The 140520-nt window shown below is 44.8% G+C and overlaps 11 protein-coding genes across 27 annotated transcripts in view; 4 read left to right on the top strand and 7 right to left on the bottom strand.

Annotated features, from left to right (window-relative positions):
* The window catches only part of AOC1 (amine oxidase copper containing 1), a 14871-nt gene extending 12469 nt beyond the window's left edge, over window positions 1-2402 (bottom strand). Inside the window, 3 exon segments of the mRNA XM_082632694.1 lie at window positions 2093-2095; window positions 2097-2167; window positions 2170-2402. Of these exon segments, the coding sequence (XP_082488820.1) occupies window positions 2093-2095; window positions 2097-2167; window positions 2170-2200 (105 nt within the window). The 5' untranslated portion in view covers window positions 2201-2402.
* Window positions 2403-19524: 17122 nt separating this feature from the next.
* TMEM176A (transmembrane protein 176A) lies at window positions 19525-24292 on the bottom strand. 2 transcript variants are annotated; one of them, XM_082632220.1, is made up of 7 exons: window positions 24236-24292; window positions 23266-23473; window positions 22665-22775; window positions 21479-21535; window positions 21103-21315; window positions 20442-20552; window positions 19527-19859 (listed from the first exon to the last, which is right to left on the bottom strand). In XM_082632220.1, the coding sequence occupies exons 2-7, from the start codon at window positions 23449-23451 to the stop codon at window positions 19818-19820; spliced, it is 720 nt and encodes a 239-aa protein (XP_082488346.1). In that variant the 5' UTR covers window positions 23452-23473; window positions 24236-24292; the 3' UTR covers window positions 19527-19817. The 2 variants fall into 2 exon arrangements, with proteins under 2 accessions (XP_082488347.1, XP_082488346.1); XM_082632221.1 differs by lacking the exon at window positions 22665-22775 and having other exon boundaries at window positions 19525-19859.
* A 465-nt stretch (window positions 24293-24757) lies between these two features.
* TMEM176B (transmembrane protein 176B) lies at window positions 24758-32755 on the top strand. Of its 7 annotated transcripts, none has more exons than XM_082631861.1 (8): window positions 24758-24841; window positions 25571-25610; window positions 27941-28140; window positions 29935-30045; window positions 30417-30473; window positions 30713-30940; window positions 31874-31993; window positions 32394-32755. In XM_082631861.1, exons 3-8 carry the CDS (start codon window positions 27949-27951, stop codon window positions 32481-32483), a joined length of 798 nt encoding a protein of 265 aa, XP_082487987.1. In that variant the 5' UTR covers window positions 24758-24841; window positions 25571-25610; window positions 27941-27948; the 3' UTR covers window positions 32484-32755. The 7 variants fall into 7 exon arrangements, with proteins under 7 accessions (XP_082487987.1, XP_082487985.1, XP_082487991.1 ...); XM_082631859.1 differs by having other exon boundaries at window positions 24766-24824; XM_082631865.1 differs by having other exon boundaries at window positions 24781-24824; window positions 25499-25610; window positions 27944-28140.
* Window positions 32756-47438: 14683 nt separating this feature from the next.
* LOC309810173 (GTPase IMAP family member 5-like) lies at window positions 47439-54101 on the top strand. Of its 4 annotated transcripts, none has more exons than XM_082632019.1 (5): window positions 47439-47548; window positions 47952-48057; window positions 48589-48638; window positions 51597-51695; window positions 52649-54101. In XM_082632019.1, exons 4-5 carry the CDS (start codon window positions 51653-51655, stop codon window positions 53527-53529), a joined length of 924 nt encoding a protein of 307 aa, XP_082488145.1. In that variant the 5' UTR covers window positions 47439-47548; window positions 47952-48057; window positions 48589-48638; window positions 51597-51652; the 3' UTR covers window positions 53530-54101. The 4 variants fall into 4 exon arrangements, with proteins under 4 accessions (XP_082488145.1, XP_082488146.1, XP_082488143.1 ...); XM_082632020.1 differs by having other exon boundaries at window positions 48589-48651; window positions 51647-51695; XM_082632017.1 differs by lacking the exon at window positions 48589-48638 and having other exon boundaries at window positions 51647-51695.
* Window positions 54102-56865: 2764 nt separating this feature from the next.
* Window positions 56866-63670, bottom strand: LOC309810167 (GTPase IMAP family member 5-like). Its single transcript, XM_082632002.1, has 3 exons — window positions 63373-63670; window positions 59411-59459; window positions 56866-57933 (listed from the first exon to the last, which is right to left on the bottom strand). The coding sequence occupies exons 1-3, from the start codon at window positions 63622-63624 to the stop codon at window positions 57047-57049; spliced, it is 1188 nt and encodes a 395-aa protein (XP_082488128.1). The 5' UTR covers window positions 63625-63670; the 3' UTR covers window positions 56866-57046.
* A 5895-nt stretch (window positions 63671-69565) lies between these two features.
* Window positions 69566-72966, bottom strand: GIMAP2 (GTPase, IMAP family member 2). Of its 6 annotated transcripts, none has more exons than XM_082632006.1 (4): window positions 72752-72779; window positions 72408-72472; window positions 71861-71896; window positions 69566-70842 (listed from the first exon to the last, which is right to left on the bottom strand). In XM_082632006.1, exons 2-4 carry the CDS (start codon window positions 72424-72426, stop codon window positions 69869-69871), a joined length of 1029 nt encoding a protein of 342 aa, XP_082488132.1. In that variant the 5' UTR covers window positions 72427-72472; window positions 72752-72779; the 3' UTR covers window positions 69566-69868. The 6 variants fall into 6 exon arrangements, with proteins under 6 accessions (XP_082488132.1, XP_082488129.1, XP_082488131.1 ...); XM_082632003.1 differs by having other exon boundaries at window positions 69566-70860; window positions 72752-72775; XM_082632005.1 differs by having other exon boundaries at window positions 69566-70845; window positions 72752-72775.
* An 11979-nt stretch (window positions 72967-84945) lies between these two features.
* On the top strand, window positions 84946-85558 carry LOC309810311 (glutaredoxin-related protein 5, mitochondrial-like; the record flags this gene model as incomplete). Its single annotated transcript, XM_082632271.1, has 1 exon — window positions 84946-85558. Exon 1 carries the CDS (start codon window positions 85082-85084, stop codon window positions 85556-85558), a length of 477 nt encoding a protein of 158 aa, XP_082488397.1. The 5' UTR covers window positions 84946-85081.
* Window positions 85559-90322: 4764 nt separating this feature from the next.
* The window catches only part of ZNF775 (zinc finger protein 775), a 180727-nt gene continuing 130529 nt past the window's right edge, over window positions 90323-140520 (bottom strand). Inside the window, exon 4 of the transcript XR_014294953.1 lies at window positions 90323-90350. The gene's annotated coding sequence lies outside the window, so the exon portion shown is untranslated. The remainder of the gene's footprint in view (window positions 90351-140520) is intronic.
* GIMAP6 (GTPase, IMAP family member 6) lies at window positions 104586-111612 on the top strand. The gene is made up of 3 exons (XM_082632016.1): window positions 104586-104787; window positions 106658-106730; window positions 109331-111612. Exons 1-3 carry the CDS (start codon window positions 104626-104628, stop codon window positions 110038-110040), a joined length of 945 nt encoding a protein of 314 aa, XP_082488142.1. The 5' UTR covers window positions 104586-104625; the 3' UTR covers window positions 110041-111612.
* On the bottom strand, window positions 124567-129964 carry GIMAP4 (GTPase, IMAP family member 4). Its single transcript, XM_082632011.1, has 3 exons — window positions 129885-129964; window positions 128750-128803; window positions 124567-126310 (listed from the first exon to the last, which is right to left on the bottom strand). The coding sequence occupies exons 2-3, from the start codon at window positions 128787-128789 to the stop codon at window positions 125385-125387; spliced, it is 966 nt and encodes a 321-aa protein (XP_082488137.1). The 5' UTR covers window positions 128790-128803; window positions 129885-129964; the 3' UTR covers window positions 124567-125384.
* The window catches only part of GIMAP7 (GTPase, IMAP family member 7), a 23048-nt gene continuing 11302 nt past the window's right edge, over window positions 128775-140520 (bottom strand). For both annotated transcript variants that reach the window (XM_082632021.1, XM_082632022.1), the window contains exons 3-4: window positions 129885-129982; window positions 128775-128803 (exon numbers count right to left, since the gene is read on the bottom strand). In XM_082632021.1, coding sequence (XP_082488147.1) covers window positions 129914-129982 — 69 coding nt within the window. In that variant the 3' untranslated portion in view covers window positions 128775-128803; window positions 129885-129913. The remainder of the gene's footprint in view (window positions 128804-129884; window positions 129983-140520) is intronic.

The following is a 140520-nucleotide window of genomic DNA, read 5'->3' as shown; positions in this document are numbered from 1 at the left end:
TTTGATCCCTGTTTCTGGTACCTGGCTTCAACTAAGGCGAGCATCACCAAGCTAGGATGAGAAGAAGATGACAAGAGTAGCAAACAACTGATCCAAGAGTCGAAACCAGGCCGGTAAGACCCATCCTACCAGTTCAATTGTACTGTTTACCAAAAGTCTGTCTCTCTATCAAAAAGTTATTGTTTTATTTCTAGCTATGTTTTTGCCCCAAAGTTTAGGATAGGAAGAAAACTCTAGTAACACTGTCACAAAATATAGTTACTAGGGGCAATTTAGCTGCTGTTGGATTTGTCATCCAATGCCTAAGTCAACACAAGGCCGAGATAACCCCACATAACTTTTTGTCACTGACTTTTCAGATGTTTCTATAATCTATAAAAAGTCTCCCCATTGGCACATATCTCCATATTGGTTTACTACATTCAATTAGTTTACTCAGTTCTGAAGTTTCTATGATGAGAAAGTGATGCTGAAAAATCAGATGACACTTGATTTTTAAAACTGCTTTGCAGGGGAAAACTTATGCTATAATCCAGGCAATGTTGTGCTTTCATACCAGATGAGTCCTCTAATATAACCATCTAATGACTCACATAAGAAATCAGATTTCTGCACTGGGGAATTCCCTTTCTAGTTGAAATGAAATCTTGAATAAATGGTTCCGTTCTGGGGATTCATAGCTTAAATCTCTGCTTCTGACTTTGTTATTGTTGTTGGCCATATTGACTGTGTTCTATATCGTTTATAGAGTAATAATCTCTTATGCCTCTTGATGTATATTCAAAACTCCACCTAAAATACTGATGTCTAAATGACTTGAAACTACTGATCATATCTATAGCTCTGTATAAAATAGTGGGCATGCACAATTCACATACAGAGTAAAATTGGCATGTCTTATTGGACAACCTAGAGTTGACTATCAGTCCATGCCAAGCATTCTACTAGCCTAATTCCCTTAAAGGAAAGGAAGAACTGGGCTGTTAAGACAGGGCATTGGGGGACATGGTGGATCCAGAGCAGATAAGCAACCATCCTGGCATTGGGGGACCAAATATTTGATCACCAAATGCTTTCTATTGAAAGATTAATGATCAAAGGGGGGAAATAATGAAATAAAATTTACATTTTAAGGTAGGATAAGAAAAAATTAAACATAGAATTTTCTCTCTGTGTTTGTTTGGGCCTCCCTCCTTCCCTCCTTAATATGCAAGGTGCATCTGCATTACACATTAACCAGAGCTCCTCAAAGATGCGAGTGCCTGCTGGACCGTAAAGATCAATTTTTTTCCCTTTCTTCTGATGCTAGAAATGTAACTGCATAAAAGAATAGTGTTCTTTCCCAGCTCTGCAGGGGGGTCATGGTGACTTGCTGCTTGCTCTGTATGTGCTTACCTGGACTATGCATCCTTGGTGAACTTTATGTAAAATATCAATATGTCATTTTGATGTATGATCCTTTTGTCTTGAAAATGTATATGACTGTGCCTTCAACTTCTAACTGGCAGAACAGCTCTCAGAGCTTTCTGAGAATCTTCTCCCTGAGTTCTAATCCTCAGTTTGACTTGAATGAAATTCCCCTTTTTCTTCTTAACTTGGTAGTTAACTGAAGTTTCATCAACACTTCTTATCCCCAAATTGCTTTCTGCTCTGCTAAGGAGGGAGATGAGGAAGAGACCTGTGGTTCTTTAACCCGAACTTGGCTATTCCTTTAACCTTTCCCTTTCCCAATACCATCCTCTGGTCCAATGTCCAAATGGGCAGTGGGTGAGGTGGACAATGGCAGTGAAGCCATGGGAGAAGGGAGAGCTTAGTGGCCAGTGAGACCTCCATGCTGGGAGATGTGAAACACTCCCTCTCCTCCCCACTGCTCATCTCCAGCACCCGGAGAACAGCAGCCACCTCCTCACTGCACATTTCCCATCTTGTCCCCGGGCAGCTTGTGCCCTGGAGTGACACCTTCTGGGCTCTTGCCCCCCTGTCTTGTGTATTTGTTTCTCTTGACCCTTCACTCCATGTCCATCTTCCCTTGCTTCCCTCCTTCCCAGTCAACCCCTGCTTGACTCTCCCCGAATATCCCATCAGTACATACCTGTGTGCTCTGCTCTGGGCTCACCTCTGCTGCCAGACTTTGTCTCTGACTCCTTGCGCTTTATCGCTCTATTGGTCCCGCCCTGGAGGGAGGGACAGGGTGAGGCATGTGCTGACCAAGGTGGTGACCTACAGCTCAGGAGGCTCCACAATGGGCAAGGGGAGTGGTACAATGAAGTGCATGGGACTCTGGCTGCTGCAGCCCAAAAGGCTCCTGTTACCCCAAGTACCCAAGTTTGGAAACTGCTCAGTCCTTCACCACTTTAGCAGCTGGGTTCACTTCTGTTTTCCCCAGCAACACCTGTGCCCTAGATCTGCTTGCTTATCATCCTCCTGCTGCAGGGACACCTTTCACAAGAGTTGTCTGTGTTTTCTCTGTTATGATCTGTGCTGTGCCAAGGTCCGTTAAAGTAGGTGGTGAGTTTCAGAGGCCGGAGATAAGGACAAGGAGAAATTTACTAGCAAGTAGTCTCACCTGAAGCAGATATACGGGCAAAGGCAGAAGCTGGTAGAAACTGACACCAAAACAAAAAACAGAGACTTTAACCCATGTGTAAATGGAGAATCAGAGACAGAATAGTTTGGGAGAGAGAAGCCACTGAGCTGAGACTCCAGAAGAAGTCATATTAGCCATCTCTGAGACCCTGACAGGATTCAGGAAGGAGGGAGGAGTTGGCTGGGAAGAAAGTCTATCAGGATGGCTGAGGCTGCGGCCCAGAGAAGGGAAAAGGGAAAGGGTGGGGTGGGGCAGGTACCTATGCCAGGAGGGGAGATAGTACTAGAGTGGCTTAGTTAGATGGCAAGGGCAAAAATGGGCAGGGAGGGAAAGAATAGTCAGGAACATTGTGCGGCTTGGGAGAACCAAGAGGTCCTTTTTCCCTTGCTCACCAATTCCTGATGGCTTATTCTTTTATTATTACATGCCTTTTGTCTTTCTCATCATTATCTTCCTGCTTCTTGCATTGCAAGTCATTTCAGTATTTACTGACAGCTAGATGAAGGAAGGAGAAAACTGTTAATCAACCTGATACTTGTTTGCAATTTCAGAAATCAGAAAGTCAGATAACAAGTGTTGGTGAGGATGTGGAGAAATCAGAACCCTATACAGAGTTCACGGGAATGTAAATGGTGCAGCCACTTTGGAAAACAGGCTGGCAGTTCCTCAAATGATTAAACATAGAGTTACCATATGTCCAGAAATTCCACTGTTAAGTGAATGAGAAATGAAAACATATGCCCACACAGAAACTTGTATGTGGATATTCATAGCAGCGTTATTCATAATAGCCAAAAGGTGGAAACAGCCCAATGTCCATCAACTAATGAATGGATAAACAAAATGTGATATATCCACACAATGGAGTGCTATTTTGCATTAAAAAGAAATGAAGTACCGATACATGCTATAGTATGAATGAATCTTAGAAACATGTGAAATGAAAGAAGCCAGTTAAGAAAGACCACCTATTATATGATTCCATTTAAATTAAGAATCCAGAATAGGCACATCTATAGAGACCGAAAGGAGATTAGTGGTTGCTTCAGGCTGAGGAGGGGAGGTTGTGTAGGTGGTGATACCAAATGGATGTGGGGTTTCTTTCTTTCTTTATTTTTTTGCTGTACGCGGGCCTCTCACTGCTGTGGCCTCTCCCGTTGCGGAGCACAGGCTCCAGACACGCAGGCTCAGCGACCATGGCTCACGGGCCCAGCCGCTCCGCGGCATGTGGGATCCTCCCGGACCGGGGCACGAACCCATGTCCCCCGCACCGGCAGGCGGACTCTCAACCACTGTGACACCAGGGAAGCCCTGAGGTTTCTTTTCGAACTGATGAAAATGTTCTAAAATTGACTGTGGTGAGGGTTGTATATATCTGTGAATATACTAAAGTCCATCAAATTATTTACTTTATGGGTGAATTGTGTAGTAAGAGAATGCTATCTTAAGAAAGCAGTTTTTAAAAAAATATCGAGAGGGACTAATATCTAGAAACACACACAAAACTCCTCAAAAATCAGCCAGAAAGAGGAAGTCATCCCAATGGAAACATGAGTGAAGAGTCTCAAGGTAACTTACAGAAGGGGAAGCCTAAAGGGCTCAAGGGCATGTGGAAAGGTGCCCAAATGTAGTGGTTTTAGAACAGTGCAAATTCTTCAACAATGAGATATAATTTTATACCCATTTCTGGCAGAAATGAGAAAGCTGGATGACGCCAAGTCTTGGCAGAGATGTAGGGAAATATGCTTGAGGGAGGGGATGAGATGATACAGTCGTTCTGGAGCGCCATCCCCAGGACATGGGCACAAGGTAGTTGTGCTGCAGGGTAGAAACAGCCTCGGGAGCAGGTACCACTGCAGGGCTCACTCCTGGAGGATGAAGGATGGTGAGGCCACCACTTACTTTTGTGCAGGCAGGGAGGGAGGGCGTACAAGTGCGCATTTCACTTTTTTTTTTTGAAGGAGTACAAAAAATGTTCATAGAAAGACAAAAATGTTACAGGGTAGCACAGAATAAGTGCCGCAGGAGTTGTGCCCTGGGAGTCCTGCGGGATTCAGAAGGAGCTGGCCCTCAGGACTGCCAGCTTCTCAAGGCCTGGGGCTCTGTTTAGATTCCCCGGTGTTAGATGCCCAGGGCTGCTGTAACAAAGTGCCACACGCTGTGTGGTTTAAAACAACAGAAGTTTATTCTTTCACAGTTCTGGAGGCTGGAAGGCTGAAATCAAGGTGCTGGCGGGGCCACTCTCCCTCTGAAACCTCTAGGGGAGGGCCCTTGCTTGCCTTTTCCAGCTTCAGGTGTTGCTGGCAATCTTCAGTGTCCCTGGGTTCCTTGGCTTGTAGACACATCTCTCCAGTCCCTGCCCCCGTGGTCACATGACATTCCCCCCTTCCCCCCCAACCCCCTGTGTCTATGTCTCTCCTCTTCTTACAGGGATACCTAGTCATTGGATTAAGGGCCCACCCTACTCCAGTATAATTTCATGTTACCTAATGCAATCTGCAATGACCTTATTTCTAAATAAGGGCGCATTCTGAGGTTCCAGGAAAGACAAGAATTTGGGGGGACACTATCCAACCCAGCACACCCTCTTCACATCCCCCCCTACCCCCGTACCCTAGCAGATGTGTGGCTCAGGGCAGCTGAGCACCCCAGGCTGCTCCACCCTGAGGGCACCACAAAGCCGAGGCAAGTGTTGTCTTGGGATGTGCGAGGGACCGAGGAGGAGGGCCCGGTGGGTGCAGAGCTGCAGAGCTGAGATGGGTGGTGTATTCCCAGGAGCCCGGCTGGGGTGTGAGTCCTGGGCAGAATCTGCTACTGTGCCGAGGAGGGCGGAGGTGGGGTGTCTGGGAGGAGGTGGTTAGAGCTGTGAGACCCTTGTGCACGTCTGTGGAAAAGTGGGACGAAGAGGGGGACTTGAGGGAGTGCCATGGAGACCGTGGAGAGAAACGTCTTTAAGAACCACCCCAAGGAAAGAGAGAAGAATGGACCCGGCAGAAATGGCGGGTGAAGCTATGGTTGTTCCCGTAGGCCAAGGGTAGTGAGATGTGGAATTTTGGAATTTGGGCTCTGCTGCCTTGCTTCCTGCTCTGTTTTCCCAGCTCACCGCAGTCTCTGTCTGGCTGCTGGTCACTCCTGTACATGACCTTGATTTCTGAGGTGTAGTTCCTCCCCCCTTGGTGTTAATGATTGGTGAGAATTACAGATAACACTTGGGCAAAGATTGTGTCCTTGAAGTTCTGGGCTGCCTGCCTCCCTTAAAGGGGCAGAAATGATGGCCTTGGGGAGGACCACGTTGTAGGGGACAGATTATCCAATCTTGGGGAGGGGCAGCGTGCCAGGTGAGGATGGATCCAGTGTCCGTGGTTAGTGGGCCAGAGGTCACAGCCCACAGCTTCCCCAGTGCTAACTCTTGATATTTTGTTTCTGGAAAAGTCACAACACATCAGAGATAATTTGCGATAATCTAGAAAGCGTGAGTGTTTCTGTAGAACCAGGAGAAAGAAATAGCTCCGCAGCTGCTGTACCACCAAAGTCACCTGATTAGCTCTCTAGGCTAATGAAGCCACCATCATGGGTTGCATCCCTGATTAGGGAAGACTGGTTCACAAGGAGAAAATTCTACCATTTTCATCAGGGGCCCTGGCACTATTGATACTTCGAGCCTGGTCACTCTTTGTTACGTGGCTGTCCTGTACATTGTAGGGTGTTTAGCAGCATCCCTGGCCTTTACTCACTAGATGTCAGTAGCACCCACCCCCCTCCTGTTGTGACAAATAAAAATGTCTTCTGACATTGACAAGTCTCTCCTGAGGGGCAAAATTGCCCTCCTGTTGAGAACCATTGGTCTATATTTAAACCCTCATGATTTGTACCTGGAAATTATTATTATTGCTATTGGATGCTATTCTACAATAGCATCCAAACTCCCTGACTCTCCACTGGAGTCTCTCCCATCTGTCCTTCATGCTTTTGCAAGAATCAATCTGACCACGGGCCTTCCCCGCTTTGGTGGGCTACTGTTGCCTATTGGATAATACGCTCGTGCTATTGAGTTGGCATGAAACACCCTTTCCAGCCCAGCCCTGATCTTCCCTTTGTTCTTGGAATATCCCTTTCCCTCTAATTTGCCATCACCTGGCCCCGTGCTCCAGCCATTCCCAACCAGGCCAGGCCCACGGGGCCTCCTGGCCTTGGTCCACATCGTTCCCTTGTCTGAAAGCTCTCTCTCACTCTCCTGGTTCACTCACCGAGCTCCTTCCTTCAAGGCTCAATGCCAAGGCCCCTCTTTCAACCCCTTTTCCATTCCCCCATGGCTTTCCTTCACTGCTCATAACTCTCTGTCTCTTCTTATCTGTTTCCTTGAGGCCAGGGACTGTGTCTTAATTTCTTCAAATATACAGAGACCAACACAGGGCTTGGCATACGGCAGGGGCTCAAGTTTTGTTTTCAGAGTGCATGAATGAACAGATCATGTGGACAAGGGGCACAGAAGAGATGTTAGAACCCAGAGGTTAGAAAAGTCTTGATGGATTGCTGTGTGGCATTCTAAGGAAAAGACGTGTTCCATGGTGAAGTTTCGACTAGATTACGCTTCTAGTTTTATTGAGATATAATTGACCTACAACAGTGGGTAAGTTTAAGGCATAGAATGTGTTGATTTGATACACTTACATATTGCAGTATGACAACTGACCAGCTGTAGTGTCAGCTAATGCCTCCATCATGTCACATAATTACCATTTCTCTTTCCTGGTGAGAACATTTAAGATCTACTCTCTTACCAACCTTCACGTATACAACACAGTATCAGTAATCACCATGCTGTGCATTAGATGCCCAGAACTTCTTCATTTTCTAACTGGAGGTTTGTATTTTTTGACCAACATCTCCTCATTTCCCTCATGCCCCAGCCCCTGATAGCCACCATTCTACTCTGTATTTCTACAAGTTTGGCTTTTTAAAAAAGATTCTACATAAAAGTGGGATTGCATAGTATTTGTCTTTCTCTGTCAGACTTATTTCACTCACCATAATGCCCTCAAGGTCCACCCATGTTGTCACGAATGGCAGGATTTCCTTCTTTCTCATGGCTGAATAATATTCCAGTGTATAAACATACACCACATCTTTTGTATCCATTCATCTGTCAGTGGACCCCTAGGTTGTTTCCATACCTTGGCTATTGTGAATAATGCTGCAGTGAACCTGGGAGTGCACATCCTGTTTTTTTTTTTTTTTTTTTTGGCGGTACACGGGCCTCTCACTGCTGTGGCCTCTCCCGTTGTGGAGCACAGGCTCCGGACGCGCAGGCTCAGCGGCCATGGCCCACAGGCCCAGCCGCTCCGCGGCACGTGGTATCCTCCCGGACCGGGGCACGAACCCGTGTCCCCTGCATCGGCAGGCGGACTCTCAACCACTGTGCCACCAGGGAAGCCCGCACATCCTGTTTTAATTTCCTTTGAAAATATACTCAGAAGTGGGATTGCTGGGTCATAGGGTAGTTCTATTTTTAATTTTTTGAGGAAACTCCATACTGTTCTCCATAGTGGCTGCACCAACTTACATCCCCACCCACAGTGTAGGAGGGTTCCCTTCTCTCCACACCCTCCCTAACACTTCTTTTTTTTTTTTTTTTTTTTTTTGCTGTACGCGGGCCTCTCACTGCTGTGGCCTCTCCCGTTGCGGAGCACAGGCTCCGGACACACAGGCTCCGCGGCCATGGCTCGCGGGCCCAGCCGCTCCGCGGCATGTGGGATCTTCCGGGATCGGGGCACGAACCCGTGTCCCCTGCATCGGCAGGCGGACTCTCAACCACTGCGCCACCAGGGAAGCCCCCTAACACTTCTTACCACTTGTCTTTTTGATGACGGCCATTCTAAGAGGTGTGAGGTGATACCTCATTGTGCCTTTGATTTGCATTTCCCTGATGATTAGTGATGCCGAGCACCTTTTCATGCACCTGTTGGTCATCCATGTGTCTTCTTTGGAAAACATGCCTATTCAGTTTCTCTGCCCATTTTTCAGTCCGAGTGTTAGTTTTGTTGTTTTATTGAGTTGTATGAGTTCTTTTTTTTAAAGTTTATTTATTTTATTTATTTATTTTTGGCTGCGTTGGGTCTTCGTTGCTGCACGTGGGCTTTCTCTAGTTGCGGCGAGCGGGGGCTACTCTTCGTTGCGGTGCACGGGCTTCTCATTGCAGTGGCTTCTCCTGTTGAGGAGCACGGGCTCTAAGCACGCAGGCTTCAGTAGTTGTGGCACGCGGGCTCAGTAGTTGTGGCTCACGGGCTTAGTTGCTCTGCAGCATGTGGGATCTTCCCGGACCAGGGCTCGAACCTGTGTCCCCTGCATTGGCAGGTGGATTCTTAACCACTGCACCACCAGGGAAGCCTGTATGTGTTCTTTATATATTTTGGATATTGACCCCTTCTCAGATATATGATTTGCAGATATTTTCTCCCATTCTGTAAGTTGACTTTTCATTTTGTTGATTATTTCTTTTGCCGAGCAGAAACTTTTTCCTTTGATGTAGCCCCTCAACCAGGTTACTATTAATATGGCCACATGGACGGGGTCTGGGGTGGGACCCTTGGGGCAAGGACAGCTGAGGATGGTGTGAGTCAGCTCAGGCTTCGAGGGCGTGCAACCTGTGGAGTCTCCCAGGCTCCACACTAGGAAGGGCCCTGCCCTCAGTTTAATGCTCTACTCTTGCTGTCTTGAAGTTCTTAACTTTTGAAAAAGGGGTCCCACATTTTCATTTTATTTTCATTTTTATTTTTTTGCAGTACACGGGCCTCTCACTGTTGTGGCCTCTCCTGTTGCGGAGCACAGGCTCCGGACGTGCAGGCCCAGCGGCCATGGAGCACGGGCCCAGCCGCTCCACGGCATGTGGGATCTTCCCGGACCGGGGCACGAACCGGCGTCCCCTGCATCGGCAGGCAGACTCTCAACCACTGCGCCACCAGGGAAGCCCCCACATTTTCATTTTATCCTGGGCTCTGCAATTTATGTACCTGCTGCTGGCTTTATAAGGACAAGTTTAGACCTGCCTTTAGAAGACCAAGGAAGGGCAGGTCACGGGGACAGGGAGGAGGGCAATCAGGCTAGCCCACTGAAGGTAGATGAACAGGGTTGATAAGATAAAGGGGTGAGGCTGAATGGAGAGGGATCCAGGTCAGGGATCAGGAACAGAAGCTCCAGGAAGATGGATGACAGGGGCACATATGTCACGTCAACTGGGGCCAAAGTCTCAGACGCCTGGTTCTGGGCGTAACCCTTGCCGACTCCTATTTCTTACTCTTAAGGATGGTCTTTAACCCCATTCTTCTTATACAACTCCCTGTTTGCTGGAGTGCTGGACAAAGGCTTATTTCCCTCAAAGCAAATGCCCACTTTCAATGTTACAGCCCCTGGGTCTGGAGGCAGGTTGGGGACTGAGGGAGCAAGATTGAAGAAGCTGCTCTGAGCCGGTTGACGTTTGCTCTAGAAGAAAGGCAGTGGCCACAGGAAGCTCCGGGGCTATTTGAAAACCCACATTCCAGTCTGCAGCCTGCAGGAGCCCTTGACAGGCTCCTCGGCCACTGAAGTTGCGACCGGGCATTTCTTCTCCTCTCCTTCTCCGCCTTCCTGCTGAAAGCTGTAGGATTTTATAAACAGCAAGAAAAGGAAAACATCTATTATCATACATTATCCCCATCAGTGGAGAGATGACTGAGGCCCAGGCATGTAGCTCAGGTTTTTTTATTTTTTTATTATTAATTTTTTTTATTGGAGTATAGTTGCTCTACAATGTTGTGTTAGTTTCTTGCTGTACAACAAATTGAATCAGTAATATGTATACATATATCCACTCTTTTTTAGATTTCCTTCCCATTTAGGTCACCCCAGAGCATTGAGTAGAGTTCCCTGTACTCAACGTAGAGAACCTACTGTGTTATACAGTAGGTTCTCGTTAGTTATCTATTTCATACACAATAGTGTATATGTGTCAATCCCAATCTCCCAGTTCAACCCTCCCCCCTTCTCCCCTTGGTAACCATAAGTTTGGTCTCTACATCTGTGACTCTTTTTCTGCTTTGCAAGTAAGTTCATCTCTACCATTTCTCTAGATTCCTCATACAAGCAATATTATATTGTATTTGTTTTTCTCTTTCTGACTTACTTCACTCTGTACGACAATATCTAGGTCCATCCACGTCTCTGCAAATGGCACTAGTTTGTTCCTTTTCACGGCTGAGTAATATTCCAGCTCAGATTAACAGAGAGAGTATCAAGCTCTCAGGGTGGGGTTGGAGCTGGGCCCTGAGGGTACAGAGTGAGACAGGCTTCGCCAGCCCTGGCTCTGAGGGAGCCACAACCCAGCTCCCTGGGCCAGGTTCATCCTTGTCATCCCTTTGATTTGTTCCCCGCTAGGACTCGGTAGAGTCTTGTTTTACAGATTTCGAGGGTTAGGCTGGGCGTGCTTGTTAAAGGGAGGTGCAGGCAGGGGACCCGGAGGAGGTGACACTCAGGGGGTAAACTGAGGCCACCGGCCAGCTTGTCTCTTCAGTGAGGAGGGTCCCTTCCACATTAGCGTGGGAGGTTCTGGGTTTCACTGAGGAGTGAATACCCCCACCACGCCCATCGCTCACGCAGGCCCAGGTGCCACTGTGCCAGAGACGCTGTGCATGGCCTCGAGGAACCCTAGAGGTGGCCCTGCAAACAGGCATCATCCCTGAGGCTGCACTGCTGGTCAGTGGCAGGACCGGGATTTGCCCCTGGGTCTCTCTGGCCCCCAAACTTGCAGCCATCCCTGTTCCCTGCGACAAGGTGGTATTCAGTCCTGTAAGGGGCAGGTGAGCACCTTCCTTACAAGAGGCATCTGCTGAGCCCCCTTCATCTGTGTAGGTAGCCCTTCCATGTCTCTTTCAGGAAAGGAACTTTTGTGTCTATGCCAGGATGGGTGTGTGGGAAAAAAAGGCCTACTGCTAGTAAGCAGATACCTTTGCTCACACCTACTTAAAAAAAGTCTTCAGACAGATGTTATATCTAGAGGATATCTTTTACCACCTCAATGGCATTATAACTTAACCTAGAAGGTAGGGCATAAGCTGGAAAAATCTGCTTTTTTTGGTAAAGATATTTGCACCTAAACAGGTGCTTAATCTCTGATTTTAAGCTATCGGAATCTGTCCAGGATAAACCCAGATTCCATGCACTGGAGGCTTCCTCTGACAGCTCTGGGTCCTGTCTGGATGAGGAAGGGACCCTCTCCAGCGGGGGTTGCATGGGGCACCAGAAGGATGGCCTGGTGGTGCCACACATGACAAGGCTTCTCACGGGAGCAGGAGTGAGCTGGTCCCCACCCCACCCCCAGGGATGGCGCCGACTTCATGCATGAGGAGAGTGGCCTCTGCCCTGCGCGGGCGGTCAGGCCCGTTAGCAGGCTGCCTTCGCTTTGGTCACAATCCAAGGCTTCTCTAGAACTGTAGGAGCCAATGAGCCAGTGTTTTGCGTAGGCTGCAAGACTTTGGAGATTTGTGAGCAACCAGGGTAGAAAAAGCTTCTCAGCCGTGGGGCTCTGACACTTGCTCAAAGAAGCAAGGTTTGGACTATTCTACCTCGAAGGGGGGAAAAAAGAACTGAAAACAAATATGGAACTCTAGTTAATGATATGTGTGCTGAAGTATTTAAGGGGACGGGTACAGATGTCTGCAACTTACCTTAAAATGCATAAAAAACAAAATGCAAAAAGGGATGGAGAGGTGGACAGGCATGTGACAAAGCAAACATAGCAACATATTAATCGTAGAGTCTGAGTAATGGATACATGTAAATTTCCCCCCCAACTTTTCTGTGTGTTTGAAAATTTTCATAGTAAGATGCTAGGGGGAAAGGCAGAGGCTCCCTTGGTGGTGTTTAGGAGTGGGCATCTGCTCTGCACAGCCATGTTGTCTGTATTGCGGATGGAGCAGTTGGTACAGCCAGTAAAAATGCCAGAGAGGTAGGCAAGGGCCGGACGTGCAGGGAATGTGGACTTTATCTCAGAGACCGTGAGAAGCCAATAAAATGTTTGAAACGGGGAAAACAGAACTGTTTTTGCATTTTCACCTCTCACATCCCCCGACTGAATTTTCTGAACGGCTGGTTACTTGATTTGAAATGCAAATCATCTGGAATGGAGTTAGGAGCGAATTCTGCATTAGTCAAAGCATTACTTCCCTCGGTTTTCTTTCTCATTAGTGGGTATGGGGGCAAAGTCCCAGGCTCTTTCAGGAACACATACGAATTGGAAAACTCAGAGTCTGCGGGCACAGGGCAGTTAATTCTAGTGTTATCTTTCAGACCTATCAGCCCTTGGAGGTAAACAACATGAAGAAAAAAATATAAAACTCTAGTATAGATTGAGCAACCGAGGAGCTCATTCAGTGAAATGATTAACAAAAAGCCCAGGATCAGGAGTCAGGCTCTCTGGATTCAACTATCCGTGATGACATTTCCGGGCAGTGTGGCCTTCGGCAAGTTACTTAACTTCTCTGAGCCTTCGTCTCCTGTTTGTAAAATGAGGATAACACTAGTCAGTGCCTCACAAGGGTTGCTGTGAGGATTATGATAAATGTGGTAAAAGCATTCAATCACTGTAAAATACTTGGTTTAGTGCCTGGCATGCAGCCAGTGCTGAAGAAATGTTCAGCAAATAATTATTGCTCACTGGTCTACTTCTCCACATGCAGTTTATCTGGACTCATGGCTTATGCCATTCCACCAATGTCTTTAAAATGATTATTAAGTGCCTGTCTTTCGTTCACACTATTTGGAGCTTCAGACCTATAGCTCCCTTATCATGGGAATGCCCCTTCCTTCGACCCTCCAGCTGGGCACCTGACAGGCCTGCCAAACCTGGACTTCTTGGCCTCCCAGCGCCTGCAGCACACTGGCCAGTTCTGTGCCCGAGCAGCAACTTCATCTATTGCCTGCTCTCCACTTCTCTTGCTATTGATGCTGAGAACTTGGCCTCTGTGCACTGGGGCTGAATCGAATCTTGGAGACAGAGTTCTGGGTGAAGTAGAAAACCATAGCTTTATTGTTCTGCCGGGCAAAGGGGAACATAGAGGGTTCCTGCCCCTCGAAACTGTGTGTCCCAACCCAGGAGGATTTGGTGAGCAGTTTTATAACAATGGTTCAAGGATGGGGTTCTTGATAGGGTTAGGGTGTGTGCAGGGCCTGCACTCCTTTAATCTGGTCTCAGGTAATCTCTGTTTTTTTGGGGGTTTTTTTTGCAGTACACGGGCCTCTCACTGTTGTGGCCTCTCCCATTGTGGAGCACAGGCTCCGGACGTGCAGGCTCAGCGGCCATGGCTCACGGGCCCAGCCGCTCCGCGGCATGTGGGATCCTCCCGGACCAGGGCACGAACCCACGTCCCCTGCATCGGCAGGCAGATTCCCAACCACTGCGCCACCAGGGAAGCCCTCAGGTAATCTCTTGATGAGCTTCTCTGGTTCCTTTAATCCGGCATGTTCCTAGAACAAGCTGAGACTTGTAGGACAGAGCCACTTGACAAGAGCTGTGGCCCTTGGTGGGACGCTGCCATGCCACACTGGGGTCTGGCACAGAGGAAGCCAGGGGACCAAATACTTTGATCACCTTCACCTGCCAGGGCCACCTATAGGCTGAACCCAACCCGCGCTATGGCACAAGGGAGCCTCCAAATGCAGTCCATGGAGGCCAGCCCGCCAGGCGAGCAGGGTGGAGAGACCGCCTGGAGGGGCAAGAAGAACATCAGCGCTCTTAGGAATCCTGGCTTCTTGTCCACTGACCAGGTCTAGGTCTGTGACTCTGAGCACGGAGGAAGGAAAGTGCTCACATCCGTCAGAACATCACCTCCTTTCTTCTGGTTTCATCTTTTTCAACCAGAAAAGCCATACTGGCAACCAAGGAAGTCCAGACCCACTCCTGGGCCTGGCAGGGCAAAGTCACTGGGGCCACGAGAGACACCTGATATCCACTCTCTCCTGGCTGTTCTCAGCTTATGCCACGGAGGCCTTTCCATGGTGAGCCACGGTTCTCTTCTGAAACCATCGGAAAGCTGGGACTATTTTCTGTCACTCATAGTGGTCAGGAGCGAGTATATCTTTTGCAAACTCAAGAGTAAACTTTAAATCTCTCTCTCTTATTTTTGTCTTCAGGTTTGGCCACATGCTCTGTTAGGAAGAAGGCTCGTAAATCAAGTCTCTAGGGCAGAACCTAATTGGTTTCTGTATCTTCTATTCTGAGCATCCAAATTCAGCTCATGTGCCTTCAGGCAGAAAACTTCATGCCCAGAATCATGGGCAAGACTAAAGAATTTGGAGTCCCAAAGGAATTCTGTGCCACCTGCCATCCTGCAGGGGTTTTTTTTGCGGTATGTGGGCCTCTCACTGTTGTGGCCTCTCCCGTTGCGGAGCACAGGCTCCGGACGCGCAGGCTCAGCGGCCATGGCTCACGGGCCCAGCCGCTCCGCGGCATGTGGGATCCTCCCGGACCAGGGCACGAACCCACGTCCCCTGCATTGGCAGGCAGATTCCCAACCACTGCGCCACCAGGGAAGCCCTATCCTGCAGTTTTCATTCCCAGGGAATGGAGTGATGGGAAAGTCTCATTCTATTCCAAACAGGCAAAGGGAACCGGTATTGCCCTAGGACTTAGATTGAGCTGGGTAAAAAAAAATTTTTTTTCTTATGATGAAAACTCTTAAGATTTACTTTCTTAGTGACTTTCAAATTTGCAATACAATATTATCGACTATAGTTCTCATTCTGTACATCGCATGACTTTTTTTTTTTTTTTTTAATAACTGAAGTTTGTACCTCTTGATCGCCTTCACCATGTCATCCACCCTCAACCCCCTTCCCCTCTGGCAACAACCTATCTGTTCTCTGTACCTATGAGTTTTGTCTGTTCGGTTGTTTTTTAGATTCCACATATAAGTGAAATCATAAAGTATGGCTTTCTCCAGCTGACTTATTTCACTTAGCACAATGTTCTCGAGGGCCATCTATGTTGTCACAAATGGTTAAGATTTCATTTTTTCTTAGGGTTTAGTAGTTGTCCATTATCTCTCTATATATATCTCACATCTTCTTTATCCACTCATCTGTGATGGACACTTAGGTTGTTTCCATATCTTGGCTATTGTAAATAGTGCTTCAGTGAACATAGGGGTACAGATATCTTTTCGAATCAGTGTTTTCATTTTCTTCCGGTAAACACCCAGAAGTGGAATCCTCAGGTAAGAACTCTGGGGTGTGCAAACGGACCTGAGCCAGTCCTGACTTCAGTGTTCACGGTCTAGTTGGGGAGAAAAGGGAGCTACATACACACATGTATATATCACTTGTATATACAGCAACAGTGTATATACAAGTGATGGGGGTTTTCTGGTGGAGGAAAGGTCACCTATTTGAGAAAGGGTGTAGAAATAGATGGAGGCAAGTCTCTCAGAGGAGGTGGGGTCAGCACGACTGCACATGCAAGTTGGGCTGCACTGGGTGGGGGAGGGACCTGTCCGAGTTTATCTTCCTGCCAGCAGTGTATGAGCGTTCCCATTGCTCCACATCCTCACCAACATTTAGTATTGTCAGACTTTAAAATTTTTGCCAAATATGACGGATTAGCTCATGGTATGTTATTGTGGCTTTAATTTACCTTTATCCAAATATTGATGAGGTTAAGCACATTTCCTATACTGACTGGCCATTTGGATTTCCTCTTATGTGGAGTGTCTGTGCAAACCTTTGGTCAATTTTTCTGTCGGATTGTCTGCCTTAATGATTTGTAGGAATTCTTTATGTTACTTTGAATCCCATGAAGTTGCTGGTATTTGATCATTCTGACCTACAGAAAATGGCAGTTTCATATGGTTCAACTTGGTACACGCTGGATACTTGTCCTGTGTTAATTACATGTGCTGCTAAGTATTTTATCATGTTATATGGCTTATATTTTCATTTTCTTTATTTTTTGAGGGTCAGAAGTCTCTAATTTTAATGCATTTCAATGTATCAGTCTTTTCTTTTACGGCTGGTGCTTTTGGTGTCTTGTTTAAGAAATCCTTCTTGTCTTTTGTGCTGAAGGTGACCAGATTGTGCTGGAGGCTTGGAGCTGTGCTCTTGGGGAATCTTCTTTGGGCCCTGGGTCACAGTGCTTCGGCTGTGGGGCAGGCAGATTCCTCTGGGACCCCAGGCTTGGCTGGATAGGGGAGGGAGAGGCCACTTCCGGGGTCTTTCTACCATGGAGCCCAAGTTTCCAAGAAGAGATTTTCCGTGGACCATGTCCCCACCATTCTTGTGAGTGTGGAAGGTCTTCCCAGTGGATGGGCAGGACTGTGTCCCAGTGGGCCAGGGTTGGTGCAGGACCGAGCTAACACCTGTGTGGATGCTCAGGCAGGGTGGGCTGTGACAGGGGCTGACTCCAGCTCAGAACTGGGATATCTGGTTCCTGAACTGTGGGTCCCTGGAGCAGATGAGGTGGGACAGGGAGACAACTGGAGGTCGTGGAGCAGTAGGAAACCTCCCGTCTGCCCTCTAATTCTGGATTTGAGGGGATGTAATGGCACGATTCTAACCAACTGCCTCAAGCAGAGCAGGTGGCAGGGGGTACGCCTATTGGGGGACGGGGAATATGTCGTGACTTCTTGGCCCTTACTCCTCAAGGTCACCTGGGTTAGGCAAGGCAGAGGATTGTCTCACTGTTCACAGTTCCCTTCCCAGGACCCACAGTACCTGCCACATGGGAGGCATTAGTAGATATTTGTTCAGTAATACATTGACAATTTTCAAAGAATTGTGTAAAAAAATTAATTTTCTAGTTTCTCCTGAAGAACACTTTTTGTAGCCACTAGGTGGTGGTGTTAATTACATCAAGCTGGCTTGTGGCGGGGGTGGGGGGGTGGAATTCAGATAGGGAAGCAGGCATTTGAATTTAAAGTCAATCTTGTTTTAATTCTGTTTTGGAGCCTGTTAATCACTAAGTTTAAAAAAACATATTGTCATAAGAAATATTTGCAGGGTAAATCTGAGATAAAGACCGTGGTGGATTACTTTCTTTCTCAAGCTAAAGATGGTATGAGTTTCTCTTCTACAGTGTTTCCAAATTCAGTCCTTTTACGGCTTCGACTAGATGTAAATTCTTTCCATTCTTTATTCAGATAAATGAATGTCAACTCAGTTTGCCCTTTTGCTCAGAAGTGGTCTTTTACTGTCAGAATGTGGCAACCTCCTTTGTTTATTGCATCTGGCAGGTCTGAGTCTCTGGGACTGACCCCTTCCCAAGTCCCCCCACCCCCACCCCCACCCCGAGCTCTTCCTCAGCTTCCGTCCCTGTTGGTTACCCTCCCTCCTTCCGAACAGCTTCAGAGTGTCCTGGATCTTCGGTTTTCTCTTCTGTAGGAAATCAGGTATCTTGCCAGCCCTGACTTTTGTTTAAAAATTTTTTTCAAAAGCAATTTGTTTATTTGAAAATACAGGGATTCCCTGGTGGTGCAGTGGTTAAGAATCTGCCTACCAATGCAGGGGACATGGGTTTGAGCCCTGGCCTGGGAAGATCCCACATGCCGCAGAGCAACTAAGCCCGTGCGCCACAACTACTGAGTCCGTGCCACAACTACTGAAGCCCACACTCCTAGCAACTAGAGAAAGCCCGTGCACAGCAACAAAGACCCAACGCAGCCAAAATATATATATATATATATATATATATATATATATATATATATATATATATATATATAATACAGCTACAATCACAGGCTTGCATCGAAGAGGCTCTTATTTTGAGGGGGAAAATGAATGTACACATCTGGAAATGACTTGGAGGTGTTGAGACAGGGATGGACAAATAATCCCAAACTTATCTCTGTATCATTATGAGTTATTATGATAGTAAAACTGACCTTCGCTTTTCTGTGTACAGGTCTGTGAGTTTTAATACATGTATAGATTCCTGTAACCAGTACCATGATCAGGATAAAGAACAGACCATCACCCCCTAAACTTCCTTGTGCCAGCTCTGTTTTTAGTCACACTAAAATGTTGCTGTACAATATTGTGCTTATATTTAATGATTTAAAAAAACATGGTGCCACTTTTTCTGGCCATCACAGTTTCTGATGAGAAACCACAGTCATTGGATTACCCTTCTCTATAGGTAATGGGTCATTTTTGTTTGGCTATTTTCAAGACTTTGTCTTTAGTGTTTTAGCAGTTTGATTATGATATATCTAGGCTTGTACTTCTTTGAGTTGGTTCTGTTAAGGGTTCATTGAGCTTCTTGAGTCTGTCCGTTTGTGTCTTTCAGCAAATTTGGGAAGGCTTCAACCATATTTTTTCACACACAAACAAAAGTAATTGTTTCAGATACCATTTGTTTGCCTCTCCAGATATTCCTTCCATATTCCTCTAGCCTGCTCTGTGCCCCAGAGGGGTGTCTTATATGGATCATATCATTGCCCAATGTCCCATGACTTCCTGTTAGGTTTGGCGAATAGGGAAAACTAGCAAGAGGTAGAAATGGGTAGTTTGGGTATTTATTCCTCAGGATGCCTCCCTGCAGAATCATCTCAGGCTGGCTGTGTTTCTCTGGGAAGGTGAGAGCTCAAATCAAGCACCATCTCCATCAGGTTTCTCTGTCCCTGGCTGAAACACAGTAATTGCTCCCCTTTCTCATTTTTTGGGTTTAGCTGATGACACACCCGCCTCCACCTTGGTGAGCAATCCTGGTATGGCAAAATTCATACCAGGGAGCGGGGATCAGAGTCTCTCTTCCTTTCATCTTTCATTCCCAGGCATTTGGGCCTACAGTCCCAGGACCAGCCTCAAAGAGAGTCTGTTTTCAAGGCCGGCAACTCTAGACCCAGACTGGCTGTTGGGAGTGGAACGAGATTTGTAGGTTTGCGGTTGGCTCATTCTCCTCTGCCTCCCTCCAGCCAAGAGAAATACCCTAAGCAAGAAGCTGGGAGCAACAGCACGAGAGTTTATTATCATCATTGCTCAAGAGGGGACATGAAGCAGGCAGGATGGTGAAGGTGAGCAGGAAATGGACCAGAGCAGCTCTGATGGTTGGTGGTGCAGGGCAGTGGCTGTGGCCATGGGGGAAGGATAACTGGACCAGAGGAGAGCCTCTCTTCCCGGCCTGGGTCTTCTTCCACGAGGCAGATGCTGGGACACCCAGTCCAGGTGGAGCTCCAGACATGGGTCCTCTGGAGAAGCAGGGCTAATTTCACTCACTCCCAGCAGTTTCTTCCAAGGGAGGGTCTCTTTTCTAAGGGAAAAGGAGGGGGTGGGACAGCCCATGGGGGAGAGAAAGTGTAAAAGCTCTGTACCAGGGCAGTTTAGTTCTGGAGCCAATCAGATCCAACATCAGCCTCCTGGTACCTGATGCAAAGAGCCCCAAGGTCCCACCATGTACATGGACTTCCCTAGCTTCCTAGGGTCTCTTTTTCAGATTTTTTTTTTTGATGTGGACCAATTTTTTAAAAGTCTTTATTGAATTTGTTACAATATTGCTTCTGTTTTATGTTTTGGTGTTTTGGCCACGAGGCATGTGGGATGTTAGCTCCCCAACTGGGGATTGGACCGACAGCACCCCCTGCATTGGAAGGTGAAGTCTTAACCGCTGGACTGCCAGGGAAGTCCCTCCCTAGGGTCTTTGGACTGGGTGTTACTTGGTCAGGGACAGGGGGTCTCTGGGCTGGGCCACTCCTGGGGTGGAAAGACAGGAATGATGCCCCTTGACACTCACTGTAATGACACTTTCCTCCTCCCCAAACCATCCGCTCTCCCTTCCTGTCTCCCCTGGACAGCACTGCTGCCCCAAACACAGACACAAGCTTTAGGGACTCACCTCCTTAGATCGGTATTTTCTCCAGCAGCACAGACACAGGGGGACCAGAGATGCCAGCAGCAGTAGAGCCCAGACCCCCAACAGCATGACCTTGACGCCTATGAACAGGGCCTGGGGACAGAGGGCCAAAGCTGTAGGCATCAGAGCGACTGTTGCCATTTGTGGTCTGTCTTCACGCTGATCATGGCCCAGGGTCACTCTCCACCCCATTCATCCTATCCCCAAGTCGGTAGCTTCCGGGGTGCGGGGAGGCTGAAGAAGGAGCCCGGGGTGGGGGTCGGTGGGTGTAGCATGCAGAGAGCGGCCAGTAACCCCTGTCACCGGGTCTCAGCGTCCTCATCTGAGCAGCGATGGGCTTGGGCTGTGGTCTGGTTCCCTGACAAGCCCAAGACTTGAACACGTATTTAACACCTTCACAGCTCTTCACATATTTGCAGTATTAGCTCATTGATTATGAGTTCAGTGTTTGTATTTCCCACAGATCTGTAACTCCCAGAACCATAAGAACCGCTTCTGTTTTGTTCGCTGCCACGCTGTGGTGACGGGAGACATGCTCGGGGCAGAACAGGTCACGCCCTTTTTGGTGGACAGCCTCACTCTCCTCCACTGTCTGACCCTCCCTGCCCACCGCCTGCTGCCGTGCCTCCCCCGGCCCGGCTACCTTCAGCATGTTCACATAGGAGGTGCACAGCTGCAGCCTTCCCTTGTCTGCACTCGGAGAGCTGGGGGCCCCGGTGGGTCCCCAGGAAGGGGAGACGTCACAGATACCATTAAAGAAAACACGGTGGTACTCATGGAACCTTCTAGCCCCAATGATGATGGCGGCTGTGGCCGTGGAGAAAGCTGCCAGGGTGAGCAGGGTCCTCAGCAGGGCCTGGTGAGGACAGGGGGCAGAGACAGACCTTGGAGACTCAGTCTCTCTGGAGCCCAGCCCGGGACAAAGAGTGGGGAGCCTAGTGGAGGGGGCGTGGGGTGGGCGGCAGGCTTGGGGTGGCCTCCAGCTTCTGGGCTTGGTGTCAACCCCTCCCCGAACTCACCCAGTAGGTGCCACCTCGTTTCTCATAAATGAAGGCGATAGCTCCAGCCAGCACAGCCTGGGGAGAGATTGAAGCACCAGGGGTAGCTCAGGGCAGCCAAGCCCCACCCCCAGCAGCCTGCTTCTTTTTCCTTCCTCAACTCCCACAGGCAAAGCCAACCATCCTGCGGGCCTTGCCCCACAGCACCCCACGTGGACCCGAGGTTTTGAGCTGAGTTCTGTTGTCTGTAAGACAACGGTGAGGGTACTGAAGGCTGAATCACACGCCCGAGCCTGCAGGACCCTCTGTTTTAGGGACGTCGAAAGTGCTCATGGTCAAGCCGGGTGTGAGCCCCCCTTCCCTTCTCCAAAACCTCTCTTTTTAAGCAACACCAGGTGCTTTGCGAAAGCTCCAGGGCGGTGGGGTGGAAGGTCCAGGGTGTTGGAGGACCTCTCGTTACAGGATCAGCGTCCGCTGCCTCGGGGTGAGGGCAGCCGCTCGTTCCAACAGCGCTCAGCCTCCCACCCAGCGGGTCTTCCAGGACAGGAAGTCTGGCTCATGCCAAGGGGAAGATGGATCTGAATCCCGTTTGGCAGTTCTGTAGCTAATCTCAGTGTTTGGGGCCATGGGGTGGATGAGGATGACTACTCTGGGCTCCTCTCTTAATCGATATGTGCGTTTTGCTCTTGTTCTGTGAGGGTGGGCAGGACAGGGGGCGCCTCTTTCCTGCTATGATCCGCCCACCCATCTCCTGCTGCAGGTGGCACACGTCCATCTGCTGACGTAACTGCTGTTGCCCGGTGAGCCCCCCTGGACTTCCCCTGTGTGCAGGGCCTGCAGAGGGCAATGGGAAACCACCGGGGGGTGCATCTCCCTTGTACACACCCTCCAGCACGTTCCACCTCCCTCCATCTCAGTGCAAGTGCCTGGAGATGAGCCCTGTCCTAGATCCTTAGCTGATCTGCTGCTGAAGGTGGGAGAGGTGGTGGGAGAAGCCCGGTGCAGGGACCCGGGAGAGCTGACTGGTGACCGTGGCCCTCCCAGCCCTTAGCTCAGCTAGTTTCCCGTCTGTAGAAGTCTGGTGTCGGCCTAGAGAGCTGGGAGTCTCTTCAGCTGCAAACAGTCTACATTCTGACGGGGTCGATGGTGGTGGTCTCTCACCTCTGATAGGGGGTCCCTGTGCCCACGGTCCTCCCGCCCCACTCACCACAGCCCCTGTCCAGATGGGAGCTCCCGATCCAAGCAGCGTGTTGGAGTGGAAGATGAAGAGGAATCCCCCCAGGACCCCACTCAACACCCCCAGCACGATTTGCACCACCTGAAAGATGAAAAACCTAAACACCCGGATCCCGGGTTCCCGGGCCCAGGAGACACCCTCTGCGCCTGAGTCTCACGGGAGTTTTGAGGACCTGCCACTCCATGTGTTAAAGGTTAGAACCCCATGAAAGGGAAAGAGAGAGAGAAGAGAGAAGGGGGGGGGAGAGGAGGGGGAGGACAGGAGGGGAGAGACGGCGAGGGGAGGGGAGAGCTAGCCCACGCCGGGTCGGGAGAGGGGAACTTTAGATGGTCACGGGCTCCTTTGCACCCTTCAGCCCACAGCCTGCCCTACCTACAGCTTTCACTGAGAGGCCAGTAAGTGAAGGAAAAGCCAGCACTTGATCTCTAGGAAGAGCATAAGACTGGCTCAGCATCCCATTCAGAGAGAGGCTGGCTGGGAGAGTGTGCAGCCAGAGGAGGGGGCTTACCCTTCCCAGACCAGGGAGCCTGGGCGCCCGTCCTCGGCCCGCGAGGCAGGCAGCCCTACTCACCCAGGAGGCCACCAGCAGCTGGCGGTGGCCCAGGGCCTGGGAGGCAGCGTGGGGCGAAGGCACGTAGGGCTGCAGCAGGGAGCACCCGCTCAGCAGCAGCTTGGCCAGAGCCGAGTCCTGGTGGATGTGCACCTTGATGAAGGTGGGCTGGGGAGCCCCGGGGGCCACGTCCCCGCCATCTGCCATCTCCAAGCCGGTGGACACCCGCCTGGGAGGGAGGAAGGGGGCGTCAGGGGGAAGAGTTGGCAGGAGGTTTGCACAGATTCCACGGGAGCTGGCGGGGCCCCCGGTCACAGTGCAGCATCTGGGACCTGCCTTGAGGGGTGTCATGTGAGGGATCCCTGAGTCTGCTGAGGCTGTGGCCACCACTCAGCCCACTGGAGCCGCCCCCTTCACCCTAGATCTGCTGTGTCTCCCCATCCTCCTCCCACGGCCTCAGGGTCTGGACCAAGCAGTGCCCTGGAGCACTCACCTCTCTCCTTTCTGCTCCCAGCCCGCTTGTGTGATCACGGCCCTCACCCTGGCTCTCCTCTCTGTCTCTTCCCCTCCAGAGCCCTCAGGCTGCCAGACAGAACTGAGTCCTGGCTGCCTGTTGAACTACTATTAAGGCAGCTGCTTCCCAGCTGAGCCCGGGGACCCACCCCCTGCCCCTACATATTTCCCTCTCCATCAATGGCTACTCAACCCTGCGCTGCCTGTTCAAACTGCGCCCCCCAACCCTCTGCATGAAGTTGTGGGTGCAGATGGAGGCCAAAGGCCAGAATGACTTGGCATCAAACGGGGACAGGGATGTACCTGGCCTCCACTCCTGCCACCTTCCTGGATGCACATCCTCTACATGGTGGTTGGTCCCTCCCTCCCCAGCGAGTTCTGGGGGGCCTGTGAGGGGGCAGGGTATGGCCTCCTCTGGGGAGGGGCCCTGTGAGAGGGTCTCTGGGAAAGGGCCGCCTGGGCTGAGGGCCCGCCTCACCTGCTCTCTTCAGGGACCGTCACGGTCAAGGGTGACAGGAGGCCTGGGGACGGCTGAGTGGGGGCTGAGGACCAGGCAGAAAGGGGAGGGGTTTGGTGGAGCTCCAGAAAGGGAAGGATGAGGCAACTTCCCAGCACACAGCTGGAGCAAAGGGCCCCTCCAGGGTTTTCCAGCTGCCAGGGGAAATCCCTCGGCTCCGATGCCCTGGTGAGCACAGGGGCCAGGTGGGTGGCCTGGGAGACTGCGGAACTGACCAGCCCTGGAAAATCCCCCATCCCCACCGGGGCAGGGGCTTTCTGAGCAAGGACTTCCCTGTGCTGGGTGCACCCCAGTGTGTGTGCTGAGTAGGGATGAACACGCCAGCGTGTGCGTGTTTGTGTGCTCTGCCTTCTCCGGCCAGCCCGATTATCTACTCAAGACCAACCCCCCCCTAGAGGGGCCCCTTTGGGCCAGCTCTTTTCTGGGAAGTCAAGACGCTGCAGGTCAGACCCTCATCACTCCACTCCTTCCTTCTGCTCCGTCCCACCCACTGCCGGGTGCCTCAGCTCTGGGCAGCTCTGCTCGGCCGCTGGTTCCCAGAGGACAGCAGGTGAGCAGGGCCCTCAGGTGAGCAGCCCAGGTGACCCGTCCCAGGAGACTCTCCGTGCAGGACCCCTCTCTCTTTCTCTCGAGGAGTCTCCAAGACCAGTCCCCAAAGCCTCCATCCTGTCTCACAGGATGCCATTCTCCCCCCAGTTCCTGGTCCCTGTAGGACCTGCTTGGGACGGAGGGATACACTAGATAGAGGACGTGACACTAGAAAAATGGCTAGGGAGGTCGGGGGGCCCGTGCCTGGCCACATCAGCTGGACTCTCCCTCCCCAGTGCCTCATATGTTTATTCTGAGGGTGGGGTGGCTGGGGCTCAGGTGGTTTCCTGGTGAGAGGTCCTTCAATAGCAAAGGCAGAAGGTGGAGGGCCCAGGGTGTAGCTGGGATCCTGGCCCTCTCTCCCCAGCCTCAGAGGCACAGGGAGAGGCTGGGCGGAGAAGAGTGTCCAGGGAAGCAGGGAAGAGCCCCACACCCTGGAGTTAGGGTGGCGCAAAAGGGGATCTTCCTGGGACTGGCCTGGCTCAGAGGAAGAGCAGGGATCTAGGCTGATCTGGGGATTGGAGCTGGGGGTGAGGCGAGAGGGGAAGCAGTGGTATCCAGAGGGCTCAGAGGGAGCCGGAGCCCAAGGCACATTCTGGACTGAAATATGATGCTGATCCCTGGGTCCCAAGGAAGATCTGGCCAGAACCCTGGCTGGGCTTCCTTGTGTGTCCGTGAACAGGTCTGAACCTCTTTGCACATCTGCAGAATCGTCAAACACCTGTCCTTTATACTGCACGGAGGCCAGGTAGGTGAAGAGTGAAACTGCTCTGTAAAGTTCATACGATACAAATGGGAAGGCCTTAACCTTATTGCTCTTGCTGGTGTTTTTAGAATTGTTATTAATAATGTTATGATTTAAACAGTGATAAGTAGGACGCCCATGAGAATTACCTGGAAAGGATTTCCTTTGGAGCTAGGCAAGTTGATTCTAAAGTGCCTAAGGAGAAGTAATCTAGCAAAAGTGGTCACGAGGGGCTTCCCTGGTGGCGCAGTGGTTGAGAGTCCGCCTGCCGATGCAGGGGACGCGGGTTCGTGCCCCGGTCCGGGAAGATCCCACATGCCGCGGAGTGGCTGGGCCCGTGAGCCATGGCCGCTGGGCCTGTGCGTCTGGAGCCTGTGGTCTGCAGCGGGAGAGGCCACAACAGTGAGAGGCCCGCGTACCGCAAAAAACAAAACAAACAAAACAAAACAAAACAACAAAAGTGGCCATGAAAGAAAAAAGTAACATGGGGGGGTCATGAAAGAGCTCAACTAGATATTAAACTCTATACTCATTATTAAAATTACAGTAATGCTGCATGACTCATCAGATCCACCAATGGGCAGAATATAAAGACTAAAATAGGCTTGGATTCCTACGGGAGTTTTATTTTTGCTCAGGGGAGCATTTTAAATCAGTGGGAGAAAGATTATATATTCCGTTAACAGAATATACTCTTCAGAAGTTAACCATCTGAAGAGAACAAACCAAAACCAACTTGGATCCGTTTTTTCCAACTTACAAGGTAAATTCCAGATGGCTCAACATTTAAATATGAAAACTGAAAACATAAAAGCACTTAGAAGAAAACATGGATGAATTATTATTTTATAATCTTGAAATGGGAAAGTCCCTTTTAAGTACAGTATAAAACCCAGAAGTCATAAAAAATGACTGAAAACTTTGATTATATAAAAATACAAATGAAGTCAAAAATAAATCACAAATTGAAAGCACTCTCTGTAACTCATGTCACAGCTGGTAATTTTTCAAATACACGAAGAACTACTATAAAGACCAAAACAAAACAGAGTAACACAAGGAGGTCATAGGATATGAAAGGAAAGCTCACAAAAGAAGAGGAAAAAGGCTCTTAAATGTATGAAAAGATGGCCAACCTCACTCCTAATAAGAGAATTAATACTGGAATAGTCACAGAAAGCAGACTGGTGGTTGCCTGGGGCCAAGGGTTGGAGGGGTTCCTGGGGAAGGGACATTAGGGAACTTTTTACAACATAGAAATGTTCTGTATCTTGATTGTAGTTATGGTTGCAAATATGTACACATTTGTTAAAAGTCACTGAGATACACAATTAAAAGGGGGCATTTTATTGACTATAGAGGATTAAAATCTACAACGGAATGTCATTTTTCCAAGAGACATTTGAAAAGATTAGAAAATTTGCTGACACCTTCTGCTGGTCTTGGGGAGGGGCAGTGGACACTCTTGGAATTGCCCTTGCATGAGAATTGCATGGAAGTAGCTCCATGGAGGGAAATACCTTTTAAAATTACAAATACACATTCCCACTGACCTGCTGATTCCACATTGCTTGTAAGAAAGAAAATGAAGGTCTATAAATAGGGGACTGCTTAAAAAAATTGTGATGCATTCATACAGTGGAATACTATGCAGCCATACAAACGAGTGAGGATGCATTTTATGGACTGATGTAGGATTATTTTTAAAAGATGGTTCTGTGAACAAATCATTGTGCAGAAACTGTGTGTGCTGTGCTGCCATTTGTGGGAAAAGAGGGAGAGAAAGAATATTTTTACATGTTTTTATATGCAAAAAAGTCATTGTAGGATATATTAGAAAATGATAATATTTTTTCCACCTGGAAGACAACTAGCTGGCTAGGAGAGAAAGATAGGAGAGTGGGTTTTAGCAGTATACCCTTTTTTATCTTTTGATTTTTTTTTAACCATATGAAAGTGTTACGTATGAATATGTACACTACGTTGCTGAAATAATTCATATTCCTTTCTTTGTCAATCCCAAGACCCAGACAAACTGTATCTGACCATTTTGGGAAGAGGTCCAAGAGTATATATGGTGAAAACTCTAGAGGTGATTCAGATTTGCATCCCAGATTAAGGTCACTGTGACAGAGACTTCCCTGGCGGTCCAGTGGTTAAGACTCTGTGCTTCCAAGGCAGGGGGCGTGGGTTTGATCCCTGGTTGGGGAACTAAGATCCCACATGCCGTGACTTGACTTGACTCAAAGACTGTTTTCTCTCCCTGCACTCATGCAGTGTATTCCTTTTTCCCTTACTCAGATCTCAAACCTCACTTCTGTGCATCTCCCCAGCAGGCAGGATGTCCCAAAACATGCGGGTTGTGAATGGAGTCGATGTGGCCTCTACACTGTCCCAGCCCACTCACATCGACATCCACATCCACCAGGAATCTGCTTTGGCACAACTGCTAAAAGCTGGGAGTTCCCTGATGGAGCGCCTGTCCCACCATCCTGCCAAGGCCAGGATAAGCTATGGACAGCTGGCACTAGGGGTAAGAGCGGGATGGAGAGGTGGGTTAGCAAGGTGACACAGAGGAGGGTAACGCTCCTTCTTCAATACGATGCGGAAAAGGCAGGTGGGTTGAATCCCCATGAAAACTCACTATTCGTATCCCATCTTGTTTGGGAAAAGTACGTTTGGGAAGTTTCGCCACAGAGATTTAGATGGAAAGGAACAGTGGATCCCTTTTTTGGTGCAACGTGAGCAGTCCCAGCCAGAGCTGGGGGGATGGGCGGAAGGGTCCCTGGAGGCTGTTCATTCAGGTTGATTGAACCCACGTGGACAGAGGGCCTGCAATGCAAGGCAACATGATAGGCGCTTTGGGGGAAAAACTTCAGAGAGAATATCTAGGCAATAACCTGAAGGTGCCCAGCATCCATCAGAAGGGATCAGACAACTACACTAATGCCTAGAATTAAAGGTAGCCCAGGTGACATCCTTGGGAGGCAGGATGGCATCCTGCAGGGGTAGGCATCTGAGCCAGACCCTGAATGGAGAAGCAGTGTGTTTAGACAGATAGAGGTGGAAGGTGGAAAAAAAGGAATTTCGGGTTAAAAGAATGACAAGAAAGAGGGCAAAGGAGCCAGAAAGCATAGGACAAGTTCTGTCAGGGTAAAGAGAATGGGACTCATGGCTGATTAGACTGGAAATACAGACCAGGGCCGTATTGCTGAGAGCCCTGAGTGACAAGGTGAGGAGTCTGCTGTCCTGAATCAGCTTCGACAGTGCGGAGACTGTGGAGGGATTCTGAGCAGGCGCCTGAGCTTCAGGCAGCCTCACAGCCAGGAGGTGTCCAGGTAAGAAGCATGGAGGGTCTGCACCTGCGACGTCACAGCAGAAACAAGGAGGAAAGAGAGGAGTCCGAATCCTTTGTGGATGGGGTTGCCATGACTTGGGAGTGCGTGGGTGTGGAGTACAAGGGAGGAGAGGCGTCTGGGAAGGTGCTGAGGTTTGGAGTGAAGGAGACCGGAAAAGTGGAGCCCTGGAAGTCAGCGAGGCAGACACCGAGGGCGTGTGTGGGGTCTGGAATTTGGACGCAATGAATCTGAGAAGCTGGCAGGACATGTAGGTGGTGATGTCCAAGAGGCTGTGATAGCTGGATCCTCCGGGAAGCAGACGCCGAGTGGGGGTTGGGTGTGCGAAAGGTTTGTTGGGGTGTAACATCCATGCAATGAAAAGGGCAGGAGCAGGACTGGGCAGGGGGAGACATCAGCTCATGAGGTAGGGCGGACAAGGTCTGGGCCAGCCCAGTGGGGAGCTCGGGAGCAACGACTGCCCATCACAGGGGTTCCGTGTTAGCTGAAAATGGCCCTTGAACCACTGCCTTGCTTAATCCTTGGCTGGGTAGCCACCCCCAGAGACTGTGCCCTCAGTTTGAAAGATGAGGGGACCCTGAAGGCGCTGACCATTGTAGGCTGTCAGCTAACCACTCTCCTTTCTTGAAGGAGGTCATCATGGCCCATCCTGGACAGGATGATGGGCTTCCCAAGGGAAAATGAGGAGGAAAAAAAGGAGGAATCATCAGGTGGGATGACAAATTGTGGTATTTAGGAAAAATGGGATTTAGAAAAGAATGAAGGATAAAAGGCTGGCAAGTCAGAGGAATGAGGGAGAACCAGGACGGGCTGCTTCCCGGATGTGAAGGGAACAGAATTTCCAGAATCAGAGCTGTGGAGAAGTCAGGGCAGAGGAAGAGGAGAGGAAAGCCACCTAGGTGGGAGCTGGGTGGCTGCTGCTGGAGCAGGTGACTCATGGGAAGGGGTGTGGCCTTCCCCATCTCTTGCAGGTGACCCAGATATTGCTGGGGGCTATGAGCTGTGCTCTTGGAGGGCTTCTCTACTTGGGGCCTTGGATTCAGCTGCGTGCCTCAGGCTGTGCCTTTTGGGCAGGGTTTGTGGTGAGTAAGAAAGGGGTTGTGAGCTCTGAGGGAGGCAAGTGTTTATGGACAAGGAGAAAGAAAGTTCCTTTTGGATCTGGGTCAGGGATTTGGGGAAGAGACCACAGACCCAGAGTCCAAATGCTCTCTGTTATGAGGAGGCTGCCTTAGGGGGTGGGCAAAACCCTTCCACCCTCTGTTTTTCTCTTTAAGGCAAGGCTGGGAATAGTGGGGCAGTTGTAGGTGGAGTCCTGCCCATCTGCTAGGTTTCTTTGCCTGTTCCTTGGATCCTGCTTCAAATTGGCTGTTCTGGGGCTTGTTGGGAGAAGTGTGATGGGAGATCATTTCAGGACAGCCAACTGGAGGACTTTTCTGGTGTCTTCTCTTCCTAGGCCATTGCAGCAGGAGTTGGGACCATTGTCCATGAGAAGCACTGGGGCAAACTTTCAGTGAGTCTGGGCATCCTCTGTGCCCCACCTCATCCTCTTCCCCCTCCTATGTCTCTGTTTTCCTGTGCTATTTTTCTGTCTTCTCCCCTTTGGTTTCAAATATCCTAAGATCTTTCCTGGAGGGGTAGGGAGGGTTTCCTCAGCCAGGAAGCTGGGGAAGAGGAGACCGGTTTCAGGCCGAGACCCCAGGGCTCTGCTATCCATAGAGGGAGTCTGCAGCCTGAACCTCTCTTTTCTAGGGCTGCATATCAAGTCTGCTCGCCCTGGCTGGCATTGCCACGGCCGTGGCCGCTGTTGTCTTCTGTGTGAATAGTTTAACCTGGCAACCTGTCTTCTATGACATCAGCTCCGTGTGTGATTCCTTAGTTCCTGTCGCCCCCACCTTTGGGTACAAAGAGACTAGACGAAGCAATTCCTATTCATCATGGAGGGAGGAAAACTGCAGAAACTACATGCAAATGCTGATGGTGAGAAAGGAGAGTCAGTCTTCCAGGACGCATCACAGCTGTGCATTGGGGAATTGGGGCACCTGAGGGCACAGATGTAGGCTTTCTGAGCTTCGACCTCATCCGAGATCTTTGGTTCAGGAGGTTTTAACTTAATCTGAAGCCATTGTTCAGATCCTCATGGCATGAAAATTCCCTGAATCAAAGGGGATGAGGACAAAGAGGAGACACTGAAACGAGGATTTCATGAACCACCCTTTCGTCTTTTCTGGTGTGTGGCTCTTATCAGTTATCTATTGCTGCCACCCCAAAATGTACTGGCTTAACACTGCAATTTATTATTACTTCTCACATTCTGTGGGTTGACTAGGCTCACATGGGCAGTCCTCACTTGCATTTTCTCATGCAGTTGCAGTCAGGTGTCAGTTGAGGGTGAAGTCATCCAAGAGGTTGACTGGGCTGGACCGCTAAGATGGCGCACTCACACAGCAGGGAGCTCAGCTGGGGCTATCAGCCAGGGAGCCTACAATGGCTTCTCCATGTGGCTTGGGCTTCTCGTAGCCCAGCAACCAGGTTCCAACAGGGAGCATCCCACTGTGAGCATTTCAAGAGGTAGGAAATGGAAGCTGCCAGGCCAAATAAAGGCTACCCCATAATTGACCTAGTGTCCCTTCCACTGTATGTTGTTGATCAAAGCATTACCGGGTCCTTCCAGATTCTAGGGGTGTGGAGCAGTGGATCCCACCTCTTCACAGGGGGAGGTAAAGTCACATTGCAGGCAAGCAAATGGGATGGAGTCAGTGGCTGCCCCCATAGTTGGAAGATGCAGTCTGCTTTGGTGGGAAGTAGTGAGTTGGACAGGGTCTGATCCCTGCTGGGGTAGCAAGATGACAGTAACAGCAGAAGCAGAGGAACAGACCCCTGACTGTAACTTTTTTCTTCCTTTATCTTCAGGATTTGTTCCTAGGAATCCGTGGTCTGCTCCTGGCCGTCTGTGTCCTGCAGGTCATTGTATCCTTGGCTTCCCTGGGCGTGGGTCTTCGACGCTTCTGTGGCCAGAGCTCCCGGTCCCTGGTGAGCTGTTAGGGAGGCGCTAGGGAAAGAGCGGATCTGGTTGGTGAAGCTCCAGGGATGGGAAGGCCATCGGGGCAGGAACACTGCTGAGCAGGGGTCACGCTCCCCCTCACTCAGCCCTTTTCCCGTGCTTGGCTCTGCCCGTCACTGTCTGGGGAACATGACCCCATCGCTGTGTCCTGGGGTGACTTCTGCCTTCTGCTTCTGCACCCTTCCTTGCTCTCATTTTCCCACGTTCCCCTCTGTCCCACGTCCTAGGTCTGGTCTGGCTCCCCGTCCTCCGTCACCTTTTTCTTCTCTCCTCCTTTCATTTGTCTGATTTCCAGTTCTGTGGAGCTAACTCTACTCTAACCTTTTCCTCCCAGGAATTGATTTTCCTCCTGTTTGTTTCTTTTTTCAGGATGAAGAAAGGTCAGAGAAGAAGCTGTGGGAGGAGCATTCAGTGCCTCCCTCTCCCCACAAGAAGAAGAGCACAGCTGTTGTCCTGTGAGCAGCCAAAGACCCTACCTGGACCCTGCATGTCCCTCCAGAGTAGCCCAGGGCCCCTCACTGCCCTGTGTCCCTCACACTTGCTTCCTTTGGCTGCTCCTCCTCTCGCCAGCACCCTCACCCACTGTTCCCACTCCAGGGTCCTCAATTCCGTGAACAGGTATTGTCACATTTTCCCCAATGCTGATTAAACAGAAACAACCACAAAAAATGATTTTGTGCAGGAAGGATGTAGTCTCGCTTTGTTGATACACACGGTGCGTTGGTACACGTGGAATTAAATGAGAGTTATGTGTCATATGGAAACAAGGTCCCAATAAGACTTGATTTACGTTCTGCTCTATATCCCAAGTGTAAAAACTCCTTTTTATGATTTCCTTCTGTTCAGTGTAAAGTGAAAATAACTCTTACATACTTAGAATCGTTTTACCTTTTTTTTTTAATAGATACAGAATTTTTTAATAGAAAGACAGGGCAATATGGCAGTTAATTAGCAACTGATACTGTAAACTACAGGAGATACAAAGTTCTGTCATATAAATTAATTGCCATTACAAAAAGGCAACTGCTTGAGCTAAGAAGGTACAAAAACTGATAACTTCCATAAATATAACGAGAAGCTAAGTGAAGAAATACATAAGGTTTTCTTTAAGCATCTATAACTGATCAGTGGGCTTTACAGAACCATGTGAGACCTGGAACAAGATCATTTCCTCCCTCCCTGTCTCTTTCCTTCCTTCTTCCTTCCTTCCTTCCTTCCTTCCTCCCTTCCTTTCTTTTTTCTCTTTCTCCCCCATCTCTTTCTTTCTCTCTTGTTTTTTTGCAGTAATTACTGTTGGTTCTCTCGCTACACACACACACACACCCCTGTTATTCTTCAATTTCATTGTAAATGATATGATTGATTAGTTTTTTACTTTTTAAATTTTCTATGTACAATATAAGTATATAGATGTAAGCACTTCTGCTATGGAACCAGGTTCATTTGTCCAATGTGCAGCAAGCCAAATGCTGAGATGCTGAGGTGTGCAGCAGAGAAAGTGTTTATTCACAAGGCAGCCAAGCGAGGAGACAGGAGAACAAATCTCATATCCGCCTCCCTGAAGGTGAGGGGCTTGAGATATTTATGGGATAGAGAAGCAGGTGGTCTTAGGCGTGGAGAAAGGTGATTGGAAGTAGGGAAAATGTGAGGTAGCTGGTATTCCATGCCAGCATATCTGAGTTACATGCTTCTTCAGGGGATACATGTCCAAAAATGGAGGTACTTAGCATGATCTGAGGGTGGAGTTTTCACCCCTCTGATGTCAAAAGGTCACTCACTGGACCCCTGTGCAGGCCCAGTTTTAGGGTTGTTGGTCCCAACCAGTCTTAGCCAGCTTGAACTGGACAGGAGCCGACTCCAAGCCTTGGAAAACAACTTGAGCCCCCGTTACTATAGTGACCCATTCATCAGAGGTGTTATCTATAGGGGGCCACTAAGAGTCAAAAAATAATTAAGACAAGCTTAGTCAGTGAAGGCAGGTTACAAGGGAGGGGTTTTTAACAAGCTGTTCCCTTCCCTGCAGTTCTGTAGGATGAGCTCAAGAATTTCTGTTAGTCACCAGTTTCTGTTAGCCTTATGGTGCATGATTTCATCTCTGAAGGGTAAAAAAGCAGGCCATGGTCTGTAGAATTAAGACGTCATAGGGATTCTGGCATTTCTGGTTCCGACATAGTGAGCAGACTTGCATTTCCATTGTGGTTTTATGAAATCTCTGAGAGGTAGGTGTTATTACTAGTTAGAAGACCCACAGCAGAACCCCCTGCACAATCCTGCACTACGATGTGGTGTTAGTAGGGGCAGAGCTGATGGTATGGGTGAGGCATAGCCCCACCGTTGGAGGTCAGGGTGGTGGGCTTGTAGATAGAGATTTGTAAACAAGCTTGTGTAATAAAGGTCAAAGGCATGAGGTGGTATTATGTTCAGACTATGGGACAGTGCTTGGCAAATTACATCCTGAGGGGCAAGTCTGGTCTGCCACCTACTTCTGTAAATAAAGTTTTATTGAAACACAACCACGCTTCTTGGTTTACACATTGTCTATGCAACAAGGGCAGAGTTGAGTGGTCTCAGTAGAGACTAAATGGCCCACAAAACTTAAAATAGAGTTTGCCGTCCCCTGGTGTGGGAGACCCCAGTGGAGGGAGTAGCTAGTCCTACTGGCTGATTGACAGGAGCCGGGGAGCCTATGCTCTTGCTTCGCCAAATGTGAATCTAGCATGGGCAACAGGGAGAAGGCTTTGCCCCACCCTAGACTGGCTGAGTCAGGATTTGCATTTTCTCAAGATTGGCAGGTGCTTCGTGCCTTCATCACCTTTAGAGAAGCACAGAGATAATCACATCTAGGTGTCTTGTTCAGATATAGAACAAGCCCCTTTGAATTTGATGTCTTTAATTCATTTGTTAACCTTAGCATTTTGAAAAGGAATTTTCGTGAGAAGAAACAACAGCAGGGCGGAACCAAAGATGCCGGTAAGAGGAAGCATCTTTCCTCTCTTCCTTAGCTTAAGATGCTGTTAGTTTTTGTGCTCCAGTATTTCTAAACTGTCCCTTTATGGCTAGATTAGATAGAAATTCTTTTCATTTTTCATTCTGGTAAACAAACGACAACTTGGTAGTTTGCTTACTTGTTGATTTTGTTGTTGTTTTTCTAGCATGAAGCGATCTCTTACTGTCAGAGTCTGGCACCTTCTTTTTTTTCCCCCCTGAAGTCTCTATATGTCTCTGAGGGAAGGGGTCGTCCCTCCATCTGACTTCTCCCTCTCCCCCATTTCTTCTTTTCTGGGCTCCACTGCCCTCCCTCTCCTTACCCTGTGAATAACCTTGGAAGTTTCATAATCTTTGTTTTTCTTTTCTGTAGGAAATCAGACGTCATCCCCTTCTCCCCTTGCTTTTGTTTACTTGGAAAAACCAACAGTTATTTGTCTATTTGCACAACTCAGTTTTGGTGACCAGATTGTATTTATGCAACTGACTTCATGACCCTGGTATCCAGCAATTAATCACAAGCCTATTTATATTTACTGAAGTGTTTAAAACCATTCAGAGTGTAAACAGGAAATGGTTCTACTTTTCTTTTCCAATCACTGCTTTTAACTGTGTTTTGTCAGCTCCCCATTTCCCCATTGGATATTGGTCCTTTAACATCAGGACCAGATTCCAGATTCCACAATCTGGTCATTAAAATGGTCTCATGGGGCTTCCCTGGTGGCGCAGTGGTGCAGGGGACACGGGTTCGTGCCCCGGTCCGGGAGGATCCCACATGCCGCGGAGCGGCTGGGCCCGTGAGCCATGGCCGCTGAGCCTGCGCGTCCGGAGCCTGTGCTCCGCAACGGGAGAGGCCACAACAGTGAGAGGCCCGCGTACCGCGAAAAAAAAAAAAAAAAAAAAAAGAGGTCTCATGTTTGGTGTTCAAGACCCAGTTCTGTTCATGGTTAAAACTGCAGTCATCAGAGCTTGGGTCTCCCTGCCAGCAGAGGCCGCTGCTTGGACTGGGAGGATTAGGGATGTGCTGTCCTAGTGTGTGGCCCCTCCCTCTCCTTCCGGTTTCCTAAAGAGTCCTGAGGGAGGCAGGGGAGGGGATGGGCGTCTGGGGTTTCTTGACTCAGCCGAGGGCCCGTGACCATTTGCTGCTGTGATGTGGGTAGTGTCTGTTCTTGCTCCATCTCGGAGGCATCTAGGAATTTCCCTGCCCGCTGCTCCGTTAGCTGCCTGGCTCAATCAGGAAAACTTCCTGGAAAAGTACATCCTAAGGAGACAGCTATGAAATGCCGGGGGTGGGGAGGGCTTTCCTGCGGTAGGAGTATTCAATTACTATTTCTTGCCCCTGCAAGGCCCAGAGTCTCTTCAGAGATATTTCAGTGGATGGGATAAGGCCTCATCGCCTCAAATTCCACAAAGAAGGCCCTGGAGCCTCAGATGCAAAGAATTGCTCACAAAAAAGTTTGCAATTAATTTGTATGGGAAACTAACATGTGTGGACACGGGGTGGGGGGACGGGGAGGGTGGGATGAACTGGGAGATTACGTTTGACATAAATATACTACCATGTGTAAAATAGATAGCTAGTGGGAACTTGCATATAGCACAGGGAGCTCAGCTTGGTGCTCTGTGATGACTTAGATGGGCTGGATGGGTGGGGGGGATGGGAGGGAGGTCCAAGAGGGAAGGGATCTATGTATACATATAGCTGATTCATTTTGTTGTACAGCAGAAACTAACACAACATTGTAAAGCAATTATACTCCAATTAAAAAAAAATCCTTTCTGAAGTAGGAAGCAGGCATTATGAAAGTGTTCATTTCCACCGGTAGGTACTGCTTGGAACTTCCTCAGCGTTTATTGGTTTAGTTTATTTCTCCCTCTCCCATCTTCAGTGCCTCACTCACTCCTCATTCAGGAGGATTTCTGCTTTCTTAGTGGTTTCCTTTGAAATCTTTCTTTTCTTTTTTTTAAAGCATGTGCACTTAACTGAACAAATTCTAAAGGTAATCAGTAACCTTATCCTCTACCTGAAAAATACCATGCCTTTAGAATGCTCCTTGTTAAATGATATTCTTATCTTGAGTTTTAGCTCTATCTTGACTTATTTCAACCCCACAAATTAGGTATTTTATTTTTTTCGTATACTCAGTGTTTGTTTAAATTTCCCTATGTTTTTATTAACAGGTAAAAAGCTCTCCGTTTCTTCCTGTAGTTCAGGCCTTCTTTCTGATATCCTTTTTCTTCTTTTTTGAGGTACATCCTTTAAACGTTTCTTTAATAGTAAAGATCTCTTGGTGGTAAACCTTCTTAGTTTTTTTTTTTTTTTTTTTTTCTTTTTTTTTTTTTGCGGTATGCGGGCCTCTCACTGTTGTGGCCTCTCCCGTTGCGGAGCACAGGCTCTGGACGCGCAGGCCCAGCGGCCATGGCTCACGGGCCCAGCCGCTCCGCGGCATATGGGATCCTCCCAGACCGGGGCACGAACCCGTATCCCCTGCATCGGCAGGCGGACTCTCAACCACTGCGCCACCAGGGAGGCCCCTTAGTTTTTATTTATCAGAATATTCTTTATTATACCTGGCTTAAGATAAATAGTTTCACTGGATATACCATTCCAGCTTTAGTTAATTATATCTAATTCTGGTGGCTTTTGAGATCTTTACCTTGTCTTTGATGTTTTGAAAATTTACTTCAAAATGTGTAGGTGTGCATGAATTTATTTTCCCTTGAAAATTCCTCCTGAGAAAGTATTTTTAAAAATTCCAAGTCTCAGAGTTCACACCATTTTTTTTTAACCTGGGAAACTCTGAGCTATGCCTTTGAATAGTTCCTCTCCCACATTCTCCCTAATATTTCCTTCTGAAATTTTGATTTGCCACATGTTAGACCCTCTCACTCTAGCTTCCTTATCTCCTAACCTGGTTTGTGCTTTTTATTTTTCATCTCTTTATATCTACCTGCTGCGTTCTGGTTAAATTTTTCATAATTATTTACCAAGTTACCCAATTTCTGCCTCAGTTATGTATAATCTGCTTTTTCCGTTCCATTAAATTTTAAGTTCCATTAAAATTTTGTAGATATGATATTTGCTTCTTTTTCAGATCTTCCTGTTCCTTTTTGATATTCTCTTGTTCCTAAGTCATGCCATCAATGACCTATTTTATTTCTCTAAGTTTACTACATTATTTACTTTATTTTCTGTAAGAAAAGTACCAAATTTGAAGTCTTTACTGTTTTTTCTCCCAACTCTCCCAACTTTCACCAATACTGTCTTATTTATTTTATTAACATCTATTTATTTTTATTAATTTTTTTGACCATTTTGACCATTTTTAAGTGTATAGTTCAATGACATTAAGTACATTCGCATTGTTGTGTAACCATCACTACCATCCATCTCCAGAAATTTTTGTTATCCTAAATAGAAACTCTGTACCCATTAAATACTAACTCCCCATTTCCCCTGCTCTCCAGACCCTGCTAACCCCCATTCTGCTTTCTGTCTCTATGAATTTGACTATTCAATGTACCTCATATAAGTGGAATTATATAATATTTATTATTTCGTGTCTAGCATATTTCACTTAGCATAATGTCTTCAAGGTTCACCTATGTTGTAGCTTGTATCAGAATTTCCTTCCTTTTTTTTTTTTTTTGTGGTACACGGGCCTCTCACTGCCGTGGCCTCTCCTGTTGCGGAGCGGCCATGGCTCGCGGGCCCAGCCGCTCCGCGGCACGTGGGATCCTCCCAGACCGGGGCACGAACCCGCATCCCCTGCATCGGCAGGCGGACTCCCAACCACTGCGCCACCAGGGAAGCCCCAGAATTTCCTTCCTTTTTAAGGATGAACAGTATTTCATTGTACATAGCACATTTTGTTCATCCATTCTTCTGTTGATAGGCAATTTGGTCTTGAATTGTAATGGCAAATAAACCCTCTTATCTTGTCCATACAAGAGTGATATGAGAGAGAGTTGGGAGGACAGCTTCTAAATACTTGTTGGATGAATCAATAAATGGCATGAATTATTTTTTGCAGTGTGAGTAGAGTTTTGTTTGAACCAATTATACTGTCTGCAGTGGGATCAATGGGATGTATTTGCAGGGTAACTGAGCAGGGCAACAATTCTCAGTGTGGGATTAGAATAACACTCCCACTAGGAATGAGAACTCCCTGGAGGCTCTCACAAGCTATCCTACTGTTCCTGGTTGAAATATCTTGGTTCCACCTTTGGAACCACTGGACTAGTGTTAGTATGCAGCTTCATCAGTAGATGGCCCCAGCATTCATCATTCCCCAATTTTCTAGGCACAGCCCTAGATTTCCATTTGGGGATCCACTTTTTCCTCATTGTCTGGCTGTGTGTTCATGGTGGGGCTTTAGCCTCAGTTCCAGGCATAAGGCATGTGACCCAAACTTAGATTAAGCGCAGATGATTTCCCTCAGACCATGGTGATTGTTTCAGGAGTGGGCCCATGGCCCAAGTCCGTCACATTACAGTAAATCTTAGGGCTACCAGGAAAAGCTCTTGCTCTTGAAGAGTGCAAGGTTCACTTGAAGAAAGAACTTGAACCTGCAAGGATGTAAAGTCGGAGCTGTAGCAGCCACCTTGCCCCCATGAGAGGTTCTCCTGGAGCTGCCAAAGACCACACCCCCTCCATGGGCTTGAGAATGAAGACAACCTGTGGAAGGCAGAGCTGAGAGGTGGGAAAGAACCACTCCTGAAGGCGTTGCTCGAGCTCTGAATTCAGCAGTGCCTGAAGCTGGATTGAGCCTTGACATTTTAGTACGTGCCCAATAAGTAGTCTGTTGCTTAAGCCTCTTGCACTTTGAAAGAGTTCTAATTAATAGGCTGAGAGACTGGGCTAAGGTAATTGGCATTTACATGGGTGCCCAGGAGTCCCCAGGTCCCACATCCTAGGGTGCTGCACTCAAAACCGCCTGGGTGGGCTGCTGTTTTGTGGGGTGAACCCAGGTGTACTTACTCCATTGCTGTTACTTGGGGGGATAAAACATTGTGATTTGGGGGTTGGAGGGAAGTCACATGTGCCCCAATATGGTTTTTACATTCTACTGCCTCCCTTTCCCCCCATTTTCCATGCCCTTAGGAGAGAATTTAGTTACAAAATATATGTGCAGCATAACAAGCTGTATATATTCTTTGCAACGAATGCAAATATACACAGGCATATATATGTATATTTATTTATATACTCATAGCATCGGTTTTTGGAAGGAAACACCAAAACTGGCTACCCTGATTGCCTGGAGGGATGGAAATTGGACATCAGGAGATGAAGCAGGGGCACTTTTCATTGTAGGCTCATTCCTACAGTTTGAGTATTCCCTAATCAGAAAAGTAATTTAAATTAAATTATTAAAAAACTAAAATATTTGAAGACTTCCACTAGATCTGTTCTATCCTTGCTAACCCAGTGCCGGCTCGGCGTTATCACCAAGCCCATCTGCTTTGTCACTTTACTACTTTAAATGGAGACGACAACATGACATGATCCAGGGATGGTCCGCATGCACAGAGAACCCAAGGCACAGTCAGGCCCTCGGCAAAAGAGCACAAAAAACGCGTCAACTGCCAAGAGCCTTTCTCTAAAATGATTGCGCAATCTCTCTGGGGAGAACTGAGGTTTCAAGTAGGGCTATGATACTGCAGAGCAAAGCCCCCGTTTCTGACATCTCGGGGGTTGGGAGTCCCTGCCTGATGGAACAGAGTCGCTAATTAGGCTGCCTGGGTAGGGAGGGCCCCCGGGAAAGTTCCTGCGTGGAGGCCACAAGTTAAGGCTGCCGCCACCTTCATTTGTAAGAATGAAGAGCAAGGTACCTGAGGAAAGCAGAAGCCCAGCGAACTGATAGAGAAGCCCTGAGAGATGCAGAAGGGAAATTAAGACCATCCAAATAACATCTTTAGCAAGATGAGGAATTGCATTAAATATTGCATCTATCAGCATAAGAATGTGCTATCGATAAGGGCAATTAGCAGACAAGAGTTACTTAGAGATTAAAAATATGGTTGCTAAAGTTAAAAAAATTCCAAAGGAAATCTAGAAAAGAAGGAAAAAGAGAATGAAAAAAGAATGAAAAAGAGGGATGAAATATGAGAGAAGAAAATAAGAGCAAAAGAAGGCCATCCCTGTGGCCATGGCTCTGTTAGAGAAACATCCACTAATAGGGGTGTCTGCAAGAGAGAACAGAGAAAAATCAACATAAAGAAAACTGCGGAGTTAAGAAAGACTTTAATTTGCAGAGTGAGAAGGCCCATTTAGCGGCCAGCACAATAAATAGGAAAAAAAAAATAGACTCACACGTAGACCCATCTTCAGGAAAGGATAAGAAGATTCCAAAAGTTAAATAACAACAATAATGATTTGGTTGCTTGCAAAGGTATAGGAGTTAGATTGGCATCAGATCTAATCAATCTAAGCTGGAGGACAAATGGAGAAATGTCCTCAGCATTTTGAGGGAAAATGATTTTTTTTTTTTTTTTTTTTTTTTTTTTTTTGCTGTATGCGGGCCTCTCACTGTCGTGGCCTCTCCCGTTGCGGAGCACAGGCTCCGGACGCGCAGGCTCAGCGGCCATGGCTCACGGGCCCAGCCGCTCCGCGTCATGTGGGATCTTCCCGGACCGGGGCACGAACCCGCGTCCCCTGCATCGGCAGGCGGACTCTCAACCACTGCACCACCAGGGAAGCCCCATATGCTTACTTTTTAAGAAAGCTACCAAGTGTTTTCCAGAGCCATGACACCATTTTATATCCCAACCATTTCCCCCACATTCTCCCCAACACTTGGTGTGGTCAGTGTATTTAGTTTCAAGCATTCTAGTAGTCCTTTTTAACGGTTGCACAATAATTCCATGATATCCTTACCAATGAACTTTTACCTCACTACCTGTATTTTTGCCTCTAGAAAAAAAGCTGTGCTCCTGGGCTGAGGTAACTGGAGCTTTTACTGCTGTGAGATAGAGTCTTTGGAATAGGATCACTCATTAAAAGGTATAGATATTTAAAATTGCAATAAATATTATCAGAGAGCTTTCCAGAAAGGCTAGAATCATTTACATTTTACCAGCAGTGCATTAAAGTGGCCTTTGTCCTTCTCCCTAACCTCACTACTGACTTTTGCCAGTAGTAGATATTGGAACTCATTTTAATTTTTGCAAATTATTTTAATTTTCACCTCCTTGACTATTTATGAAGTTGAGTATCTTTTCATATATGTATTGGCTGTTTATTGTTCATCTTTGAACAATCTACACATATATTGCCCAGTTTCCTTGATTTTTGTGAGCTTTTTTTACAACATGCATTTTAAGATTTCATTGTTTTTTTCAAACCTGTTTTTTTTTTTTTTTTTTTTTTGTCTTTAACTTTGAGGCCATAATAAAACATTAAAGTATCTTTTCTTTGGCTTCATGTCTTGGTTAAGAAAGTATATCCAACTCTTGTATTGTACATACAGTTTCCTATATTTTATAAGATTTTTTTTTTTTTTTTTTTTTTTTTTTTTTTTTTTTTTTTTTTTCCTCGTACGCGGGCCTCTCACTGTTGTGGCCTCTCCCGTTGCGGAGCACAGGCTCCGGATGCGCAGGCTCAGCGGCCATGGCTCACGGGCCCAGCCGCTCCGCGGCATATGGGATCCTCCCAGACCGGGGCACGAACCCGTATCCCCTGCATCGGCAGGCGGACTCTCAACCACTGCGCCACCAGGGAGGCCCTTTATAAGATTTTTGTTGTTTTACTTTTTACAGATGAGAATTTAATCCTCCTTGGATTTTTATATAGTATGGGGTAGGAGCTCTGCTTTATTGTCTCCTAGCTGGAAAACCATTGGGGTAAGCACCACTTACTAAATAAACCATTGTTTCTCTGCCTTTGTCATATATTAAATCCCATTATTAACTGGGATTCCCTATGTACTATGTATATTGTTCTACTTACTGATTTGTCTTTTCTTATGTCAATACCAGACTGATTTCATTACACCAGGCATTTTTCATCCCAAGAAAATCCGTCATACTTAAGAAAGTGTTATTTAATTCTGCATACAAAAAGTTGGGATTTCAATTGGAATTAAATCACATATATATCAATGTTGGAAGAATGTGTATTTTTATACCAGTATTTTCATACGAGAACACAATGTTGCTGAAACTGGGCCTCTGTGCAACGGCACCAAATTGAATCTCGGAGACAGAGTTCTGGGTGAAGAAGAAAAGAACAGCTTTATTGCAGGGCACCAAGAAAGGAGTTCAGGGCAGCTTGTGCTTAAAAGACCAGAACTCCCCGAAGGCTTTCAGGGAAACGTTTATAAAGACAGGGTGAGGAAGGGTGTTTGTGGGGTGTGTGATCAGCTCGTGGACATCCTTCTGATTGGTTGGTGGTGAGGTCATCGGGAGTCAGCATCATCGACCTTCTGGTTCCAACCTGTCTGGGGTCTACGTGCTTGTGGGCAGCATGTGGTTAACTTCTTCCGCCTGGTAGGGGTTTCAGTATCTGCAAAACAACTCAAAGGACATGGCTCAGAATATTATCTATAGCCCTTGAGGAGGAACTAAAGGTCCTTGACTTTGTTTAATGGCTAAAATACTATTATTTTGTCTTGCTTGACTGTTTTCCTTTCTGCATTTTCTCACTTTACGATTAAATTTATCCTTTGACTAAAGGTTTTTTTTTACAGACAAAAGGCAGGTGGAGGACATGAGCGGGGGTTTATTCTGGGAAGGCCTCATAGGGTCCTGCTTGGTTACAACAGTAAGTTTCTCTACTAGTTCACATCTTGTTTCATTGCTCTTTGAAGTTCTCCACTCAACTCCCATGAGTTCCTTCTTGATCACGTGGCCTCCCTCTCAGCAAGGTATCATCACTCGCCTATCCTTCGTAAAAATCATTCTCTTGCTTTTCCTTATAGTTTTACTGCCTATGTCTGTTGGTCTAAATAATATATATATTTTAGTTTTGTCCATTATTAAGCTTGACAAAAATGGAATCAGACTCTGTGTTCTCCGGGGACTTTCTTCGTTTGTTCAACATAGTGTATGTGAGATTTATCCATGCTGGTGCCGGTAGCTGTATTTTGTTCATTTTTATGGCTGTGTATTATTCCATTGTGTGGTATTCTACAGTTAGTTTATTCAATCTACTCTTGATGGATATTTGGGTTGTTTCTAGCTTTTTACTGTTATGAGCTTTCTTATAAAAATATCCTCATGTATTCATTCATGTAAGAGTTTCTCTAGAGCAATTGTCTTCAAACATTTTTGCTTGTGTATTCACCAAAAATTTTTTTTGAATCTAAGTGTTCCCTTGAGCATTTTAAACTGCTTGAGCATTTTAAAGAGTTATTTTTCACCATGAATGTTTGCAAAGAATGCAATTTCTAACACATTGTAGATATTAACATTTTAAAATAAAACTGCTATTATTTTAAAATTTTTTAAAATTTTATTTATTTTATTAATTTATTTTGTCTGCATTGGATCTTCGTTGCTGTGCGCAGGCTTCCTCTGGTTGCAGCGAGTGGGGGCTACTCTTTGTTGCGGTGTGCAGGCTTCTCATTGAGGTGGCTTCTCTTGTTGCAGAGCACGGGCTCTAGACGTGTGGGCTTCAGTAGTTGTGGCACACAGTCTCAGTAGTTGTGGCACGCAGGCTCAGTAGTTGTGGCTCACGGGCTTAGTTGCTCCACGGCATGTAGGATCTTCCCGAACCAGGGCTTGAACCCGTGTCCCCTGTATTGGCAGGCAGATTCTTAACCACTGTGCTACCAGGGAAACCCCTCATTTCTTTTCAATGTTGAATAATATTCCATTGACTGGATGTACCACAGTTTATTTATCCATTTGCCTACTGAAGTACATCTTGGTTGCTTGCAAATTTTGGAGATCATGAATAAAGCTATTATAAATATTCATGTGCAGATTTTTGTATGGACCTAAATAATATATTTTTAAATAAAGGGATGAGAAAGGAGGGCCTTCTAAGAATGATAGAAGCCATAAAGAAAATGTTTGTTAAAATTTCCAGACTGAGCAAAAAACTTACCATAGCTAACTTAAGAGACAAACAGCAGGGGGTAGTATCTGCAAGACATTTGACACCAATTGACAGTTCTCTTTTACTGAGCATATTGTCAATTTAAATTAGAGATACAAGTCTCAAACTTTTTTGACTCTTTTATTTATTTATTTATTTTATTACCTCTATGCTTATGGCAGAAGAAAGAAGTATCAGTGATCTTCTTTGGATCTGTCCAAGAAACCTTATGAGTATTTAGACTTGTTAGGAATTACTAGATTTCAATTTACATCTCACAATAAGGAAACACATTATTATTATTATTTTATTTTTATTTTTATTTTTTTTGCGGTACACGGGCCTCTCACTGCCATGGCCTCTCCCGTTGCGGAGCACAGGCTCCGGACGTGCAGGCCCAGTGGCCAGGGCTCACAGGCCCAGCAGCTCCGCGGCACGAGGGATCCTCCCGGACTGGGGCACGAACCCGTGTCCCCTGCATTGGCAGGCGGACTCTCAACCACTGTGCCACCAGGGAAGCCCTATTTTTAAAATAAATCTATTATTTATTTATTTTTTGGCTGCACTGGGTCTTCATTGCTGTGCGGGGGCTTTCTCTAGTTGTGGTGAGAGGGGGCTACTCTTCGTTGCGGTGCATGGGCTTCTCATTGTGGTGGCTTCTCTTGTTGTGGAGCACAGGCTCTAGGGTGTGCGGGCTCCAGCTGTTGTGGCGCACGGGCTTTGTTGCTCCACGGTATGTGGGATCTTCCTGGACCAGGGCTTGAACTGTCCCCTGCACTGGCAGGCAGATTCTTAACCACTGGGAAGTCACCAGGGAAGTTCCAGGAAACACATTCTTAAATAAGACAACCATAATTCTACAAGCTTTGAGAGACCAATGGTTATTTTCACAGGGCAGAGCTACAGTTTTCGAGGACTGGATATCTCACAGACTCTGTTGCAGGAATAATATTTGCTGTTTTCCTCTGTAGCTGTAGGGGCAAAGAAAAAATTTCCCTCCTTTATTTTGCTAGTATTTCTTTCACCAACCATTAGAAGCACTTATGGTTTGAAGAGCCATCACTAGAATTCCAAGAGCTAACACTGAAGGAAAAAGAGGAGTCCTGAATAGCCACAAAACTCTAAATAAAGAAAGGAAAGCGGCAGAAAAGGAGTGTTAAGTGGTGTTATATAGAGTAGGTAGTATTTTGCTTTCTTGAGTAATAAATAAAGGCCTTTCTTGAATCAACAAGAAAAATACATATAATTTAACAGAAGAAATCAGCTAAGTATATGAAGAGGCTGTTTAGAGGAAAAAGCATATAGTTGTCCCCAGTAGAAAGCATCTCATCTCACCCTATGTAGTAGCTGAGAAAATTCCTGAAGACAGAACCAAGATGACTTTTTCAGTGACTAATTTTCATTTTTTCTAATGCACAGAAAGTAGCCGGTCAGGATCCATAGTCTCTATGGTGTGGGGTCCCGAGTATTAGCCTCAGTAGCTTAAGACAGGTAAAAGGACAGGTTTACCTCAACCGTGAAAAACTCACGTGGCAGGTGTGGATTTGATACCTTTGAGCAATGTCTTGTGTACCAAGTATTTACAAAATATGTGTGAGATGACTGAATAAGTTGACTTCATGCATAAAAGTATTCACGATAAACCAGTTAAGAGTTGATAAATGTCTAGCACAAAGAGTTATTTTTGTTTTAGAGGAGTTGATCTTTTAACCTTCTTTCCCCTACCCACCCCCACCAACTAAAATGAGATATCAGAGGGATTTCTAGCTAGCAAAGAGAAAAAAATGTCTTCTGTATGTTAAAAGCATGCCTTTCTGTCCTCTACAGCAGGAGGGCATGTATCCACCTCATTCAGTGTAACAGCTATAATTGTTTGAAAAGTTAAAATGACAGTAACAATATGGGGGAATATTTTGCAAGTCAGGCATGGCTTTCATTGCAAATGTGAAAGGTGGGTGTTATCTGCATTATAAATGCCTCCTCTCTAAGCAAAGAACCAAGAGTTACTTGTAGCTCAATGTCCTGATTATAGCTGTTTCTCAACTTACAGTTCTGAACCCAAATGTGCAAGTAATGGTTCAAGCTCTGCCCCCTTCACTGTAAGAATGTCTCCAGAGAGGCACTTCAGCCCCTGCAACCCAGGGGCCCCCAGCAGGGCCTTTGCACAGAAGCAGAGGAAGAACATTAACCAGAGCAGTGGGAGGCGCCAGGGCACCCCTACCCACTTAAGTGCCTGTCACTTTGCCTAAATCGCACTATGGGTGGGGTCGGATGGGTCCCTGGCTTCTGTGGAAATGCAAGTCCACCTAGGTGAAGAAACCTACTAAACTTTGTTTCCTCCTCAGGTCAAAGCATGGGTGACTTGAGAGCAGAGGGCATTTGACAGAGAAACAAGGGGGCCAGAGCCATAGAAGGTCTCAAGCAAGATGCCTGCCTTGAATTCAGCCTTCACTGCTATCTGGAATGACATATAAGAAGCTATCTTTATGCAGGAGAGGTAAATGGTCGGCATGGGGCGATGCGAGTCGGTCCAGTGTGGGCCAGTGAAAGGCGGCGGATGCTTGGTTTGGGATGCAGCTGTGCCCCAGATGTTCATTGGCTTCCCCGGGTCTCCAGACTAACTCGGGTAGAGACCTTGTTCTGCACAAAAGCCTTACAGAGATGCGGTGGGGAGAAGGAAATGGAACGGTTATTAAAAAGAAAACAAAACCAAGCCAAGCCAAAAAAGAAAACCCTCTTCCTCTGGCGTCTCCGAGGGCTTTTGAGTCACTCTCTGAGGATAGGTTGGCGAGGAAACTCACACATTGTCCTTTTCCTGCCCTGGGGGACGCGGTCTTTCTCTCTGTCTCTCTGGCAGATAGAATTGGTGGCCAGGTTTTTTCATTTGCCCCTGCTCTTAGGTTTTTGTGAAGAGACTAGAAGCCAATGAGAGAGGCTGCCTGGGAGAGGAGGGAAGATTGCAGCAAGATTGTCTGAGAACGTGCAGAACTTTCCAGGACCTACCAGGTAACAGGGCTTGTGCATCTCTCTACCTCTCTCTTTCTCCTTCCTTCCCTCTCCTTCTCCCTCTCACTGCAGTTCTCCCAGTAACAATCTGTGTCAGTCTACACACTTGATCTCTCTAAGCCTCAGTTTCATTATTCCTAAATTATTGGGGTCAGAAATTACATACCCTAAAGCCCCAAATAACTGCAAACAGAAAATATTACTAGTACTATATTTTTCAGAACCTAAAATTTTGAACAGAATGAGCTCAGAGAGTAGCCCTTTGGTGATACTAGCTTGCTTATTTCTCGTGTTTGTGCAAAAGTGTATTCACATATGCACCTAGTGGCTGCTGCACCCACATCTGGGTGCACCTATAGAGTTCTCTGCACGTTGCTGGGTAAGGGAGGATGGTCTGACCCTCCTCCCTGCAACCTGCTCCCAGAAGTCATAGGATGCCCTTTGAAGAACAGGCTGAAAACTTGCCTTGCGATTTTAATCTGACTTGATGTCTGTTGCTTGTTTCTATTGCATATACCACTCAACTTGAAGGCAAGTTTCTGTTTTCAAGAGGGAAAAAGATTTCAGGAACAGGACCCAAGGTGATCTGCTCGGGTAAAACATGTGCTTTATTTCTGAGAAAGACATACAATTTATTGTTTTGAAAAATGATTTAACCTGCTCATTGACCAGAATGGAGTTATGAGGGCATTATTCCTGGAGGATTACCCTGCCTGGCACCCTTTGACAGTGACAGTGTCTCACCATGGCATCTTGTTTATGATTCCTAATCAGCGTGTCACCTTCTCCAACCCTCTCCCGTGGGGCCAGTAGGGAGGAGATCCTGAATACTTTTGGCAAATGAGAGTGAGATAATCTGCCTGGGTTTTGGCCCATTTCAGGCCAGTTTCAGCCCATTTCACAATTTTGCCAAGGGTGCCTCTACCTTTCCTGTCCCCACGTGCTCCTTTCAGCCCTGCCCAGTGGAGATGTTGCAGGAAGTGGGGCTTCCCAAGGGTGGTACAAGGAATCACCTTCTTTCCCTGTCTTTGGAAGGAGCAGTTCTCTAAACTGATCCAACCGTCCTCCAAGTGTAGGGAGAGAAGTGTCTAGCAAAGCCAGGTATTTAGTAACATTTTCAATGAATGAATGGAAGGATGATGGCTCTGCAATGAGGGAGCTAGGTGGACGGCCAGGAGGAAGCACGATGATGGTGATGTCGGGAGGGGACTAATGTGGCAACAAGGGCACAGGGATCTGCAGGGGACAGAGCAGGGGAGGGTGTGCAGCTGGGACCTGGTGGCAGCCTTCTGGCCAGAGGTGTGGCCTTTTGGACTAGAGAGGGGAAAAAAATCCTCAAAAAATAATTGAGAAAGATGGTTCTTGAGAAGGGGCCCCTTTTTTCACTTCTCTTTCTGCTCAGGCTAGACTCAGAGAGAGCAGCAATTTAAGCCTCTCATTCTTGTTCCAAGATGGCTGGCTACCAGTCGCTTGGCCATACACATCACGTGAGTAGCGCTGCTTGGCCCGTTCCCGAGGGTCTGAGGGGCAGCCAGAGGGGAACATCTCTCCCAGCACACAGGGCAGGCGGCACATTCTGGTCCTGCCTGCACTCCCAATTGGCTGGGAGACACCGTGAAGGGGTTGCCATCTCTCTCGGATATCCCTTCAACCCACAGTCCTGGGTGCAGGTGGCTTCACATCGTTGCTGTATTCCTCATATATAAAAGATGTGGACAGTGTTACCTGGTTTCTCTGAGTCCAGGCATATCAGCTCCAGCCCCCCTCCAGCTCCCCTTTCTGCAGCTCTTTCAGCATCTCTGCCCTTTAACATTCATCTAGTCACTTACCTGGTACCAGCCTGGTGTCCTCAGATGCTTGGGAGCCCCTCCTTGCTGGTCCTCTCTGGAGACCACCATTCAAGATGATCCAAGGGCAGTACATGAGAAAACAGAGCACGTCGGTTTCAAGATCATCAGCACAGAAAATAAGCTGATATCTAAAAAACACCGGTGTCCCCATTTGCCACCCGCTATGCAATCACATCTTTAAAAAAATCCTCCCTATAGACTTCGTGCTTGAAAAGATCCAGCCAAAGATGAGAATTATTTTCAGGTTTGCTCCTTCTCCAAATTTCAACAGAATTAGCTGGATCGATGTATCAGTTTTCTCCAGAAAAACAGAACCAATAGGATGTATGTATGAAGAAATCTATTTGAAGGATTGTCTCACGCAATTATGGGGGCTGGTAGGTCCAAAACTTGTAGGGCAGACTGGCAGGCTGGAAACTCAGGCAGGAACTGATATTGAAGTCTTGAGGCAGAATTCTCTTTTGGCTTGAAAATACCATTAGAACAAAGGACAAGATATTACCGGGAAACTGTCTGATAGAAGCTGAATTTTGACATTCAAATTAAAATAATTCCCAAGTTATTTATTTATTAAATTATTTTTCCTTCAAAGGGAATCACTGTGGCCAGTTTCAGAGGTGGAGGGGCTAGATAACATCCTATATAGTGTGATTCCAAGGAGCGTGGAGGAAATCTACTTATTCCAAAAAGTATTTTTTTTTGGTTCACCTGTCCTAGATGCTGAAATTCCACAATTAAAGATTCATTCTTTAGCATTAACTCCTGAGCCTTAGAAAATACTCTAAAATTTTGCACACAGTGAGGTCCTGATGCAGTTTTGGGAAGGGTTGTGAAGTTCTTTCCCAATAGTGAAGCTTGAGTAGTCATCCTTGGGTGGGGCCTGAGTGGCCCCACTCACTGAGCACAGGAAGTAGGAAGTAGGAAGAAAGACAAAGATCAAGAAAAAGGCATATGGGGGACAATGAAAGAAGGGGAGTGGACTGGAGAGAGATGCCCCTGAGGTAGCTACTGGTCAAAGACTATCTGAGCTGAGAATATGGAAGCATAGATCTTTGGTAACATAAGAGCTGGTCTGAGCCTAATAAATCAGGTCTTCCCTCTGTTTACCGGATGTATGCTCCACCCCACTGCCCACCTGGGGTCATGACAATCTCCTACTCCTGGCATGACCAACTCGTCCTGGTTTGCCTGGGACTCTCCCAGTTTCAACACTGAAGTTCCTTTGATCAGGGGATCCTCTCAGTCCTGGGCAAACTGGGATGATTCGTGACCCTCTCTACCACCATCACCATGGAAACTTAGGGAAGAACGTCTTTTGTGAGTTTACCCAAGGCGAAATTTTGCCAGGCAATCTTGACTTTGGGTGCCACGACTGAGACCCTGAAGACAGAGAGCCAGGGAGCCAGGAAATGACCAACTTCCTTATTTAGTCTTCTGGGTGGACAGCACGTTTTCAGTGCATCCTGTTAGTAGCTAAATACAGGTGGTGGGAAACCACGTGCGGTGCTCTTGTGTTGGGACCGTCTGTATACTCTTTGTGAGGAAGCCCAGTCTAGTGCCAAGAACGGCTGAGGGTCAGCAGCCCTGGGTTCTAGTCTCGGCTCATCCATTAAATTATGTGTGACCCTCAGTAGTTGTTTTTTTCTCCCTTCACTCTCCTCATCTATAAAACGTGGTGTTTTGTGTCAGATGTCACATCCGACTCCAGTATGAACAATCTCTGCCTGTTTTCCATCTAGAACAAAATGGAGGGGCTTCAGAAGGGTGGAGAAGACACCTGCATCAAAGGTAAGATCTGGTGGAGCCCTGCACAACACCTGGGGACCATGAACTCAGCATTGGGTCAGCAAACTTCCCACCTGTAGTGAAAGGTACAAGACTAGAGTCACCTCAACACAAAGAAAATGCATATCCCCCAAGAAATAGAACTTATTAGGCTATTGGCTGTCATGCTCTCCTTAGTGAGGGTAAGTTTTTTCAGATAAAACCCTGCCAACTTGTAAAACAGAGACCAGGCAGGGATGGGAGGAGTTGAAAGTATGTGACTAACAATTAATTACGTGGTTGTAGGAAGCTCTGAGCATCAGAAGGCCTTCAGGGTGGGAACTGAATAGGGAGAATGTTCTGGAAAGGGTGGAAAAATTCAGCATCCCAAAAGGAGCGATCCTAAAGACTTTGGCCAGATGGGATGATTTATTCCACCAACCCTGCATGACTTCCCTTTATTCTCTGTAAGAATATTTACTCTGAGCCCAGCCCTGTTGTGGGAAAAGAGAGTATGATAGCCTAATTGATCCAGGGATGCTATTTCTTCTAGGTCTTTTCCTTTTTATCTTTCTCTTCCTCCTAAAAAGGCATTTATTACTCTTTTTGTTAGTTCAGGCTGCTAAAACAAACACCACAGACTGGGTGGTAATCAACAAATGTTTATTTCTCACTGATCTGGAGGCTGGGAGGTCCAAGGTCGAGGTGTGGTAGATCTGGTGTCTGGGGAGAACCCACTTCCTGGTTGCTGTGTCCTCATCTGGTGTAAAGAGAGTTCTAGTCTCTTTCTTTTCTTAGAAGGACGCTAATTCCATCATGGAGTTCCATCCTCACGCCCTCATCTAGACCTCAGCACTTCCCAAAAACCCAACTTCCAGATACCATCACATTGACGATTAGGGTTTCAGCATATGATATTGGGGGGGACACATTCAGTCCATGGCAATGGCACATTAACTTTTTGTGTGCTCTGACAGGTGGAGGAGAAGAGAGCTTAAATCCAGGATCATTTTGGTTGAGGATCATCCTAGTGGGCAAAACAGGCAGCGGGAAAAGTGCCACTGGGAACAGCATCCTCTGCCAGCCAGTGTTTGAGTCCAGGCTGGGGGCCCAGTCGGTGACCAGGAAGTGTCAGCGGGCAACAGGCACGTGGAACGGGAGGAGCGTCCTGGTGGTGGACACGCCCCCCATCTTTGAGGCGAGGGCCCAGGACCAAGAGGTGTACGAGAACATCGGGGACTGCTACCTGCTCTCGGCCCCGGGGCCTCACGTGCTGCTGCTGGTGACCCAGCTGGGGCGCTTCACAGAGCAGGACGTGGTGGCCGTGACCAGGGTGAAGGAGGTCTTTGGGGCGAGAGCCCTGAGACACACAGTCCTCCTCTTCACCCGCAAGGAGGACTTCGCGGACGGATCCTTGCATGACTACGTAGCAAACACAGACAACGTCAGGCTAAGGGGCCTGGTCCGGGTGTGCGGGCAGAGGTACTGCGCCTTCAACAACCGGGCCTCCGGGGACGAGCAGAGGAAGCAGCTGGCCGAGCTGATGGCCGTGGTCGAGGGGCTGGAGAGGGAGCACCAGGGCGCCTACCTCAGCAACGACCTCTTCTTTGATGCACAGCAGCTCCAGCAGGGCTGGGGCGACCCCCATGGAGAAGGTCACATGCGCTACCTGGCCAAGGTGCGGTCGCATGTTGCAAAGCAAAAGCAAGACCTGAGAGAGGCCCAGAGAAACGGTGCCTTCAAGGCGCTCCTCCGAGTCAAAAACTGGATCGTTGTGCATGATGCTCTTTGTGTTTGTCTTGTTTGGTGCAGCTTACTTTTTTTTCTTATTCTGCTGATCATCTGGTATCACCTTTAATTCTCTGTCTCATCTGTTTGTCAGAGCCTTTTCTAAAGTATCACCTCAAGGATTCATTGTTCATTTCAGAAATAAATTCTGTTGGTCTGCAGAGGACATGGTTTGTCATCTCCGCAGCTCCCATCTTCCTTGTAGGTTTCTGGCTTGGTTCATGCCTCCACCAGTCCCTTGGTGAAGCCACGTGCCTCAGAAGAAGATGACAATGGCTCAGTTCAAGGGACACCTGGCTGGTCTACATACAATCTCATTTTCTTTGTAGTGAGCAGCTCAGGCATAGGCCTGAGACCCAATTCAGGCCAATGGGAAGTGAGAAAAAGTCTGCAGAGGTGGGGCCAGAAGGTTTCTCCTTGCCCAGGAGAGAGCCCCATAGAGAGACAGTCTCTTCCTCCTCTGAGCATTGCTGGACCTGAGTGTAATGCTTGGAATGACAGCAGCCATGTGGCTACCGACCTGAGGTTGAAGCCAAGCAGAACGATGGAGTCAACCGAGCCACCGACTCAACCGCCTTGAAGCTTGCACTGTCTTTGGATTTCCAGTATGTCAGCCAATAAATTCCCTTATTGCTTAAGCTATTGGAGTTTGGGGTCTCTTTTAGCTGCATTTGAAAACCTTTGAACTAATGAAGAGTTCTCCATATCCTTTAAAAAAAAATCCTTAAATCTATCAGAACTTCCCTGTTTTCATGCTTCCTGTGAGTAAGTGAATCGAGACTAAATACACGAATTTCTCTTTTCTTGTTCCTAGTATCAGGAAGGACCTCCCTCTACAGCTAAATTTCCTGCTTAGAGTAGACATTCACTGAATCCTGAAGAAAGTGAAAAATCCCTAGAGTGGTATTATTTTGGAAATGACAAAAGGAGGGGGCCGAGTAAATGGGACGATCCCTAGGGGGGTCTTTTCCCTGCTTCCTTTATCCTTTGAGGGAGAAACAGAGCTCATATTTGAACACTTTCCAAGGAATTACTTTGGCGAACATTCATGTGTGAGTAAAGATTGAGCAAAACCCTTTCTCCTTCTCTGCTGTAAAATATCCTTGGGTCAACCCTCCGGCTTTATTCCTCTTGGAAATCAACAAAAGTGGAATGTCGTCTGGGTTACTGGGCAACGCTGCTCCTGGGGAAAGAGATGACTTCTTGGTGCGGGGAGGCCTGGGAATGGACCATCTACACACCTGGAGGGAGACCGTCCTCCTGTAGTCCTGCTCCCTAATGCTTTCTTGGGCCGAGTTTCTGCCTGGTAGGGATGCCTTCCCTGGAGGGAGGATGAGACCGCCCAGCCCAGAGGGCTTCAAGGACAGCATGTCCAGATCCAAAGTCTGCCTTCCTCTGCGCAGCCCACTCTCCCTCTGAGGGTCCGGGACAGTGCAGGGAGCCACTGTCCCAGGGCGGCAAGACGGAAACCTGGCTCCCTCCCGACTTTGCTGCTAGGCCCACACTGTGTCAATTCCACCCCGTCGGTGTCGCCCCTCCGCGTTCTCTCCTCTCCTTCCTCATGCCTCGTGTTATGGCGCAGACTCTGATGGCCAAGATGGAATTCTTTTCTTCTGAATGTTATCCTTTGTTCTCAGGCTTACACTTATTTAGTCCAATGGCCACATTGCTGCAGTCTGATCTTCCTACAACTCCTAACTTGCTTAAAAGCCTCGGGGAGGTAGCACTTGAACCCTGGGGGTGACGCCCAGGGCCCCGCCCAGCCAGGTCCCTCCCTGCAACCCTTCTACCAGGATTCTCATTCCCCTCCTTGAGCGTGAGCTCCCTCCTCCTGAAATGAGTTCTGGGAGGGAGGGGCCGGCACATTCCTAGAAGCCCAGCCCTACCCTGGCTAGGCTGCCTCTGCCCACCCCCAACCCCGCCCCCCGCCCCCCCTCCGAGCCCGCCCCCTCCTTCTGGCTGACGCATGTCCCTCATACCCATTTTTATATGCTTCACCCCCCTACCGCGCTGAGCATAGAGCGTGACACTCAGTGCCCACACAAGTATTGGTGGAGCCGGACTGAATGAAGTCAAGGAAGGGAGAGACCAAGTTAGGTCGGACCGTTTGAAAACACTGCATTGAGGAGGGGGTCCTTGGTCTGAGAACGCAAGAGTTCCTCGGGGTTTCAAGAGTTGGTGGAGCTCAGACTTAGCACCCCTTGCACAAGATTGGAATCAGTTATGGGGTAGCGCTGTAGAGACCAACACACACCTTCGTACCAGTGGAGGTTTGGAGAATGACGCTTGGGCACCACAGTCGAGTTCCTGAGATTCACTCTAGCATATTCATCACTTGCCCATCCAGTCTCAGGCTGCCTGGGACGACTGCGGGTCTCCCCTACAGGGTACGAAGGAGGGGTTGGGGGCAGCAGCTATCCCAAAGGAGAAGTCCGGAGGGGCCGCACAGGGCCCTCCCCATCGGATTTCCTGTTTCCACTGACTTCGTGACTTCCACTCAGACTTCACCCCAATGTCTGCCCTCTTCTCTTTGCTACCACTGAAATGGGCAACGCCACCCTTACCCCAAATTTCTACAGGTATCACACACGATTGTGCTGACTTTGGGGTTCAAGATGGTCCACTACATCGCAGCTCCACCCATGATGGAAAACTTCCTAAGACGGGGGTCGGCTAACCGCAGGCTGCAGACCTAATCCAGGCTGCCGCCCGTTTTGCATAACCTGTGAGCTAAAAAAGGGCTTTTTCATTTATTGAAGGGTGAAGAAATCAAAAGAAGTAAAATGTTTCACATATGAAAAGTACATGAAATTCAAATTTCATAAAGTCGTATGGGAATGCAGCCTCGCCTGTCACTTCCATCTTGTCCACCGCGGCTTTTGCGTTGCAAGGGGACAGTTGAGTGGCTGCAATGGAGACCAGATAGTCGGCTAAGCCTAAAATACTACCCTTACAGTCTGGCCCTTGCCAAGCCCCGCTCTAACAAATTCCAGTTCCTTAATTTCCCAGGCGCTGACTGCACAGACCCCGTGCTCTCCTTCCCTCTCACCCCCAGGCCCCTCCTCCTTTCCCCTCAGCCTCTTCAGGCCCCAGAGACCACCCCCGCCCCCCGCCAAAACGTCCTCATCTTTCTCTCTTGGGGGGGGGGGGCTTTTTTTTTTTTCCCCACAGCCTACAAGGAAGTCAGAGTACGTTTCTGAATAAAATAAGGAATTCCACTAGCATCTTTTAATATAATGTTTCTCTCCTCAACAGCAAGGCTGCAAAAAGTAGGTCACAGAGGTGAGATGCTCACACAGGATTGACAGTCCACTCACTTTCCTTCCTGCAAGCTCCCTAATATTTCATGACTGTATCCAGTTAGTTTATTATTTGCTTTCACCATTTTTAACAAAACAAAAAAGGGGATTTTCCTTTGGATTTTATTTACCTAAAATGCAGCTGAAGAAAATGGATGGTGTGTCTGATGAAAGGAAGGGAAATTGAAAATGAAACTATATGAAAAGCAAATAAAGTTCCTTATCAACATAGACAAAGATACTGACTCTGAAAAATGGAAGCTGCTGGCAGGTATCATCTGAAAATGCTTACAATTCGTGAGTGCTACACAAGCTACTTAAAATGGCGAGAAAACTCAAAAAGCATATAACAAAAACAGCAAATTTTCCCATGTGAGAAATGATCCAGTTTTTGACTCGGAGGAGCGCCTTGAAGGCACCGTCTCTCTGGGCCTCTCTAAGGTCTTGCTTTTGCTTTGCAACATGCGACCGCACCTTGGCCAGGTAGCGCACGTGACCTTCTCCATGGGGGTCGCCCCAGCCCTGCTGGAGCCGCTGTGCATCAAAGAAGAGGTCGTTGCTGAGGTAGGCGCCCTGGTGCTCCCTCTCCAGCCCCTCGACCACGGCCATCAGCTCGGCCAGCTGCTTCCTCTGCTCGTCCCCGGAGGCCTGGTTGTTGAAGGCGCAGTACCTCTGCCCGCACTCCCGGACCAGGCCCCTCAGCCTGACGTTGTTTGTGTTTGCTACGTAGTCATGCAAGGATCCGTCCGCGAAGTCCTCCTTGCGGGTGAAGAGGAGGACCGTGTGTCTCAGGGCTCTCGCCCCAAAGACCTCCTTCACCCTGGTCACGGCCACCACGTCCTGCTCTGTGAAGTGCCCCAGCTGGGTCACCAGCAGCAGCACGTGAGGCCCCGGGGCCGAGAGCAGGTAGCAGTCCCCGATGCTCTCGTACACCTCTTGGTCCTGGGCCCTCGCCTCAAAGATGGGGGGCGTGTCCACCACCAGGACGCTCCTCCCGTTCCACGTGCCCGTTGCCCCCTGACACTTCCTGGTCACCGACTGGGCCCCCAGCCTGGACTCAAACACCGGCTGGCAGAGGATGCTGTTCCCAGTGGCACTTCTCCCGCTGCCTGTTTTGCCCACCAGGATGATCCGCAATGAGGAAGAGGTTGCAAACCGCTGATGCTCTATCCCGCCTAAACAAAAAAAAAAAAAAAAAAAAGAGTTTTTCGTGTTTTACTAAGTCAGTGATTTAAAAAATTTTTTATTTTATCTTGGAGTTTATTAACAATGTTGTGTTAGCTTCAGGTGTGCAGCAAAATGATTACGCTATACATAGACATGTATCTATTCTTTTTCAAATTCTATTCCCATTTAGGTTATTTCAGAATATTAAGCAGAGTTCCCTGTGCTCTACAGTAGGTCCTTGTTGGTAAAGTCAGTGATTCTTAAGAGTTGTAGGTCACGGACCTTTCATGGTATCTCATGAAAGCTATGGACCTCTTTCCCTGCCAAATAGTGATATTTAAATACATACAAATGTTTGCATACAACTTTAGGCGACTCTTGAATGGCAGGAAGCCCACACTGGGAGCCCGAACTTGGACCCATAGCCAAGAGTAAGAACTGCTACACTAATGAAGGATGCTCCAAGGACTTCATCAGGACCAGGGAAAATACAGCTTTCAGAAAGCTGGTCCCTGTGCTTTTTCAGGGATGGTGCTTAGCCCAGTTTCATGCTAAATAAACGTGAGATTAGAAAGAGGCAGATGAGGAGTAGTCATAAATCAGAAACTATTATCACCTCTTTTTCACCCACCAATTAATTCCCAGGCACACAGACTGCTCATCACATTCATCTAAACCTTGGGGGTAAAGGAACTACCATTGAGGACCAGCTGAATGTCCCTGGGTTTCCTCTTTTTGGGTGGGGAGTTGGATGTTTGAACATGAGCCTACAGAAGGCTTGTCGTTAAAGTCAAGGATGGAGTCTGACAGATGACCCTGGATCGGTGGCTGAAGAAGAGATGATAAGACCATCATGTATAAGAAATACATGTGTTGGAAATAGCGTCAATTTGACTGATAGAATTACAGGAAATTAGAACAAAAGTGGTGTTGTTGAGGGTGACCCTGCATCAAGAGCTAAAATCTTGAAGAGATGAAGAGAGTGAGAATCCAAGGATTTCTGGAGTTCTTATGAGCTCAAATGGATTAAGTTCATTTTAGTCTCCAAAATCTGTTATTGTTCTTCCTTTTACTCTGTGTTGGTTCTTCCCTTTCTTAAGTATTCTGGATTTTTTTTTTTTTTTTTTTTTTTAGCAAACACGATTACTAAATCTTTATGGGGAATTTTTCCTCTTTTCAGTTGAGTGCACGCAGGGAAGGTTATCATTTTCACAGTTCGTTTCCAAATCCCCTGACTTCTGACTTGAAGTTTCATTTCCTCATTTCCCATACATCAGGGCACAGGGGAGAGCTTCACAAACTCGGGTGTGTGTGGGTGTGATGATGGTAGGGAAGATAAAGAACATGATAGCTGCCTTTTCTTCTGCAGTTGAAAATAACTGGGTTTCTTTTCTGTCACTGTGTTTGAGGTGAGGGAGAGGAGGAGAGAAAATAGTGACTCTTCCCTGATGCCTAGAGTTCTTGAGAATTTGGAGGCTTTCTTACCTTCAGCCATAGTCCCGTATCTGCTCCTCTGAAGCCCTTCCATTCTCTTCTGGAATAAAAAAGGGAAAGGAATAAAAAGCAAGTGTCCATATGGGACTTGGTAAGGCCTGAGAACACCTCCAATTCAGACAGCCAAGAATAATTATCCTTAGATGAGCTGTTTCCACTGCTAATTTTCTAACTTATATTTTACTTTCAAATACCCATATATAACTTTAAGCAAGCCAGGTGATGCTAGGTTATATGAACACAATGCTGTTTCCTCATCCTATAGGAAAGCATGAAATGTTTGAAAACAAATCAGTTGATTGTCTCCCCTCCACTGGAAAAGGCATGAAATAAAGAAAGTCTTCTTCTATGGAACGAGAAGCAGGATTTTTTAATTGTTTTATTATTACTATTAATATTGGAATCAAAGTAAGCAAACTTGCTAGACTAGAGAATAGAAATTGCCTTGCTGTAAAGGACATTGGTTTGTTTGAAGTACTGGCCATTTCCAGTCCCAGAAACTCTTTGTATCAGATGGATATCCCAGTGGCAAAGAGGAAGGTACAATGTCCCTTCCGATGGGAGCGTGGAACTGGGGATCCAGGGCTCCTGTGAGGACGGACATGAGAGGACGAAGTAGAAGATGGAGGAGTATGGCCACCACCCTCCCTCCCCTCTGAGCAGCTGGTGGAGAGAAGCTGGCGCCATGACTGCGGGACAGAATCAACATTCAGGACAGATTCAAGATAAATTTGTTTCCTGCTCAGTTTCAAACCAAATGTCTTTCCTTGTGGGTCTCCCAATAACCACTTAAAAAAAATTCCAGTAGATAGAACCAGAAATTGGCAAAACTATGGGGATAAATTCAGATGAGGCATAATATGGTGTCGTTCTTCTTGGTGCTAGAAAAGGCAGGCATGCCATGTGCCACTAGAGTTAAGGTGGTCTCTGAGACTGTATTTTATTTATTCAGTTTTCAAGATTACGCAGTTACGAAACAAACATTTTAAGGGGAGAAACACACAGAGTAATGAAGCACATGCCCACTATTTGCAACGAACAGATCTAAGTATCTTGGCATTTTTACTGCTGCTGTTCGGTTTGACTGAAAAAGTTAAAACATTACACATATAGTTGCGTTTATTTATTGTTTGACTCCCCCCAACCCGTCTCATTCTCCCTCTTCCCTTCAGAGGCAACCAATATTCTGAGATACACGTGTATGTATAGGTAATTATATAGTACTTTTTGGTATTTTAATCTTTTATGTCAGTGACATTATTTATGTAGCATTTTATCCAACTCTTTATTAACAGACATTTGGAGTGCCAAAATACGTGCCTGCTACTACAGACAATGCTGCAGAAGAATCCCCGTACACGTCTCCTTGTGCACATGGACGATTTCTCGGGGATATATAGTTTCCACCTGAGAAGATACTGCCAAATATGACTTCAAGAAGCTTGTGCTAAGTCATACTGGGAGCAGCCATGGGTGAGAATCCCCTAAATCTTCACTTATGCTTGGTGATATTAGATTTTTAATTTTTTGGTCACCCTGATGGGCATATATTAGGATGTCTTAATTGGTTTAAAGGTTCATTTTATTGAGTAACATTGAATTCAAAACGGTTTTCATAGTTTATTTGCTATTCAGGTTGATTCTGTTATTTCTACCTTTTTCACATTTTTCTATTCTCTCAGTAGGGAAGAATAGAAATGGCCCTCATTAGGGAAACCATCCCTTGTCACATTCTCAGAATTTATTAAGGCAACTTCCTTCCTTCCTTTCCTTTTCCTTCTGCACCACTTTCCTTTCCTTAAGCCCAGAGAAGAGCATTTTCCTCACCACATTCTCCCACATGCTGCCCTTGCCTCTGGTAAATAATACTCCAGCTTTTGCTAAAACTGCTCAAATCCTCTGACATCTTTTCTACTTCAGATGACAGTTTCTATACATTGGAATCAATATATCGATGTGGTAAAGACAATGATGACAGTGGTGACAATGATGATGATGAACTTCACCATGGTAATAATCCTCTGTGCAGCCATTTGGATTTATTCAAGTTTCTTTCATGTCCATTCTTTTAATTGTCCTCCTAAATTCTCTATGATGTGATCAAGATAGGTATTAAAAATTTCTATTAAAATATTAGGAAACTGAGCCTCAACTGACCTGCGCACGATCACACAACTGCCATGGAGCTAAGACCAAAAAATGGCTCATTTTCGCTGTGTATTCTCCTAGATTTATCAGGGAGGAAAAGAGATTATAAAGTCACTGAACCTCTTGCAACACCACATACCATGCTGCCATCCATGGTCAGGAAATAAACTGAGGCAGACAGGCTGGAAGCTTACCCTAAAATTAACAAAGAGAACTGTATTGCAAAATCTTGAGTGCACGTTTTAAAACAAAAGATTATTCAAAGATAAAATCGTAGGGGTCAGAAGTTGCTCGGAATGGAAGTATTTCAGTTTAAAGCAATCTGGTGTTTTCCCATGACTTGATGATCAGTGTGACCCAAATGGAGCTCTGTGGCTGTCACAAAAGCCAATCAAAGTTCAGGTTACATTAGCAGAGGCGCGCAGTGTCCTCCTGAACCGTCTTCTGAGTGGGTCAGGCTGCCGGGGGAGACACGTCCCACCGAGCAGTAGATTTTTTTGGACAGGTATTAACAAATAACAAAGTGTGCAGAGGCTTGTCAGAAAGGATATTGATGGAATGCTAAAATGAGTCATAGAATATTAAAAGGACAGAATCAAGCCCAGGAAAAGATCGGGAAACAACCTAAACCGGAAGGAATGTGACATGTGTCAATCACCTAGTAGACAGAAGTGGGAGAATCAGGAGTGGAGGCAGATTTCTTCTCCACAAGGAAAACCCTCCTAATGTTCCCCCAGGTGGGATCAGGAATCATGAGAGTCGCGGGCAGTATGCGAGCAGAGATTATAAGAGTATCTGACAGGAACAGCAGGAGGATGTAGCTTAGGTAGGAGGCTGAAGCCAATGAGCATAATGTAGCTCCTGATTTGTGCATTATGCGAACCTGATTTTATCTTGACGGTACCTTACTTCATCTAACCAGTGGAAAGCAGGCTCTCTCATGCTGTTTCAGGAAAGATAACAATGTTTTCCGTCGGCCTGATTCATATTCTCCTTCGCCCTCTGCCCGCCCCCCCCACCCCGTTTCCTGGCGCCACTTGTTTCAGAGGTTAGCATTGTGATTTCATAACGCGGCTCTCACAGGAACTTTAGTAGACAAAGGGTTGCTTCCTGTTCACACTGGAATCTGTTTGCCACAGGGTCGAGTTCGACATCGTGTCGTAGGAAAAGTGTGGGGTATTGGGGGAGAATGGGCTGATTTTCAGAAGATCCATGGAACAATGTTCCCTGAGAGGTGTCGTTTGGAGCACGTGGCTCAATGAGGGCGGGACCATAATGATCCCGTACTTGTGCTGTGGAGCCCTAGGAACAGATTCCCGGTGCCCAGGCCTCTCAGGGGCCTGGTGCTGGTCAGGGGTGGGGCGGGGCTGGTCCGGGGGAGTTAACAGCTAAAACGGAGACGTCCGCCCCACCTAGTTAGGGCACCTGGTGAGTTTCAGTTTTCTCATCTGTCAAATGGGATGAGAATCTTAGTGAAGCTACATGAAACCCCGTGAAGCTTATGAAAGTCAGAAGAGCTAAGAAGTAGGCAACTAGACGGAAAAGACCTCCACGCTGTGGAAAGCTGTGGGCCGCGAACGCGGGGTGAGCGGTTCCCGAAGCCGCTTCCCTCCCACTGGGAATCCGCGGTTGCCCATAACGCTCACCATCGGCGCCCCGTTTCACTGACGGGAGAGCCCAGAAGTATGGTAACCGGTGTCAGATCTCGCGAGAAATCAGTAGCCCTGACTCAACCGCGGCCTCCAGGAACCCCCCTCCCCGGGCCCCCACCAAGGACGCTGGGACCCCCGCCGGGTTCCCCTTACCAGGCGCGGCGCTGCGGGCTGGGTGCCGGCGGGTCGGCGCGAGCGCGTGGCCGAAGGTTCCAGGGCCCGGCTACAGGGCAAGAAGGAAAATAAGGCTAACGGAGTGTGCCCCTGTCCCCGCAGCTGGGGACACCCCCTCCGGATAAGGCGAACCTGCTGCTGCGGAAACCGGGGAGCAGCGAATTCAGAGCGTGCTGCCCGCCTAATGGGATGTTTCCTGTCGGAGCCCGCGAGCGCCTCGCCCCCTCCCATTTCCTCTTTAAGACGTGATGTTTGGAGGGTGAAAGAGAAAAACACGGCCCCATCCCCCCTGTTCCCCCGTCGCTAAAGGCCCCTGTTGCCTTCGCGGGCGTGCGGTGCTCTCCGGCCACCATTCCCGGAAGATCCACGTTTCATCTCTGTTGTTGAGTCCAAGTACCTCTCACTCTAACACAGACCACGCTGATCTGAGTCTCCCTGTGAAAGCACCTACAAAGAGATCTACTGAGAAAATTAGTTATTTTCTTTGGCGCAAGAAAGAATCACTGGCTTTTCAGGAAGGAGGACTTCTCTACCTTCGTGCAAAGCTGGAGCCCAGATGTAGAACAGGTTAGAGTGGAGCCTCCCTCCTGTCCAGAAACTGCCCAGGGCTGGGAATCAGAGAGTGACTACCCCTGTCTTTTGTTTCTTGGGGTTGGGTGTCTCTTCTTGGGGGTGTGTGTGTGACATTTGAGGGGTGGTAAGCAGTTCTCTTCAGTGTATCCATGAGCTATTGCGCTAGCATGTGGAAGAATAGATCTTAGGTGTTTTCAGAGGTAGTAAATCAAAGGATATACACTATTTAACGCTATTTCCAAAGTAAAAAGGAGTGCCTAAAATTAATGGTGTAAAGAGTGAATGGAAATATAAAATAAATAAGAATTGGGCCGAGAAGGAGATTGAATGTAAGGCATAAAAAGAATTAAGACCCCAAATAATAATTAAAACAAAACAGTACATCATTTTGGAAGACAAGTACTTAAAAAAAAAAAAGAAGTAAAAGACAAATTTAGAAAAAATCTCAAAATATTTTATTGCTGGAATAAACAAACGCAAATCCAGTTGCATAACAAAAGGCAAACATTGCCACTATCAGATGAAGGCTCCCAGGGCACCAAAAAAAAAAAAAAAAAAAAAAAGAGAGACCTAACACCATACACAAAAATAAACTCAAAATGGATCACAGGCCTAAATGTAAGGCTGGACACTGTAAAACTCTTAGAGGAAAACACAGGCAGAACACTCTTTGACATAAATCACAGCAAGATATTTTTTGATCCACCTCTTAGAGTAATGAAAATAAAAACAAAAATAAACAAATGGGGCCTAATTAAACTTAAAAGCTTTTGCCCAGCAAAGGAACCCATAAACAAAATGAAGAGACAACTCTCAGAATGGGAGAAAATATTTGCAAACAAAGCCACCGACAAGGGATTAATCTCCAAAATATACAAACAGCTCCTGCAGCTCAGCACCAAAAAAACAGCCCAATCAAAATATGGGTGGAAGACCTAAATGGACATTTCCCCAAAGAAGACAAACAGATGGCCAACAAACACTTGAAAAGATGCTCAACATCACTAATCATTAGAGAAATGCAAATCAAAACTACAATGAGGTATCACCTCACACCAGTCAGAATGGCCATCATCAAAAAATCTACAAACAATAAATGCTGGAGAGGGTGTGAAGAAAAGGGAACTGTCTTGCACTGTTGGTGGGAATATAAATTGATACAACCACTATGGAGAACAGTATGAAGGTTCCTTAAAAAAACTAAAAATAGAACTACAATATGACCCAACAATCCCACTACTGGGCAAGTACCTGGAGAAAGCCATAATTCAAAAAGATATATGCACTCCAATATTCATTGCAGCACTATTTACAATAACCAGGACATGGAAGCAACCTAAATGTCCATCAACAGATGAATGGATAAAGAAGATGAGGTACATATCTACAATGGAATATTACTCAGCCATAAAAAGGAACAAAATTGGGTCATTTGTAGAGATGTGGATGGACCTAGAGTCTGTCACACAGAGTGAAGTAAGCCAGAAAGAGAAAAACAAATATCGTATATTAACGCATATATGTGGAATCTAGAAAAACAGTACAGATGAACCTATTTGTAGGGCAGGAATAGAGATGCAGATGTAGAGAACGGACTTGTGGACATAGTGCGGTGCCGGAGTCCAGCTCCAGCGAGTCCAGGGATACCCGAGGGATGGATAGCGTGGGCGAAGGAAGTAATTCTATTACACTTCTTAAAGTATCAGCATTGCATGTTTCTTTCTCTCATGTCTTTATTCTTGATTCTTCTTCTTCATTATTCTTCTATTGTTTACAATCACAGGTTTATATATTGTAGTTGATTACATTACCAGGTACATGGCCAAACAATCTTAGCACAATCAAACCTCAAAATGTTCTATAAAGATTTTTTAAAACAAATATCCCCTAGTTTTTAGATGTCCTATTAAAATATTTCCCCAAGTTCCCATTAATCACAGGTTGTTTCTTAGTAACCAAGTCAAGCAGTTATATGATTATTTCAATTGTAAAAGTTGGAGCTACTTGTTCCTATTTTTCTTCTTGCATGAGCAACCTTTTACAATGGTTCCATGAAAATATTTACAATGTACCTGCATGCTCTTTCTCGTTGTTTCCTTTAACTGAGACAGTGTTTTCTCCCTATCCTGGCAACGAATTCCGCTCTAGTCGTTTGTTTTTCTATAATTAATCTTCCTTTATAATAGAACCATAAATTTCCTATGTCATCATCAGGAACTCCGGCCCATGGCCATAACTCCATACTAGAGGGTGTTTTTCATAAAAATATCCCCTTAGTTCCAGGCTCTTAATTCTTTACCTATTTCCCCGGGGCTTTAGTGGGTACTTCCCATTCTGTGGTAGTTTCAGGAGGGGGAGTCCTAGAGGAATTTTTCTTTCATGTGGAGCAACATCCCCCCCAAATTTGCCCCTGTATGTAAATTTATTATCATAAAACATAACAACGGAGCTGTAGTCCACATCCCTGGCACGGCGCTGCCTTGCAGTTTCGCCTTCCGTTGCTCATGACTTTGTCATGGTGCAATGGCTCCAGGATGGCTTCCAACAGTGCGGGAAGGGGAGGGCAGAACGAACTGAGAGAGTAACACTGACATATGTACACTACCACGTGTAAAGCAGATAGCTAGTGGCAAGCTGCTGTATAGCTCAGCGCTCTGTGCTGACCTAGAGGGGTGGGATGGGGGATGCATGGGAGGGAGGCTCTAGAGGGAGGGGATATATGTATACATGTAGCTGATTCACTTTGTTCTACAGCAGAAATTAACACAGCATTGTAAAGCAATTATACTCCAATAAAAAAAAATCCTACTGTGTGGCTGAGAAGACAAATAGATGGGCATGTGGAGGGGAGGGGACTCAGATAATGCACAGCCTCTAGGGGCTCAGGAGCAGTACTTCATCAGCAACCCAAGCCCTGCAGAAGGCCAGTCTAGTTACATAGGATAATAATAACTGGTCCCTAGGGCTTGCCCCGTGGGATGAATGAGAAAGCATATTTAAAGTGCCTATCGGTGTCTGGCACACTGTCACAATCAATAAACAAGTGATACAGGAATGAGGAATGACTGTGTCCAGCCTGGTGCCTGAGTCACAGCCGCCATTCAACAAAGGCAGCTCTTAGGGGAAGGAGAGACAGAAGACCCAGGTTTGAAGGAGGAGTAGCCAGAACAGCAAGGAGCTCCTGAGGGTTCTCTACAACAGCCACGAAAATAAACTTGTTAAAAGAAAGAAATTATGGGGCAAATAAAAAGCAGGAGCAAGATGGTAAAGGTAGTTGTAAATCCAACCAAAGCTATAGCTATTTTAAACGTAACTGATCTTTGACAAAGAAGCAAAGATAATTTAATGGAGGAAGCATAGTCTTTTTAAAATTTTTATTTATTTTTACTTTTTAAATTGAAGTCCAGCTGATTTACAATATTATATTAGTTTCAGGTGTACAGCATAGTGATTCAGTATTTTTATAGATTATAGTCCACTTAAGGTTGTCACAAAATAATGGCTATAATTCCCGTTGCTGTACAATATACCTTTGTTGCTTATCTATTTGCTTCATAATAATTTGTATCTCTTAATCCCATACCCCTATTTTGCACCCCCCTTCCCTCTCCCCACTGTATCCAGTAGTTTATTTTCTTTAACTGTGAGTCTGTCTAAAAGCATAGACTTTTTTTAAACATCTTTATTGGAGTATAATTGCTTTACAGTGGTGTGTTAGTTTCTGCTTTATAACAAAGTGAATCAGTTATACATATACGTATATCCCCATATCTCTTCCCTCTTGCGTCTCCCTCCCTCCCACCCTCCCTATCCCACCCATTTAGGTGGTCACAAAGCACCAAGCTGATCTCCCTGTGCTATGTGGCTGCTTCCCACTAGCTAGCTATTTTACATTTGGTAGTGTATATATGTCCATGCCACTCTCTCGCTTTGTCCCAGCTTACCCTTCCCCTTCCCCATATCCTCAAGTCCATTCTCTAGTAGGTCTGTGTCTTTATTCCCATCTTGCCCCTAGGTTCTTCATGACCTTTTTTTTTTTTTTTTAGATTCCATGTATATGTGTTAGCATACGGTATTTGTGTTTCTCTTTCTGACTTACTTCACTCTGTAGGACAGACTCTAGGTCCATCCACCTCACTACAAATAACTCAATTCCATTTCTTTTATGGCTGAGTAATATTCCATTGTATATATGTGCCACATCTTCTTTATCCATTCATCTGTTGATGGACACAGGTTGTAAAAGCATAGACTTTTCAATAAATGATGCTGGACATCCACATGCAAAAAAAAAAAAAAGAATCTAGTCACAGACCTTATACCTTTCACAAGAATCAATTCAAAAGAGATCATGGATATAAAGTAAAATGTAAAACTATAAAATTCCTAGAAGATAACACTGGAGAAAATCTAGGAGATCTTGGGTTTGGTGATGACTTTTTAGATAAAACACTAAAAGCATGATTTATGAAAGAAAAAATTGATGAGTTGAACTTTGAAATTAAAAAATTCTGGGCAAAAGACATTTTTAAAAGCATGCAATGAAATGGAACAGAGAAAATATAAAGGAAAAATCAAAGTTAGATTTTTGTAAAACTTATAAAATTAAACTTCTAGCCAGGCTGTTCAAACAAAAAGAAATAATCATAAATTGCCAATATCAGAATTCGAAGAGGAACAAGTATTGGGTTGGCCAAAAAGTTCGTTTGGGTTCCCAAACGAACTTTTTGGCCAACCCAATAATTTAGTTCTTGTACATATTAAAGGGATGATAAAATATTTTATGTTTCTGCAAACAAATTCAACTAGTTAAGTATAATGGAAAAATTCCTTGAAAAGCACAGCATACAAAAATGAGCATAAGAAAAAAAAATGAGCATAAGAAGAAATAAAAAAAATAGGACATTTTACATTTGGCTAAAAAAGACTTTGAATATTAATTTATAATATTAGAATTTATAATATTAGGGAAGGTTTAATATAGGTTTGGTTCTGGGGATCGGAGACCTCAGAATCAGCTCTCTAACTTTACCAAGAACCCAAGGCTGAGTTTCTTCATCTTGGGATCGATGTAGGCGTTTGTCTGTAGGTAAACCCTGCCTTCTGGGTTTGCCTGTCCTCATGGCTCTCAACTCCCCTTTTAGCTCCACATCCTTTTTATGTGTATTGTCTGCTTCATTCTTGGAGTTTTCCTAATTTTCTAGTGAGCTCATCAGTCATAAAGATTGTGTTTATTTAAAAAAATTCTAGTTGCATTTAACAGGATGATGCTCCAAAATATTCAGTCCACCATCTTGTCTGTAGCGTAAGCCTCTATGTGTATTTCAATGCTCACTGGGAATGGGCACCAGGGATAAAATCTGGCTGAGCCTCTTTCAACGTTAAGCAAATTTGATGCACATAAAACAGACTATTGATGTGTGAGTGTGTCCGCGTGTGATTGTTGAGCATGAATTGGTTGTGTTACAGAAATGAGCCACGTGTTCACTTACCATCTTCTGAGGATAAAACCGTAGCACAGAATTAAAGACATGTGATCTCAGGAATTTTACAGCTTACTTGTTATTTTACTGTACCCAGTAGAAATTTTATTGTTATGTTTGTTATATTCCATAGAAATAGTAATAGTATAAAGAAGAAAAGGAGTTTTTAGGAACATAAGACTGACTTTAGAGTTTGCAAATGAGAGGAATTTTATGTTTACAACTTTCAAAAGATATATTTCAAAACAAACAGTAACTTTTAAAATCATTTGGTTTACTAACAAATAGAACGATGTTAAGATCTAAGCACTTCCCAGAATCACAAACGTTTAGTGCCGTCAGGCACTGTATTTTACAGGGGAGGTACAGTGTGTGATTCACCCACTAAATGACAGCAGATAAAGAACCACTGATTGTAACTATAATGTAGGAGTCTTGCATTCCAGTCTAATGGTCTTTCTAAAAATTATCATTAATTTTTGGGGTATAATTAACAGTAAGCTACAGAATAAATTGCACATGCTAAACAGTAAGCAGTAAAAGAATTTGCACATTCCGTGCAATACACAAAATAACAGAATTTGCAATCTGACAAACACCTGAATACAGAATAAAATACACATCACTATTAGGATTAGGGGTTTGATCATGGTTGAACGTCTCTGAATTTCCATGTACTTTACAAAGTCCTCTTTGAAATCCTGTGAGCTTTCCTCTGACTGCACAGTTCCACATTCTGACCCTGTTACTTGGCTGTACAGCCTGTTGCTGTAGTGGCCACCCCTTTTTGCCATCACTAGGCTCTCAGTCAAGTCCATTAGCTCCTTCACTTGGTCATCCCGATTGCTCCCTTTAGCACGGTTATTAAAGGCACACACTCGCCCCCCACATGCAGCCACCAGCTCGCTTAGGGCTTTGTTATCTGAGCCATGGATGTAATCCATCAGGGAGCCTCCCTTGAGGTCTTCCTTGCGGGTGAAGAGGACAATTGTGTGTCTCATGGCATCCTCTCCAAAGATCTCCTTCACCCTCTGCACAGCCTGCTGGTCCTCCGTGGTGAATCGGCCCAGCTGTGTCACCAGGAGCAGCACGTGGGGTCCTGGTGCGGAGAATAAGTAACACTTCTGTACCTCTCTGTACAGGGAATCAGAGGGGTCCTTCCCAGAAAACATGTCTGGTGTGTCAATAACAACCATCTCTCTGTCTCCCCAGCTTCCCCGACTTTTACTGCAAGTCTTCGTCAAGGACTGGGCACTCAGCCTGGACTCAAATGCTTGCTTCCCGAGGATGCTGTTCCCTGTAGCACTTTTGCCGGTTCCTGTTTTGCCCACCAGAATGACTCTCAGCTCTGACCCTCTGGCAGGTTGAGCTTGTTGACTCTTTGTATATGGTCCTGCTAAGAGCAAGTTTACTTAGAAGAGAAAGACAAATACCATATGATATCGCTTATATGTGGAATCTAAAAAAAATGATACAAATGAACTCATTTACAAAACAGGTATAGACTCACAGACATAGAAAACAAACTTACAGTTACCCAAAAGGGAAACGGGCAGGGGAGTGATAAATTAGGAGTTTGGGATTAAAATATACACACTACTATATATAAGATAGATAACTGACAAGGACCTACTGTATAGCACAGGGAACTATACTCAATATCTTGTAATAACCTACAATGGAAAAGAATTTAAAAATCTATTCATATGTATGTGTGTGTGTGTGTGTGTGTGTATAACTGAATCATTTTGTTGTAAAACTGAAAGTAACAGCACTGTAAATCAACTATATTTCAATGAAAAAAAACAAAGGTGAAAAAAAGAGAGCAAGCTTGCTTTGTTATTACCACACTGATCATGCCAATGGAATATTTTTAATGATAAGGAAAAGTCTGGGAGAAGATACTCTCACAATGTATGGTATTTATGAAATAGAAGCTAACTCATCAAATAAAATAATGATTTTTAAAACTCTAGATTTCTCTAGGTCTGCAGGGCATTGCCATGTTGGCTCCTAGAAAAACATATTTGGAGGATGAGTTAGAAGTAAAAACACACCTTGTCATTCAAAATTTGCCTATATCATCCAGTTCTGGCCCTGTAAAAGGCAAATTTTCTGGAGATGAGAGACGTGTAGCCAAGACAGTGGGTTCCGTCTTCAGGTGGGGAAAGTAACCTGACTGTTCCAGGACCAGAGATGGCTCCTCTGACCGTGGCTGGGCAGAGGTGTGGTCCCGACCACCAGCGAAATGGTTAGACCAGGAAAATACTGAAATGAGCATTGTGAAATGATTCTCTCTAGTGAAGAAACTGCTGCTCGCTTATACTTTGCTTCAAGAGGATAGCATGATTTTTATACAAAATAAGCACAGAATGGGTAAAACAGGCACACACAGGAAGTCACTTTCTTACCAGAGTGACTGCATTCCTTTTGGCCCATGGCAGCTCCTGAGGGACAGAGAGACCAGAGACCAATGAAAAAACTATCATTTTTGAGTTACGACTCATGAGAGAACCTTATATTTCTAGAGCACGTTCACATCCATGCCTCATTTGTCTACACAAAGCTGAGGAGGTGGGTGGGAAGAAGTACTATCTCTGTTTTACAGAGTTTAGTCACTTGCTCAGAGTCGACCCAGTGAGTCAGAAAACGGGTTTCGCTTGTCGCCCCACCTCTCCTCCACTTTCCCTCCTCCCTGCAGGACCTCCCTGCCCACTCTTGCTTTCCGTGGCCACACACCTTCCCTCCCCTCTGCGTCCTTTCTAGGTCTGCCTTGGGTCCCAGGTTCAGACTGCTCTTTGCTTCTCTCCTTCCCCACCCCACCCAACCCCTCCCCCAACGCTGAGTCCTTGCTGAGAGGCTCAGTGAATTAAGAACACGACTCCAGAAAAGTACACTGTCCTTTAAACCAGAAATACACTTCATTTGATCCGTTAATTACTTGAATTTTCCTCTTACCATGTAGAAGCCTTGCCATTTAGTTCCTTTTCCTACGCAGAGAAAAGTATCTTAAAACTGGCAGCCTGTACCAAGCGACAAGGCAGAGACAATGCATGAGTTAATGATCAAATTCTTCCCGGTTAGCACTTTTTATTGGCTCTATGCAAAGGAAGCTCTCTTTGCCAGTAATGGGTAATCTAAAGTCCACGAAGTTTACAGGTCCTGTAAACTGGCTTCACTTAAGCCAAGTGCCATCACTCTGAATTGTTTCCCCGAAAATAGGGCAAATTTGTTTAAAAATTGTTTCTTTAGCCTGGGAACTAGAAATCAACACTGCAGAACTTTCTTGAGTGTGGGCTTACCTGAGTTATTGTTGAAAGAAACAGAAGCCTCCCCAGTGAAATCTGTGACTTGCCCGTTCAGCTTGAAGAGAAAAACAAACCAGAAAACCGGAAACCTAGTCTGCTTCTTCCTCTCTTGAATCTCCACTGAGTTTCCCCACTGCAAGTGAGCCCCGGCACATGCCTGTGTCTGATTCTCTTTAAAAAAATAGTTAAAATGGAAAAATTTAATGAATAATTTGTTGTTGCGTGGACTTTTCCTCAATAGCGAAAAACCCAATGTTTGAATCAATTAAACTGGACAGGAAAAAAAGGGGGCGTCAGGGATGCTGGTAGATTTGTTTCCTTCCCACCCGGGCTGTGTCCCCGCAGTTACAGGTTTGCCTGAATGGACACCCCTCAACTCCTCCCAGGAGGAATGACACCTCATCCACACCGTAGCAGTGACTGTCCTAAAGGCAAGTGCCGCTGGGCTGGGGGGCAGAAAGAGCGTGGGTGTGAGGGGCACAGGACAGGGCACCGTGCAGAGCGGGGAGAGTACAGAAAGGGGAACCCGGGAGAAGCCCATGTCTGTCTGACTGTAACAGTCACGTCCATCAGCGCATTTGGAAATAACTCACTCATGGTTTCCCTGCGTTTCCTTCCTGTCCAGCTCTGCAATGTCAGCGAGGCACCCCTGGGAAGCAACGATCTAGACAGTGTCTACAATAATAATCTGAGTGTCTACATTCAGGCAGAATGACCAAGGGTTTAAAGCTGAAATCACTCAAATGCTTTTTTCCCCTTATTTATATGACGTTCACCACAGTAGAGGCAGAGAAAATGTGGGACTTAGATAGCCTTTAACTGCCCCAGATTAGTAGTGATGCACCTTGCTTTCTCTCCCAACCCCTGATGAGAAACAATCACAGGACCCGACCTCATTATAAGAGAGGTTTGGACACGCAGTGGAGTCCCGGGACACGGGTGGACACCACTGCTTTGTCACACACTAACTATTATCACTGTTTTGCATTCTTCCACATCCTTTACTCTACAGTCTTCTACTTAATATCAGTAATCTCTTCCTAAAAACAAACCATTCTGTGTCAAAATACTAACAGGGACCTATTTCTTACTGTTTTTTATGCAAACACATATAATTCAATATCAAATTCAAAGCCCATCAATTTTCTAAATCACATGTAAAAGTCACTGAAGTACCTATATAAAAACATTTTTTTCGGAACAAAAGCTTAAAATATTGCTCTTTTGAATACCCAAAATATTTTTGGTTTATAAAAGAAGGTTATTGGATAAGTATCCTGACAAATAACTCAATTAAAAAATGGGCAAAGGACCTGAATAGATATTGTTTCTGAGAAGAGATACAAATAGCCAACAGGTACATGAAAAGGTGCTCAACAGCACTAATTATCAGGGGAATGCAGATCAAAACCAGATGAGATATCACCTCACACCTGTTAGGATGGCTATCATCACAAGGACAGGAGAGACGTGTTTGTGAGGATGTGGAGAATTCACACGGTGGTGGGAACGTAAATCGGTATAGCTACTATGGAGAACAGTATGGAGGTTCCTAAAAAAATTAAAAATAGGGCTTCCCTGGTGACACAGTGGTTGAGAGTCCGTCTGCTGATGCAGGGGACACGGGTTCGTGCCCCAGTCCGGGAAGATCCCACATGCCGCAGAGCGGCTAAGCCCGTGAGCCATGGCCGCTGAGCCTGCGCATCCGGAGCCTGTGCTCCGCAACGGGAGAGGCCACAACAGTGAGAGGCCCGTGTAGCGCAAAAAAAAAAAAAAAAAAAAAAAAAAGTTAAAAATAGAACTACTGCATGATCCAGCAATCCGTCTTCTGGGTATACAAGCAAAGGAAACAAAATCAGAATCTTGAGGTGATACCTGCACTCCCATGTTCATTGCACCATTATTCACTAGTCAAGATATGGAAAAAAAATCTGTGTCCATCAATGGATGAATGGATAAATATGTCTAAACTGTATGTAATGGGATATTATTCAGCCGTGAGAAAGAAGGAAATCCTGTTATTTGCAAAGACATGGATGAAACTTAGGGCATATGCTAAGTGAATTAACTGAGAGAAAGACAAATGCTGTATAAACTCACTTATAAGTGGAATCTAAAAAAAAAAAAGTGGAACTCATGGAAACAGAGAGTATAATGGTGTTGATTACCAGGAGTTGGAGGTTTGGGGAGATGCTGGTCAAAGGGTAAAAGCCTTCAGTTATGAGATAAATAAGTTGTGGGGATTTAATGTACAGCCTGGTGACTATAATGCTGCCATGTATATTTGAAATTTTTTAAGACAGCAGATCTTAATCATTCTCACCCCATACACAAATAAGGTAACTATTGGAGGTGATAGATGTGGTAATTAACCCGATTGTGATCATCATTTCACAAAATGTACCTACATCAAATCATCAAGTTGTACACTTTAAATATCTGCAGTTTTATTGTCAACTGTATCTCAATAAAGCTGGAGGAGAAAAAATAAACATTTTAAAAATAAAAAATAAAGATAGACAGCAGGGGAGGATGTGGAACAATCAGAAATCTGCATTGTTGGTGAGAGTGTAAAGTGTTACAACATTGTGGGAAAATGTCTGGCAGTTTCTATGTCTTTCACTAGAATATTATGTCTCTCTTTATGTAGAGCACACATATTTCTTACCAAGTTTATTCCTTAGAACTTAAGTTTTTCTGTTGCTATTCTAAGTCATAATTTCCCCTTTCACCCTGTTTTCTAAAGGGCTTCTATTTTGTAGGAGGAATAAAATAAATGAAAAAAAATTCATTTTATAGCCAGACAATTTACTTTTTTCAGTATTTCTAAAAATAGTTTTTCATTTCCCTCTGATTACCGTGGGTGTTTAGGTTTATCCTAGACTCAGTTGCAGGTAGTGATAGGTGTCCCTCACCGTCCAAACTCCCACAATTTGAACATTTGCTATAAACAACTTTACCCCAAATTCATTATCTGAATTGAAAATCCATTACAGCAAATCTGACTGTGCGTACTAGTAAAAATGATCACATCGCATGTGAGGCTGGGAAAGAGGATGTGGGGTGAACTGCGGTTATATCTCAGCTGCTTCCTGACTGGATCCTGTCTCCTTCCCATGTTGCTTAGCTATGTTTTTAATTGTTGGAATCATCTTCTCCGCATCATTCCATGAAAGGTTAAATATACATTATGAATTCAAGTTACACTCACAAATTAAAAGAAGACAAATACGTAATTTAAAACATGTTTTTGTACTGATTAGAGTTTCTTAGAAGAGGTTTGATGCTTGAAAAGATACATGCATCTCAATGTTCCTAGCAGCATTATTTACAATACTGAAGGTATGGAAGCAACCTAAGTGTCCATCCACAGATGATGGATAAAGAAGATGTGGTGTATATACACAATGGAATACTACCCAGCCATAAAAAAGAATGCTGCCATTTGCAGCAACATGGATGGACCTGAGAGTATTATGTTAAGTGAAGTCAGTCAGTCAGAGAAAGACAAACACTGTATGTTTTCAATTATATGTAGAATCTAAAAGAGATGCAGATAACAAACAGGTGGTTACCAGAGGGGAGAAGGGCAGGGGGAGGGACAAGATAGGGGAAGGAGATTAAGAGGTACAAACTACTAGGTATAAAATAAAGATACAAGGATATGATGTACAGCACAGGGACTATAACCAATATTTTATAATAATTTAAATGGCATATAATCTGTAAAAATTTCGGATCACTATGTTCTATACCTGAGACTAACGTAATGTTGTAAATCAACTCTCCTTCAATTTAAAAAAAGAAAAAGAGAAAAAGAAAAGAGGTTTGGTGGAGGGTGGAGGGAAATCAAAGACCCGTCACAATGTCTGTTCAGTGCAGGTGAAAGTGTGTGGGGTGAACTGGTGAAGCAGGGGAGGAAGGATGGACGCCTGACTTTCAAAGTTTCACCAAAGTGATGGGTGCCTAACAAAAACTCAGTGAACAAACAAATAAACCCCAACAAACAAACAACAAAAGACCCAACCTGGATCTTTTCAAAGAGGCTGGATTAAGCAACTTGTCTACTGAAAAGTGTGAGGAACTGTTAGCTTTGCATTGCAAAGAACTAGCTGCCGAAGACCTAGTTCCAAAGGATTCTCAGAGTTGTAAGAAGGGCCATCTCATGGAATAACTATAAAGATTAATGGCTAAATTTTTTTTTAATATTTATTTAGGCTGCACTGGGTCTCAGTTGCGGCATGCGGGCTTTTTAGCTGTGGCATGCGAACTCTTAGTGGCAGCATGCATGCGGGATCTAGTTCCCCAACCAGGGATTGAAGCCAGGCCCCCTGTATTGAGACTGCGGAGTCCTACCCACTGGACCACCAGGGAAATCCCTAATAGCTAAAATTTTAATTAAAAAATTTTAAAGACATTTTACATCAAACAAAAGACATCAACAGAAGCATTCCACTAAAAGATGCAATTACCAGCAGTGTTACATTACAAAAAGAGGTATATTTGCAAGCAAGGGAACCCAAAGAGATGTCTATTTTGAGTTTTCTTCCATCATGTTGCTTTGTCTATGGTTTCAAATGATGGCTCACAATCGGCTCCTTTTGGAACATCTCATACCATGAGGTAAAGATAGTTGGCAGCTCCTTGGAATTGGACATGGACATACCTCAAGTGTGGACTGTTCTACCAACTCTGTCACCAGTTCATTCCCACACAGTCACCCCCACTCAGTAGCCACAGTGACTGCTCTTTGATCTGCTTCCTCTCTCAGTGGACAAAGCTGACAATAATCCCTTTAAATTCCTCTGACTTTACATTACTGTGGTGAATTCGGGAATCAAAACCACCAGGAGTGGGCTTCCCTGGTGGCGCAGTGGTTGAGAGTCCGCCTGCTGATGCAGGGGACATGGGTTCGTGCCCCGGTCCGGGAAGATCCCACATGCTGCGGAGCGGCTGGGCCCGTGAGCCATGGCCACTGAGCCTGCGCGTCCGGAGCCTGTGCTCCGCAACGGGAGAGGCCGCAACAGTGAGAGGCCTGCGTACCGCAAAACAAACAAACAAACAAACAAAATAAACCACCAGGAGTAAAGCGCTGTCACCTTGGTGAAGGCGTGAAGAAGCCATCTGGAACATTCCAGCCCCAAAAGATGTAACAGGGAGGAATCAAGGAACACAGTTGACCAGCAGGGAGGCACAGAGGTGTGGAGCTAGGCCAGTGTCCCCACCAACTGAAGCCCCAGTCTGCATGGAGAAGAGGTAGGGGAAAACTTCTGTGCTCTGCTCGACTTCCTGACACACAAAATCATGAGCATAATAAAACTGCTGTTTCTTGCCACTGAGTTTTGGAGTGATTTGTTATATAGCAATAGATGATTGGATCACCTGAATAGATTCCTAGAAATGGAATTGCTAGACAATTGGTAGATGCATTTGTAATTTTGATAGATATTACTGGATTGTCCACAATAAAAATTTTAACCGAACTAGTTACACCAGCATTTTGTTAATTTCCCCATATCCGTGTTTATGATTTTATCTGCCAATCTGATCAATGAAAACTTGTATTCATGTGATTTTTATATGCATTACTCAACATGAATGTGGTCGAGTTATTTTTCATATGTTAAAGAACTATGTCTTTTTTTTATTATCTTGTCATGTTTTTTACTCATGTTTAAATTCTATTGTTAATCATTCTGACATTGATTTGTAGAAGTTCTTTATGTGGCTGAAAGTGATCATTTTACCTCTTCCTCTTGGAGTTTTGAAAAAAACCATCCAATTTTGTCCACTGTTTGTTTATTGTGGCTAGTATCCAGAAGAATGTTCAATAATCCCAATATAGTAGGCCTCCTTAACTTGTTTCTAACTTTTGTGGCAATACCTCAATGCTTCCAGTTAAATAAGGTGTGGGCTTTGAGATTGAGATGGAAATTTAAAAAGTAACTAGTTATTAGATGCTGAATTTTACCAAATTACCTTCCAACACTAAGGTGATAATTGGATTATGTTGCTCCATAGCTTTATAATACATTAAATTATATGAAAATATTTCCTGATATTGAATCCTCTTTGCATATTTGGCACTAATCTTTCTCATCTAAGTTATTGCTGGCTTCTATTTGATAATAGTTAATTTAGAATTTTTGCATTTCTTCATGAGTGATCTTATTCATTTCTAAATCAAAGAAATTCTTTTCCCGTTGATTGGCCTGGTTCTAGCTGTATCTGGTTTGGGGGTCTCATTTTCCTTCCAAACATATCAACCATGGTGTTTTTCTCGAATAGATACTTGCACTCCAGAAGAATTCTGGTTCTATCTTTTAAGAAAACAAGATTTTTACCATCACTACCTTTCACCATCACCTCTTCCTTTCTTAGGCAAGCCTGATGTTGAACAAAGACTATAGCATAGTGAATGTTATGAAGGAAAATGCCAGGGTGCCATTGGGAATGTATAAAGGATAAACTAAACTAATGGGAGGGGGGTAGCCAGGAAAGACTTCTGAGAAAAAGTAAAATTGTTTGAGCTGAACTTGAAAAGTGAGTGAGGAAAGGGATTGGAGGTGTTTCCAGGAATAAGTAGCAGCATATTCCAAGGCAAGTGACAGCATGGAACTCTCAGGTATTAAGGAAGGCAAGGATGGCTAGAACCTAGAGGCAGGAAGTCAGATTGTGTAGAAATGAGGCTGGAGATTGAGGCAGGCACTTGTCAAGTTTGGATCCTGAATGTTTTCTTGCAAAACAATGGAAACTCACTCTGAGATTGACTTGGGGTTGTAGTGCCATGGCCCCGATTGTGAGTTATGTGAAGAATGGATTCAAAAGCCCTGTCCCTTATCCTGCTTTACATCATCTGCATTTGGGTATCTTTTTTGGGGTCCTCCTCAATGTCCTCTCTCACATCCTCTGCCTCCCCACCCACCCCGCCCCCTCAGTGCATGGAAACAGAACTATTGTGGTTCAAGTGAGCTGGAGAAGGACCCTGGCTGTAAGCCTTGAGGTGAGCCCACTGAGGTCTCTGCCCCAATCAATTACCTAACACCCTCCCCAGTGCTCAGCACCCTGTCAGCCCTTCATTTCCCTTCCAACCACTTCCTGCATAAGACTCTTTCATTTTTCACTTCTCGTTCTAAGTTCAACTATGTCTTGAGAAGAACTTGGTGTCTGGGTGTTTCTTTTTAACCAAGAGTGAAAAATAACTGCGATTCTGTCTGTGAAAGGAAACCACAAGACCCCGAGCTGCGCCTGAGACAAGCTCCATCCTGCCAGAGGGCAGAAAGCCTATTTATCTGGTGTGATCTGAAGGGACTGAAATCCCCTCTGCCAAACATCAGCTGCAGCCCACTATCTTTTTTTTTTTTTTTTTTTTTTTTTGCAGTACGCGGGCCTCTCACTGTTGTGGCCTCTCCCTTTGCGGAGCACAGGCTCCGGACACGCAGGCTCAGCGGCCATGGCTCACGGGCCCAGCCGCTCCGCGGCATGTGGGATCCTCCCAGACCGGGGCACAAACCCGTGTCCCTGGCATCGGCAGGCGGACTCTCAACCACCGCGCCACCAGGGAAGCCCAGCCCACTATCTTTGAACTGTCGCTCCTCTCTTCTGAGTAAAGCTCTTCCACCAGGAGGTGCTTAGGCAAAGAAAACAGCACACAGGGAGAGACTTAGAAGGATGTCAAAGGGGCTTGAAGTAGTTCAAGCGAAGCGTTAAAGCTTCAAGTCCTCAAACACCAGGTATAGGCTGGAAGGTTTGGTTAGTGTAGCCTATGACCCATTGCTCTCAGCTATGTAGGATATTTTAAAAGAGACGGGCACCTCAGATCTAACTTGCTACCAGGTCCTGGGTTTGAATATTATCCATTGAAATAGAGATTGCTCTATTTGCTCTAGTTCTAACTTCCTGTCTTCCACCTGTCCCCCCAAACCGCTCCATTATTTTTAGTTACCCAGGGCCCATCAGTGACCACTGATAACCAAAAGACATCCTCCGTATACTCAATGGGGTTTTGGAATCTGACCGTTTCAATTCCTGTTTGTCCATTAACCAGCTATGTGTCCTTAGGCAAATCTGACCCTGATTTCCTTCATCTTCAAATGGGAAAAAACTTAAACTACTGATAGGATTGTCAGAATTAAATGGAAAAATATATGTAAAGCATGTAGCCCCAGCACCTAGCACCGTGGTTTCCAAGCCTTAGCCTGCATCAGAATCGCCTGAAGAACTTGGGAAAACACATAGGGCTAGGCAACATCCCTGGAGTTTCTGAATTAGTAGGATTTGGGTGGAGCCTGAAAAGTGGGAGTTCTAGCAAGTTCCCAGGTGATACTAATGCTTCTGGCCCAAGGACCTCATTTTGAGGACTACTGCCCTAGGGCATTGTCATCATTTGTATTGTTGAAGTTGGGTTACCATCATGTGCCCTCTACCCAACTATAAACAGAAGTAGGAGGTTTATCTCTGAGGCACCTTAACTTTCTGGCTTTCTCCCTACATAGGACATCTAGGACTTTTCCTGATTGCCCAAAGCACTTCTACATTTTCTTTCTTTTAGGTTCATCTCAGATGAGAGGGTCCAATGCTGACGTTCACACCCAAAACCTTTACATTTCAGATGTGCTTTGTCTATCCCGCTTATGGTCTCCCGTTAGCTGATTTAATCCGAGGTGAAAGACCTTCTACAGAAAATGCCTTAGCCCAGTGGTTCTCGGATTTTACCTTGCATCAGACTCACTTGGAGGGTTTGTAAAAACACAGATTGCTGGACTCCCAGAGTTTCTGGTTCAGTAAGTTGGGGAGGGAGCCCAAGACTTTGCATTTCTAACGAGTTTCCAGTTCACGCTGCTGCTGCGCTCCATGGCCCACACTTTGAGCAGCACTGGCCTAGTACACAGTAATTCTGCAAAGGAGCTCCTAGGAGTAGTTTCCATGACTCTGGGGATCAGAGTAGGTGGCCATTTACATAAACAGTAAGTAGAGTCAGATGTCTCTGATGTGCCTGTCATGCGTCAGAGGATGATGTAAGGGAAAAAAGAAGAAACCAATGTGGCTTCATCTCTACAGGTGTCCTCATATACTGATGAGAAGACAAGGACTGACACCCATGGAAAAGAGGATTCCAAGGAGGGAGTGTCTGATTGACAGGGGAGGAGGATGATCAATGATCTCAAGTTGCCGCGTAGGAGGTCAGAGAGGAGGTTTTCTCTAAAGGATGGGAGGATGGGATACGTGGAGAGACAAACAGACAGGTGGGAGGAAATGGCGTGAACAGTGGTTTGAAGGTAGAAGTAAGCATTGCGTGGGTGGGGAAAAGTGCACAGGTGAACTCCGCTACGTGGTGGCGTGAACTACGCTACCGTGTAATTACTTCTGGCTGAACACTGCTTCATATCTTCTTCTCATTTAATACTTAACAGCCACACTGGGAAGTAAAGATTCTTATCTCCATATCTAAAGAAGTAAAAATAAGATTCAGAAAATTGAATAGCTTGAACAGCGTTACTTAGAGAATGAGTTTGGGGCCAGAGCGGGGAAGGGAACTTTCAGGACCCCAAGCCTATGGCTGTGTCCTTTATAAGGTAGCAAAATAGAAGGAGATGGGGCTGCGAAGAAAGTTTACAGCCTGATGTAAATCTGTCAATTCCCGGCCAAGAAGTATGAACTGTGACCTATAGTGAGGGGTCTCTTGAGGAACAGACACATGAGAAAGCTGAGTTGCATAATCTTGATTTGGTACATGGAGATTAATTTAAGGAAGTGAAAGTGGGACAAGAGGGAAGTTACCATCTATCTACGTGAACTCCCATTTTCCTCTCCCTCCCTCTTTTTTTCTTACTCCGCCCAATCCTGTGTCACCCAGTATCAGTCTCTTTCACTTCCTCTCCTTCCTTCTTTCACAATGTCTTTTTTTTTTTTTAACTGAAGTATAGTTGAGTTACAATGTTGTCTTAGTTTCAGGTGTACAGCAAAGTGATCCAGTTACACATACACATATATTCCTTTTCAGATTCTTTTCCGTTATAGGTTATTACAAGCTCCTGAATATAGTCTCCGGTGCTATACAGTAGGTCCTTGTTGGTTATCTATTTTATATATAGTAGTGTCTATCTGTTCATCCCAAATTCCCAATTTATCCCTTCCCCCTTTCCCCTTTGGTAACCATGTTTGTTTTCCATGTCTGTGAGTCTGTATCTGTTTTGTAAATAAGCTTATGTGTATTTATTTTAGATTCTACATATACATAATATCGTATGATATTTGTCTTTCTCTGTCTTGTTTACCTCACTTAGTATGAGAATCCATGTTGCTGCAAATGGCATTATTTCATTCTTTATTTTATGGCTACATGGAATTCCATTGTATATATGTACCACATCTTCTTTATCCATTCATCTGTTGATGGACATTTAGGTTCACAATGTCTTTTTTAACACTCCTGACCGCAGTTCCTTACCCCACTACATCAGGGAGCCTGAAGTACCCAGTCTTAGGAGAACACACTTCCCTTCAATCCTGGTCTCCAGTCTTGACAGATTCCAGAATTGATGAGTCTGAGGGTCACAAAGAGTAGAGCGGACGCACTAGCTTTTCTGGAAAGGCCATTCTAGACTCTGCCCAGGCTGCTCCTTAGAGAGTGCTGCAACCGAAGTACACACACACACACACACACACACACACACACACACACACACCCCTACTGTGGTGCTCAGACCCCAGCCTGTTCCCAGCCTCTTCTGCTGTCAGCTCTTACCCTTTCTGAGGATTAGCACTTCTGTGGAGGAATTTGCTTCAGAGGTTAATTTATTCTGGACACTGGGCCATGATTTCCTTTTCCTAGAGAGGGAGGACATTTCAGGGAGCAGGCAGACTGTTTAGCTAGGGTGGTTAGAGATGGTTGCAAGGCCCCCTTTCCTATAAATGTGACCCGCTGGCAGTGAGACACACTCACACAATGACAGGAACTTGAATTCCTACCTGGAGAACTCGACTGGGGTTAGCAAAGGGGAGTGTATTAACTCCAAAAGCCCTTGCTCTACTGCATTAAGAGATATAAGGGCTTTTTTCTAGCCTTTCCCTAAAACCGTCTCCGCCTCTTCCTACTAATACTTCAGATCTTCCCTCTCTGAGTGTCACCACAGTACTCATTACACCTGTGAGTGGCTTTAGGACTTTCCTGTCAGCTCAGCGTTGCTGCTTTTCCCCGTGAGCCCCCTCAGTGTTGGACTTTCCCATTTTCACCTCAGGACTTGTGCCTCCTGTTAATACACAAGTAGAGTGAGAAGAACATGGGTTGAGGTCAGAAGATAAAGACTGTGGGCATCAGGCTGCCACTGTGGTCTATGGGCAAGACTCATAAGGCCTCTGAGCATCATTTGTTTATGGTTAAAATTAGGGTTGTGGCCAGTGATCTAAGGCCTCTTCCTACTGTGACATTAAAGCTCCCCAACACTTCTGACCATATCCAGTGAGCCTGACAGCCCCGCTCACTCAGGAGCACGGTCCCCAGCTCACAAACCCATCAAAGCTGACTCGATCCTCAGAGAGCCGGTTGGAATGCAGTTGTCACTCTGCAGGGCTGGTTCAGAGACAAGCGATCCCTGAACAGGGGGGCACAGTTTAGTACATGTTCACCATCAGTTGTTCATTCTAGGAGTAGGTGAAGGAATCTGTCAGCTACGTTTCTGGGTGATATTGACTACTGGCACTTGGGGCAATAACCATTCCTTTGGTATGCGTTTGTTTTTATTCTTGTTCTTGTTTAACCATTTAAAAATGTTAACGGTCCTTTTCATTTCTCACTTGAGCCTCATGAAAAAACACAGTGGAAAAACGGGTAAATATCACCGGAAGACCAGACAGCAGAATCCTTCATAGCCAGGTGGGACTATGGGGTGCAATTTTCCCCATTCAGCACCTCACCACTCACCCTTCAAGCCTGCATGTCAAGCTTGACTGGAGGGGGCAATGCCTTCATAAGGTCTCCTGAGGGTCACGTGAGTGAGACGGCTCTCCTATCACTCGGAACAGAGATCCGAACCTGACCTCCTCGTGTGCATTCATTTCTCTCAGAACCGTTCCTTTCTCCCCCTGACACCCCGTGCTCCGTTCCCTACAACCATGTATCTTGTATTAGTAAATATTTCACATGTGCTAAACCAGGGGTTTGTGGAGTCATAATTAATAAAACCCTAAGCAAGTGATTCCTAAGAGTTAAAAATGTAAGCACTGGAGCATATTTGCAGAAGAGTTACTTTTGAGGGTGAAGGGGGCAGATCAAAAAGTTTGGCTCTCGACTTGGCCGTCGAGAGCTCTGGTCAGCGTGCGGGGATGAGCGGGTCCCTGGGCCGGGCGGCTGCGGTTCTGCTCCGCTGGGGGCGCGGCGCGGGCGGCAGCCTGCGGAGCCCGGGCGTTCGGGCGGCGAGCTCGGGCGGCAGCGGCTCGTCGGGGCACCTGGCCGCGCTGGTCCTAAAGGGGACTCCGGAGCAGCCCCAGTGCGGCTTCAGCAACGCCGTGGTGCAGATCCTGCGGCTGCACGGCGTCCGCGACTACGCGGCCTACAACGTGCTGGACGACCCCCAGCTCCGGCAAGGTCAGAGCCGGCTGGGGGCGGGGGCGGGGGCGGGGCTGGGGGGGCGACCGGCCGAGGCCACTCTGTGGGGTCGAGGGTCTGTCGGGCAAGGTCCGTCCGGGGGCTCGAGGGGAGTTCAGACACAAGCTTCCACACGGGTCTGGGGTGGGGGTCTGATCGACTCGAACTGGATCTCGAGGATCTGGGCCTCTGGGCCAACTTGGGCAATGGAGTAAGTCCCAGCTGTTCCCCGGTCCTCATTCTGAGCTGAAAAAGGCATTTCGGGGCCAGTGCCCTTCGGCTGAATCCAAGGAGCGTGGTCAGCAGCCTGACTCCCTGCTCTGCAGGGCTGGGGAAGTGGCTAGAGAGGGATACAGGAAGAGCCATTAAGAGGTAGGCACTTCGGGGACACTTGGAGGGGCTGTCTCGTGGATAAGGAGAGGTGCTGTTGATGGCGGGGGGAGGGTCGAGGTTGCCCTTGTCTGAGGCTAGGGGCTCAGAGGCTGGCCCGTCGTGCCTTGAGGCTCGGGGTGTCAGGGACCGTTCTCTGTTGCTGCTACAGGAGCGGTTGACACAGCTTTTGGACAGATCTTAGTTGGGATCTGGTGTGGGAGAAAAAGACGTGAAATTTATTTTTAGATACTCAAGGATGGGGGAGATTTGTGGTGGCGAGGGATTGGAGAGGCTTGTGGGGAGAGGGACGAGGCCCTAGCTCACTCAAGCTTGGAGCTCCAGGAGCTAGTCAGGGTCTGGGGCAGACCCAGTAGTGTCTGTGACTTTTCAGTGGCCCAGAGGGGAGGATGGAGGGCCCTGACAGTTAACTAGCATCTTTTCTAATGAGCACCTTGCTGAGAAGCTTACCTGCATTCTTCTATTTTATCTTAGTGGGGGAGGAGAGAGAGGCCAGAACACCCGGGTCTGCTCCTTGGCTGGAGTGGGTGGGGTTGGTGGAGGCATGGGGGGACCGTGCCTGTACCCCCTGAAGAGTGGCATTCCAGTGAGACTTTCAGTGACTGAGTTCTCCCTGAGTTTCCTGCTGTTGCTTAGTGACAGTATTCTAAAAAGTGTTTTAGGGCCTCCAGTTCTATGGTAGTCTCCATTCAGAATTCTGTATTTTGCTCTTCTGCATTTGAAGTTGTCAATCATAGGCATTCCAACAGAGATGGGATAGGCTGGTGCCAGGGTAAGGCTTTGGGTTAGACTCCTTTGGCCGATCAGCTGTGCAACGCGAGGCAAGTCCCATGACTGCATTTTCCTTTTCGATAACATGAGGATAATGAAACCACACTTGGCAAAGGTTTTGTGAGCAAAAAAGGGAAAATAAAACTTTTAGAAAGTGCCTTGTCCTCTTACCTCGCACTCAGAAGGCATCCATTAAATGGTAACTCTTTTATTATTAGCACTTTATGGTTTTAAAAGTATTTTTTCCCATGGAATCTAATCCTTATAGAACTCTCGGTTTTGGTGGATGGAAACGCGTGAAGGCAGCTTAGAGTTACCAGGAGGCATATGTAACATTACCATGTGCTACGCCCATGATCCTTCTCCCTTCCTGGACTGCTGGAATGCTACCAATTGCTGGCTTTTTTCACATACAGGGCGATCTGCAGTCTTCATGCAGCAGCAGTGGCGTCTCTGCCTAAAAGATAAGATAGAAGAAACCACTCTGTAATCTTTCTGCTGGGACCTTGCCTCAGGCCGCTTGCAAATTGCCACTGCGGTCCTTAGTAAAACGTTGTGTTGTTGATACCTTGCGTAGCTTAAAGTTTTGAGAGTTTTTGGTTTATGAATTTCTGTTCTCCTGTTTAATATAACCAGAGATGGTATAACTGAATCACTTTGCTGTACACCTGAAACATTGTACATCAACTATACTTGAATTAAAACATTTTTTTGAAATAAAACCAGAGATGGGCTATACTGGAAGATGGCCAGTAAACCGAAAGTAACAGCAGGAATAAGAATGTTTGCCGAGAGCACTTATGTATCTGACTTCCAGTCTTCTGTACTTAAGTGTTCAAACAATAGCAACAGGAATTTAACCCTTAAATTTCTTGACCATTGAGCTTCATCAGACCATTACTTGTAGTTAGTGAATGTGTTGCATACATATTGAACCTAACACGTCTTTCCTTGCCTAGAAAAGTAAACCTTAGGGTAAGTATTAACCTCTAGACTAGGGCAGGGTGGTGTAAGCACATTATTAGAGTGGGGATTAATTTAGCCAGGGTGAGGCTTTAAAACATGAAGATTCTTCATCTTTTTGCTCTCCACACCTTCAGGTTTACCAAGAGAGGCTGACAGGCTGTCTGATGCTTGCTTTTGCCAACTGAAGATATGTCTGTGAACTTTTCCCAGACCCAAGGTCACTTCTAGTAACAGGATAGGGGCTTCTGCAAAATTGGCCTTTCCTGTTTTCTTGTGCCAGAGAAGGCTGAGTTTTAGAAAGGACCCAAGTTGGAGGAAGACCCTCAGACACTGTCTCCTAGTTCTGGGCACTGGGTCCAGGGAGTAGGATGCACAGAGGTGTCAGCCTGAGGCCTGAGACCCAAAGAACCAAGGTGACTGAGGCAGCTTTGCGTTTTGGCCTTCCTCAAGGTTTGTTCCTTTCTAAAAATCTGGAGCACCCACAAGACGGCCACAAACGGATAGGGTCACGGTGGATGGATGTCACCATATCCTGCTCTTCGTCTTAACAAAGACTAATCTTTACTTTCAGTTGCGAAAGTAACATGTGCTCATGGGAGAAATGTGGAAAACACTGAAAATCTAAAGAAAATGAAAATCCCCTGTAATTCCGTATAAACCATAAACCATTATTATTAACATTTGGATCTAGTTTCTAACAGTTTTTTTTTCTTTTTTAACAGAGTTGAGATCACCCATGTCTATATATAGCATTTTGCCCTCCCAAGAGCAGGGAACATGTCTTCTGCGACTCCCTGAGCATTGTGTGTGATGCTTATGCAAAGCAAGCTTTCATTGCGTGTTTTAATGAATAAATAAATGCTTCTTTTATTTAAAAAAAAAAGTTTGGCTCTCAGATCCTGCATTAATCCTATATTGTCTTAATGCTATAGATGACTTATTGTTAGACTGAAATCAGAATTATCAACTCTAAACTGAGAAACATTAGCATTCATTTACATTACTCTCTTATGCAAGACCTAACCTCGTTTTACACATGGTTAAAATCATAAGACTTTACAAGGTCTCTGTTCAACTGTAACCTTCTCCTGCTGATGGTACCCTCTTCCATTTTTGAACACCTTATTTAGATTCTCCTTTTGGTGGAGAAATCCTGAAATATGAGCCCTTTTGTCTGTTTTCTGCTTTACACATCAACAGCCAGCACATTTCTTCAGATCTGCCTGCTTGCCAAGTATCTTCTTCTTGAAACTCTTATTCAGTTCCTTCATTATTTTCTGTATAGTTATTTTATACACTTTAAAAATATTCTTTGCTACACTCCCCTGAATACTCCAAATTGTCAATACCATCCAAGATCTAGTCCCTGAATTGGCTATGTGTTCCTGTGTGTTGTCGGCTCAACTCAAACCGTTGGCAGTATTATTTCCTGTCGGATCTGGACTTCTGAAAGCAGTTCAGAAGCAGTTAGCATCCTATCCTATGCAAGAATGCTCATTAAAAAGCACTAACAGAGACTTCCCTGGTTGTCCAGTTGTTAAGAATCCGCCTTCCAATGCAGGGGACACAGGTTCGATCCCTGGTCTGGGAACTAAGATCCCACATGCCAAGGGGCAACTAAGACTGCGTGCCACAACTACTGATCCCATGTGCTCTCCACAACTAGAGAGAAGCCCGCACGAAGCAGCAAAGATCCCTTGTGCCACAACGAAGGCCTGACGCAGCCAAAAATAAAACAAATAAATAAATAAATAAATTTTTTTAAAAAAGCACTAATAATCTGGACACAAACAGAAAGAAAGTGTGGATGGAGGAGCCAGCAAAACAGTCCCACTACAGGGACTCTCAACACGGAAGGAAAACAACCGTTTGGTGAGACATGTGAAAACTGTCCTGAAATTTGTGTATGCCACACAGAGCTAAATTAATCTGATTTTCTTACACTGCACAGAGAAAGGAAGATAAATTTGATGTTCTTATTCTAAAAATACTCTAATTTTTTTTTTTTTTTTTTTTCGGTATGCGGGCCTCTCACTGTTGTGGCCTCCCCCGTTGCGGAGCACAGGCTCCGGATGCGCAGGCCCAGCGGCCATGGCTCACGGGCCCAGCCGCTCCGCGGCATATGGGATCCTCCCAGACCGGGGCACGAACCCGTATCCCCTGCATCGGCAGGCGGACTCTCAACCACTGCGCCACCAGGGAGGCCCAAAAAATACTCTAATATTTAGAAACAATAATGGGTCTCTTATGATCTATAGTAACATAAAGTGTTTCAAGTGGGTTGATGGTTATCTGGCTTGATATTTTAGATGATAATCCTGCATCGGCTGAGAAAATGGATTGGCTAATGTCTAAATTTTAAATTACGTACATCTATTGTAGGTAAATAGAGCTTATAAATATTGACTCCATTAGAGACATAAAGTTGAAGTAGACCAGTGATCATGGAAGAATGGACAGAGAAAGCAGTCGAAGTGCTCCCCACATCAAGTCCCAGATGGCTTCACAGGAGAATTCTATTAAACCTTCAGTGATCAGAGAATCCCAATTTTACTTAAATTATCCCAGAATATAGGGAAATAAGGTAAACCTTCAAATTCTTTCTAAGTAAATGTAACTTTGAGCTGCAAATCTGACAAAGATTCTACCAAAAAACTACAGATGGGGCTTCCCTGGTGGCGCAGTGGTTGAGAGTCTGCCTGCTGATGCAAGGGACATGGGTTCGTGCCCCAGTCTGGGAAGATCCCACATGCCGCAGAGCAGCTGGGCCCGTGAGCCATGGCCGCTGAGCCTGCGCATCCGGAGCCTGTGCTCCGCAACGGAAGAGGCCACAACAGTGAGAGGCCTGTGTACCACACACACACACACAAAAACCCAAAACTACAGATGAATCACATTTATGAATATCAATACAAAATCCTAATAAAATATTAGCAAAAACAGAATCTGAAACATTTTTAAAAGGGTTACAGTATAATCAAGTGGGATTTACTCTAGAAAACTAGAGAGAGGGGGGATGTTCATTAAGAGGAGAATTATGAACATAACTCACCGATAGCCATTCTCAGTAAAAACATTCTGTAAAATATGAATTGACACATACTTTCTTATCGATTTCTCTACTCATCCTGAAAGCCAGCAACTTACAATGGGGAAATACTTTCTCACTAAAACTAAAACCATCTTCAACTCGCTTTCCCATGGTATTTGAGAAATTAGTCAATGCAAAGAGAAGAAGTAATTATAGGAACGAGAATTAGAAAAAGAACAACAGGGAAGGCCAGACAGTACACAATATTGTAAAGCCCCTTAGAGTATTGGTGCATGAATAGAAAGACCAGTGGGAAAATCAGAAAATCTAGAGAAACACTCATTTGCATAGGGAAATTTAGTATATAATAAAGGCAACATCCCATATCAGGGAAGAGCAGATGGACATTATAATGAGAAGTATTGGAATAACTGAATAATCATTTGAAAAAGTGTTAAAATTGGATTCATTCCTCATACCAACCCAAGAAGTGTTCCAAATGCATCAGATATTTGTTAAAATATTAAACTATGAACTATTAGAAGAAAACAGAAAAATTCTTTCAAAACCTGAGAGTGAGGAAAACTTTTCTAAATTGAACTCAAAATACAGATGCATATCTGCTCTGTAAACACGTTCATAGCAATCAGTTTTTTTCAATGATCAATGTAATAATAAAATATTCTAAACAGATCAGTATAAAGAATTTTGCCTCTGCTCATATTTATCAGCTAGAAATAATTAACTAAGGCAAATTAAATCATTATCAAAAATGATAAGAATTGTACCTGCATATCCAATATATTGAGTGCAACTTAGAATTATTTTTAATGTATTGCATTAGAAGGGAGTAATAAGGCCTTAGGACTCCAAGTACAGGTTAATTTGTAACAATTTTCTCTTTTCACTTCAAGCTTTGTCACTGGACTAATATATGTGGTTCCTTATTATGTTTTCATTACTCAGCGATTTCACAATTACCAGGAAAATAAGTTAATTCTTTGTAGGTTTTTTTTTTTTAATTTATTTTTGTCTGCGTTGGGTCTTCGTTGCTGTGTGTGGGCTTTCTCTAGTTGCGGCGAGCGGGGGCTACTCTTCGCTGTGGTGCACAGGCCTCTCATCGTGGCGGCCTCTCCTGTTGCGGAGCATGGGCTCTAGGGTGGACGGGCTTCAGTAATTGTGGCTCATGGGCTTAGTTGCTCCGCGGCATGTGGGATCTTCCCAGACCAGGGCTCGAACCTGTGTCTCCTGTATTGGCAGGTGGATTCTTAACCACTGCGCAACCAGGGAAGCCCCAATTCTTTGTAGTTTTAAACAACAACAACAACAAAATACAGATGCAATATGGAATCCAACTGATAAATTTGACTTCCAGATTCCAGTTACATGTCAGGAGCTTAGAAGTCACTACTCCATCCTAAGAATAAGTGGAAAACTGAACAGACTGAAAAAACAACTCTTCTTAAATCCTTAAGAGATCCTTTGAGGACACAGGGCAAACTGCTGCCCCCAAGACTGGAGGACAGACAGGCAAATGCAGGGAGTCCTGGCTTTGCAGAGCAGAGACTCACCATGGGCAGCAGTGCTGGGCAGGAAGCCCTGAACTGTGATTGATGAATTGCTCAATGGCCAACCTGGAGTTAAAACTCCAGGGGGACCCAGTCATGGGGGGTGTCACCACACTTTTGCGAGTTTCACTTCTAAGAGCTCCACCAGGTTCTCACAGTAAATATTGAGAAAAAAAAATCCCCTGTTGCTTCCAGCAGGGGGAGAGGCAAAGGAACCATTTGGAAATAGAGCACAGCATCTTGTTCTTCTCAACAAGGCCCGCCCTCAGGGGAAGCCAGTGAACCAGAGCCTAACCTGCAGGGGTTTTATCAGAGCCTAACTAATCTGGAGGAAGAAAAATCTACAACTACAGTCAGCGCTAAGCCTTTCATGTAGGAAAAGGGAAATACCCACCTCCAGACCACTGGAACCTTACTGTCCCACCTAAGTGGGGAGAAAAAAACTGAAAAACACTTGTGAGGTTCACAGTCCAGAGGCAAAGGCTCGCTAGAACTGAGATATAATCACAGGACTACAGAATACGTCTCCTCCCCCACCCCATCACCCCATTACTAAAGGCTTCTTTACAGCAGTTCTTGTTCCTGTCCAGCTAACAAGAAAAATTACAAGGCGTACTAAAGAGCAAAACACATAATTTGAAGAGACAGAGAAAGCACAGAACCAGACATGGTAGGTGTCGACTGAACAAAAATGCACAGTCTAAAAGTTGAGAATTCTGTTTCGTTTGAGGAAGTACTGAGGACTATAGCTGGGGAGACAGCCTCTCAGATAGTTCTGAGGAACTGCTCCAAAGACGCAGTGGAGGAGCCTGGAGATATAGGAGTTTTTGTTGAAAACAAAACAAAACAAATATGTAGTCAAACATCAAAAGGTTACTGCTAGTCACACAAAAACCAGACATCTCAAGTTAGTGATGTAGTGCTATTCTATGTCTGGGAAGATGCAAGAGTCTGGGCTCACTGAAACCATTCCTTTGATATGCATCTTAGCTATCTAGGGCCAGGATCCTGCTTTCCTCTATTCTGAATTCCCCTCAGGGCCCACTGTCCGGGGGCTGCAATGCTGATGTCTTGATGGGCAACATTCATGTTTATAGAAATGGAAGGCAAGACAGGAATCTTGGTATTATTAAGCCAGGAATTTAAAACAACTAAGATGAATATGTGCAGACTCTAATGTAAGAACAGATGAGCCATGTAAGCAGAGACATGGAAATCCTAAGAAAGAACCAAAAGTAAATGCTTGAGATCAAAAGCAATCTAACAGAAATGAAGAATGCCTGTGATGGGCCAATTAGACCAACCAGATTATAGTCTTCAGGACCAGTTTCTACTCAAAGAAACCAGGGATTCTTGGAGAAATGACTGATTCAAAGTCTGAGGCAGGAAAGGCATGAAATGACCTGAGATCATCTTATAGGACCTTTTTTTTTTTTTTTTCCCCATCCTGATTCAAACAAACTAAACTGTAAATAAATTATGAGATAATCCTTGAAATCTAAACTCTAATGAAAGGATATTTGATAAAATTTAAGATTTATAGTACATTTGATACTGTGGTTATGTTTTTTAAAAATCATCTTTCTGTTTTAGATATGCATACTAAAATATTTACAGGTAAAATGATACAATGTCTAGTATTTGCTTCAAAATAATCCACGGTTGGGATGGGAAGTAGGTTGGGATATACAGGAAACATGAATGGTCAAGAGTTGATATTTGTCAAAGCTTGGTGATGGATATATGGGTGTTTATTATACTATTCTTCTGTAAATGTCTGAAATGTTCTACAGCAAAAGGTTTAAGATGTATGTATGCCTTTGCAACCACTACTGAGTATATACTATATTCCACACACTCTGATATGCATGTTTCATAGGAATATTTACTCCTTATAAATACTCTAGGGTGAAGGTAGTATTATTATTCTAATGTTATAGGTAGGGAAACTGTGGTTCAAAAGTACTGAGAAACTTGCCCAAGGTCATGGTGCTAAAAGGTATTGGGCTGAACAGGGATTTGAGTCAAAGGCTGTCTGACTACCATGCTCACTCTTAAGCACTGCACACTACGGCCTCTTCTTGTTCCTTCTTGGACCCATCATTCTACACTTTATATCAGGTCAGAGGCGGATCAGGGGAAAATAGTCCACAGTCTTTCCCAAATGGTAAACTGTTAGCAAGCCTGTCATTAGGGAAGGCAAGGAGGAGGGTTCACATTTCACAGATCGTTTTTCTCTCTCTTCCATCTTGGGAAGCCAAAGGTGGGAGTCATAGTCAGGGGGGGAAAAACATTTAAAAATGTTTCTCCAGTGGTTCTTGGAAGATCTAGAGGGCCTCCAGGTGAAAGAAAGGCTGCAAAGTGAAAAAGGCATGTGTTTCAGAAAAGAACCAACTTACACTGTGAGTCCAGATCCACCACTTCTAGAACATTCCTTCAGCTCCCTGAGGTTCAGTTCCCTCTGCTATGAAAAGGGACAATAAAACCAATCTTGCAGGGTTGCCATGAGGCTTTCGTAGGATAGAAACCTCTATAAAGATCTCTTACGTTGCCTAGAGCATGGCAGCCACTCAATAAAAAGGTAGCGCTACAAAGTGCATTGAAATATAGGAAAACCCGGGAAAGAAACATAACTGAGTGACTGAGAGACACACTGCAACTTAGAGATTCAGCTGGATTTACAGGTTATATTCTTTCTTCAGAGTAGCTAATCCTCTCCCTGTAGCACCCCCTCCTGCACCCCATACCTTGCACCTAGAGGGACACAGCCTCCTTCTTGTGAAGTGTTGGATGAATCCAGATGAGAATTCAGTGGGCAAGGTTCTAATCTTTCCTTGTCCACCTCTACGAGCCTTGGAGAGTCACCAGTACTCTGGAATTTGATTCTTTTTCAGGGAGTAAAGGGAGTTAGAGTGGATTTAATGGAATGGTCTCTAAATTGCCTTCCAGGTCTGAAGGTCTGCCTTGGGGACACTAACTACCTATTAAAGGAAAACAACAGGTTTCCAGGTAAAACTATCACAACAGCCACCGATTAAAAAGTGCACTATTTTTTTTAACTTTTTATTTTATATTGGAGTATAGCCGATTAACAATGTTGTGATAGTTTCAGGTGCACAGTAAAGGGACTCAGCCATCTATATATATGTATCCATTCTCCCCCAGACTTCCCTCCCATCCAGGCTGCCACAGAACACTGAGCAGAGTTCCCTGTGGTATACAGTAGGTCCTTGTTGGTTATCCATTTTAAATATAGCAGTGTGGACATGTTGATCCCAAACTCCCTGAATATCCCTTTCCCCCACGCTTCCCCCCAGTAACCATAAGTTTGTTCTCAAAATCTGTGAGTCTGAAAAAGTGCACTATTAAGACAAGGTCAGCCCATCCTAACAAAATTGTAAGTGTACAATACATTACCCATCCCCCAGCCTCTGGCAACCACCATTCCACTCACTGAGTCTATGACTTTGACTATTTTGTATATACATGGAATCATACAGTATTTGCCTTTCTGTGACTGGCTCACTCCACTTAGCATAATGTCCTCACATTTCACCTATATTGTCTCATATGGCATATGATTTCCCTCTTTTCTAAGGCTGAATAATATTCCACTGTATGTAGGTACCACATTTTTTTATGCACTCATCTGTTGATGGGAATTCAGGTTGTTTCCACATCTTGGCTATTGGAAAGAGTGCTGCAATAAACATGGAAGTGCTAATATTGCTTCAAGATCCTGATTTCAACTTTTTGGATCAATGCTCAGAAGTAGAATTGTTGGATCATATAGTACGTTTATGTTTAACTTTTTGAGACACCTCTAGACCTTTATATGGTTAGATGTCACCTTAAATGTTCTTATCATAAAAAAATAAAATTAAAAAAATCTAAAACCATGATGTAGTAGTTATAGCAATGGCTATAGAACCATAGGACCAAGAGGCCAACAGATCACAATACTATATAAGAGAGAAGAGAAAGTTATCAAGATGAAAAAAACCCCCCCAAAAAACCCAATGCATCAACTGGGCAAATACCACTGAAAAAATGAAAAAGGAAGAAGTTAGTCAAAATGTGTGTGTGCATCTATACACATGTACACATGCATACATGTATATGACACATAAAATGGAATCCAATCACAGTAGAATGTAACCCAAAGTAGAGAACATTCCCACAAGTGCTTTACACTATGAAACACTATCATAAGAACACAAACTCAAAAACAAAAACAAACTCCCAAGAGAAGATGGTAGAACAAAGATTCCTGTACACTAACAATGAAAAAACAGAAAGAGAAATTAAGGAAATAATCCCATTTACCACTGCAACAAAAAGAAAAAAATACCTAAGAAGGCAAAAGACACCTAAGAAGGCAAAAAAAAAAAATACCTAAGAAGGCAAAAGAAGGCAAAAAAAAAAAAAAATACCTAAGAAGGCAGAAAACTATAAGACACTGATGAAAGAAATCAAAGACGACACAAACAGATGGAGAGATATCCCATGTTCTTGGATTGGAAGAATCAACATTTTGAAAACAACTATACTACCCAACACAATCTACAGATTCAATGAAGTCCCTATCAAATTACCAATGGCATTTTCCAAAGAACTAGAACAAAAAAGTTACAATTTGTATGGAAACACAAAAGACCCTGAATAGCCAAAGCAACCTTGAGAAAGAAAAACGGAGCTGGAGGAATCAGGCTCCCTGACTTCAGACAATACTACAAAGCTACAGTAATCAAGACAGTATGGTACTGGCAAAGAAACAGAAATATAGGTCAATGAAACAGGATAGAAAGCCCAGAGATAAACCCATGCACCTATGGTCACCTTATCTTTGACAAAGGAGGCAAGAATATATGCTGGAGAAAAGACAACCTCTTCGATAAGTGGTGCTGGGAAAACTGGACAGCTACATGTAACAGAATGAAATTAGAACACTTCTTAACACCATACACAAAAATCAACTCAAAATGGCTTAAAGACCTACATGTAAGGCCAGACACTATAAAACTCTTAGAAGAAAACATAGGCAGAACACTCTTTGACATAAATCGCAGCAAGATCATTTTTGACCCAGCTCCTAGAGTAAAGAAAATAAAAACAAAAATAAATAAATGGGCCCTAATTAAAAGCTTTTGCCCAGCAAAGTAAACCATAAATAAGACGAAAAGACAACCCTCAGAATGGGAGAAAATATTTGCAAATAAAGCAACTGACAAAGGATTAATCTCCAAAATATACAAGCAGCTCATGCAGCTCAATATCAAAAATAACAAGCAACCCAATCAAAAAATGGGTGGAAGAACTAAATAAGCATTTCTCCAAAGAAGACATACAGATGGCCAACAAACACATGAAAAGATGCTCAACATCACTAATTATTAGAGAAATGCAAATCAAAACCACAATGAGGTATCACCTTGCACTGGTCAGAATGGCCATTATCAAAAAAATCTACAAACAATAAATGCTGGAGAGGATGTGGAGAAAAGGGAACCCTCTTGCACTGTTGGTGGGAATGTAAACTGGTACAGCCACTATGGAGAACAGTATGGAGGTTCCTTAAAAAACTAAACATAGAAGTACTATACGACCCAGCAATCCCACTGCTGGGCCTATACCCTGAGAAAACCATAATTCAAAAAGATACATGTACCCCAATATTCACTGCAGCACTGTTTACAATAGCCAGGACATGGAAGCAACCTAAACGTCCATTGGCAGATGAATGGATATAAAAGATGTGGTACATATGTACAATGGAATGTTACTCAGCCATAAAAAGGAACAAAATTGGGTCATTTGTAGTGATGTGGATGAACCTAGAGTCTGTCATACAGAGTGAAGTAAGTCAGAAAGAGAAAAACAAATATATATTAATGCATATATATGGAATCTAGAAAAATGGTACTAATGAACATATTTGCAGGGCAGGAAAAGAGACACAGAAGTAGAGAGTGGGCCTGTGGACAGAGTGGGGGAATGGGAGGGTGGGACGAATTGAGAGAGTAGCATTGACATATATATATTATATATATATTATATATATATTATATATATATTATATATATTATATATATTATATATATATAATATATATATTATATATATATATATATTACCATGTGAAGTGGGAATATGTAAATATTTTTACCAGCAGTAAATATTTTAGACTTTGCAGTCACTATCACTCAGCTCTCGTGTTGGAACACAAAAGCAGCCCCAGATCATAGTAAACTAGTAGATGGGTGAGGTAGCTATGTTACACTGAATCTTTATTTACAAACAGGCAGCAGGCTCTATATAGCCCTTGGAGGGTAGTTTGGGCACCTTTGCTCCAGAGTCAGAATTTTCCATATATCATGCCAGAAAAAAACTTTTAAGTGTTAAATTTTATAAAAACACTAACCATTTGTCTACATTTTGCAATAAATATTTGTCATTAAAATAGGGGCATATTGTTGAAAACTCAGTAAAATAGAGAGCAGTTTGAGAAGAGAATAAAAATTATATATAGTTCCACTCCCAAATTAGAGGCTATTTAATATGAACATCTTACCTTATTTTTGTGTGCCTTGTTTTTTCAACAGTAATATATTAATGATTTTATATCCTGATTTTTATACCTAACGTTATATCATAAAGAATTCTTATAACAATTAAAACCTTTGTAAGCATAGAAAAAGAAAGGTCTGTCCTATTGAATATGAGATGTATGGACATCACACAAATAAATCTCTGAGCTTCTCCTCCTACAACCTTTCCACTCTCACCCAGGCCCCCTAGCTTTTGCTCTATCTTCTCGCCCCTCTCTCCCCCCAGCCCACTCACAAGTTCCATTGGCCCTCTTCTTGGCCAGTCACATTCTCTTGCAAAATTGATGAGATCTCAAGTTCTCTCCAAGAAAACTATCTGAACTGGTATTTGCTTTCATTTAAAGAAAAGTGTGTTTGCTCCTTCTGAAATCTCTGACCACAGAAGCTTGGATTGGGTGCAGCCCATGAAGACAACATTTTGTATTTAAGCAGAAAAAGAAAGTGTTGCCTGGTAATTTGATTGGTGCTTCAGGGTTGCCTAGCTGAAACCTTTACCTCCATGCACCTGCTGTACTACTGAGATTCCCAAAATCTTAGTCATTGCTTTGGATTTTAGTGTCGCCTCCAGAAAACCCTGTGAAATGGCCCCAATTTTTAAAAACACAACTACAGCTGATTTACAATGTTGTGTTAGTTTCAGGTGTGTACTAAATTGATGTATATATCAGATTTTCAGATTCTTTTCCATTATAGGTTGTTATAAGATACTGAATAGAGTTCCCTGTGCTATACAGTAGGTCCTTGTTGTTTATCTATTTTATATGTAATAGTTCACACCTGCTAATCCCAAACTCCTAATTAATCCCTCCCTCCACCCACTCTGGTAACTCTGTTTTCTTTGCCTGTGAGTCTATATCCGTTTTGTAAATAAGTTCAATTGTATTTTAGATTCCACATATAATTGGTATCATATATTCGTCTTTCTGTGACTTACTTCACTTAATATGATAATCTCTAGGTCCAACCACGCTGCTGCAAATGGCATTATTTCATTCTTTTTTATGGTTGAGTAACATTCCACTGTATGTATGTATGTATGTATATATATATATATATATATACACCACATCTTCTTTATCCATTCATCTGTTGGTGAACATTTAGGTTGCTTCCATGTCTTGGTTATTGTAAATAGTGCTGCTATAAACATTGGGTTGCATGAATCTTTTCAAATTAGAGTTTTTGTCTTTTCCAGATATATGCCCAGGAGTGGGATTGCAGAATCATATGATAACCCCATTTTTAGTTTTTTATGGAAATTCCATACTGTTTTCCATAGTGGCTGCACCAATTTAGGTTACCATGAACACTGTAGGAGGGTTCCCTTTTCTCCACATCCTCTCCAACATTTGTTACTTGTAGACATTTTGGTGATGGTGAGATGGCCCAAATTTTTCTCCTCAGCATAGTATATGCTCTGGTCTGCTACTGAGGTCCACCCCCACTGCCATTTCAGGACTGGAGCCCCCAGCCTCCCAGCTGATGGAGTGTTGATGGTGGGTAACTCACAGTTGACCCCCTCTCCATAACCTTGAGGCATCCCCTCAGGATTACTCTCAGCTGAAGAGATTCAGCTCCTCCAAGATCGTCCCCCCATCCCAGGGCAGTCACCTCTTCTGACTGGTCGATGTAGAGGTATAAAGGCCCCAGTTTGGGACAGCTCTGTGCCGCCATCGTAGCTCCAGTCCTGGTAAGGCTGACCGAGGCCTCTGCCGTGACTCACTGCAGCCCAGTGTCTCCTTCTGCCCAGTCCTGCTTCCTTCACTCTCCCGCAGGTTTGGATCCCAAGAGCACCCCTGAATGAATTTCACGCCTGCACATTTTCATCTCAGAATCTGCTCCTGGTCAACTCAGCCAGTGATGCCCATCGAAGCACACAGTGGAATCTTCCTCTCTGAGTTGGGTGGGAAGCGGGGAAGAACTGGGGAGAAGGGGTCCTGGCTTAGCATCGGGGGCACCCAGCTTGTGGAACGTAGGGCTCGGGGCATTTCCCGGTGACTCCATCGTATGAGATTGTTTTAGTCCTTCTGGAAGCTGGCTATACTTACAGGTGTATTTTCATCTGTACTTTAGAACCAACTTCTCTAACCAGTATAAAAAAAGAAAATTACGAGGACCTTTAAAAAAATCGGCGTTGAATTAAATGCATCAGTACACCCAGGAAGAATGTATTGACATTTTCATGATAGTGTTCTTTCCTGGCATGTTGCATACACTTGCATTTTCTGGTCTATGATCTCGTGTGTGTTCATTAGTCACTTTCTTCTTTTTGTTTTCAATTTTAAGTTTTTGTGCAGTATAGTATATTTTAAAAATATTTATTTATTTATTTTCCTTATTTTTTTTGGTGGGGGGCTGCTGCATCAGGTCTTAGTTGCAGCACTCAGGATCTTTATTGTGGCATGCGAGACCTTTTCATTACAGTGAGCAATCTGCTTGGGTTTCTCTCTAGTTGCAGTGCGGGCTTCTCTCTAGTTGTGGCGTGTGGGTTTTCTCTCTCTAGCTGTAGCGCGCGGGCTCCAGGGCGCACGGGCCCTGTAGTTTGCGGCATGCAGTTTCTCTCGTGTGGTGCGCGAGCTCAGTAGTTGTGGTGCACCGGCTTAGTTGTCCCACAGCATGTGGGATCTTAGTTCCCCGACCAGAGATGGAACCCGCGTCCCCTGCATTGGAAAGTGGATTCTTTACCACTGGACCACCAGGAAAGTCCCCGCAGTATAGTATTAATAGAGGAAAGGGCTCATATATGTTTACAGTTCACTAAATTGCCAGTTGTCACAAACTGAACACATCCAAGTAACAGGCACTCAGCTAAAGACACAGAATGTTGTTGGCACCCCAAAGCAGGGGTCCTCAACCCCTGGGCAGTGGACGGGTACCAGTCCACAGCCTGTTAGAAACCGGGTGGCACAGCAGGAGGTGAGCAGCGGGCGAGCGAGCGAAGCTTCACCTGCCGCTCCCCATCGCTTGCATTACCGCCTGAACCATCCCCCCATCCAATGGCATTACTGCCTGAACCATCACCCCACCCCTCCCTGTCCGTGCAAAAATTGTCTTCCAGGACACCGGTCCCTGTTGCCAAAAAGGTTGGGGACCGTTGTCCCAAAGGCCCCCTTATGCCCTGTAGGGGTGATCTCTGGCTGAACTTGTAATAGCTTAGATTACTTTTAGCTGCTCTTGTACTTTATATCAATGAAATCATGCACTATGTATTATTTTGTATCTGGCTTTTTTTTGCTTACCATTATGTTTTGAGATGTATCTATATTGTTACATGTATCAATAAATTGTGCATTTTCGTTCCTATATACTATTCCATTGCATGAATATAACCCAATATATATGATTTATAATATGAAGATATAATTAACCCCATTAATTTGGACCATACTGTTTTTGCTTTTTCATTTTAAAACCATTTTTTTAGCTATTTTATTTTCCAGGCTTTATTGGACTATAATCGACAAATTTTATGTACTGAAGGTATACAACTTGACGATTTGATATATACATTGTGAAACAGTCACCACAATCAAACTAATTAACATATCCACCACCCCACGTAGTTACCATATTCCTTTCTTTCTTTCTTTTTTGTGTTGAGGGCATTTACACTGTTTCCAGTTTTTGCTATTCTGTGTATCCTGCTATAAATATTGTAGACATTACCTTTTGTTGACACACACACACATTACTGTTGGATATGCACCCTGGGGTAGATTGGTGAAGGTTGACTATGTGTATGTGATATTCAGGTGTCCGAGATACTCCAAAGAGTTTTCCAAAGTGGTTCTACTAATATACATTTTCACTAAACGTGGGAGATTTCTGTTTGCTTCATACCCTCAGAAGTTTCTCAAAGTTTTCTTTATTAGATTTTGTTTACACAATTTTAAAGTTTATTCTCAGGTTTTTTATTTTTTTGTTGTTGTTTTAAAAGTCATAAGTTATACCTAATTGGCTATTGTTTTGTATGTTAGACAGTTTTTATGGTTTTTATTTAATTTTGCATCTATCAATTTACTAAATTCTCCTATTGTTTATAGTAGTTTATCAGTTTATTCTCTTGATTCTTCCCAGATATATAATCATAGCATCTACAAATAATGATTATTTCGCATCCATCTTTACTTTTTTTTTTTTTTTTTGTGGTACGCGGGCCTCTCACCGCCGTGGCCTCTCCCATTGCGGAGCACAGGCTCCAGACGCGCAGGCTCAGCGGCCATGGCTCACGGGCCCAGCCGCTCCACGGCATGTGGGATCTTCCTGGACCGGGGCACGAACCCGCGTCCCCTGCATCGGCAGGCGGACTCCCAACCACTGCGCCACCAGGGGAGCCCTCACTTTTACATTTTTTATACATACAGCTTCTTTGTCTTTTATGGTTTCAGTATATATTTCCACTAGAAAGATGTTTAAAATAGTGTTAGTGAACATTCTAATCCTCCAAACCACCATTAAACCTCCAAAATCTTTATCAAAATCTTTTTGTCAATAGAATACACTCCCTGAGAAATCATTTGGTTCCAGCTCTTTACAGTAGTTCCAGGAAAGAAAGGTGGGAATGAAGTATTCAAGTAACTAGAAAAAGTTCTTCAAGGCCAGAGCATAGAAGGAAAGAAAGATCCTGTGATAAAATGAGGTGGGAAATGTGGGAAGTGACCATACTTGGCCTGAATCACCTAAAGGGGGAGGAGAGGAGGTAAAGCTTAAAAAAAAAATTGTGATGCTCACAGCCCAGGAACACAGACCCACTGTAAGAGTGAGATTCAATCCCAACATGATGCTTCCCCTCCTTCACTCCCTACCCCACATCAGCAGGCATCCAGTATGAAAACAGTGAATTAAAGCTGAGAGAACAGCAAGGCACGAGCTCTATTTAAGAAGGGGTTTTAGGGAAACCCACAGACAATGGGGGAGACAAAACAAGGCACTAGAGGAAACTGAAGCCTCTAGCACCTACAGCTACAGGAAACATTAAACACAGCTCGTAGCCAGATCAACATCAAATCTCACACCATAGGCCTATTCACCTCCATTCCTAATACCTGACACATCATGTCTGGCTTTCAACAACATTACAGGGAGTGCTGAAAGGCAGGAGAAAACACACAAAGCAAACATTAGAACCAGACTCAGATGTGACACAGATTTTGGAATTTTCAGACACAGAATGTGTGTGTGTGTGTGTGTGTGTAAGTATACACACACGCATGTAGAGAGACTTATAAAGAATTGGCTTGCGTGGCTCCTGGTCCATGGGATTATGGAGCTGATGAGTCCCAAGGGGTAGGGTCAGCAAGCTGGAGACCCTGGACACCCAGTGGAGTGGCTGAAGAGGAGCCTGGGGGAGGAAGGGAGACAATGAATATCTGTCATGACCAGGAAGGCAGAGGATGTCTGCAGGAAGTGGGTGATTCTCAAAAAAGGGAGGAGGGGCTTCCCTGGTGGCGCAGTGGTTGAGAGTCCGCCTGCCGATGCAGGGGACACGGGTTCGTGCCCCGGTCCGGGAGGATCCCACGTGCCGCGGAGCGGCTGGGCCCGTGAGCCATGGCTGCTGGGCCTGCGCGTCCGGAGCCCGTGCTCCGCAACGGGAGAGGCCCGCGTATCGCAAACAAAAACAAAAACAAAAAAAAGGGAGGAGGTCAGTAAAACATCATTCCCCCGGTGCAACATTTTCTGAGAGATCTGCTGCTTTGCTTTAAGCCTCTGAGTTCTAGCTGTGCGAGTTCAGAATAAAAATAAGAACAGTACGCGTGTTCTTGTTTTTCCTATGGCTGTTATCACGGCTGCAGAGGAAATGCAGCTGGCAGAGCTTTCTGAGTCGTGAGGGCCCGGCCTGGGTGTTCCCACCACTTCCTCTTCCCTCATCTCACAGCTCACGGCTGCGCTTTCAAGGGCGGTTCTTGAGCTGAGTTTTCAGATCACATTTTGCTGAAAACCTATAAGCTATGTCCTCTATGTATTCATACGCCTGGGACGCTTTCTTCTACCTTCTCCATTCAGCCCGCAATGTGGCAGCTCTAAAAAGGGAAACAAAGAAGTCACGAGTGCCCGCGACCCCGGAGGACACAGGACACGGCCATTCCTCCTGCCCAGCGGGCAGCGGGGCGGTAAGTCCGAGTGTGTGGGGACTGTGTTCTGTGTGTGATGTGTATTTGTGTGTCGTGTTTGAGAGTGTGTAGTGGGGATGGTGTGGGTAGTGTGTTTGTGTGTATGTGCGTGTTGTGTGTCTCTCTGTGTGTAGGTGAGTGTATGCGTGTTTTCTGTGTGTGTTGTAGGTATGTTTATACGTCTGTGAGTACGTGTGTGTGAGTGGTGTGTGTGCCTTATGTTCGTGTTTGTGAATATATATGTTCATGTGTGTCGTGTAGGTATGTGTGCGTTCGTACTTTTGTGAGTGTATATGTGTAAGTGTGTGTGTGTGTGTGTGTGTGTGTGCACGTGTGTCTGAGGTACAATGAGAGGGGCCAGGGCTAAGAAGTCGGCAGAAACTTGTACCCTTTGTGCTCTGCCTGGAATTCACTGCTTACTCCTGGGCAAGACGCTTCTGTGAGTTTCACTGCTTTCCTGAGAAACCTCACAAAGGTGACGTATCTGCTCCGTGTTGGAGACAAACACTGTGGCACGTGGCACACGTGTGATGCCCTGTCGGGCAGGGTGTAGGCCGAGGCGGCCAGGGGCCGGGCAGACGTGCTGTCTGGGCGCGAGGGTGGAGCGCAGGGTCTGCCTCACCCACCTGCCCTAGTCCCGGTCTGGCCTGTATCTTCTTCTCACCACCCTTCTCTTTAGAGGAGGAAGGAGGTTTCCTGGGTGAAGGGCTACCTCCGTTTCCATCACCTGGCCTGGTCACTGTCCCTGGAAAGTCACGAAACCTCCTGGGCTGGGTCCACTCTCAGCTGGCATGTTAGAGCTGACATCACTGAACCCCCAGTCCTGCGGCCACAGCCCCGCAGGTCCCCGGCCAGCCCCTGGGATCTGGCGAGGCCTGAGGTGTTGGGCCAGGTGAGCAGAGAGCCTTATCCCCCCAGGGATGCTGTGGCGACGGGTAAAGCTATGTCTATGGACACTCCCCCGGAGTTACCATCCCCTTCAACTCAGCCTCCATCTGGAGAATGTCATCTGACTGTGACTGTCTCTGAGTGTCCTACACATTCCAGAAAAGCAGTCATGGGGCCACATGGTTCCCTCCCCGTCCCACAGAGAATACCAAACAGATACAACATGATGGGCTCCTGAAACAGGGAACCGTGTTGGTCTGCGGGGTGGCACGGGTTGGAGGCAGGATATGCTGCTCACTCCTCAGAACGATGCGAGCTCCTGGGGGTGTGACACGGCCCTCCTTCGCAAAGAGGATGAAGAATCGCTCTACAGAAGGTCAAAAAATGTGTTGCAATCTCCTACAGGGAAGAGATGTCACGAACGTGTAGTTGTGGCCCAGCATTCACACCTCCAGGGACACTGAGGCCCAGGCAGTGCGACCACCTAGTAGCTGGCCTGGGGAGGAGCGCCGAGTCCCCCAGGCCCCCAGCAGGACCGGGACTGGGCCACACGTGGAGAGGGAGCCTGTCCGAGCCTGCCGTCCTCCTCACCACTCAGCTCTTGGCCTCTGCGGCCCTTGCTGCCAGGCTCTCCCCACAGATCATTCTAGCCCCATGAGCCCCTCACCAGCCCCTCCAGCAACTTCCTGCTCACGTCCCCCAAGCACGCTGGCCACTGCTCCCAGGACAGTATCTGTCAGGATGCATCCCTGATCCTTTCTCTCCATCACAGAATCACCCCAAATGGGGACCACAGTGCAGGGGGAGAAAGGAGGAAACAGGGTCCCTAAAGGATGTAGAAGGTGTCTTAGCACCCCCCCTCACTCCATCTGTCCCCCCCAAACCAATGCAAACAACTTCCTTTTGGCAAGAGAAAGGCAAAAGTCAGGTGCCTCTTAAAACTCGGTGGAAAAATCAGTAAGACCTATGATTATTTTTTTAGGAGGAAGAAGAATATGATGAACTCATTCTCCCGGAGAATCGCGAGGAAGGGCTGTCTCAGGATCCTATGCAAGGTGGGTCAGGAGGTAAAACATCTTTCCAGCAGACATGAACTTGAGAGAGGCATGGCCGGGGAAACTGTGAGGTGCAGGGGGCACGCTGGGAAAGGCAGTTGGGAAAGGCAGCAGGAGTTCCTCCTGTCAGAGATTTGCCCACCCGGCGGCCATGGAAGGGCGTTTGGGGTGGGCCTCTCTTCAACACGGCCAGATAGGAGGGAAAGGCCCCTGATGGGCGCAGTGCGCCGAAGGGGTGAGGGACGACACCAATGGCCCCTTCACTGAGGCTCAGGAGGGATGTGCTGAGTGGGTGTGAAAAATGACTCGCCCCAGGCCTCCACGTGGGCATCTTGCTGGCTCAAGTGTGAGAGCTCTCAGGGTCACAAGGGCTGCAAAGCACTAGCGAACAAGCAGGATGCACTCAGGTGCCCCCAGGACCGGGCTCCCTCCCCACAAAAGCTGTTGCATCAGGGTCAGGGGCTTAACTTTCATGGGCTCAACTTCACCATCTAGCCTGAGGAAACAGAATTTAGGAATATAGGGATGCCGGCAATCTATCCACTTTCCTGGCCAGAAGAATTGATTTGTGATTCATCATGCATTTCAACACGACGGATTTTTTTTTACTATAGGAACTTCAGTGACCTGAGCCATTGAGAGAAAGCCATATTAATAAGCTGCATAGGAAAATTACAATACAAATGCTGACACCTGATTTCCCCCCTTTTTTGCAGCAATCGAGACTAAGCATTACTTTAAAAATCTGGCTTTAAAGTCCAATGATGTGGGCACCTCCAGGCTTGCCCAGACAGGAGACCCCTGTCTCCCTCCAGCTTCGCATTGGAGGGTGGAGATGAACACTGCACCTTCCCTGCTTCTGTGGAACTCCCACCCATTCACTCAAATTCCTTTCAAGCCACCTGAGGGAAGCTGGAGGGAGCCAATATCATCCAGTCAAAACTGGTCGGTGGGTCAGCCAGCCAAGGGAGAAAGGCAGCAGAAACACGTTGCTGGGAGATTTGGAAGGAGGCGGTGCCAATCCTATTTTCAGGAGGCCGGGTCTCTGTCACTGAGACACATCAATGTCTTCAATGTGGAACAGACTTGGAAGCCGGCTGGGGTTTGGCTCTTCTCTATGTGCTCTGGCTCCTGGGACCTGCCAGGCCACGAGAAGGGAATTCCCTTCCTGCCCTCCAGCTCCGGTCATTTCTAAAAAATCTGGACATTGGGTTTCTAAGTGTTAGATTGGCATGACAAAGCTTCTCTCAGCTGATGGCTCTGACGTTCTGCTGGGTGAGAATGTCCAGCCCCAGCTCCAAGGATGTAGCTTAAGAATGTGACCCCAGTGTGCTGCAGAGCTGGGGGTCGGGCTGAAAAGAACCCACCCTCACAACACTCCTTGCTGGGTAAACTAAAGGTAACGTGACGTGGTCGGTGACGTCAGGGAGAGGACCGACACAGAGGCTGCGTGCTTTCAATTTCACCACTCTTCCTGAGAAGGGTCTCCAATCAGAGGTACTCGAGGAAGCTCAGGGTCCCAGTTCATGATGGGGAGATTCCCACATAGGTGACCCTGAGAAGAAGTTTCAAAACCTAAACATAAAATGTAGCTTTCTACCATATGATCCAGCAATTCCTCTTCTGGGAACATAGCCCAAAGAATTGAAACAGATATTGAACATATGTGCACTAAGGTTCATAGCAGCATTATTCACAATAGCAAAAAGGTGGAAACAACACCAAAGTATATATAGATATAGATATGGATATGGATATATAAATATAGATATAGATATAGATATAGATATAGATATATAAATATAGATATAGATATGGATATATAAATATAGATATAGATATAGATATAGATATAGATATATAAATATAGATATAGATATAGATATAGATATATAAATATAGATATAGATATAGATATAGATATATAAATATAGATATAGATATAGATATAGATATATAAATATAGATATAGATATAGATATAGATATATAAATATAGATATAGATATAGATAGATATAGATAGATATGAATAAACACAATGTGGGCTACATCTACAGTGGAATATTATTCAGCCTTAAAAAGAAGGGAAATTCTGACACAAGCTGCAATGTCGATGAACCTTGAAGACGTTATGCTAAGTGAAATAAGTCAGACACAATAGGGCAAGAAATATTGCCTGATTCCACTTATATGAGGTCCCTAGAATAGTCAAACACATAGAGACAGAAAGAATAGGGTTATCAGGCGTTAGGGGGAGGGAGGAATGGGGCGTTAGCGTTCAACAGGGACAGGGTTTCAGTTTGGGAAGATGGAAAATTCTTGAGCTGCACAGTGGTGATGATTGCACAATAGGAAGCTACTTAATGCTACACCTAAAAATGGTAAATTTCATGTTATGTATATTCTCCCATAATTTTTTTCTAAAAGTTACAAAAAGAGAGAGGGAAGTAAGAACGTGAGCCTAGGGCGTGTCTCAGATGCTGATGCCGGTCTTCCCTTCTCCTGCCCCACCCCCACCCTGGACATTCTGCCCCTGGTGAGGCTAAAGTGGGTGGATGGGCTCTAACCCCGGTCTCCCACCTTCTCTTGATGCTTCCAGGGCTGAGGGAGGATGAAGGGACCCCGCAGAGGCTGAGGCTCATCCTGGTGGGAAAACCCGGAAGCGGGAAAAGCGCAACAGGAAACAGCATCCTCGGCCAGAGAGTGTTCGAGTCCAAGGTCAGCGCTCGGCCTGTGACCAAGGCCTTCCAGCGGGGGCGCCGAGCGTGGGCGGGGAAGGAGCTCGAGGTCATCGACACCCCTGACATCCTGTCCCTGGGGGCGGCGCCGCAAGGGACCGCTCGGGGCGCCTGCGAAGCCTTGGCCTTCTCCTCGCCGGGGCCCCACGCGGTGCTCCTGGTGACGCAGCTGGGCCGCTTCACCGAGGAAGATCAAGAGGGGGTCAGGCGCCTCCAGGAGCTCTTCGGGGCGGGCATCCTGGCCCGCACCATCCTGGTGTTCACGCGGAAGGAAGACCTGGACGGCGGCTCCCTGGAGGAGTACCTGCGAGAGACCGACAACCGGGAGCTCGCCAGGCTGGACGTTGTCTGTGAGCGGCGACACTGTGGCTTCAACAACAGGGCGCAGGGGGCGGAGCAGGAGGCCCAGCTGAAGGAGCTCATGGAACACATCGAAGGCGTCCTGTGGGAACACGAAGGCCGTTATTACAGCCACCAGGCTTACCGTCAGTCCCAGCGCGACGTCCTGCTCCAGGGAAAGCCGGCGGGGCAGGTCCCCCAGGGCCAGGGCTCCGAGGAAGGGGCTCAGTGAGGAGTCCTGGTGGCAGGGACTGTGTCGCATCCGGAAGGAATCTGGGCACACTGGCACACAGCTCCTGGGGAGGCCGCCCATCTGAGACGCGCTGGATTTCACGCAGCCACAGCTGCTTCCGGCCAGCCTCCCTCGGCCCCGGAGTCTGGCTTCCAGCCCCTCACTTGCTCTCTCCATCCCACAAGTCACTGACCCTCCCAGTGTCCAGGGCAGGGTCTGGGGTGGCGAGCGGTGTGCGGGCTCCTGAGTTCCCAGGTCCTTCATCACACCTTCCAGGACACGCGGGCCTTCCCTCCCCTGTGCCCCTCCATCCTCACGTCTCCTTGGCATTCCGAGTCTGCAGTAGAACACCGATAGGACCACAGCTTCCTGCGGGCAGGCGCGTGCCTCGTTCGTCCATGTAACTCCCACAGCATCCTGGCCACTGGAGTCACCGCTTAAACGTCGATGTAGCAAATCAGTGTGGGATGTTGACCGGGTGCCTCTGCATCTCTTGGGCTGTGTCCTTGCCCGCTAAGGGGGCAGGCATGATGACTTTTAAGGCCCTGCGCCATGTGGGGCAGGACAGGCACTGGGCTGGGGAGGAGAAAGCAAGTAGAAACGGGAGGGGTCGAAGGCGCAGCCCTTTTATTCACTCTTGAAAGAGGCCACCCAATTGCAGCAAAGGAGCCCTGTGGGAACCTCTTGGTGGGATGATGAGCAGAGCGGGGCAGGGGTATCCAGGGGGCCAGGTCTGGTCAAGAAATGGAGCCTAGACCTGGCTGCAGGGCATGGAGGCCCCCGGAGGTGCGAAGTGGGCTTGGGCACAGTGGAGCACTTCCCTGAGGCAGACTCGGACTAGGGAGGTCACACACCTGTTATTGCCCCTTGTGGTGTCTGCCGTCTGGCCGTCCGGCCGTAGAGAACAGAGGCGATGTTCAGCCCCGCCTCTGCTTCACCTGCAACCACTTCCCTTCTCCCTTGAGAGTGGGGAGAAAGTGTGGGTGGGGTGTGTCTTGGTGTGTAGGTGGGTACATAGAATGGGGGGAGACAGAGAAGAAAGGGAAGCTGCAAAGAAAGGAAGCAGGTGAATGATGTAAGACGTCCCAGGGAGCAGCCTGCCGGGCTGATGGGGAGAGCCCCGCAACACGCGGCTGTCATCTTCTCCAGATGCAGCGGACTCCTAAGAAAGGTTAAGCATTTCTTTTGCTAAAAGATTCAGACAAGTGTCTCGAGGCAGAACAGAGACTTATGTTGGTGACGCTTAAGATAGCCTTTGTGCCAGACCGTTTATTAAGTAGGTGATCCGTGTCCCGCTGAACTGGAACGCAACATTTATCATATGTTAATTTTTCATATTCCCTAAGATATCTGTCAGGATTTTCGATTCTGTTCTTGTCTTCTGACTTTTCTACTCCTGCATGAATAAAACATGGATTTGATTAGAGTGGCTTTGATTATAATGTGACACACCGATTTCCTCCCCAGTCTCCATTTTTGTATTTCCTTTGTTATTTTCAGGCATGTATTCTTCTGTGTGAAAGTTAAAATCGCTTTGTTTAATTTTCATAAAAGAATCTTGTTGGGATTCCAGTTGGAATTGTCTTACATTTATGTATTAAATTTAGGAGGATTGGAAGTAAGATAAGTCAGAGAAAGACCAGTACTGTGTAATATATATCACTTATATGTGGAATCTAAAATGTCAAACCTGTTTATAGAAAGAGCAGAACGGTGGTTACCAGGAGGTAGGGGCACAGGGGATAAGACTGGTGGTATTTAAGGATACAAGCTTGTAACAAGCACTGAATAAGCCATAGAGATCTAAGGTACGGTATATTGAATGTAGACAGTAACATTGTACTCTAGGTATGTGGTGTGATGAATATTGTTACAACAGCAGCCATACACCCTTCACACCTTAAATTTACACAATGTTAAAAGAAAATCTTTCAGTTACATTAAAAATCTACAACATAAAAAAATTGGGAGAATTGGTAAATGCCTCCAGGATAAGTGAATTAAGGCCATCTTGTTTCTAAGTGAATAGACTCATGACTTAAGAGCTATTGAAGTAAAAGCTAAAATCATTTGCATTTCCTTTAGGAGAAGATGATAAATTAATTTAGGTACTTTTGTTTGAACTCTGCTGGCTTGATTGATTTCATAATGGAAAATACAAGCACTTGACCAAATGACACCCATCCAGTGACTCTAAATGGCGCGTCACTCAAAACGCGTCATTCATTAAAAATTCTAAAGGAATTGTTTAAAATTATATCGAATATGGGGTTTTCTCTCCTTTATTACTAAAAATCAGGGAAGATACCTCCCACGACTTTTCAGAAGGAGGGATAGATGTTGCTTCATGCCTTCACTCCCTCAGCATCAGAGAACGGGGAAGGCATGTGTCAGTAGGTTCTGGAAACTCCATGGTCTCTGTCCCAATAGGAAAGAAGTGGTGTGGGTGAGGGTGGGGGCAGGGGGAGGAGAGAGGGTTGTCTTGGCCAAGGCTGTGACAATAGTGAACTTTGGAATTCATTATTCTCAAAAAATATCTCTACACTGGAGCAAAGCATGAAAAACACAGATCTGGAGAATCCGAAGTGCCCAGTGAGCGCGTGGGCTGCTTCCTCCTGGGTGGGTCAAAGCAGCGGCTAAAAACCCCAGGGAAGGTTTCCCCTCCCAAGCCTCCTGTAATGACATTCATACACTATGTAGAAAATTCAAAATAATGAGAATTTCTAAACAACTGTTAGAAGATACTGAGAAGTGACTAAATACAGGGAGACACTATAAGGAACTTGACACTTAACATAAGGGGCCATGCAGCTGCCCCCCCTTTTTTTGTGTGGTACGTGGGCCTCTCACTGCTGTGGCCTCTCCCGTTGCGGGGCACAGGCTCCGGACACGCAGGCTCAGCGGCCGTGGCTCACGGGCCCAGCCGCTCTGCGGCACATGGGATCTTCCCGGACCGGGGCACGAACCCGTGTCCCCTGCATCGGCAGGCGGACTCAACCACTGCGCCACCAGGGAAGCCCGAGCTGCCACTTTTATGTGGCTTTTCCCCCGAGAGCACTTCCCCATCCTGCTGACCCAGGGATATCGCTCAAGCAGAAATTCACAGTGACCTGAGAGTAAGAGGATTGAGTTTGGGGGCAGCCAGAGAGGGTAGAAATTGATGGAGAACTCCCAAAGGAGCCACACAGGGGGTTGGGTGGGAGCATTAGAAATTCTTCATATAAACTCCCTTCAAGTCTTTGGCTGACCCATGAACGGCAGTCTCTAAAGGGTCCAGGGGAAACTTTTTTTGGAAGGCTGAAAGAGCTAGTTAGAGATTTCAGCAGTTGCCCTCATCAGCAAAGACAAAATTTGAGATTCCGGTCCACCAAGTATTCCACTGAAATACCAACGGGAGTAAAATCACATCAGGACTAAGGGATGTGCCCTAAAAGAGCAAAACTGGAATAGCTCCTTGCTAATGACGTCGACAACCAAGCTTTCCCAGGTTCAAAGGGATCTGCCAGTAATTTAAGCGCCTGCTAGAGCAAACACAGTACTCTTCAGAAGAGCATAATAATATCCAGAGTCCCTACAACATACTATCGACAATATCCTGTAAACTATTAAAAATTCTTCTTTTCTAACATAAGGATAGAAAGCTATAAAATTTCCCTCTACACGTTTATCTACATCTCACAAATTTTTGTGTATTCTTTTTTCACTATGACTCAGTTTATAATATTTTGCATATCCTTTGTGATCTCTTTTTTCACTCATGGATTATTTAGGAGTATATGTTTAATTTCCAAATATTTGAGTATTTTCTAGAAATCACAATATCCAATATGGTAGCCACCAGCCATATGTGGTTATTGAGCACTTGAAATGTAGCTGGTGTACCTGAGAAATTGAATTTTAACTTTTATTTCATGATAATTTGTTTTAATTTAAATTCAAACACTGAAGCACTGTAAAATATTTTACCATGAAGCACAGCTTTGTTGTTTGGGTAGAAATACACTTCACTCTAACTGTTGTATCACATATTATTGCTGTACTGCAATGTAAATTTTGGCCACATTTATTGTTTCTAGTATGAGAACATATGTACATCATTGATCTAGTCAATGTCAGAAGATTGATATCCTTTGAATAATCTTCCTAATGCAGTGATGTAATACTTTTATTTGAATACTTTGTGTAGACAGCATGAGTTATAGTGATACCTGTCTACATTGTAGTAGATAATGACCATTAAATTTAAATACGGTTTATTATTTTATTTATAATAGGGTTAAGTCAAATCTTGATTTAAAAATAAGTATGCCAGCCCAATAGTTCCCTGTGCTATACAGTAGGACCTTGTTTTTTATTTATTTGATATATAGTAGTTTGTGTGGTTACCAGAGGGGAAAGGGGTATAAATTAAGAAACATTCTTTTAAATGTGTGTACTGGGGAGTCTAAGGGTTAAGTGACCTTGCTGTGGGCTGGGCCGGGTTCCCCTCTCCCTCTCGATGGCTCCGTTTTATGCTGTCATGGCCTCATTCCCAGGCAGGAGGTGGCTGATAGTCACGCTAGGCTCACAATGTCCTTGCCGTACTATCCAGACAAAGCAGGAGTGGCATTCCTTCCTGTTTGCAGCCCTTTCTGCCCCCTGGGCTGATGACTGGGGCAGGAGGGGAACCGGGGGTCCTCTGATGAGCCCCTGTGGTCAGACGCCAGTCTCCAGGCTGGCAAATCTACGTTCTTGGAAACCCGTGGTTAGACTAAGGGAGAAGGAGGGGCGGCCACCGAAAGAGAGGGAAGATGGGGGCGGGGCTTCTCTCCCAGCCCGCAGCTCTGAGGCCCCTCCCCCAATCCCTTAGGGTCCCCAGAGTTCAGTTTGAAAACCATCTTACACCTTCCCTCCTAACTCCTCCCCCCATAAATTTTGCAATAATGAGACTGGCCAAAGAGGAGATACAAAACACAGCCGATCATTATTTGTGGATTCATATTTGGGGATTTGCCTACTTGTTAACATTTGTTTGTAACCCCCAGGTCAATGCTCAGGGTGCTTTTGGGGTCCTTTGCAGACATGCACAGAGCCTTGGAAAATGTGAGTCACTCAACTGCCCTGTTCCCAGACCAGGTGGCACCAGCAGCTCTGCCTTCTTGTCTCCTACTCACACTGGGAACACGGTTCCCTTTTACATTCTCTTTAGTGCCATGCTGTTCCCACTGGGTGCTTTTTCTTGGTGATTTTGCTGTTTAAAGTGGCCCCTATGCATACGGCTGAAGTGCTGTCTAGTGTCCTCAGCTCAGGAATGCTGTGATGTGCCTTATGGAGAAAATTCAAGTGTTAGGTAAGCTTTGTTCAGGCCTGAGTTATAGAGCTGTTGGCCGTGACTTTAATGTTAATGAATGAATCAACAGTATATTAAAGAAGATGTCTTTAACACACAGAAAACAAGGTCATACATTGATTGGTTGACCAGAAGTGTGCGTGAACCGAACTCTGTATTTTCCCTACAAGCAGTGGTTCAGTGCCACTGGTTGCGTGTCCGCGGCGACGTTAGAGTCCATCACCATCCCTCTAAGCTGGAAGAGGGGCACCGAGGAAGCCGGTCCACCGCTTCCCTGCTCCACTCTATGTAATGAGGGGGCAGAGATGCAGAGGGGAAGGAGGCAGAGAAACCATGATGGGGCGATGAGGAAGAGAAAACAGCAAATACATGAGAAGGACCGAAGGGAAGGAAGAGAAGTGAACATCTGTAGTTCAAAGTCTCTCCACAGCTACACTGGGTGTGTCGCACTGGACAGGTACAAAGGCTTTGGACATGAGCACAGGGATTGTGTATGTGATGAGATTTTCATCAGCTCCAAATACTGTAACTAAGGCTTGTCTAAAAGTGTATAAACCCAGGCCACAAATTTCAACAGAGACTTGAACTTAATGAGAAACTCCCCATGATTTACACAAATGCTTTCAGCCTGTGAAGACTTTGGTGGGCAACATCACCTGGTTTAGGAAATAAGGGAGGTGAGAAAATGTAATTATAAAACACAAAATTTAACTAAAAAAAAAAAAAAAAAAAAAAAAAGTATGGACAATATTTAAACTTTAAAATGAAGGCATGATATTGATGCAGAATGAATGGAGACGACTAAACAGGTAGTAAAACTGGAACAGGAGAGAGAAAAAGAGACTGGAAGATGTGTTTATAACATTCACAGTGGCAACTGCAATTTGCTGCAGTGTAGCAAAGCCAAAAAAAAAAAAAAAAAAAAAAGCTGTTAGAGACCTTTTCAGCAAACACATACAGGATTTGATAAAATGTTTCCTCTCAACCATTAAAAACAGACTTGACAAAACTAGTAACTGAAGCCAGAATTAAATGTCCAACAAAAACCTCTAGACAACTTTTAATAGGCTCTGAGCTTGTAACTTGGGCCAGGTATAAAACAGTTTGGATTACTGCATGAAAAAGAAAAACACTTTTAGTTGGAGAGATGGTGAAAAAAACTTATTACTTTGGTTATGGTAAGTTTTATTGCAAATTTTTAAAGAAAAGACTAAAAATTCTAAAGTATGCAAAACACAAAAGACCTTCCATCAAGGCACCAAACAATTGCCCAGAGAAGGCAAGACTTGTAAAATAATATCAAAGACGAATTGATTTAAGGTTTGAAAAATTGCAAGTCTCTTTCTTTAGAGTTATATGAAAGTGTGACTTAAGACATGATCCGAATGATACTTTGAGTATGTCTTAAAGTCGTCCTATGTCTAGGAAAAGATGTAAACTCAGGGGAAAAAAAATCAAATTAGGGGTATAGATATTTTTACATCTTTCAAACCTGTCCGGGGAGAATTTTAATAGATACTTGGCACAAATTGCTCATGATGGAAGCACATGCAATAATCTCCAGTCTCACACTTGTACTCCGCACCCCAGAATTCCTGGACCATGCTCTTCTCCGCTTCTGGATCCTGCCTTTATTTTGCCTCGACTCTTTCCAGTAATATTTCATCTCTCTCCACTTATACAGAGTATTCGATTAGGAAAACTGAAGCCAGCCAATCTAGGTATTAAAAGTAGGATGAACTTTTTGTTTTTCCTTCTAAAATGGTAAAAAAAAAAAATTTAAGTTGCCTTTAGATACATTAGATTGGTGAGTGTATGACTTTCATCCATATCTTTCTTTTTCTTTTCTTTTTTTCATCTTTATTGGAGTATAACTGTTTTACAATGTTGGGTTAGTTTCTGCTGTACAACAAAGTGAATCAGCTACATGTATACATATATCCCCATATCCCCGTCCTCTTGCATCTCCCTCCCACCCTCCCTATCCCACCCCTCTAGGTGGTCACAAAGCATCGAGATGATCTCTCTGTGCTCTGCAGCAGCTTCCCACTAGCTAGCTATTTTACATTTGGTAGTGTATATATGTCCATGCTAAAAGTTGGATGAACTTTTAATCCAAGGAATGAAAGGCTTGCCAAGGCCTGGGAGCGAGGTGGTGTGCTGAACTGGGTGATTTTCAGCAGCCATGAGCTGTGAAACACACCGCTGTCTCCCGTAGTCTATTTGCAATGGTTGCCATGGTGCTCCTTCTCCAGCAAGTTCCAAATCTTGTGGGAGTGCTTCTCATTGGCAGACTCTAACCTGGACCTGTAGGGAAAGGGATGATAAGGAATGCTGGCCCAGGCTCCTTCCCTGAGATGCAGAGAACCCAGGAAGAATCAATGGTGCCACGTTTACAGCATTCAGCACAGCTGAATAATTCAGATGGAAGGATTCAGCTTATATCTGACCTTAAGGAAAGCTTTCCTACCTCATCTACGACATCAAAGAGGAGTTACACCTAGTTGATGCTGGGTGTGCCTGGGACACAGTATTAAAATATTATCTTGAATTTTCATTTCAGCATGTACTACCTCAGTAGTGGGTGGCAGCTAACTCTTCCTGTTCACTCCTGTGTACCGACTTGCTGGCATACATGAGGCCCTCACTAAATATTTTTTCACCCTACCCCTTGGAGAGTTGGTGAAACTTGGCTCAAGCTACATTTCCACAGCATGGAGAGCCCAGAATCTTTCTTGTTCTTTCTGGGAATTTCCTGAGCTCACTTCTTTATGCTTCCCTCTACTTTCTCAATCGTGTACTTCTGTTCTCTATTTGACCCAATTTCATGAAGACTCAAAATTCACTTCTTTAGCTGGTTTCCACAATAACCATGTATACTAAGCATTTTGTACACTTTGGTATCTTTCCTAGAGATTTTGAAACTCATGGGGAGGGTCCCACAGGCAGCAGTGTGCGTTATTACATCAAGTCGACTGCCCTCCCTCTAGCTTGGAAAGAGGAAGTGCTAGGCCCTCCAGAAACCAGGAGGGAGAAACTCTGGAGTGACACTTCATAAGTGATCTCCCTCTCACGAAAGGCAGAGGGATTGATCTGTTCGGGGATGTTGAAATGTTAGGAGAGCCATTAGACCCATTAGACCACTTCCTGCTCTGAGCTTTACTTTTCAAAAATAGGAAACAAACGGCCCTCTCAACCTTTTGACCTGCTGTGATCAGATATGACCAACATTTTTGGTTCCTTGCTTCATCCTATAAGCAGACCAAAAAAGTCCTCTTTCTGATGGTCCAGAGGAGTCTTGCTTCTCAGACTATGACTCTTTGGCTGTCAGGTGGCCCCATTATGTGAAACTAGCTCTCTTCCATTTCAGGGAAAAGAAGGAAGACTCCTAACTTTGGTTTTTCATCCCTGCTCTGGTCTCCACTTCATCTTTACTAGGGAGTCCTAGAATTCTGGTAACAAGATGGTATTTAGCTTTATTTGATTCAGTTCTTTGTGTGGATAGTTTTCCTGCAGAATCCTGGAGGGGAGAAGGGACTTTGGCTCCCTGGCTCTAGCTGTTAACATTTGGAGCAGGGGAAATGCCTTGAAAATTATTGAAGTGACTTTCCCCTTTTTTTCAAGCACAGGATATTTTCTCCAGTGTAATCACTCTCAAAGTATATTCCTGGACCAGCGAGATCGGCAACGCCAGGGAACTTGTTAGGAATGCAGATTCTCAGGTCTACTGACTCAGAAACTTTGTACGTTAAATCTTCCAGGCGACTCTGATGCATGCTAATGCTCCACAAAATTACAGAAAAAAACCTGAATAATCAGATTTTAATATTTTTATTATCATTATTATTATTATTATTATTTGCGGTACGCGGGCTTCTCACAGTTGTGGCCTCTCCTGTTGCGGAGCATAGGCTCCGGACATGCAGGCTCAGTGGCCATGGCTCATGGGCCCAGCCGCTCTGCGGCATGTGGAATCTTCCTGGACTGGGGCACGAACCCGTGTCCCCTGTATCAGCAGGCGGACTCTCAACCACTGCGCCACCAGGGAAGCCCAGATTTTAATATTTTAAAAAATACTAATAGGATTTTGTTGAAAGATGACAGCCTTGTCAACCTGGATGTTTTCTCTAGAATGGATGGTCTATATTCTATCACTTCTCCAATTTGCATAAAAAGGTTTAGGCACTAAGCAATAACATTTTACACGGTAGAAGTCCAGCTAATAAGAGATGAGAACAGCTCCTCTTCTTATAGGGGAAAGGAAACAGGAAGGCAGAGGAATCAAGCAATCAGATATGTGTCCTAAATTTTGTCTCTCCAAGTTCAGGAAACAAGAGGTATATTAGATAGTTAAGTTCTGGTCGCTTCTTGAGCTAGGATCTGGGGAGCACCCTCTGAGAAAAACCTTTTAAACATGGATGTCACCCTATGTGGTCCTCATCTCAAGGATGGAAACACTTTCCATTTCTATGTGGTTTAGCTGCTCCCCGGTACTTTCTAGCATTTGATTCTTTGTAGTTTATCCGAAGTTTATCTGTAGGATATTTAGTATGTTACAAGCCTCTCTCCTTTTGGAACCAGACTCAAGTTCTGAGGTTGTATTTTCTTGTCCTTTCCTTGGTTTGTGTGTAGAATGAACAAGAGTTTAGGATTATAGGAAAGTCTGGTTGGGAATTGGCAAAGGAATTCACCATGGGGGTGGGAGTGAGGTTACTCCAGAGCCAGGTGTAGAGCAAACTCGCCCCAGCTGCAGCTGGCACGTGCTGCTATTCATCTGCTTACTAGCATTTACCCCTCCTGTTCACTAACAAAACTACAATTTTGCTTATAACTGCAACATACCCATGTGAAATACTGAATTGCACAGTGTTTCTTGCAGCTGGGGTGACCATATGACCAAGAGGTAGTAGCAGAAGCCCTGTGGACATTTCTGGGTTACCTTTGCTTTTGTAATAGAAGTGCAATTCTGTCTTCCTTCTTGTGTCTGTGTTCTTTCCACCTGCAATTCAGACATGAGGCTGAAGGTGAAGCAGCCTTCTTACCACTTTGAGGACAAAAGTTACTTGCAAGTAATGGTGGAGAAAAAAATCAGGTTCTTTGGGTAGTTACATGGGCTCTGGACTTACCAGCCGTAAACTCCTTGTTGTATCACAATTGAACCCTTTGTTAAGCTACTTTGGTGAAGTTCTTTTCCATGCAACCAGACATAGCCTCCAGCTTATATTCCAGGGCTGAATGAGCATCACTGCTGGACCAGCCACAGAGATTTTAGACCATCAGGAGCTGTGGTGAAGTCAGCCAGGAGACCCTCAAAGGGCACTGCCTGGAGTGAGAAATTAATTCACTTGGTGACTTTACACCAGCTTGTGGACTTTCTTGTTGGGGACCAGCAGGGCTGCAGAGGCTTGACAGACATGGGATGTCACCCAACAAGTAGAGGAGACAGGGACTGAGGCTTGGAGACCCCACCTTTCCCCCCAGATCACAATGTCACAGAAGAAACCCATCCCCCACTGAAGGAAAGAAATGCGATGGTTGCAGGGAGTCTCTAAGTCACCTAAATGGAGACTGAACACCGTCTAAAGTGGCTCTTTATCAGATCCGATTGGACTGGTTTTTAAACAAGAGTAAACATTTAGTTATATATTTTCCCTAGAAGTAATGGATGGGATCTAGGAAAGAGTATAAAATTACAGACAAATTAAACATGGACATTTTCTATTTGTGTCCTAAATGTAGTATATGTTTAATTTTGCCTCGTAGGCTGTTTCCAGTGAATTCCAAATTGTTCCACAAGAAGCGACTGACTTATATTCTCAGAGGACTTGTTTCCACAAGCTTGTTCAAAGCATTTTTTCTGCAAACGCAACTATTATCTCAAGAGGAATTAAAAATAGAGTTAAAATTTCCATATCTCATTATCCTTTCTCACAAATCCTATATCAGAGATATAAGCTTAAGAAAATGTATGCACTACATAACATAGCCATTGTGTATATGAAGCAAAAACTACAGAAAATGCAAGGAGATATGGATTAACAGGCCCTAATAATATGACTTTAGTATAAACTTGTCAGAAAAGACAAATCAAGTAGACAAAAAATAAGTAAGGAGATAGAAGAATAAACATAATGAAGAAAATAGCTCTCTTGGATTTATAGAAAATACATTCTTTTTGCATAATAACAGAGAATACACCCTTTTCCAAATGCACATGGAACATTCACAAATATTGATCATATATTAATATATGTTAGCAAACATCAGTGAGTTCCATGAAGTAGAAATAATAAAAACAACACTTTCTGATCATGATGAGATAAAACCAGAAATTACATTTGGAAAAAAGTCCTTCCATCGAGAAATGAAAACACCTTGTATTAAACAACTCTTGTTGAAAAGAAAAATACAAACTGAGGCTTTAGAATTTCTTACAGATCATACTAATGAAAATACTAAATGTCAGAAGCTATAGGCTTCATTTAAAGAAGTGATCAGAGTAAAAAGCATTGCACCAAAAACTTCTTCAACTAAGAAAAAGAAGAAAATGAATTAAATTCTCACTTCCAAAAAAGCTAGAAAAAGTACAATAAGGTAAACCAAAAGAAAGTACAAGTATGAAAGACAAAAATTAATGTAATGGAGAAAAAAATACACCTAATTAATAAATCAAAATCCTGGTTTATTGAAAAAATTTAAAATTAACAAACTACTCATTAACTTGTTCAGGAGAAAAAGAGAAAAGGGCACAAATAAAACTTCCAAAATGACAAGAGGAGCAACCATTGAAATTGAAGACAATTTTAAAATTTAAAACCTTTTTGCAAATAAATTTGAAAACCTAAAAGAAATGGATAATTTCCTAGGGAAATGCAGATTACTAAACTTATCTCCATTCGAGAGACAAAATTTATTTTTAAAAATATTTTTAAAAGGTTTTTTTTGATGTGGACCATTTAAAAAGTCTTTACTAAATTTGTTACAATATTGCTTCTGTTTTATGTTTTGGTTTTTTGGCCCCAATGCATGTGGGATCTTAGCTCCCCAACCAGGGATCAAACCTGCACCCTTTGCATTGGAACGTGAAATCTCAACCACTGGACTGCAAGGGAAGTCCCTAGAGAGAGAAAATAAACAGACCAGTGTACATGGAAGAATTAGAGAAAGCTATTAAGGAACCACACCACAAAATAAGCACCAGGAACAGACTGTTATGCATGGAAATTCTTCCAAACCTTTTAAGTCCAGATAGTTTCAGTGCTCTTCAAATTGTTGCAGAGCATCGAAAATGATGAGAAATTTCCTAATTGCTTTTTGAAAACAAATATAACATTGATACCTGCGTCTGATAATGATGGTACAAAAAGATAAAACTATAGAGCGATATCTCTTGTGAATATCAACACAAAAATACTGAATAAAATATTAGCAAATAGGTGCCAACACATTAAGAATGTGATACATCATGACCAAGAGGGATAGAAAACAGAAATGAAAAATTGGTTCAATATTGGGAAATCTATTCATATCATTCACCATGACAATTCTCATGGATGATTTTTTTAAAGCCTTTAACGAAATTCAACAGCCATTCATGATAAAAACCCTCAAGAAAATAGTGATTGGGGGATACTTGCTTAACATGATTACACACCCACACGCGTGTGCACACACACACACAAATACATGTACTACTGTAGTTCAGCAGCTATCTCACTTACCTAATTGGGAAACACTGAAGGCATATCCAGGAAGAAAGCAAGCATACCCACCCACTACTAATCAACATTATAATGGAGGTTTTAGCAAATGCAATTTGACAAGAGCAATCAATTAGGGGCATAAGAATAAGTAAAGGAGAAGTGATACGCTGTGGCATATCCATAAGATGGAATACTAGTCAGCAATAAAGAAGAACAAGCTCTTGGTACACACAACTTGAAGGATTCTCAAAATCATTATGCTAAGTGAATGAAGCCAGTCTCAAAACGGACTTTGTTTTACTTATCTCTAGATTCTCAGTGTCTCGTATAAAACCTACCACCAAGTACAAACAACCAATGAATGTTAATAAATAGATGAATAGGTATGAACTCCCAAAAGTCTTGAGAGAAGAGAACATGCTTCATTCTTCTATTGTGTTAATCACAATGCATAGTTTCATCAATCTGTCTGCCTTCTGCCCTGGGAGGCAAATAGGCAAAACTGCTCTCAGGATATGTCACATGGGCTTCTCATTTCCTAACTGCTACTCAAAAGCAAAACCTTTTTCTTTGTCTCATCTACAGCATTAACCCAGAGGCAAGGGTAAGAATAATTGAATGCATTTACACAGAAAGTAACCACTGACGTTAGAATTTTCTTCGTATTAAGCCTGTATTTACCTTTTCTTGGGAGGTGTATGTGGTTCTTTGGTTAAATATTTGTCAATAGGAGGTTGTAATACAATAGCACATTAAATTCATATCTCAGAATTTTGACTAAAACGCCAATGATGAAAACACTAGAGACAGAGATCACCCACCTTCTGCAGGGTGAAACCAAATCTCTCTACTCAGAGTGACTGCCTCTAAAGGAGTCATGTGCTTCTTTGTACGGTGCTTCTCATATGCTTGAGCCTTTGCTAACTTTTATTAAGTGTACAGTCTAAACTCCTTTGTGTTTGGGGGAAATCATGGAGAGACATATGCCCTAGTTTGAGCAAAATGGGTTAGGACGTGGAGAAGACGATTTTAAGGTGACAGAGTTGGCGTAGGTCACGTGTGACCACCAGAACACGTTGGTAGAGCATGGAAAAGTGCTTTGGGGAAGCCTAGAAATTATTAGGTGAAGAGTACTCAGTAGAAGAGTAGAAAAGGGATAGGGACATAGCTATTTTTATCCATATATTAAAAAGAATTTTTGCAACAGGAAAGTCACAAAGGTCTCAGAAACGTAGGTCACGTGTCATTTCTATCAACACATAATGAATGAAACCAAGGGCAATGTAGTCTTTGACTGTCAGAGGTGTTGAGAATGTGGCTCAAACCTTCCAGGGAAAAGGAGAAGGGGAGAAGTCTAGAGGGTAGACCAAGACTACTTCCAAAATCATCTTGAACTTTTACAAAAGACTATAATTCATCCCTGTGCTCTTAGAAGAAGTAGTGGTAGTATTTTCCAAAAAAAAAAAAAAAAAAAAAGATTCCATTTTGTACAAGTATGAGAGAACAGAAAAGTTTTATTATAACAACAATAAGCAAACAATTCAGCTGGGTGGGACAGCAGTTAGTTTCCCAAGAAAAGGAGAGAACTGGTTATTCAGCAAATTGGTTGGTGTTGGTCAAAGAGTTTCTGCAGATACATCTGAATATACCAAACATTGTTCTCTTATCTGTTGAATCTCTATCTTTCACTCTTTCTAGCATTTCACATAGTTGAGTTCTGAAAGATCTATCTTCCAGACAACTCTTTGTTCGTCAATGGGCAGATGATACGGAACAATTTGAGTCCTTCTGTAAAATTGTAAGTAAACAAATTTCCATTCATCTACAAAGAACTCTATAAACATCTCCATCTATAAGCTTAACTAATGCAAAGAATTGATCTTTCTCATAAACTATAAGGTTAAGACGATCACTGTGATCCTGAGGGTAAAATAAGTGAGGCAAAACCACAGGGGGAGATTACCTACCAATCTAGAAAGAATTTAGAGGAGAAACATTTACTAGGGATAAACAGAGAAAGCTTGGGGTCATTTTCTTTGGTCTCCTGCATTCCTTCTCTCGTGTCTCTGAGAAAGAATTCACAATTAGGGAGCATCAATACGTTGTGCTTTGGAGTTTCCCAGATTGAGAGTTTGTCCCTCCCCTGTTAAATCAATCAACATATACCAATTCCTGGCAGTGAACTTCACTCTCCTTAGTCTTGAGAGTCTGAGAGACAGAAAAAACGAGAATGCTCTTACTTATATGGGGCAGGGCCAGCTGAAACTATGCAGCAAGTATAGACACATTTTCATGAAGTTTAATCTTAATGTTTAATCCTGAAACAGAGAGAAAATAAGGGAAACAATCTCCAACAGGCGTAAGATGATTTCAATTATCCCGCTCTGATTCTCAACTTCATTTCTGGCATTTTGCTGCCTTGTAACACAGAGAGCCTCCCTTTCTGTCAATTCCCTCCTCATTTGCATCACTTGTTTTTGCCGTTCTAGCTCATCCTCCAGCATTCTGATTTTCTGTTCATACTCCTGTCTTATCTGCGCTTTCTGTCTCTCTAGCTCTGCTCTGTAATTTTCTTGTATCACTTGGATTTGTTTCTGAATCTCCTCCTCGGCCTTTTGATACATGTTATTCGTGAAGCATCTGCCTTTGCACTCTGCGACCACGCGCTGGACCAGGACCAGCAGCTGCTCCCTCTGGTTCTCCTGCTCAGCTCCCGTCGCCCTGTTGTTGAACACACAGTAGCGACCTCCGAACTTGTCCATCAGCTCTTGAATGATTTTCGGAGCTTCCTTTAAGTAATCATGGAAATCGGTGCCTTCCATGTCATCTTTCCGGGTGAATAAGAAAATCATGTGTCTCCTAGCTCTCTCTCCAAACATTTTCAGGATCTTTTCCGTGGCTCTGTGGTCTTCCGGTGTGTACCGGCCCAGTGGGGTGACAAGGAGTATAGCATGAGGCCCTGGGGAGGTCAGGGCCATGCAGCGGGCGATCTCCTTGCAAGTGTCGGCATCCTGTAACTCTGTGTCAAAGATGCCGGGTGTATCCACAACGAGAATTTCCCTCCCCTTCCAGGTGCTCTCTCCTTTCTTACAGGACCTGGTGATGGATACTGCAGAAAAGCCAGAAGGAAACACTTTCTTTCCGAGGATGCTGTTTCCTGTTGCACTTTTTCCTGCCCCAGTCTTACCCACTAAGATAAGTCTCAGTTGTGAATCTCTGGGGTCTTGGTTTCCAAGCCCTGGCACAACAAGAAACAAAAGTCGTAGTGTTAGAAGGAACTTCAACTGTCTCCCCTGCAAGGCTCCTGCCCACCGGTGCCTTTCTCTGTCGCTTGCTAGGGTCCTCTGCACTCAAGCGATGTCTATAGAAAGCCCTCTGGGCTCGAGTTCCTCTTGCAGTATTTGGGGACTGCCCAGGTACTTTTCAGCATCCCCTTGAGCTTCTTACTGCGACCTTGTGTAGGTAAGTAGCCCACAGAGGAGGAAACAAAATGGTTAAGAAGAGAACTCTGAGCTGCTACTGGTAGCTGTTCTTCCTAAGATAACATAGGAAGTAACACAAAATTGACGTTGCATATTTTACTTCCTAGGAAAGTTCAAAGTTAATATCAGACCAGCAGAGCACAACAACTGAAACCTTAAGTTACATACCAAATCATCTAATAGCTCTCTCTGTATTTGTATTTAGCAAGTCTCTGCATATCTCTTTAATGTGTCTATAAAGTCAAAGTCTGCCCGATTTGTTAGGCATAGACCAGGGAGCAGCGGGAAGACAACCGCCAATCACGTTTGGGAGCTTGTTCTCCCGAGAAGACAGACCCTGCCAGCCAGCCCTTGAATGTAAGACTGATTCCTGCATGAGGAATCCTGTGTTATAACTACCTATTTCTGCTTTGAGACAATCCATACATTATCCCGCTTACAACCTTATAGACACTGTTACAAACTCCAATTAGTTTGCAGAGCTATCATCCCCAGTTACCCAGTTCCTCAGGCCAAAAATCTAGGCATCACCCTTGACTCCTCTCTTTCTTCTTCTTTCCATATCCAACCCATCACCGGGTTCTCTTGGCTCCAAATCTGTTCGCTTCTCTCTATTTTGAAGATCATCATACTAGCCCAAGTTACATCCCTATCCATGCCTCAGTAGTCTCCTAACTGGTCTCTCTACTTCCGCTTTGGCCTTTTCAGTCTATTCTGTAAAGTGGAATAATCTTTTAAAAATATCAATCAAACAGAAGAGGGAAATTGCAGAACCTCCCACTCTGGCTTCCACAAAATCCGTAGTTCATCCCCATCTCCCACACACTTTATGGTGAAGCTTTTGCTGATCCCTGGATCCCTAAGGCAGAGTTTCTCACATTTGATAACCAGAATCCTGGGGTGAAAGAAGTAAATTTCCCAAAGCTGAGAACTCTGGATACAGGATGGCTAAGATTACGTAAGGAAAAATGTGGATGGGAGTTCAGACTATTATTTAGTTAGCATCACAATGGAAGATTCCAACCTAAGGATATCCTGAGGGCATTGGTTGACCTTAGAGACAGGAAGTAGGAAAATCATGGCTGGCGAGATAAAAAGGCACCAAAGGCCAGTGCCAAGACTGCAACAATTGGCCAATGTTGACAGCAAATGGATGGAAATCTACGATAGATGGCAAACACAGCCATGAAGTATTCCCTCTCTGTACTCATGCCTCTTGGGAATGTGGATTTGCAGCTACTCTCATCAAGATGCTGAGTCCGTTTCTCCAACCCTTGAATCTGACTGGGCCACGTGACTTGCTTTGGACAGTAAGATCGTGAAAACAGGATCAAGCAGAGACTCCAAAAGTGCTGACTTATTGTAATTTGCCTTCTCTTTCTGCTTTTCGGAAACTTACAACTGCCCTGGACTAGCGTACTAGATGAGGGACACAGGGGCCTGTTATCCCTGTCCCCCTGATCTTCCCAAGAGCTTGCTGACTACAAGACATGTCTATGAGGCTACCCAAGATTATCCAGTTGCATCCTGAACCACCAGTCTACCACACACGCATGAGTGAGTCTGGCTGAGATTAGCCAAGTTGATCCAGACCCAAAGACTGCCCAACTGACCCAAAAAACCAAGAGCCAATGAAACAGTTGATGTTTTAGGCTCCTAAACTGTGGGGTGGTTTGCTAACCCAGCAGAAGCTCAAACGATATAATCAATTTCTATGGATAAGGGAATAGAGGCGGGTTATGTGAGGAGTGGAGGGATCAGTCTGTTGAATTTGTTGGTCATAGTGAGGCCACCAGCAGCGGGGAAATTAGGGACCTGAATGAGGAATGAATGACGCCCACGTCCCTCCTTCCCAATCCTCTCTCGAGCTGAAGAGAGGGGCAGAGAAACAACCAGGGAGGCTACAACCCGCTGTTCTGGTGTGTCCACGCTGTAGGAAGTAGCACATAAGAAACCTCACCAAGCCTGGGTCAATCCGGATATTCTAACTCTCTTCCTCTTAGCTGTTTAGCTACATCACAAGAAGAAGGCTTAGAGGGTCGAGAGAAATGAGAGAGCAGAGTAAATGAAGGGAAAATGAGAAATGTGGTTGAAAATGGTTTGCTCTTGTGCAGATGGGGACTGACTGACAGGACAGGAGAGACCCAGCCCTCCTCCCCCAAGCCTGGCCTGCCTAGCCCTGAGCAGCCTCTCACCGTGGCTGGTACTGGAGTTGCTGGGGTAATGGGCCGCCATTGTAGTTTGAACTCCTGGAAATAAATAAAGAAAAATAATTTCAGGGAAATGGAGAGTAACTGGAAACTAGAAATGTCAACCTCATGTAACCAATGGTTTCTTTTTTTTTCATAAACTTGCTTGCTTCTAGGTTTCTCTTCCTCTATTTCCCAATACTTCTCCATTCTCTGTTTTCAGTCTCACTTTCAGATGGTTCATTTTTCTTTACACAAATGTAAGTGCTTCAGGGTCTTCCTGGGCACTGGTTCTGGGTGCCCTTGCCCACTCTATTCAGTGAATGATTGCTTTGAATGCCATTTATATGTCGCCTGCAGCCTAGACCCTTCTCAGAGTTCCAAACTTTCAAATCCCATTCAACTTCTCCAGTTGGCAATTTTATGGGCATCTCACACAGAACTCAGACAAAATGGAACCCTTGACCTCCATCCCCAGCCTGGTCCCCATTTCAGTAAATGGCACCACCAAGTGGCTCATGCAGAATCTTGGGGTCATCCACAACACTTCTTTCCTCACTTGCTCATCAGTCTGTCACCAAATCCTACTGATTTTACTTCGAAAAGATGCAAAATTCTCCATTTCTCCCCATCTCCATGTCAATCCAACCCACTGTCATTTGATTGTAAGGTAATAGGCTCCCAATTGATATTGCATCTTCAATCCCTTCTCCACTCAATAATCAGACAGCTTTTTAAAACTGAAATTTGATTTTTTTTTCCCTTGTTTAAATTCCCTAATGGATTCCTTTCGCTTTTTTATTGTTCAAATCGTTGAAAACCCTCGGAATGGTCCAAAAGGCCCTGCATGATCAATTACTCTCTCTCTCTCTTTCAAAAGGCTTGAACCATACTGGCCTCCTCTATGTCCCCCGAATCCTCTAAGCTCCCTCCAGCTCCTAGACCCTTGGGGAATATTTCCCCCTCCCTGGAGCACTCCCACACCCATCCAATGCCCAGCTCATTTCTGCTCATCCCTGAGGCCTCAGTGTTCTGTTATTTCTCCAGAGAGGGTTTCTCCATCCCCATCACCACCCAACAAGTTAGCTCTGGTGTGGAGTTTGTGCTAGCCACACTCCAAGGGTTTCTATAGAATACGTACCACAATAGGAAGTTGTTCGTCTGATTTTTTTACGTCTCCTCGTAGACTGTAAACTTTGTGATGGTGAACCGTCTGTGTCTTGTCTGCCCCGTTATTCCCTAGGGACAAGCACAATGTTGGACAAAGCATGGATCTCAATAAGTATTTGTTAAATAAATGAATTAATTTTTTAAAATGCCCCTGATTCTTGCCTCCTCTCTGATTGAGCTTTATGTCCAGCCTAATCCGGCTTGTGAAAAAGATTATCCTTTCCTTATTTTTAAAAAAATTAATTAATTTATTTTTTGTCTGCTTTGGGTCTTCATTGCTGTGCGGGGTCTTTCTCTAGTTGCGGCGAGCAGGGGCTACTCTTCATTGCACTGCGTGGGCTTCTCATTGCAGGGGCTTCGCTTGTTGCGGAGCACAGGCTCTAGGCATGTGTGCTGCGGTAGATGTGGCACGTGGGCTCAGTAGTTGTGGCTCATGGGCTCTAGAGCTCAGGCTTTGTAGTGGTGACACACAGGCTTAGTTGCCCCGTGGCATGTGGGATCTTCCCGGACCAATGATCGAACCTGTGTCTCCTGCATTGGCAGGCAGATGCTTAACCACTGTGCCGCCAGGGAAGTCCCCTATCCTTTCCTTATTAGCAACACCTAGCGTCCTTGAAACACAGTAATACATTTTAAAGGTTCTCTTTCATTGCTACCTACTAACGTTGGGCAATGGAGAAAGCCATTTGAAGAACTCTTAGCAGATCAGATTTTAAGTAGGACAGGCTGAAATGCTAGTTGTTAAAGAAAGCCTGTCTGATAGGAAGCCAACAAATACAAATTTCAAACACTGTTAGAAAGACAGGCACTTCTTTTGAAAGTGGATTAGGAATAAGGAGTAGGAAACAGCTTCTTGTAAACTGGGAGGAGAAATCACAGAATTTAAAAAAATCAGCTTTGGTCACAAAGTTGATGTTGGTGATTGATTTTAGGAGAAGGAGTAAGATTGATTTTAGGAGAAGGAGTAAGATACCAGAACTAGGAAAACAAAAGGTTTGGGGTGTTTCTTAAACACCATTAAGAGTGGTGTTTCCATTCAGTCTGTGGACTTTTTCTTCAGCATTCTTTAATGCTGTTCTCTTTCTCCTAATTCTGATGTAAAACCAGAGGTCTGAACTTCTCTCCATCCTGACACTGGATGGCTGAATTCTCCTCCTGCTGCCTAAGGAAGAAGCATCCATTGATCCCCAGCTTCTCCTGAACTGTAGACAGTAACATGGGTTGGCATATTCCTCCTCCTATCTCCTAAAAGTTCCCCTTCCCCAACTCTGGGTGAAGCCCATGACAGGACTGTTCCTGAGGAGGAAGGTCCAAAGGGGCAGCTCTGAGCAGATCGTTAACTGGGTAAGAGAGTCTCTGATCCTGACCGTGTGCTGGCCTTGTGACACGGGGCTGCTGACCTGCGTCTCTTACATCTCCTAGTGCTCTTTTCACCACCAGCTCCCCACACAGCTAATTTTGTCTGCTCAGCCAACACAAAGCCTGAAAGCTTCAACTTTACTTATAAATTCTATCAATGGTGAAAACAATCATTTTTTCATACAAGTATCCTCTGAGCAGTGACTGCTGAAAGAGTTATCAATTTGTAGGGCTCAGCCTTCAAAACAGATTACTGCCTAAAATCAGCAAAGACAGGAAACAGGAACCAATGAGAAATATATTCTGAGAGCAGGTTTGCAGGGAGTTTTAAGATATAGATCCAGAAGAGAAGTCCCCCCTCCACCAAATCACACATTTCCCTCCCTCTCTTCCCACTCCCACAAACACCCCTATTCCCTTACCTAAAAAAATTCTGGGTCCTGCTCCCTTCTCTAACTTTGAAAGCAATGCTAAACCAGGAGGTGACACTAAGCTATCAAGAAGGAAAAGGAGAGAGGAAGTGAGGGGAGGAGCTGTCCAAACTTGCTCATGCAAGAGACCTGCCCGCCTTATCACCTAGCAGCACCAGAAATTTCTGCAATGATGAGATTGTTTTGTGTGGTTCAGTATGGTAGCCCTGAGCCACATGGGCTATTGAAATGTGATGAGTGTGACTGAAGAATTGAATTTTTAATTTTATTCCATTTTGATTAATTTAAAGTTAAATAGTCACATCTGCCTAGTTGCTACCATATCAGACCATGCAAAGACTCTATAGGGAGGGAAGAAATATGGGTCATGCCGTGAAGTTTGAGAAAAAACTACTGGGTCAAAACCAGAGAGTTGCCACTCAGAGTGTGGCCAAGATGGTGGAGTAGGAAAACCCTGAGCTCACCTCTTCCTATGGGCACACCAAAATTACAGCTATTTAGAAAGCAATTATGACCTGAAAACTAGTAGAAAAGATTTCTCACAACTAAAGATATAAAGAAGGAACCACAAGACAGATAGGAAGGGGTATAGTCAAGGCCCACACACCTAGGTAAGTGACACATAAATGGGAAGATAATTACAATTACAAAGGTTCTCCCCAAGGAGCAAGGGGTCTGGGCCCCACTTCAGGCTCCCCAGCCTGGGGGATCCTGCACCAGAATGACGAGCCCCCAAAATATCTGACTTTTACAGCCAGAGGGGCTTGCACATGGGAGAGCAAGAAGGCTGTGGGAAAGAGAGACTCCATCCTTAAAGGGCACGGACAAAACCTCCATGCTCTGAGACCCAGCATAGAAGCAGTAATTTCAAAGGAGCCTGGGGCAGACTCACTGGCTGATCCTGGAGAGCCTCCCAGAGAGACAGGAGGCAAGGAGGACTCCCCTAGTGACAGACTCTGGCTGCAGCTGTTTTGGGGAGTTCACTCTATGACAAGGACACCTGTCATAGAATGGAGTCTTCTCCATTCTTGGAGTCTTCCCTCTAGCCTATTCCTGCCAGGGGCTTACCTGTCCACCAGCCAATTGGCACCAGTCCCAAAGCCTCCCAAGCCAAACAGCCAGCCATGAGAGGACACAATGCCACTCACCAGGAAACTGGCACCAGCCCTGCACACTCTGGACCCTGCAGGCAGTCACCCCAAACTTGGACCCACCCACCAGTGGGCCAGCCCTGGAGCACCACAGGTCCCACAGCCAGCTGCACTGAATCCCAGCCCCACCCAGCAGTAGGCCAGCAGCCAGAGCACAAGCCAGGGCCTGGCAGCCAGCTGGGCCAGAAAAACCTACAAAGAATACTCTACACAGCAAGGTTCTTGTTTAGATTTAATGGAGAGATCAAAAGCTTTACAGACAAGTAAAAGGTAAAAGAGTTCAGCACCACCAAATCAGCTTTATAACAAATGTTAAAGGAACTTCTCTAGGAGAAAAAGAAAAAGCCACCACTGGAAACCAGAAAATTACAAAACAGAAAATGCTCATTGGTAAAGGCAAACATAAAGGTGGGAAATAATCTACGCACAAAGCTAGTAGGAAGGTTCAAAGAGAAGAGCAGTAAAATAATTTATATCCACAATAAGCACTTAAGGGACACACAAAGCAATTAGATGTAAAATATGATATCAAAAATAGCAATGATAGGAGGAGAGTACAAAAGCAGGGATTTAAAAATGCGTTGGAAATTAAGAGATCAGCAACTTAAAACAATCATATATATATATATATATATATACACCTCATGGTAACCACAAACCAAATATCTATTATAGATACACACACACACACACACACACACACACAAGGAAAAAGGAAAAGAGAAAAACGAAAAAGGAATCCAAACGTAACACTAAAGATAGTAATCAAATCACAAGAGAAGAGACAAAAGAAAAAGAAATTTATAAAGACACCGACAAAAACAACCCACAAACAATTAAAAACATGGCAGCCAGAACATACATATCAATAATTACCTTGAATGTAAATGGACTCAATGCTCCCATCAAAAGACACAGAGTGGCTGAATGGATACAAAAACAAGACCTGTATATATACTGTCTACAAGAGACTCATGTCAGATCTAAGGACACACACCAACTGAAAGTGAGGGGTTGGAGTCCCTCCCATCAGGAACCTTGCACAAGCCTCTTAGATAGACTCATCCACCAAAGGGCAGACAACAGAAGCAAGAAGAACTATAATCCTGCAGCCTGCAGAATGAAAACCACAATCACAGAAAGATGGACAAAATGAAAAGGCAGAGGACTATGTCCCAGATGAAGGAAGAAGATAAAACCCCAGAAAAACAATTAAATGAAGTGGAGATAGGCCACCTTCCAGTAAAATAATTCAGAATAATGATAGTGAAGATGATCAAGGACCTCAGAAAAAGAATGGAGCCAAGGATTGAGAAGATGCAAGAAATGTTTAACAAAGACCTAGAAGAATTAAAGAACAAACAAACAGAGATGAACAATACAATAACTGAAATGAAAACTACACTAGAAGGAATCAAGAGCAGAATAACTGAGGCAGAAGAACGGATAAGTGACCTGGAAGACAGAATGGTGGAATTCACTGCTGTGGAAGAGAATAAAGAAAAAAGAATGAAAAGAAATGAAGACGGCCTAAGAGACCTCTGGGACAACATTAAATGTGCCAACATTCACATTATAGGGGTCCCGGAAGGAGAAGACATAGAGAAAGGATCCGAGAAAATATTTGAAGAGATTATCATCGAAAAGTTCCTTAACATGGGAAAGGAAATAGCCAGCCAAGTCCAGGAAGCACAGAGAGTCCCAGGCAGGATGAACACAAGGAGAAACACACAGAGACACATAGTCACTAAACTGACAAAAATTAAAGACAAAGAAAAATTATTAAAAGCAACAAGGGAAAAATGACAACATACAAGGGAACTCCCATAAGGTTAACAGCTGATTTCTCAGCAGAAACTCTGCAAGCCAGAAGGGAGTGGCACGATATATTTAAAGTGATGAACGGGAAGAAACTACAACCAAGAATACTCTACCCAGTGAGGATCTCATTCAGATTTGAAGGAGAAATCAGAAGCCTTACAGACAAGCAAAAGCTAAGAGAATTCAGCACCACCAAACCAGCTCTACAGTAAATGCTAAAGGAACCTCTCTAAGTGGGAAACACAAGAGAAGGAAAGGACTTACAAAAACAAACCCAAAACAATTAAGAAAATGGTCATAGGAACATACATATTGATAATTACCTTAAATGTGAATGGATTAAATGCTCCAACCAAAAGACACAGACTGGATGAATGGATACAAAAACAAGACCCCTATATATGCTGTCTACAAGAGACCCACTTCCGACCTAGGGACACATACAGACTGAAAGTGAGGGGATGGAAAAAGATACTCCATGGGAATGGAAATCAGAAGAAAGCTGGAGTAGCAATGCTCATATCAGATAAAATAGACTTTGAAATAAAGAATGTTACAAGAGACAAGGAAGGACACTACACAATGATCATAGGATCAATCCAAGAAGAAGATATAACAATTATAAATATATATGCACCCAACATAGGAGCACCTCAATACATAAGGCAAATGCTAACAGCTATAAAAGAGAAAATCAACAGTAACACAATAATAGTGGGGGACTTTAACACCCCACTTACACCAATGGACAGATCACCCAAACAGAAAATTAATAAGGAAATACAAGCTTTAAATGACAAAATAGACCAGATAGATTTAATTGACATTTCTAGGACATTCCATCAGAAAACAGCAGATTACACTTTCTTCTCAAGTGCACATGGAACATTCTCCAGGATAGATCACATCTTGGGTCACATATGAAGTCTCAGTAAATTTAAGAAAATTGAAATTGTGTCAAGCATCTTTTCCGACCACAACACTATGAAATTAGAAATAAATTACAGGGAAAAAAGGAACGTAAAAAACACAAACACATGGAAACTAAACAGTATGCTACTAAATAACCAAGAGATCACTGAAGAAAACAAAGAGGAAATGAAAAAATACCTAGAGACAAATGAAAATGCAAACATGACAATCCAAAACCTATGGGATTCAGCAAAAGCAGTTCTAAGAGGGAAGTTTCTAGCAATACAGTTCTACTTCAAGAAACAAGAAAAATATCAAATAAACAATCTAACCTTACACCTAAAGGAACTACAGAAAGAAGGACAAACAAAACCCAACGTTAGTAGAAGGAAGGAAATCATAAAGATCAGAGCAGAAATAAATGAAACAGAAAGAAAGAAAACAGTAGCAAAGATCAATGAAACTAAAACCTGGTCTTTGAGAAGATAAACAAAATTTATAAACCTTTAGCTGGATTCATCAAGAAAAAGAGGGAGATGACTCAAATCAATAAAATTAGAAATGAAAAAGGAGACGTTACAACAGACACCGCAGAAATACAAAGCATCCTAAGAGACTACTACAAGCAACTCTATGCCAATAAAATGGACAACCTGGAAGAAATGGACAAATTCTTAGAAAGGTAGAACCTTCCAAGACTGAACCAGGAGAAAACAGAAAATATGAACAGACCAATCACAAGTAATGAAATTGAAACTGTGATTTAAAATCTTCCACCAAATAAAAGTGCAGGACCAGATGGCTTCACAGGTGAACTCTATCAAACATTTAGAGAAAAGCTAACACCTATGCTTCTCAAGCTCTTCCAAAAAACTGCAGAGGGAAGAACACCCCCAAACTCATTCTACAAGGCCACCATCGCCCTGATACCAAAACCAGACAAAGATATCACAAAACAGAAAACTACAGGCCAATAGCACTGGTGAAAATACAGGCAAAAATCCTCAACAAAATACTAACAAACAGAATTCAACAACACACTGAAAGGATCATACACCATGATCAAGTGGGATTTATATCAGGATGCAAGGATTTTTCAACATCCACAAATAAATCAATGTGATATACCACATTAACAAACTGAAGAATACAAATCATATGATCATCTCAATAGATGCAGAAAAAGCTTTTGATAAAATTCAACATCCATTCATAATAAAAGTCTCCAGGAAGTGGACATAGAGGGAACATACTTCAACATAATAAAGGCTGTATATGACAAATCCACAGCTAACATCATACTCAAGAGTGAAAAGCTGAAAGCATTTCCTCTATGATCAGGAACAAGACAAAGATGTCCACCTTCACCACTTTTATTCAACATAATTTTGGAAGTCCTAGCCACAGGAATCAGAGAAGAAAAAGAAATAAAAGGAATCCAAATCAGACAGGAAGAAGTAAAACTGTCGCTGTTTGCAGATGACATGATAACATACATAGAAAATCTTAAAGACGCCACCAGAAAACTATTAGAGCTCATCAATGAATTCAGTAAAATTGCAGGATACAAAATTAATACACAGAAATTTGTTGCATTTCTATACACTAACAATGAACTATCAAAAAGAGAAATTGAGAACACAATCCCATTTACCATTGCATCAAAAAGAATGAAATACCTAGGAATAAACCTACCTAAGGAGGTAAAATACCTGTACTCTGAAAACTATAAGACACTAATGAAAGAAATTAAAGATGACACAAACAGAATGGAAGATAATACTGTGTTCTTGGATTGGAAGAATTAAGATTGTTAAAATGACCATACTACCCAAGGCAATCTACAGATTCAATGCAATCCCTATCAAAATGTCAACGGCATTTTTTACAGAACTAGAACAAATAATTTTAAAATTTGTATGGAAACACAAAAGACCCAGAGAAGTGAAAACAATCCTTTTTAAAAATTCCTTTATTTATTTCTCTTTATTTCTTTTTGGCTGCATTGGGTCTTTGTTGCTGCGTGCAGACTTTCTCTAGTTGCAGTGAGTAGGGGCTACACCCCATGTCCCCTGCCTTGGCAGGCGGATTCTTAACCACTGCGCCACCAGGGAAGTCCAGCCAAAACAATTTTGAGAAAGACAGGCAGTTCTGGAGGAATTACACTCTCTGACTTCAAACTATACTATTTAAAAAGCTACAGTAATGAAAACAATATGGTATTGGCACAAAAACAGACACATAGATTAATGAAACAGAACAGAGAGCCCAGAAATAAACCCATGCACATATGGTCAAAGGAGGCAAGAATATACAATGGGGAAAAGACAGTCTCTTCAATAAGTGGTGCTGGGAAAATTAAACAGCTACATGTAAAAGAGTGACATTGGGACATTTTCTAACACCATATCCAAAAGGAAACTCAAATTGGGTTAAAGACCTAAATGTAAGACTGGATACCATATAACTCCTAGAGGAAGACATAAGAAGAACCCTCTTGACAGAAATCGCAACTATATTTTTCTGCATCTGTCTCCTAAAGCAGAGGAAATAGTATAAAAGCAAAAATAAGCAAATGGGACCTAATTAAACTTCAAAGCTTTTGCACAGCAAAGGAAACCATCAACAAAACAAAAACACAACCTAGAGAATGGGAGAATATATTTGCAAATGATATGACACATAAGGGGTTAATATTCAAAATTTAGAAGCAGCGCATACAACTCGACATCAAAAACAAACAACTTGATTTAAAAATAGGCAGAAGACCTGAATACACAGTTTCCCAAAGCAGACAAACAGATAGCCAACAGGCACATGAGAATATATTCAACATCGTTAATCATCAGGGAAATGCAAATCAAAACCACAATGAGATATCACCTCACATCTGTCAGAATGGCTGTCATCAAAAAGAACACAAATTACAAAAGTTGGTGAAGATGTGGAGAAAAGGGACCCCTCCTGCACTGCTGGTGGGAATGTAACTTGGTGCAGCCATTGTGGAGAACTGTATGGAGGCTCCTCAACACTAAAAATAGAAGTACCATGTGACCCCACAATTCTACTCCTGGGTATATATCTGAAAAAACAAAACAAAAACAAAAACACTAATTTGAAAAGATACATGCACCCCGATGTTCATGGCAGCATTATCTACAATTGTCGAGACATGAAAGCTACCTAGGTGTCCATCAACAGAGGAATGGATTAAGAAAATGTGGTATATATATAGACACAATGCAATACTACTGAGCCATAAAAAGAAAGAAAATTTGCCATTTGCAAGAACATAGATGGACTTGGAGGGTATTATGCAAATGAAATAAGTCAGAGAGAGAAAGACAAATACTGTGTAATATCACTTATATGTGGACTCTAAAAAATACAACAAACTAGTGAATAGAACAAAAAAGAAGCAGGACTCACAGATACAGAGAACAAACTAGTGGTTACCAGTGGGGAGAGGGAAGGGAGAGGGGCAATATTGAGGTAGGGGACTAAAAGGTACAAACTAGTAGGTATAAAATGAGCTACAAGGATATATTGTACAAAACAGGGACTATAGCCAATATTTTATAATAACTATAAATGGAGTATAACCTTTACATATTGTGAATCACTATATTGTACACCCGTAACTTATATAATAGTGTCCACTAACTATCCTTCAATTAAAAGAAAACACAATGAGATATGAGCTCACACCTGTTAGGATGACTGCATCAAAAAGCCAAGAAATAACAAGTGTTGTGAGGATGTGGAGAAAAGGGAGCCTCATGCATGTCGGTAGGAATATAAATTGGTGCAGCCACTGTGGAAAACCGAATGGAGTTTCCTCAAAAAAATTAAAAATAAAACTTCATATGATCCTGCCATCTCACGTCTGGGTATTTATCCAAAGAAAATGAAAACACTAACTAGTAGAGATATCTGCACCCCGATGTTCACTGCAGCATTATTTACAATAGTCAAGATATGGAGACAACCTAGGTGTCCACTGATGCATGGAAGGATAAAGGAGATACACACACACACAAATAGTATTCAGCCACGAGAAAGAAGGAAATCATGCCAATTGTGACAACATGGATAGATCTCAGGGCATTATGCTAAGTGAGATAAATCAGACAGAAAGACAAATAGTGTACAAACTCATTTATATGTGGAATCTAGACAAAACAAAAGCCAGGCTCATAGATACAGAGAACAGCATGGTGGTTGAGAGAGGCGGGGACTGAAGGTGGAAGTGGGAGAAATGGGTGAAAGGGATCAAAAGGTAAAAATAAATAAAGAAATAAGTAAATAATAAGTAAATAAAATGAATACTCGTTGCAACGTGTATACACATATATAAGCTTATTACAGGCTCATATATAAGCTCACATATATACGTCAATACCAAGCTTAGAAATATTGTTTAATTGATTATTGAATCTACTGAAAAAAATGCATGAATTTTATTTTATGCAAATTAAAATTCAATAAAGCTGAAAACTCCTGCCCTTTAGGTACAATTGGATGCGAGTAGGAGAGTCAATTGTGGTCGACTGATGGTAAAACTGGCCCCCAGTTGTCACACTACCTTGTCTCCAGGCCCTTTTACAATATGAATTTGGTTCTCTTCCCATGCGAGTTGGAACCTATTTTTGCACCTCCTGAAGCTCAAAACCTCAAAGGCTTTGCAGTTTTATTTTCAACAGTTTCTGCTCTTTTATGCATTTCCGCATTTTGCTTCATAATTTGACGCCCTTTTTCAACCCAGGCACTCCCTTCTTATGCATGTAAAATATCTGTACCACTTTACTAGAAATTCTATGGTAAAGAGACCAGAGGATGATTTTCACACACATCACAGCACAACCCAGGGGAGTCTGTGGTTTACCCACTTCTCAGAATCTTCTCACAATAACAGGAATGGCTGTTATAAATT

This window comes from Mesoplodon mirus (genome assembly GCF_964341445.2).
Source record: "Mesoplodon mirus genome assembly, chromosome: 9".
Taxonomy (NCBI): domain Eukaryota; kingdom Metazoa; phylum Chordata; class Mammalia; order Artiodactyla; family Ziphiidae; genus Mesoplodon; species Mesoplodon mirus.
The sequence above is the reverse complement of the archived record's forward strand: the minus strand, read 5'-3'. Positions and strand labels throughout refer to the sequence as shown.

What these genes read in the sequence shown, in the direction of transcription:
- TMEM176A (XM_082632220.1), bottom strand. Translation starts at nt 23,451, where the DNA reads ATGGCAGATGGCGGGGACGTGGCCCCCGGGGCTCCCCAGCCCACCTTC. An exon ending in CCTATGTGAACATGCTGAAG is followed by an intron (nt 20,553 to 21,102) that starts GTAGCCGGGCCG and finishes CTCTGTCCCCAG; the next exon opens with GCCCTGTTCATAGGCGTCAA. An exon ending in GAAAATACCGATCTAAGGAG is followed by an intron (nt 19,860 to 20,441) that starts GTGAGTCCCTAA and finishes CTTTTCCCTTAG; the next exon opens with AAAAGAGACCCTCCCTTGGA.
- TMEM176B (XM_082631861.1), top strand. Translation starts at nt 27,949, where the DNA reads ATGTCCCAAAACATGCGGGTTGTGAATGGAGTCGATGTGGCCTCTACA. An exon ending in CCTTTTGGGCAGGGTTTGTG is followed by an intron (nt 30,046 to 30,416) that starts GTGAGTAAGAAA and finishes TTCTCTTCCTAG; the next exon opens with GCCATTGCAGCAGGAGTTGG. An exon ending in ACTACATGCAAATGCTGATG is followed by an intron (nt 30,941 to 31,873) that starts GTGAGAAAGGAG and finishes CTTTATCTTCAG; the next exon opens with GATTTGTTCCTAGGAATCCG.
- LOC309810173 (XM_082632017.1), top strand. Translation starts at nt 51,653, where the DNA reads ATGGAGGGGCTTCAGAAGGGTGGAGAAGACACCTGCATCAAAG. An exon ending in AGAAGACACCTGCATCAAAG is followed by an intron (nt 51,696 to 52,648) that starts GTAAGATCTGGT and finishes GTGCTCTGACAG; the next exon opens with GTGGAGGAGAAGAGAGCTTA.
- LOC309810167 (XM_082632002.1), bottom strand. Translation starts at nt 63,624, where the DNA reads ATGGGAGGGGGCGAGGCGCTCGCGGGCTCCGACAGGAAACATCCCATT. An exon ending in AGCCCGCAGCGCCGCGCCTG is followed by an intron (nt 59,460 to 63,372) that starts GTAAGGGGAACC and finishes TTTTTATTCCAG; the next exon opens with AAGAGAATGGAAGGGCTTCA. An exon ending in ATACGGGACTATGGCTGAAG is followed by an intron (nt 57,934 to 59,410) that starts GTAAGAAAGCCT and finishes TTTTTTGTTTAG; the next exon opens with GCGGGATAGAGCATCAGCGG.
- GIMAP2 (XM_082632003.1), bottom strand. An exon ending in AAAGGAATGCAGTCACTCTG is followed by an intron (nt 70,861 to 71,860) that starts GTAAGAAAGTGA and finishes TTCTCTTCTAAG; the next exon opens with TAAACTTGCTCTTAGCAGGA.
- GIMAP6 (XM_082632016.1), top strand. Translation starts at nt 104,626, where the DNA reads ATGTCCTCTATGTATTCATACGCCTGGGACGCTTTCTTCTACCTTCTC. An exon ending in GCCCAGCGGGCAGCGGGGCG is followed by an intron (nt 104,788 to 106,657) that starts GTAAGTCCGAGT and finishes TTATTTTTTTAG; the next exon opens with GAGGAAGAAGAATATGATGA. An exon ending in GTCTCAGGATCCTATGCAAG is followed by an intron (nt 106,731 to 109,330) that starts GTGGGTCAGGAG and finishes TGATGCTTCCAG; the next exon opens with GGCTGAGGGAGGATGAAGGG.
- GIMAP4 (XM_082632011.1), bottom strand. Translation starts at nt 128,789, where the DNA reads ATGGCGGCCCATTACCCCAGCAACTCCAGTACCAGCCACG. An exon ending in CAACTCCAGTACCAGCCACG is followed by an intron (nt 126,311 to 128,749) that starts GTGAGAGGCTGC and finishes TTGTTGTGCCAG; the next exon opens with GGCTTGGAAACCAAGACCCC.